Raw genomic sequence first — 144,179 nt, 5'->3', positions numbered from 1 at the left:
GACACTCTTTTACGCAAATCAAAATTTCTAATTTTTTATTATCATAAACTATTAAAATTAGTCAAAATATAACCTTAAAAAGAATAATAACAAGTCTCCATTTTCTATAAAATCTATCTTGGATGTGTTAATATTTTCTTGTATTCCTGGTGCCAAAATGGATGCTTGGGACACTTTGCAAGCTATTTACCAAGTATTAGACAGGCTCAAACAATAAATCTTTTTTGTAGCCCCTACCACAACCCTCTTCAATTCCTCTCATTGCCTTAGGTCTAGACGGAACTTAGGGGCCAACCATTTCAAATAATATCAGAAGACACTTGGAAAAGCCTATCCAGCATTTGTGTATTATGATCATCCCTACAATGACTTAAGATAACATAGGAAAACTTATGAGTTTGAATGAGGCTTTTCGAACGATCTAGTGGCACAAAGGAACCTTCCAACTCTTAGCATATTGAGGTAATCCTTAGCGAAAATCTTTATTTGAGCTTCCTTGCAAGTTTTAAGTGCTTTTAAACCTTTTGTAGCACAACATTGATCCTCTTCCTAGTGTTGTATCACATCACTAACCCTTAATGTAGAGTTACATATGTAATCCTAGTCAAAATTTGATGTTTTCCCTCAAATTTTACCATTTTCAGTCTCTATAGTGCTATATTGACCCTCTATGTAGTCATATATCATAGAACTCAACCTCAAGGATGTGATGTAACACTTTCCGAATCTCTTACTCGGCTCCATATCACTATCTGGGCCTTCTTCGCAACATTACAAGGTCGAAATTGCAATCAAAGCTCAATTTTTAGCCTCTTCAAATATTTGTAGTGTAGTTTCATGTAGAAATTATGATGAAAATTTCCAACTGCTCATGAATTTTTAATCAAAATCACAAGACCCAAACCTACTCTACTACTTTCTGGAAATTAAATCACAATTTAACACATCAATCACAAACATGCAATGATAAATAACACACACGCACATAATATTTTTCTTGGGGAAAGTAATTTGCTAAAACTCCCAATACATGTTTCCATTAATATGATGAACCGAGATGTATTATAATTAATTTTCTCAACTGAAAACACCCTGCAAGTGAATAACCTATCTCTCTACTCACTAAGAACTAGTTTAACTACACATAACTTAATATAACTGAATTAAATTGATACAAATTAGCAATCACTCATGCTTAATTGAGCTCAAGCCCTCCAACTCTAATTAACTGAGTGGAAAATGGCATTTTACCTCGGTTAAATACATCCAAGATTTCTACTGATGTGGAAATTTTAATTTTCTCTAGTTTGACTAAGGCAAAGTCAAACTAAGATTTTCTTGTTGCATTTTCAACACTCCCTCTCACCAAGAAAGGGATTATCAACCACCCTTATCCTACACCTGTGGAATGTAATGCATGCAACACTTCACACTGTTGTTGCTGCTAGTGCAACACCAACAAATGAGAAACATAAAAAAAACATAACAAAAAAAAATTGAATCAACTCTGTCTGCAACTATCTACTAGGAAAATTGTGCTGCTACTGACTCTGCTACTGAGCCTCCTGCTCTACTGTCAACATTCCTCTGCACTGCTTAGTATCTAATTGAAATTGATCCTCCTACTACTGAATATTGTGTCCCCCTTGTAGAAAGGAAATGATCCATCAGGAGAATGCCTCAGTGGAGCCTACCCAAATTTTTGCAACTCTTGGACTAAGGATCTACATCATTCCACCTCACTCTTGCAGTTGTAGTTGCATGTTCTCTCTCTTCTCACTTGGATCTAACTCCACCCCTAATGGAGGTATTTTCTTTAGTGGATGTATCCACTCTGCATCCTTTCTGTCTCTCCATTTTTGGATTCTCCACAACTTCAAGAGGCTCCTTCTGAGGCTCCATTTTTAGAGACCTAACATGCTCTCTCTCAACCACCATGTCTCTAGTATCTACCTTGCTCCTCAATGTTGTGCATGCATCTTCTACCTCAAGGACATACAGGTTTTTGACTTGAACCCCAATCTGCTTCACCTATCCCATGGTTATGTCTCAGGAATGCCTTTCCTTTTCTCAAGATCACATCATAACCAAGGTATTCCAAAAATACTACTGAGGTGATATTTCTCATTAGGTCTGGAACAAACATGACATTATTGAGTCGAAGAGGGGATCTTGACTCCCTTTGAAAGGTGACTATACCAATCTCAGTCGTGTTGTATCTTCCGTCATCCCCAAACTCAATAATCATATGGAGATATTTCTCCTCTAGGTCATTGAAAAAAATCTCTATAGCCCATCATGTCACATGGGGCACCTGAATCCAAGTAAGACACACTTCCCATCACAGTTTTGGCCATGCATACAATAAGGGTGAAATCTAGCTCAAACTGTGAAGCCAAAGCTTCACTTAATGTTGGTACTGCAGACTCCTTCTTGCTAGACTTTTTGTGTGGAAACTTTGTAGCATAGTGCCTAAATTCATGACAAGTGAAGTGTTTTATTTTGGAAAAGTCTTTCTTCTTCCCCTCTTGGATGGATTCCACCTCACCTTGGGGCTTCTTGTTGAAAAAGTGTAACTAGGTTCAATCTTCATAATGACATATATTTGTGTTTTAATGTAAAGAGCTGAAAAGAAGAAAAATAAAATTATTGTAATGCTTCCATCGTGGGTTTCATGAGCAAGATATTTTATTTTTGAGTCAAGCCTCCCATTGAGAGCCTTTAGGAATTTTGTGATATATTCATAAAAGAACAATAGAGTCATTGTCATGTTACACATTGTAAAGAGTCACACTTGTCTATGTAAAGTCATCCTCCAAGACCTTGTCACTAGCCCTCATGATGTCGACCTACAAGAAAGAGATGTATCTGGAAGAAGAAGTTGGCTTCCATCTAAGAGATCATGTTGACCTAGAGGTCATGATCAAACTTGTATATATACCCTTACTCGGCCTCATTTGGAGACAACGAATTCAGTGAAGCAAGTTGATCTGAATGGGAAAGTTAGTGTTTGCTGTGCTAAATTCCAATTTAGAATATAAACAAGTGCTTGAGGATTATGAGGTAAATTACAAGTTTTCATAAGGTTTTATGTGTTTTTATGTAAATTTCATGATAAAATTAACATAATTGAAACAATGAACAACAACATATATTAGGCATAAACATCACCATAAAATGTAACACAACAACACATGATGAAGGAGTTCACCCCTCTTGGGCTACGTCCATCTTCCAATGGTTTGGCCCTCTCAAATTATGCTCAAAAGTGTGAATACACACATTTACAGTGCTCAAATGCCTCTGAAACCTATTCCAATGGCTTAAGAAGACCCAAAAATGGTTGTCTAACCTCTTCCTGCTCCCAAATTGGACAAAAACTCAACAAGTTTTGAGTTTCCCTAGCTTGGTTGTTATTCGCTCTACAAATTCCCCAAAATTTGGCACTAGTCCTACAATTTCAACCGAAATTGTGTTAACAGAGCATCAATCTAGTCAAAATTTAGCAAAAACGTGGGCGCATTAAAATGGCCACCAAGCCCTTTACTTCGAAAAATAGGGTCATGTAGGGGCCACGTGCTCGGGGCTAAGGCCAATGGCCCAACCCTACTACTCAAGCCCCCACCCCTTTCTCTACCATTTTGTTGACACATCATATGGCTGAGATTGGCCCCTCATGGCTAGCCCCTCTACATTTGGCCCTTGGTCGCAGTAGTGGTCACATGGAAACGTTTAATGGGGGGTTGTGGCTAAGCCTTGGCCCCTTCCCTCAACACCTCCACCGATTTCAATTTAGAATACGTTTTTGTCATATGGTTAACAAGGACCATGGTTAGCATGAGTGGTTAGAGCATGACGCTACTTTTCTGAGAGGTCATGGTATCGATCCCTACGGAGTTGAGTTCAAAATGACCCAAAATTTTGGTGGCCCCTGTGCTGCCACGTGGTAGCCTCCGGTTGGGCTACGTGGCAGCATGTGGTTGGCCAACATGCCACCAATAAAACATTGCCACATCAATGCCAACCAAACCAATAAAATCATGCCAAGTGGTGCAACCCGATTGGTCCGCTGAACCAGTTAACCAAGTCAACCATGCCCAGTTAGTAGTCCACATCAGCAGTACAGATTGCTGACTGGGTTGTCAGAATTTTGCCAAATTCGCCTGTTTTGGAAAATGAACAGAACAAGTTTTTGGGAGCATATGGAGTCTGTTTCGCGTGAAACGAGTTGGACTTGATTTCGAATGACAAGCACTATGCAGTCGTTCAGGTTCCACACTGATGTGACAAATTTTAATTTTGAGCAAATTTTTGAGCACCTTATCACTCCGCCCCACTTGAAGCTTTTGGACCCCAAAATATCACTTTCAGTTGTTCAACAGGTGAGGGTATAGTTCCCTCACCTTTCTAATCTCAATCCACTTGGCCTTTGAAGGATTTGTTCCTTTGAGCGCCACTCGAAGGTAGTCCACACTCCCTCGTTTTGAAGACCTTGTTCTTCTGTCAAGAATGGTGCCTTGTTGTAGTTCATCAAGGTATTCAGGAAAAAACCCTTAATGGAAGGAATCTGGGCATTCTCTCCTTGATATTCAATCAAAGTAGGCTCATGCAATCTTAAGTTCTCAACATTAACAACAACATAAATTTTCATATATGAAGCCAAATCCAACCTGAAGGCATTATCACCAATCTTTTCCAGAATTCTGAAAGGATCATAACGAATTGGTTTTTGTTTTTTACCTTCTCCTTGGAGCCTCTCTTTGTTAATGTGAAGCCAAACTTCATCACCAACTTGGAACTTGTTATCTACCCAATGCTTGTCGTGCCTTGTTTTGTACTTGCCTTGGCTTTTTTCAAGATTATCTTGAACCACTTGAGGTTCCATTTGGAATCGTTCAATGAACTTCTTGTCTTTCTCCATGTTACCATCAATAGAAACATCCTTCTTATCAATATGGTACAAAAAATTATGATGAAAATGGTAATCAAATTCCCCTACTTGGTTCTCTTGAATCAAGCTTAAATGTACATTTTGAAAGTATGCATATTGTTGATCATAACTTTCCTGCAAAACAAAATTATGCTTGACTAAAGTAGTTTCACTAACAATAGACCTAGAAAGCATATCATCGACCTTGTTGTATATACCTTTCTTATACCTATTGACCAAGTGGAATTGTTGTAAGGATCCCATCTGTTGAAAGTGCCTTGATTGTTGCAATGTTGTCACTGCACCGTTGAAATTTTTTGAATGAAATGAAATGGGCTTTCCATATTGCATGAGGAATGCGCCCCCAAGTTTGAATCTAAAGTATCTGCAATAGAAGAAAAGGAAAATATATGAATCCTTACTATGTCTCAGCTACATGGAATTCTAACTGCTTACGAAATGAGAAAGGGAGGTCCATCAGACAGAAGAGAAGCTGATTTCAAGGCATCAGGCAAAGGAGATTATTATGAAGCAAGCCACGTCCCAGAAGAAGAGGAAGAAGAATCAAATTGTTGGAAATAATACTGAGAGGGGGGGGTGAATCAGTATTATCTAATTCTTTTAATAAATCTTTCTTATTTGTTATTTGAATTATTTTTGCATGTCAGTACCATAAAATAATGAGCATGAACAAAAAAAAACAGATAGTCACACCAAAGAACACAAGATGTAAGGTGGAAACCCAATGTGGGTGAAAACCACCTGCTGCAATATGTCTCTATCTTCTTTCAAATTAGAAACTCCTTTTACAATGGTTTTGTACTGGTGCAGTCCATTACCAGTACACAGGCTGCAACCTGTAGAGAGCTACAACTCTCTCTCTCGTTTTCCAGTCTCTCCTGAAAGGGAGCTACAACCCCCTACTTCTTTTCCTACAAGGACCACTTTTCATAAATTTTCAAACTGGATCCATAAGTATCAAATGATCATCAAGTATAAGAAAATCACCCAGTCAACTGTAGTAACCAGATCAACAATAATAGAACCAAACCCAGAACACATCAATGATAAACAGAGATTTCAAGAGAAGTAAGCAGCTTCACCCATGTACTGCCTGCTTACAGTACGCACCCTGCTCAACTGCTCGCCTGCTTACGTACGCACTGTAGTCAACTGCTCACCTGCTTACGTACGCACTGTACTCAACTGCTCACCTGCTTACCTATGCTCTGTGTCCATTGAACTGCCTGCGGACCTCCGCACCTGCAACCCTTCTGTGCCTGCGTACCGGTGCACCTGAAACGCTTCGTAAGAGCGTATATATGCATTTTTCTTTCACTGTACCTGCGTACCTTCGGGCATAGATGATTTCAAGACTTCAAGAATAACCCAGACAGTCAGATCTATAGATCTGATCATGCGCCGAAGAGATCTCAATCCATCAGTAGATTCGCCTTATTTAGATCTAGACATTACTCCCAAGAGATCATAATATTTCAGATCTAGCTCTCATAAGATGTTCAACCCAAGCACATGCACAACCCAAATGATCTCCTTTGCTTTATATAGGAAAGCTCTTCCTTAAATCATGGATCAATACCACGGGCCGACACCATAATAACACAAATACCGTCGGCTAGCTAAACATAAGAAACCCCACGTGTGCTTTTCTTTGCCTTGAAATGTGTGCACTGGGGTACGCACCTCCTGGACGGCTTATCTGCGTATCAGGCCGCGGTCCCTTCACGGTGTACCTGCAGGTACGCAATTTCTGAATGGATCGCCTGCGTACTTCTTAATTTTCAATATATTGAGAGCCTTGCCATGGGGGTTGCCATCAAGTACAACATCTATAACATATAGCCATACTAGAAACATAATGCCAACAATCTCCCCCTTTGGACTTGATGGCAACCTCACAAACTTCATCTTCATTCTCCCCCTTTGACATCAAGGGCAAAGGGTTATGCTCCCCCTAAGAACATGCTCCCCCTGAATATGAACCAGATCTGCAGCGAAGAACCATAATCCATCATGAAAGAGATAGAGACATATTGCAGCTACTTCCAAGATCTCCTTCTGCGCATCCTCCATAATGCCAACAATGCATTAAATGCTCCCCCTGAACCTGTACCATCAATTAGAAGAGGTTCAGCAATAAGATGATGCATCAACAACCCCCAGCTTTTTCCTGAGGTATTCAAAAGTGTCCCTGGGCAATGGTTTGGTGAGTATATCAGCAACTTGTTCCTTAGAAGGAACATACTCCAACTTGACCTTCTGTTCAAGCACTTGTTCCCGGAGAAAATGATACTTGATTGGTATGTGCTTGGTTTTTGAATGCATAACAGGATTCTTTGAGATACTGATTGCACTTGTGTTATCACATAAGATGGGGATTGGTGGTGTACAAGTGATTTGAAAATCCTGCAAAGTCTGCATCATCCAAAGGAGTTGGGTGCAACAAGATGCAACAACAACATATTCCGCTTCAGCTGTAGACAAGGCAATCGAACTCTGTTTCTTGCTGAACCAAGATACTAGTCTGGAACCCATAAAGAACGCACCACCACTTGTGCTTTTCCTATCATCCACGCTTCCGGCCCAATCTGCATCTGTATAAGAATGAAGTGTAAGATCTGTATCTCTAGGATACCATAAGCCATAATTTTGAGTCCCTTGAAGATATTTGAAAATTCTCTTCACTGCCTAAAGATGAGTCTCCTTCGGATTTGCCTGAAATCTTCCAACTATTCCAACTGCATGCATGATGTCCGGTCGGGTACCTGTCAAATAAAGTAAACTTCCAATCATAGATCTGTAGGTTGGTTGATGTACTGCTGCAGATTCATCATTTGCACTGAGGCTACATCCTGTGACCATGGGTGTACATACTGGTTTTGCATCTTCCATACCATATTTCTTCAAAATCTGTTTGAGATACTTGGTTTGAGATAAAAAGATTCCTCCTTCTTTTTGTTGGATTTGCAAACCAAGGAAATATGTCAGTTCTCCTAGCAAGGACATTTCAAATTCTTTCTGCATGACCAAGGCAAAGCTTTGACTCATAGCTTCTTCATTGCTCCCAAAAATAATGTCATCTACGTACACAACAAGTATTAGCAATTTGTCATTTTCAACTTTTATATAAAGATTGCTATCTGCTGATCCTTTTGAAAAACCTTGTTGATGAAGATATTTGTCCAAACGGTAGTACCAAGCCCTTGGAGCTTGTTTGAGACCATAGAAAGCCTTTTTCAATCTGCATACAAGATTTGGATCATTTCCAAGAATGAACCCATCTGGCTGTTCAATGTATACTTCTTCTTCCAAGTCTCCATTCAGAAAGGCTGATTTCACGTCCATTTGAAATACTTTGAAGTTTTGAAAACTTGAGAGAGCAGGGAACATTCGGATGGCCTCAAGTCTTGCAACAGGAGCAAAGGTTTCTTCAAATTCTATTCCTTCTTGCTGCGCATACCCTTTACAAACAAGTCTGGCTTTGTTTCTAATTACTTCTCCATTTTCATTCAATTTATTTTTGAAGACCCATTTTGTTCTGATAACATTATTATCCTTTGGTCTAGGAACCAGCTCCCAAGTGTTGTTCTTTTCGATCTGCTCAAGTTCTTCATCCATTGCTTTCACCCAACATTCATCTTTGCATGCCTCTTTCACATTTTGTGGTTCAGTAGAGGAGAGTAATGCCAAATAGCTTGAAGCTTCTGCAACTGTTTTTCTTGTTTGTACACCTGCTTCTTTCTGCCCCATAATCTGAGATTCTGGATGATTCTTCTGAACATATCTGGATGGAGTCTTTTCTTCTATTCTTGTTTGCTCCTCTGGTTCTTCTTGAGGTTCTTCTTGAGGTTCTTCTTCTTCATCATTCTGTCGTTGGGGGTAGCCTTCATCTTCTTCGATGTCTTCATGATGTACTTGCCTAGGAATGTATCCCTTCTCATCAACCACTACATCAATGCTGTCAACAATTCTGCCAAGTCTTTTATTGTAGCATTTGTATGCTTTGCTATGTGGAGAGTAACCAAGAAGAATGCCTTCATCTGCTCTAGGTTCAAGTTTTCCAAGCTGCTCATCAGTATTCTTGATATAGCATTTGCTCCCAAAGATTTTGAAGTGCTTTACCGAAGGAGTCCTACCACTCCAGAGCTCATGAGGAGTTTGAGTGCTGTTCACCCGGACATTTGTTTTGTTGAGAATAGCAACCGCAGCATGTGCAGCTTCACCCCAGAAAGTTGCGGGAGTTCCTGACTCATCAAGCATAGCACGAGCCATTTGTTGGACTGTTCTGTTCATTCTTTCCACAACTCCATTTTGCTGAGGAGTTCTTGCTGTAGAGAATTCTCTTCTTATCCCATGTTCTTCACAGAAATCGAAAAATTCATTTGAAGTAAATTCCCCACCTCTGTCGGATCTGAGGCACTTAATTTTGTGACCTGATTCATTTTCAACCAAGGCTTTGAAGGATTTGAATTTTTCGAATGCTTCATCTTTGTGCTTCATAAGTCCTAACTAGACAAACCTGGAGAAATCGTCAATGAATAACATCAAGTATTCTTCTCCTCGAGGTGTTCTTTTCCTGAAAGGACCGCATGTATTTGTATGTACTAGCTCAAGAGGCATGCTAGCTGAACCTTCTTTCTCTGGAAAGTTAGTTCTGGTTTGTTTTCCAAACTGACATGATTTGCATATGGTGTTGTCAGGAATTTTGATATCTGGAAGATCGCGAACTGCCTGATATTTGCATGCTTTCCTTATTTGTGAAAAGCTTAGATGTCCCAACCTCCGATGCCATAACCAGTGCTCATCATCCTTGCTCAGATAGCATTGTTGTTGTCCTTCTTCAAATATGTACAGATTATTTGGAGTTCTTTTGCCTTTGATCACTGTTTTACCTGTATCAAGATCACGAACAAGACATCCATTTGATCTGAATATAACCTCGGTTCTTTGATCACACATCTGGCTGACACTTAGAAGATTATGCTTCAATCCATCAACATACAAAACATTTCCAGCCTTGACCTTTTCTTTTAACTGAGCAATGCCTTTTCCTTTTATAGTTGCAGGAGTATCATTTCCAAAAGAGACTTTCTTTCCCTTTTCTAGAGCATAATAAGACTCAAGTTTTTCTTTATCACCTGTCATATGCTTCGAACATCCACTGTCAATGTACCATAGATTTTCCTGTCCCTCTGCATAAAATGCTATCCCACATCTTTCTGTTTGAGGTTCCTTTATTCTCCATGTTTTGGTGCTTGAGGCTTGTTCCTTTTTCTGCTGAAACTTGCTCCTGCATTCAGAGTCTTCATGACCAAAGTTATTGCAAATAGAACATTCAACTTCATTTTCAAGAACCGAAAAGTTGTTATAGGTCCTTTTTGTAATCCCTGTCATACTTCTTTGTTTTTGAGCTTCCCTAGTCATGATCGTTTTATATGCAACACATTGAGCTGCTTTGTGACCAAAGTTATGGCAAGAAAAGCATTGTCCATTGAAGAAACTTCTGCGGTTATCGAATCTACCAGCCAATTGATTGTAATTTCTATTGTCATCTATTCTTGAACCAAATTGAGAAGATTTTACCTGTGGCTGGTTGTAGCTTTTGTTCACCCTTAAGATAGATTGCCCCTGATAGTTTCTGTTTGTAATTCGTCCCTGCTTTACCTGATGATCTTCATTGTGCTTTTGCTCATTTCTTCTTGCTGCATCAAGATAACTTTTTGAGGTGGATGCTTGAGAAGTTTCTCCATTATAGCCCAGACCTGTCTTGTTTAGTGGAGACTGCTGCACATTGATAATCTCATCCAAAGTTTCAGATCCTTTGACAAACTTAAGATTAATAGCTTTTGTTTTCTCAATCTCTTTTCTAAGACCAACAATTTCACCTTCTAATTTTTCAAGATGTTTTTCTTTTTCATCAATTTGAAATTGTAGAGTATCAATGATCATATTCTTTTCTTCTATACATCTCTTGAGTCTAGTAATTTCATCATAAAGGTTGTCCACATCTATAGCATCCATATAATCATCATCTTCAAATGCCATTAACAACTTATATTCATCACCTCGTTCATCTTCATCACTGTTTGATAGACCATCACTATCTTCATGAGTGTAGTAGCTTTTTCTTATTTGCATTCTGTTTCTTGTTCCATCTAGCAGGTTCCTTTCCTTTATCCTTATAAGGACATTTTGCAGCATAATGACCTACTCTTCCACAAGCAAACCATTTAAAAGGTAACTTACCTCTGAACCTTCCAGAACCCCTTTGAAGATTTCTGACAAAATTTGATTCTTCTTCCTCTTCTTCTGGGACGTCGCTTGCTTCATAATAATCTCCTTTGCCTGATGCCTTGAAAGCAACTTCTCTTCTGTCTGATGGACCTCCCTTTCTCATTTCATAAGCAGTTAGAATTCCATGTAGCTGAGACATAGTAAGGATTCGTAGATTTTCCTTTTCTTCTATTGTAGATACTTTAGATTCAAACTTGGGGGACAATGATCTTAGAACCTTTTCAACCACAATAGCCTCTTTTATTTCTTCACCCAAATTTTTCATACAATTAACAACCTCATCTACCCGAAGAAAATAGTTAGCCACACTTTCATCATTATACATCTTGAGAGTCTCATACTGAATTCTGAGAGTTTGAAGTTTAGCACGCTTTACCTGTTCATCTCCTTCATAGCTCGTGACAATTTTGTCCCATATCTCTTTTGTGGATTTATAGTGCATTACCTTCATGAATTCCAATTGGGATATACATCCTAATAGAGTACTGATTGCTTTCGCATTTGTTTCATACTTCTTTTTCTCGGCTGCATCTGTAGGAGTGGCTGAAGGAAAAGCGTAGCCTGTCTCTACGATGTCCCAAACTTCTGTACCAAGAGATTGAAGATAGGCAGTAACTCTTACCTTCCATTCCAATAATTGAAGTTTGTCCCATCAAAAATCGGTGGCCTGATTGATGCTTCTCTCTCATAGTTGCTCATGATGAACGATCTACCTTCAAGCGATCAAGCTTTTTGAAGGACGGCTCTGATACCAATTGTTGGAAATAATACTGAGAGGGGGGGGGGGGTGAATCAGTATTATCTAATTCTTTTAATAAATCTTCCTTATTTGTTCTTTGAATTATTTTTGCATGTCAGTACCATAAAATAATGAGCATGAACAAAAAAAAACAGATAGTCACACCAAAGAACACAAGATGTAAGGTGGAAACCCAATGTGGGTGAAAACCACCTGCTGCAATATGTCTCTATCTTCTTTCAAATTAGAAACTCCTTTTACAATGGTTTTGTACTGGTGCAGTCCATTACCAGTACGCAGGCTGCAACCTGCAGAGAGCTACAACTCTCTCTCTCGTTTTCCAGTCTCTCCTGAAAGGGAGCTACAACCCCCTACTTCTTTTCTTACAAGGACCACTTTTCATAAATTTTCAAACTGGATCCATAAGTATCAAATGATCATCAAGTATAAGAAAATCACCCAGTCAACTGTAGTAACCAGATCAACAATAATAGAACCAAACCCAGAACACAGCAATGATAAACAGAGATTTCAAGAGAAGTAAGCAGCTTCACCCATGTACTGCCTGCTTACAGTACGCACCCTGCTCAACTGCTCGCCTGCTTACGTACGCATTGTAGTCAACTGCTCACCTGCTTACGTACGCACTGTACTCAACTGCTCACCTTCTTACCTACGCTCTGTGTCCATTGAACTGCCTGCGGACCTCCGCACCTGCAACCCTTCTGTGCCTGCGTACCGGCGCACCTGAAACGCTTCGTTCCAGCATATATACGCACTTTTCTTTCATTGTACCTGCGTACCTTCGGGCATAGATGATTTCAAGACTTCAAGAATAACCCATACAGTCAGATCTACAGATCTGATCATGCACCGAAGAGATCTCAATCCATCAGTAGATTCGCCTTATTTAGATCTAGACATTACTCCCAAGAGATCATAATATTTCAGATCTAGCTCTCATAAGATGTTCAACCCAAGCACATGCACAACCCAAATGATCTCCTTTGCTTTATATAGGAAAGCTCTTCCTTAAATCATGGATCAATACCACGGGCCGACACCATAATAACACAAATACCGTCGGCTAGCTAAACATAAGAAACCCCACGTGTGCTTTTCTTTGCCTTGAAATGTGTGCACTGGGGTACGCACCTCCTGGACGGCTTATCTGCGTATCAGGCCACGGTCCCTTCACGGTGTACCTGTGGGTACGCAATTTCTGAACGGATCTCCTGCGTAATTCTTAATTTTCAATATATTGAGAGCCTTGCCATGGGGGTTGCCATCAAGTACAACATCTGTAACATATAGCCCTACCAAAAACATAATGCCAACAATGTGCCCATGGCATAGTAACTTGCAAGTACATGAGTTGAACTGATCTTTTCTTTTAGGACATCAAATGTCTTTTGTTTCTTGCCTCCCCACTGGAAGACCCTTTCCACAGTAGTCAATGCATGCAAATGAGTTGCGATAGAAGAAAAGTTCGCAATAAACTTTCTCCAATATTAGGCCGCTCCAAAAAAAATTATTACTCCAGTGATAGTCTTGGGCGTTGGCCAATTCATCATGACATCGACCTTGGAGGGGTCTATCTTCAACTCACTTCCTCCAACAATATGCCTCAAGGACACCAAAGAAGTTTTCCTGAATTCACACTTGACATCTTCAAAAACAACTGTTATTTCTTCAAGACATCAAGTACTTTTCTCACATGCATGACATGTTTATCAAGATATTTTTTGAAAACTAAGATGTCATATAAATAGACTATCTCATCTAGAAATGGCTCCAATACATCATTCATCATATGCATTAAAGTAGTAGGAGAATGGAAAAGACCAAAAAGCATAACTAGCCATTCAAACAAACCTTGCTTTGTTTTAAATGTCGTCTTCCATGTGTCTCCTTCAACAATTCTACTTTGATGATAGCCACTCCTTAAGTTGCACTTAGTGACATGCTTTCCATTCTTCTTTGTGATCAGGTGCTCAAAAATTATGCTCAAAAATCAAAGTGTCATAATCTTGTTAAACTCAGTTTCAGATTGAAGAGCTCATCATTCTAAATCCAACGGTGCAAACAAAACTCAAATCCAAGCTCGTATGTAGAAGTTAGAGGAAGTCAAAGTTCAAGTTTGACTTGTTACATGGTAGGATTGGATGACATGGAAAATCCCTTCAGTGAATGAGGAGGTGCCAAGTGGCAGTCTGGCATTGGCCCCTGGATTTCACAAATCACAAGTTGCAGGCAGAAAAGATGTTACAAATTGGCCCAGGAAGGTTTAGGGTTGCGATGTGATTGCATATCGCATATCACAAACAGGTCACAATCGGCCTTGACAGGTACTAGGTTATGATTCGATGGATCATGGACTACAATCGCATATTGAAGGTAAATAGAAGTTCCACTTTATGACCCTCGATGGTTATCCTCCGATTGTGAAATGCGATAAGTTTTGGACGCGAGACGTTATGAATTGCAATTTAATGTCCTGTTAGGTCTGCGATATCGCTATCACAACATCGCCACAGAGTTAACAAGGCCTTAAGCCCACCAAACTTCGCTGATTGTGATTTTCAATACGGTCGATAGGTTCTAGCCCGCCGTGCGGTGAAATTTTCACCCAATTAGCATTTTTGGGGCTAATTTATAGGATCACGCTGGTTTTGGAGCGATTTGTGGAACAAATAATGGGAGAACTAGGAGAAGTCATAAATTTTTCAGTTCTTATCCAAATTGGATACAAAAAGAGGCTTAATACCCATTTGAGTATTCTGAACTCATTGAGACAGGTTTCAGAGACATTTTTAGAATTTTAAAAAACACTTTTGTTGTAATTTTGAGCATAATAGAGAGGCCCAAGCATTGGAAGCAGGACCGAGGAGACGTAGCCCAGTTAATTAGCAACTCTCATGGGAATCAGTTAATTAGAAAAAATAGTGAATCCTTAAGCACTTGATAAGAAAATGATAAGAATATTGGGTTTTATTCTGAATGGGGAATTAACACAACATTATTAATCTGCTCCATTTCAGATCAAGTTGGTATCAGAGGATTGGTTTTTTCCTATTAGATTTTCTTGTGCAAAGAAGGAGTATTGTTTGCTAGTTTTGTGTCATGCTAACAAAGTTAAAAATGAAAAGAGTTGAAGGAAAGCTAGTTGAAAGCCCTATAGTTGGCTCAAGGGGAAGAAGAGAAAGGTTTCCAAAGTTCTCTACACCAGTACATCCTCAAGTTGCAGATGAGTCTTCAGAGACCATGTCTCATGAAGGAGAACCTATCATGACAGAAGATGAGAAGACCTTCAGTAAGGCTTTCTTTGATATTATAGATATGGTGAAGGTCCTCTATGAAGAGAGGAATAGGAGATTGCAAGGAGAAAGTTCCAAACCTCCCAAAGGAGAAGGCTCTTCAGGAGGAGGTAATGGGAATGGAGACAAACCTCCACCCTCTCCCCCATATTCTTCATCTTCTACTTCACAAGCATCTTCACATTATTCCACTAAAACAACGCTTACACATACTCATCAAAATTCTGCAAAAGGAATGGGTAAATCACCTTTTCTAAAGCTTGATGTTAAATTTGAGTTGCCCATGTATAATGGTGAAGTGAATGCAGAGAAGCTTGATAGCTGGATTTGTTAGTTGGAGGTGTATTGTAGAATTCAGAACCTTCAAGAGGATGATATCAAAATTTAGTTGGCTTCATTGAGAATGGAGGGTGCAACACTCATTTGGTGGGAAGTAAGGACTCAAGACGAGATCAAAAAACAAGGCAAGATTTCCATTACTTGGTCTGATCTCATTGCTACTATAAAAGGACAATTCTACCATTTAGCCCATATGCAAAAAACTATCATGAATTGGCAAAATTTCATACAGTTAAAAGTTCAAAATGTGCAAGAGTATACTCAGGAGTTTAGGAGAAGAGCTCTTATGATAGGAGTAAACTTGCAGTCACAAGATACTTTGTTGAAGTATATAGGAGGTTAGCATAGCTATCTTCAACACACCATTCGTATGTTTAATCCCACGAATCTTGATGAAGTTTGTGTTCAAGTTACACACCTCGAAGCAAGAGGGAAAAATGTACAAGAAGGAGGTAAGAAGAAGCCATTCTAGAGTGGTGAAAAAGGAAATAAATTTGAAGGGGTTTTCGCAGTGCATTATATTAGATATCATTTTTTGGGATTCAACTACGTTAAGTAAGTCATTCAACTATGACTATTTCCATGAGAGGTAGTCGTAACTGACTAATTCCAATATTAGCTTGTGATGTCATTTATGATCGTGTGTTCCTTTCAAGCTATGTAAGTCTATTACAAGATTTTAAGAGACTCACTTATTTTACCTTCTGTGTGGTAGAACCTTCATGCATCACACTTGACTCTCCGCAAGGTCACACACTTGTTCTCACCAAAGTCATCATACTTCACTCTATTAGTTATTGCAGCCAAGAAACTTCATTAAAATCCACTTGATCGGCAACCAGGTCGTATTCGAGATGGGATTACTACACTAAATAGTGTGAGATCTAATTGGGACTTCATATTGGGAAGATCCCCTGAATGTTGGTGGGTTTAGAACTGTGAACATTTCTGGTGGTAGAAGGAGGGACAATTGACACGCTGAGCCCATGAAGTCAGTTTGAACTTTCCACACTTATTAATGGATTCTCTCCAAATCACAACCCCAACATGTTTTTCTAGAATCTGAAAGTGCCAATGAGAATCATTGATGACTTGTCAAATCTTAAATTCAATGGCAAGGGTGAAACAACCATTTTCGAGCACACATCTTGTTTTCTCGATTTTTGCAAAAAAACATTATTGACTGCAATTATGTTGTCTGTAGGTTGTTGATTCTCACATTTGAAGGGCACGTGATGGAATTGAATTACACATTGCTGGTCGCCTCTATACACTCTTTCAAACACCTTTCCACAGAGCTTTACCGTGTCTTTGATAGGTATGATTATAAATCTATGTTCAAGAAAATTGTGCGATTGCGAAAAGAACCTATTGAATCTATTGATGACTTTTAAGATCATTTCTTTCATTTTTGTTTTGAATTTTCTGAAGATGATGTTGATTTCCCCTTATTGTAAGACACATTAAAATTTATTATTCACATTTTGATGAATCTGCACGAACATGAATCTTTTGAAAGTCTCTTAACATACATCGGTATTAGAGCTTCTAAATCTGCGACAGATGAGGTTGTTGTACCAAGTGACTCTCCCTCTCCTATAATCAAACAACTCCATTTCTACGGGTTGAGGTAGGATAACTTTAGAATTCATCCATTGATTTACCGCCATCTTCTCCAACCCCACATACTCAAAATTCTAGCGCAAGTTTGAACTGCAAATTTGATTTTTGCGATGAAGTGTTATATCCTTGTCCTCCATCCTTTGGTTCGTTTGGTCCTCTGGATTGTGAGTTGTTGTGTCACCCATTTCGAATGTTTCTTTTGATGTTCATGAGGATCAAGTTCTAGATGGAATTGGTGTTGAGAACCAAAATTGCGATATCATTTATGATGACTATGTGTGGGAGTCCACATCTGAACAAGAATCTACGATGAAGGTTGATTATTTTCCTTTCGCGCCTCTCCCTCATTACCCAGACATTTTTTGTGATTCTATCATTCCTGTTGAATCTTGCGAAGAATTACCTTCTGATGATATTATTAATTTCGATCACTCTCAGAACTCGTGGAATGTCAGTTTTTCAGCCGAATTCAGAGAACACAAATTTTCTCTTTTTTCTCATCCTAATCTAACATCTCATCATTCTGAAGAAATAAAGGGTGAAAATTCTTGTTTTCAATCTTCCCCTCTTTATGATTCATCATGTCATGAGGATGCCTCCATTTCTGATTTGGAACTTTCTGATTGTGGTTGTCGTGATCTTTTCACCCATTGATCTCGTCAAGGCTCTAATTTTTCCACTATTGATTTTTCTAAGCCACTAGTCTTTGATGACCTATCATATGATGATTTTGAACTTCTGTAATCTATCGAGGCACTTCAGACCAAGATGATGGTTATGTTAGGTTCTCGTAGTCTCGAGACTAGTTCCAATTCTAATTAGAATAGAAATGTCTCTTTAAAGTCTCCTCATCACTCCTTTGCACAAATTGAAAATCATTCCTTTTCAAAATTTTCGTACACTCAATCTGATTTGCATGATCCTATCACTCAGTCATTGGAGGAGTCATATCTAGTGAGAAATATTAAAAAGTGCAAGTTTTATTATTTCTTCATGTTCACCCATTTTCAAAGTTCGAAAGTTTGTCTTTGCATGCCTTTGAGTCGCAATGTTTCTCACCACCATAATGCATCCACATAATGCTTCACATGTGCTTTTCTTTCATACTTTTCTGCATGCATTTTCAAAATTAGAATATCTTGGTATGTGTTATCACCCCAAGAAACTCTCCTAGGTTATATCTCAGAGATGCTCGGGAACATTACAAACTCAACAAAAATGTTGGAAAATGGTGGATGAATGGAAGGAATGATGAATATTCAAGCCAGATAACCACTTCTACTATGCTTAACCCCAAACATGGGTGAACACCCCCAGACTACAAGCCTCTAGACCACCAATTACTCACAGTTTGAGGATTAAGTGGAAACGGAGAATACTGACCACACCAGCAGATGCACAGGACCCCGTGATGGCCAGTTCCAACCAGTAATGAGGTCTCCAAATCTATTTCTTAATGCACAGACAGGATGATAGCTCTCTGGCATTAAAACAACAGAAACCTGCATACACATTCAATGATACATAATAGATCCTAACATAGAGGTGGGATGACAACCCCTCTAATGCTAAACATCAACAACACATGAATAAATGCATAACAGGCCCAACCTGGAACAAAGAAGAAGTGGAAAGTGAGCAATTAATAGCAAAAGAAAATTGTATTAGCTGAAAATGAAGACCAGAAGCTGCAGGTATCACAGTAGTTACAGTCTCTAGAAGTTGAACTTTACATCAAAATAACATTCATCAACCTTCATTACATCTTGCTTATGGGTATATATGGAGTTTGTTTACAAAATTTCTCTGTTGTTCAAAGCATGGAGGGGTCATAATGGACCACCAACCACATTTACAATCAGATATGGGTCTCTGCTGCAAACTGTGCGTTTTAATGAACAAAATCAAACTTTTTGGATATTATGATATCCTTCTCTGAGCAGAGGGAGTACCTATTGATAGAAGCTCCATAACTAGTAACTTCGTTTATTTGCTCAAGGCTGTCCTTCTCGTACTTCGGGTGTACACTGCGTTGAATGCAGTAGTTGAAGCTTTAACTTTGCAGAGAGTAGGTGGGAAGCTGATCACTGTTATCCTTCATCCCTTGGAAGCATGGCAGAGGCAGTGGGCGTAGGTGGCATGGAGGAAGATCCACCATTGGATAGCGTGGATCAACGGTGGGAAGCGCTTCGTAATGGCTATCGGGAAGAAGCGAGAATCAAATGTGGGTCGTTGGATGAAACAGGGAGACGACATAGATCAATCTACGGAGGATATCGACAGAAAGGGAAACGGGAGATCGCGGCCCGTTGGATCTAGGGCATGGAGATCCAATGGTCGACGGGCACGGAGTTGCGGGGAACTTAACGAGAGGGAGACCATATGCATGGGCGGTAAGCGGTTTCGCCGCACCACTTCGGGATGGTAGGCGGTTTTCGTATAAGACCGCACAATCCAACAAAATTGCGACACGTGGCAGGTAGGTCCGGTGGGAAACCACCTTCCCCGCGGACTAACGTGCGTGCAGATTGCATGGGCGGGAGCCGAAAACACCATCAGATCCGTGGGAAATGATCGGACGGTTTAGGTATTACAGCACGTGCTTATTGCTTGATGTGATAGGGAAGGGTCTCGGCGGTAGCACTTTTGCGTATGCGCGCAGTTATGGAGGGTTAAGACCTTAGCGCCGGGGTTATAAGGGTATAAGCGGAGTGATAAGGAAAGAGCAGGTTATGGTGCATGAAGTCACATGCTTGGGTCATATTGTGGGTAAATCTTAGCGCCCGATGCTTAGAGGAACATGGGACTATGCAGACTTTCAAAGGAGAATAGGGAAAACAGGGGCTATGGAGTTATAAGGAGAATGAAGGAGAAAAGGAAAATGACCACTGCAAGCCTTCATAAAGCATGAAACAACGCTGCCATACCTACTTTCCATCCATCAAATGTCACAAAATGTAGCAGAGCTAACACTAGCTCCTTCTGGGGATGAGATGCTTCCTGTGAGATCTCAAGAACCTGCAGATCAATGCCTTCTTGATGAAAAACAAAATAACCAACTTCCTAGTGTTACATTGGGCATGGAGTCTATTTTGCCTACACAAAACTGATTAAAACAAAATATCTACAATCTTTAAGGCCAAAGACCTTAAACAACATAATTTTTCAGAAAATTCCCGTTGATTGGGCCATCAAAAACTGCCTCTCCTCCCATACTTTTTAGTATGAAGGTGTTATTCCCTTAAACCTGTGAAATGATGAAAGGCCCTGTCCAGAAAGCCTAAAACTTCCCATGATTGCTTTTCTTTTCTTTTAGTGCATCCCATTTCAAAACCAAGTCACCAACCTAAAAATTATCTGTTTTTTCCTTCTTGTCAAAGGCCTCCTTGGTCTTTCTCTGATGTGCTGCAGCCTTTTCAATCAGCTGTTCTCTGATCTGATGTACCTCTGCTAAATCAGTGATCCTCTTTGCCATGTCTTCTTCTTCATCCTTCTCTTCTTGAAGGAATTTTGCCACAGGGAGAGTAAGATGAATTGGGAATACAACATCAGTGACATATACCAGCTTGAAAGGAGAATTGCCTGTGGATTTCTTAATGGTTACTCTGTCAGACCATAGCGCATACTTGAGCTTTGAATCCCAATTCTTTTTGTTGTCCTCTAAAATCTTCTTAATTATCCTTATCAGGCTTTTATTAGAGGATTATGCTAGACCATTACCTTAAGGATAGTATGAGGTGGAATGAACAAGTTTAATACCCATTGAATCACACATTTCCACCAATTCCTTTGCCTTGAAGGCTACTACATTGTCTGTGACTAATTTATGTGTACAACCAAATTTGCTGAAGATATTCTCTGTCAAAAATTTCATGACCACATTATGATCAGTCTTTCTGGTAGGGACTGCTTCAATCCACTTAGTGAAATAATCAGTAGCTACTAATATCCATATGTGCTGGCCACTAGAATGTGGATTGATTTCTCCAATGAAATCCAAGCCCCACTGCTGAAAAGGTCCTTTTGCAAGTATTGGTTTTAAGGGCAAGGACTTCAACTACTGTTTTCCTTCAAATCTTTGGCACCTGTCACAAGATTTAACGAATAAAAATACATCATAAAATAAGGAGGGCCAGTAATATCTAGCTCTAAGAATTTTGTGGGCTGTAGTTTTCCAATAATGGTGTCCTCCACACATGCTGGAATGAAATTGCTACATAACTTCTTTTGACTGTTCTTTGTCCAGACACCTCAAAAGCATTCCAGATGGATCCCTCCAATAGAGCAGATTTTCATAGATACAATATTTTTCTGCCCGAAGCTTAGTGGTTCTGCCTTGACTTTGAGTAAGGCTTGAAGGGATTTCTAACTTCAGCAAGAAATTAATTATTTCATCATACCAATTACAAGAAGCTATATTCTTGGCCACTGCCTACTTTCTCTCTGTTTCAGCTACTTCTTCTTCTTTATCTGTCTGACCATTTTTTGCAATTGTACACAGGAAATCAATATCTAATGATCTGCAACTTTCTTCAGTCAATAACTTGGCGAGACCCTGACCTCTGACCAGCTTGGTGGGCTTTAGTTCTATATTAAATTCTATCATCTTTGCAATCCATTTTTTCCTTCTTCCATCAGCATCAGGTTGTGTTAAGACATCTTTTATTGTAGCAGAGGGTACATATGCAATTATCTTTGAATGCAAGATATAAACTCTGAAAGATTTCAAGGATTTAATAAGAGCATATGACTGTTTTTCAATAATATCATACCTCAGTTCAACATCCCTCAAGTTCTTGTTGAAAAATGCTACTGGATGTTCTGAACCTTCATCATCTGCTTGCAATAAAACTGCTACAATGGTGTCTGCAGAGGCAAATGAAAATATATGAAACTCCTTGCTGTAATCTGGACTTATTAAAGTGAGAGCCTCCATAATAGCTTTTTTAATAGAATCAAATGATTTTCTTGCTATATCAGTCCATTTTATTTCTACCCCTTTCTTCAACATGGAGGTAATGTGCTTCACATATTCAACAAAATTCGGGATAGACCTCCTTACAAAATTAATTTTGCCAAGAAAGGACTGAATATCCTTCTTCGATCTCGAGACAGACAAAGCCTATATTGCTTTGACTCTTTCTAGTTCAATTTGAACACCTGCAGCAGAAACAACATGTCCTAACAGCTTGCCTTCTTCTAAAGAAAATTGTGATTTTTTAGGATTGACTGAAATCCCAAATCTTCTACACTTCAGGAACACCTTTTTCAAATGCTGCAAATGATTTTGATGGCTGTTGGAGTACACTGTTATGCCATCTAGGTAAATGATGACAAATCTATCCTTCTCTCCTACAAATGTTATATCCATAGCTCTCTGAAAGGTGTCTCCAACATTCATCAACCCAAAAGGCATCTTGGCATACATAAAAGTGCCCCAAGGAGTGGTGAATGTAGTCTTCTCTTGGTCATCTGGGTGCACAACAATCTGACTAAAGCCTGAAAATCCATCCAAGAAAGACATTACTTTGGCTCCTGAGACCTTGTGCAGAAAATGCTCCATCTTGGATAAGGGATAATTATCTTTCTTGGAGCATTTGTTTAAATTTCTGAAATCAACACACAGTCTGATTTCTCCACTCTTCTTCCTCACTACCACTAAATTGGCTACCCATTTTGAATATCTAAGAGGAACTATGATCTTGGCAGCCAGCAGCTTTTTAATTTCTTTTTCAATTAGAGGAAGAAGCATAGGATTTATTGGTCTCAACTTCTGTTTAAAAGGAATGGTGTCTTTCTCCAGAGGGATTTTATGCTGAATTATGTTTTTATCATATGTTTTCAAATCACTATACTTCCAGGCAAACACATCAGCAAATTGCTTCATTAATTTGCAGTATCTAGCACTTTGATCAGCAGACAGATGAGTGGACAGATTTATGTACCTAGGTTGACCTGGACTTCCTATATCATGTTTACAGACTGCAGATTGGTCTTCATTTTGGGAAGCCTTGTAAGGTACATCATTTTGGTCAAACAGTCTTTCTAGAGGAATTAAACCCTTAGGAATATGGTTGCTAGGAAGCTGGACAATTCTGTTTTTTCCAATTTTACTTTTAAGATGGGGCTGGGGTTTTCTTCCAAGGATTCATTTTCTTGGTCAATTTGCATTTTGGAAAACTCATCAATGACTTGCAGAAACCTATTTATTTCATCATCATCTTCAAAAACTCTCCAATGGTGGACATTATCAGGCAAGGATGGTCTATACTTCATTTGGACTTCATAAACTAGTTTGGGAGGCATGGGAGGGATAAATAGACTCGCAGACACAGCAAGGGAATTAGCAAGCTGATTTTGGGCTCTAGGAATATATGAAATACAGAAATAATCAAAAGAATCTCTGGTTCTCCATACCTCATCTCTGTATGCTTTCAACCTTGGGTGCTTTTTTTGAAATATTTTATTAACTTGTTGAATGATCAAATCAGCATCTCCAAACACTTTCAAATTCTTAATTCCTCTGTCTTTTGCTGCATTAAGGCCCAACAAGAGAGCCTCATACTCTGCTATATTGTTTGTGACTTGAAAAACCAACTTGAAAGTTAGGTGAATGCTTTCTTGTTTTGGGGATACTAGCACCACCCCTGCTCCTGCAGTCTCCCTGGAACATGCTCCATCAAAGAACATCTCCCAAACCTGACTTCCTTGCTCTTCCTCAGCCTGAACTGTTGGTTTCCTGATCTGCATTGCGGCCTTCTGAGATTCTTCTATTTGGAGTATACATGCTCCAAAATTAGTGTCCACTGCATATATGGGATGATTGGTAGGATTCTTCTCATCACCGATGATGTATGCCAATTGTGCTTCTCTGTACAATCTTCTGCTTTCCCCTCCAAAAACTGGGACAGTGGCATAAGATAGATCATTCTGTAATGTCCCACCTAGTCTCTTAATCCATCCTCTGGACAACAACATGCCAAACTTAGGAGGGACATCTTCTACCACAATATCCATCATCATACTCTTCATGGGCAGTTGAGTTAGGGTAATGGCTAGGTCTTTAATCAATCCTAGGCATTTCACTTTCCTTGAATCAAAAGAGAATAAATCATGATAGGGTCTGGTGATGTCAAGGCCTAACTCTTCCATGACAGCTTTAGGCATTAAATTGTGGTTGGCCCTTGTGTCTAGCAGGCAATTGTGGAGGATTTTGTCATGAATGGTCAAGGAAACATAAAAAGATGGAGAATTATTATCAGCAGGTTCAATCATGGGGCTAAACAAAATGGCAGGCTTATCATCTTGCAAATTGACAGAGTCAGTGGAGGTTCGTGTGGTTTCCAACTCAAGGGCTTCAAGGATAGGCTTTCTAAACATTTCACTCTTTACCAACTCTACCAGAGGCACAAAGATTTTCATCTTCTAGACTTCAGACTCTAAGCTAAAAGAGGAAGGTAATTTATCAGAACCTCTTACCTCTTGAACTGGAGCTTTGAGGATGACTGGATTAGCTGCTGGTCTTCTCTGTTTGATATTCTGTGACTCTGTTTGGATGGCAGCTCTATGTGCATATTTCTCTTTGAAATTCTTTTCATTTGACCTCAGATCATACCTTTGCTACTCTCCAGTTTGTAGCACAGCTTCTCTATCCAATGTTTGACTATCTTGTTCCTATAGCAAAGCTTCTTCATAAGCAGCCAATGTCAAAAAGGCAGCACTACCTTTATCTTCCATGCAGTGAATTTCATCCTCATCTTCAAACTGTTCCTCCTCCATGACTACATTTTGGAAAGGAGCTTTAGCTATCTGTTCTTCTTTTGATTCTTCACCCCTGTGCATTATTTGCAACTGGTCATTTGCTCTTCTGAATGGATTTGGATTTCTTGGAGCAAATGTGTTCTGCTGCCTTATCTTTCCTAAACTCTACTCAACCTTTAGTTTAGAAATCTCAGCAGCTAATGACTATATCGTCTTGGTCATTTTGTATAATTTAGGCTCTGAAGATGAACTAGAGGAGGTAGAAGCCTGACCTCTCTGCCTCCTTCTATTAGCTTGATTTTTAAGCTTCTCTGTAGTGAAGATATTAGACTCTACTTCTAGAGTTGCATCCTGCATGCCTGCCAGAGTAGCACATCTTCTTTCTCTCAATAGCAGGCAGAAATCGGAGTCAAAAGCATTAGCATAAGTGAGTTTGGCAGAGGTGGGAGTAGGCTTTACCTTAGCTGGTATCTTACTATACATTTGATTGAATCTTTTATTAAAATCAGGCAAAGATTCACCATTTTCCTTCTTCAGATTACCAAACTCAGTATGATAATATAGAAAGTCCTTTTTATCTCCCCAGTGCTTCAAGAATGCATCATCTAAAGCTTCAATATCTGTTATAGATCTCTGGGGTAATTCTCTGAACCAATTCTTGGCCTCTCCATCAAGGCTATGGACAAAAACTCTCATCCACACATCATTTTCACTTATATCTAAGTTATCAGCATAATTGTAAAAAGCTTCTAGGTGTTCTTCTGCTGTTACTCCCTCTGTTCCAGTGAATTTAGGCATATATTTTTGATATTCTCCCATAGGCATAGGATTTAAAGGAATAGGCAAGACTAAAGGTCCATATCTAGCAGCAACAATTCTTTCTATCTTCGTGGTGGTTGTTGTCCTGCCATAATTGGGATATGTGGAAGAATACTGGCAGATTGAGTAGTGTGAAACAATGAAATGGATGACAGAGGCAAAGGGATGTTTTGTATTGTATGGGAAGCTTTCTTTGGACTAAGATTCAAAGGGGAGCTAACTGCACAAGGGGCTGAATTAATCTCTAAAGGAATTTCCTTATTAACAGTGTTGAGCTCTAAATCTTCAAATTGTAACTCTTCAACTATAACTTTATCTTTCAGAGATGCATGAGATTTCTTAGGCTTACCTGATCCTGATGCCCCTTTCTGTGATGCTTTCTTCGATTTGACAGTCCTCTCAGGGTCAGGCACTGATTCAGCTGGTGATTTCTGAGGATTTCTTCGAGTATGTCTCACAAACTGAGCCAGAACTTCAATGTGGAGTCGCCAAAGGTTGGTCTTCCTCCAGTGGAGTCGCCAGATAGATGATTACAACCAGAATATGTGCCCAGACCTTGTCTATCATCAAAATCTGGAACTGTGTCGTTTTCCCAGGGAAGCTGAGCTTCAATTCTCCTCTCCCCGGCAACGACGCCAATTAATGTTATCACCCCAAGAAACTCTCCTAGGTTGTATCTCAGAGATGCTTGAGAACATTAAAAACTCAACAAAAGTGTTGGAAAATGGTGGATGAATGGAAGGAATGATGCATATTCAAGCGAGATAACCACTTCTACTATGCTTAACCCCAGACATGGGTGAACACCCCTAGACTACAAGGCTTTAGACCACCAATTACTCATAGTTTGAGGATTAAGTGGAAATGGAGAATACTGACCACACCAGCGGATGCACAGGACCCCGTGATGGCCAGCTGCAACCAGTAATGAGGTCTACAAATCTATTTCTTAATGCACAGACAGGATGATAGCTCTCTGGCATTAAAACAACAAAAACCTGCATACACATTCAATGATACATAATAGATCCTAACATAGAGGTGGGATGACAGCCCCTCTAATGCTAAACATCAACAGCACATGAATAAATGCATAACAGGCCCAGCCTGGAACAAAGAAGAAGTGGAAAGTGAGCAATTAATAGCAAAAGAAGCTTGTATTAGTTGAAAATGAAGACCAGAAGCTGCAGGTATCACAGTAGTTACAGTCTCCAAAAGTTTAACTTTACATCAAAATAACATTCATCAACCTTCATTACATCTTTCTTGTGGGTATATATGGAGTTTGTTTACAAAATTTCTCTGCTGTTCAAAGTGTGGAGGGGTCATAATGGACCACCAACCACATTTACAATTAGATAATGAACAAAATCGACCTTTTTGGATATTCTGTTGTCCTTCTCTGAGCAGACAGAGTACCGACTGATAGAAGCTCCATAACTAATAACTTCATTTATCTACTCAAGGTTGTCCTTCTCGTCCTTCAGGTGTACACTACGTTGAATGCAGTGGTTGAAGCTTTAACTATGCAGAGAGCAAGTGGGAAGCTGATCATTGTTATCCTTCGTCCCTTGGAAGCATGGCAGAGGCAGTGGGCGCAGGCGTCATGGACGAAGATCCACCATTGGATAGCGTGGATCAACGGCAGGAAGCGCTTCGCAATGGCTATCAGGAAGAAGCGGGAATCAAATGTGGGCCGTTGGATGAAACAGGTAGACGGTGGAGATCAATCTACAAAGGATATCGACAAAAAGGGAAATGGGAGATCGCGGGCCGTTGGATCTTGGGCGTGGAGATCCAACGGTCGATGGGTGCAGAAGTTGTAGGGAACTTAACGAGCGGGAGACCATACGTGTGGGCGGTAAGTGGTTTCCTCGCACCGCTTCGGGATGGCAAGCGGTTTTTGTATAAGACCGCGCGATCCAACAAATTTGTGACACATGGCGGTAGGTCTGGCGGGAAACCGCCTTCCCCGCGGATTAACGTGCATGAAGATTGCATGGGTGGGAGCTGCGAACACCATCAGATCCACGGGAAATGATCAGACGGTCCAGGTATTACAACACGTGCTTATTGCTTGATGTGACAGGGAAGGGTCTCGGTGGTAGCACTTTTGTGTATGCACGTAGTTATGGAGGGTTAAGACCTTAGCGACGAGGTTATAAGGGTATAAGCGGAGTAATAAGGAAAGCGCAAGTTATGGTGCATGGAGTCATATGCTTGGGTCATATTGTGGGTAAAGCTCAGCACCCGGTGCTTAGAGGAACATGGGACTATGCAGAATTTCAAAGGAGAATAGAGAAAACAGGGGCTATGGAGTTATAAGGAGAATGGAGGAGAAAAGGAAGCTGGCCACTACAAGCCTTCATAAAGCACGAAACAACGCTGCCATACTTGCTTTTCGTAGATCAAATGTCACAAAATGTAGCAGAGCTAACAATATGTATTGTCTTATCTTTCTTGTTTTAGCTATGCTTGAATATCTTTCTTGATATGCATTCCCTCACTTACATAGTCCAACATATGTGTCATTGGTTACACTTCAAATTTCATTTTACGTAGGTCTCACCTATTGTTGGTTAGTTTAGGATTAGGAGTATTTTTGTTTGTTTTCGTTGTTTTGTTTTGTTTTAATTTACTTTCTGCTCCACTCTTTTCTTTCATTTCTTTTCAGTTGTAGGATAGCTTCCGCATGAGACCGTGTTTGGTTTGTGGAGCAAGCATGGTGAAATCCAAGATGAAGTTGTGCTACTATCAATGCTTGGTTATCTATTTATTCCCTCTCTTTGTGTGAATCTTGCATTGTTTTAGTCGATGATACTCTAATGGAAAATATGTTCTTTCTCGGAGAAAACCATAGTGGAATCATGATGCTTGAACCTATAACTTGTACAACCTACTCTAATCGATATTTTATTTTTGGTTCCTTTTCAGCTAAATAGATACAAGTAGAGTAAGGAGGGGAGGAAAAATTTAACAAGTGTGTTAGAGGTATATATAAATATCCTTCTCTAGAGGGACAACCTCTTTTTATATCAATAAGTCATGATCCCTCTTCCGCCTCATTAAATCAATAAGTGCCTATGCACAGTTCTTTGAAAAAATGAAAAAATGAAAAAAAATAAAATAAGGGCGAAAGAAGAGAAATGCTTCTTATGTAGAGAGGTGAAGCAAGCAACTCTATTGTGGTACTATCCAAGGTCGCTAGCATGAAAGAAATGCTTGTGTTCCTAAAGTGACTCCGTCGGGGTATTTCCCAGGTCTGCTAGTAGCAGAGCAACACCAAAGATGAAAACTAAGACTCTGACAATTATTTTCACTTGTGTATCTATATACTCCTCATCCCCGATCGAAACAACTTAGTTTGACTTGTCTTGGTTAAGTGTGTCATCGATGAAGACCATGGTAAGGACTATATGTTTAATGCAAGCTAATTGAAGAAGCTATGGTATTTAATGAACTGAACAATACTTGTAGAATAGTTAGACCTGTTCTACATGAGACAAAGGCCATACAAAGATTTAAGGTTATGCCACTGTTGTGCCAAGTTTTGTAGATACTACAACCACCCTCCAAAATTTTTCTTATGCTTTGATTTTGGAGCCTCTCCTTATGTTCATAAGAGCTTATCTTTTATTGTCATCAAGTATTCATGATTTGATCAAGACTTTTTTTTTTTCATCTGTGCTTATGGTTTCTTGCTTTCATACCTATCTAAATTTTTCATGTCACAAGCTAACCTTTTGACTTGACCTTGCAACAGTCCTAGGCTTACCCCTACAAACTATGCAATATTGGAAGGAAAGCAACCTTGATGATGGAAATTGTGTAATCAGAATGGTAGCTCAGCCTTGAGCTTGAGAATTGCGTAGTCATGGATGGCAACCCAACACTTAGCTCAGAAACTGTAAAATCCATCCCTTGTGCTTAGAAACTGTGCAATTCACTGAGACGAGAATTTGCCTAGTTCCCTGGAATTATGTAATATTCATTGGTAGTGTGCATGGAAAGTTTCCCATAAATAAAAAAAATAAAAAAGTGAAAAAAGTAATCTTTATAAATGATTAGGTGCTCAAAATTAGGCTAAAAAATAAAAGTGCCGTAATCTTTTTAAACTTAGCCTCAGATCAAAGAGCTCGTCATTCTTATTCCAATGGTGTGAATGAGACTCAAATCCGAGGTCGTATAAAGAAGTTAGAGTAAGTCGAAGTTTAGGTTCGACTTACTCACATGGTAGGATTGGATGATGTGGCAAGGTCCTTAAGAAAATGAGGGTGTGCGAAGTGGCAAGCCACCATTGGCCCCAACATGTCACAAATCACAATCACAGGGAGGTCGGTGTTAAAAATCGCCCCCCCGACCAGGGAAGGGTGCGATGTGATCAGGCAGGGGGGAAGGTTTTCAAGAATCGGCCGAAGGCACGATGCGATGGATCACAATCGCAGATCAGCGAAGGGTCCATGTTATAGAATCATTCCCTAATAGGTACCGGGTTCCAATGCGATCTCACAATCGCAAATCATAGCACGCTGCAAAGTCCCACATATCCAAGACCCTACTTTTCCATTGATTACGATATCCTAGATGCGATAAGGATATAGGCTACCGTTAATGTTCTCTCGAGTCTGCCATATCACAATCGCACATCACTCGTCGTGTTCACAGACCATAAGACCGACCAGACTTTTCCGATTGTGATTTGTGATGGACAGTCAGTGTTGAAAAATTATGGCCCACCACAAAACAAAATTCTTGCTCGGTTAGCGGATATTTGGAACGAAATTGTGGGTTCCTGTTTGATGTGGAGTAATTTGTGGAACAAATAGTGGGAGAACTAGAAGCAGTCATAAATTTTTCAGTTTTCCACCAAATTGGATGCAAAAAGAGGCTAGATGGCGATTTTTTAGTATGTTGGACTGATTGGAGCAGGTTTTAGAAGAATTTGATCATTGTAAACACATTCTTTTACACTTTTGAGCATAATAGAGAGGCACAAGCCATTGGAAGCTAGTCCAAGGAGATGTTTTTGACGATTTTCTGTACATGCTTATGTTGTTGTTCAGTTTTTGGTTTATGTTAAACTGTTCATAAAATTAACATAAAAAATCATCATTTTACTTGCAAAAATTCATGAATCCTTAAGCACAACGAAAGTATTTTGTTTATAATCAGAGGAAGATCTTAGCACTGCAAAGTAATAGTCTAAATTAGATAAATTTGGTATCAGAGCACTATGTTTTATTTGTGAAAGAAGGATTTAATTGTTTGCAAGTTTATGTCATGCTTACAAGGTTAAAACTCAAAAAAGGTGAAGGAAAGTTGGTTGGAAGCCTTGAAGTTGGGTCAAGGGGAAGGAGAGCAAGGTTACCATAATCTCCAACACCAGTTCAGCCTCAAGTTGTAGTTGAGACTCCAGAGATCATGACTCATGAAGGAGAACCTACAAACATGACAGAAGATGAGAAGACCTTCATAAAGGCTTTCTTTTACATGACAGAGATGGGGAAGGTCCTCTATGAAGAGAGGAATAACAGGTTGCAAGGAGAATGTTTCAAACCTTTCAATGGAGAAGGCTCTTCGGGAGGAGGTAATGGAAATGGAGAAAAAACTCCACCATCTCCACCATCTTCCTCATCTTTTTCTTTACAAGCATATTCACACTCTTCCACTAATACAACCCTTACTCATACTCATCATCATTCTTCAAAAGGAACTGGTAAATCACCTTTTTTATAACTTGATGTTAAATTCGAGTTTCTCATGTATAATGATGGAGTGAATGCAAAGAAGCTTGATAATTGGATTTGTCAGTTGGAGGTCTATTTTAGGATTCAAAACCTACAAGAGGATGACATAAAGATTCAATTATCTTCGTTGAGAATGGAGGGTGCAACACTAGTATGGTGGGAATCAAAGGCCCAAGAGGAGATAAAAAAACATGGTAAGATCTCAATTTCCTGGAATGATTTCATTGTTGCAATTAAAAGAAAATTCTATGCTATAGATTATATGTAGAAAACCATTATGAATTGGGAAAACTTTAGTCAACTTAAAGGTCAAACTGCGCAATATTACACGCAAGAATTCAGAAAAAGGTCTCTGATGTTAGGTGTAGATTTGCAGTCATAGGACATTTTGCTGAAGTACATAGGGGGTTTACAAAATTACCTTAGGAATAATATCTTAATGTTTAATCCCAATAATATAGATGATGTGTTTGTGTTAGCCACTCATATTGAGGCAAGAGGGAAAAACACCTCAGAAGAAGGTAGTAACAATCCATTTAAGAGTAAGGGAAAGGAAAAGGCTAAGAAAAATGTGTCTATCAAAAAAGAAGGAGAGAATGTTACATGAAAACACTGTTCCAGAGAGGGTCAAAATGAAGCTCACCATTGGAAGCTTCATCCTAAAATGAAACCAAAAAGAATCAACAGGGAAAAACAAAAGACAATAGCAACCACTCAACAAGATTTGGGTTCCGCTTCAGGTGATGAAACTAAAATAAAAGTCATAGGGTTAAAAGGGAAAGAATCCATTCATAGCACTAGTTCTTCAGACTCGTAGAATGAAGGTCCAAATGAAAAGAGGAGAATATAAATTTTTCACATAAGGGTGGTCTCAAAACATAACAATATTGATACGATGTTTGATAGTGGCTCTCAAGCCAATTTTATCTCTGAAAACATTATCAAGAGTTTAAATATGGAAACTATTCCACATCATAAACCGTATCCACTTGGATGGGTATGTGACAATGCACAATTGTAGGTTAGAAAGTGTAAAGTGAAATTCACTATCACTGCAAAATTCATAGATGAAGTGGAGCTTGACATTGTTCCGTTAGATATTCGTGGCATCATTTTGGGCAGCCCGTACCTTTATGATAGAAACACTATATTCCATCGACATGAAAACAAATATCATTTATCAAAAAATGGAGTAGAATATATTGTGAGAGCTCACAACAAGAAAACAAATCTTTCGCTTGTTAATGTAGGGTAGATGAAAAGACTGGTGAATTTGAGCAAGAATTTGTGCTTCTCATGATGAAACCCAAAATTCATGTTGATAATGAAGCTTTTAAAGGCTGTGATTTGAATTCGAAATCTGAATTGGTTAACAAAGTTAACCAATATGATGAAATGTTTCAGGAACCAAAGGGATTACCTCCCAAGAGAGGAATCCAACACCAGATATAGTTACAACAAGCTTGTCATCTTCCTAAGATAGGAATGTACATGATGTCAGTGATGGAAAGCACGTAAATTAAGATTCAAATCCAAGAGTTGTTGAATAAAGGGATCATCAGACCATCTTCCTCACTTTGTGGTTCACCTATTGTCTTGGTGTCAAAGAAGGATGGAACATGGCCCATGTGTGTGGAATTTCGCACATTAAACAAAATTATAGTAAGGAATCGTTACCCACTACCTCGAATACATGATTTACAGGATCTATTGGAAGATGAAAACTATTTTACTAAGATGGACTTAAGAAGTGGCTACCATCAAATAAGAATAGTTGAAGGAGACATTTAGAAGTCAACATTCAAAACAAAATAGGGTTTGTTTGAATGGCTAGTTCTGCATTTTGGTTTATGTAATGCTCCTGCTACATTCATGCATGTGATGAATGATGTGTTGAGGCCATTTATTGGTGAATTTGTCATAGTCTACCTATATGACATCTTAATTTTCAGTAAATCCCGTGTTGAACATGTCATGCATGTAAGGAAAGTACTTGATGTCTTGAAAAAAGAAAAGTTGTATCTGAAGATGTCAAAATACGAGTTTGGAACGACTTCTTTAGTTTACTTGGGTCACCTTGTTGGAGGAGGTGAGTTGAAAATAGATCCCGCCAAGGTTGATGTCATTGTAAATTGGCCAAGGCCCAAGACAATTACAGAGGTAAGAAGTTTTCTGGGAGAAACCCAATATTGGAGTAAATTCATTGCTAATTTCTCTCTTATAGGAACTCCATTGTATGTGTTGACTAGCATGAAAAAGAATTTTCAGTGGGGAGGAAAATAGAAAAAGGCCTTTGATGCATTGAAGGAAAATACCAGTACACCTACCGTACTTGCACTTCGAGACTTGAGACAATCATTTGAGATTCAAACAGATGATAGTGACTACGCTATGGGTGCAGTCCTCATGCAACATGATAAGCCTATCTATTTTCATTCGGAAACTTTTAATGGTGCAGTGATTAACTATCTTACATATGACAAGGAATTGTATGCATTGGTGAAAAGTGTGAAAAAATGGAAACAATATAGGAAACAGTCATTCACACTGATCATCAACCATTGCAATACTTGAGATCTCAATCAAAGTTGTAGTAATAAAGGAACTTCCGATGGATGGGTTTCCTTCAACAATTCCACATGGTAATCAGGTATAAGAAATGTATCTACAATAAAGTTGTTGATATTTTTTCTAGGCCGATAGTTAGTGCAACTACTTTACTCAAGCATAATTCTGTTTTACATGAAAGTTATATTGAGAAATATGCATTAGATAATGAATTTCAAGATGTTTATGCAAGCTTGAATCAAGGTAACCAAATAGAGGAATTGGATTATGATTTGCATGATAACTTATTGTAGCATCTTGGCAAGCTTTGTATTCCTCAGGGAGAAAGAATTAACATAATAGGAGAGGCACATACTTCTCTTATTGTTGGTTATTTCAGTGTAAGTAAGATGGTGGCACATCTATAAAGGTATTGTTATTGGCCTTGTATGCTTGAAAGTGTGTCTCGTTTTATTAAAGGATGTTCACTATGTGCAATTAGTAAGCCTACCAGTAGGAAGTTAGGATTGTACATAACACTTCCAATTCCTTCACAGCCATGGGAGAGTGCTTCTATGGATTTTGTAGGTCTTCCATTGTCAAAAAGAGGTCATGATTATTTGTATGTAGCTGTGGATAGGTTCACAAAAATGTGTATTTTTATGCCATGTAAAAATCAAGTTACAGCTAAACAAACTGCTCAGTTGTTCTTTTAGAATGTTTGGCTGCATTTTGGATTTCCCACATCCATTGTTAGTGATCGAGATTCTCACTTTGTGGGAAATTTTTGGTCAAACTTGTGGGGATTCATGGACACCAAATTAATAAAGAGTACAACCTTTCATCCACAAATAGATGGTAAAACAGAGGTAGTGAATAGAACAATGATACATCTTCTATGTGGGTATTGCAACAAGCATCCTAAGTTGTGGGATGAATAGTTGCACTATATTTAGCATGCTTACAACCGAGCCAAGCACTCTTCCACTCAAACTTCTCCATTTGAGGCATGCATGGGATACTTGCATAAATATTCTTTGGATTTTATTTTTGGCAAAGATGTTGCTATTGAAGGCTATAGTGACATAGACAAAGAAAGAAAGTTCATTGAACAAATACCATTAGTACAACAAAAGGTTCAAGAACAGCTTGAGAAAATCCAAGGCAAGTACAAAGCAAGGCATGACAAGCATTGTCAAGATCACAAGTTCCAATTTGGTGATGAAGTTTGGATTCACATTAAAAAATAGAGGCTCCAAGGAGAAGGTAAAAAGCTCAAACCAATTAGGTATGGTCCATTCAGAATTTTGGAAAAGATTGGTAACAATGCCTTCAGGTTGGATTTGCCTTCATATATGCAAATTTATGATGTTGTTAATGTTGAGAATTTAAGGTTGTATGAGCCTCCTTTGATTGAATATCAAGGATAGAAGATTCAAATTCCATATATTTCAGACTTTTCTCCATAATTCCTTGATGTGCTTCAGCAAGACACTATACTTGACATAAGAATAGGGACACCAAAAAGGGGAAGTATTGTTATCTTCGAGTGGGGATCAAGGGTAAAATTTCTTTAAAATCCAAATAGATAGAAGTTAGAAAGATAGAGGTTAGAAAGGTGAGGGAACTATACCCTCACCTGCTGAACAATTAAAAGTGATCCTTTTGGGGTCCAAAAGGCTTCCAGTGGGGAGGAGTGATTAGGTGCTGAAAATTAGGCTCAAAACTAAAATTACCAGAATCTTATTAAACTTAGTGTCATATCAAAAAGCTCATCATTATGATTCCAACAGTGTGAATGAAACTAAAATCGGAGCTCGTATGCAGAAGTTAGAGTAAGTCAAAGTTCAAGTTTGACTTACTCACATGGAAGGATTGGATGATGTAGAAAGGTCCTTCAGCGAATGAGGAGGCACCAAGTAGCAATTCATCCTAGGCCCCTGTGTGTCCAAAATCAAAATCATAGGGAGGTCGACATTAAAAATCGGCCCCCAAGTAGGGAAGGGTGCGATGCGATCAAGCAGGTGGGAAGGTTTTCAAGAATCGACTAAAGGTGCGAAGCGATGGATCACAACCACAGATAAGCAAAGAGTTAGTATTACAGAATTGGCCCCTAGTAGGTACTAGGTTGCGATGCGATCTCGCAATCGTAAATTGTGGAAAGCTGCAAAGTCCCGCATATACAAGACCTCGGTTTTCCGCCAATTGCGATATCCGAGATGCGATAAGGTTATAGGTTGTAGTTAATGTTCCATTAGGTCTGTCATATCGCAATCGCACAATGCTCGCCACGTTCAAAGACCATAAGACCCGCTAGACTTCGCCGATTGTGATTTGCGATGGACAGTCGGTGCTGTCAAATTATGGCTCGCTACGCAGCAAAATTTTTGCTCGGTTAACGGATTTTTGGAGTGAAATTGTGGGTTCCTGTCAGATTTGGAGCAATTTGTGGAATGAATAGTGGGAGAACTAGGAGAAGTCATAAATTCTTCAATTTGACACCAATTGGATGCAAAAAGAGGCTAGATGGCCATTTTTTAGTATGTTGGACTGATTGGAGCAGGTTTCAGAAGCATTTGAGCATTGTAAACACAATTTTTTTACACTTTTGAGCATAATAGAGAGGCCCAAGCCATTGGAAGCTAGACCAATGAGACGTAGCCTAGGAGGGGTGAGATAATTTATCATGTGCTTATTGTAATGCCTTTTTGATGATGTTTTATACATGTTTACGCTGCTGTTCAGTTTCTGGTTTATGTTAATTTTTTCATAAAATTAACATAAAATCTCTTCATTTTACTTGTAAACATTCATGAATCCTTAAGCAAAATGAAAGCATTTTTCTTATAATATGAGGAAGATCTTAGCATTGCAAACTAATATTCTAAATCATATCAATAAAATAGGGATTCATCATTAGTTTCATAAAGGCGGCACAATAGTTATTTTCAGAAATTTCCACCAAGTGTCGTTTTTTCCTTGATTTTAGGCATGCATGTCATAAACACTAATCCACCCAAATCTATTTAATTGAAACATCTAGATATTATTTGTAGATTTGACCTTGGAGCTCTAGAATTCCCAAGGAGATTAAGGAGCCTTCAGTGGAGTTTATATCACTTTTCTAGGTGAGTTTTTCTTTTGTCATGTTGCTTCTATGAGTGTTGTTTTACTTCTTTCTCTTGATTGTTTATCTAATCTTTTTAACTTATATTAGCTTTTAGAAGTGTTGATTTAGTTCTTCGTTCAATTTTCATAAGTATTGCATCAGGGTTCTTATTTTTGCACACCAGTGATCACCGTTTTAATGACTCTCCTTGAACATTTGTTTTTCCTTCTATTTGTTGAGTTTTGCACTTGATTCACATTGATCTATACATACTTAGTCATATATTCACTTTAAATTGCATAATCACTTAAATATTCTTATTTCCTACACCCTCACTAGGGAGATTTGCACTTCACTTGACTATGCATTGCCTTGCCCAACTGGGCATTGTGAAAGTCCAAGGCTCAAGCTGAGAGCTTGGCCTCTGAGACTGTGAAATGTGAAGTATAGGATGGCCCAACTGTGCATTGCACAGTCTTAGAGCTTAGTCTGTCCACCTTGTCCACTGAGACTGCATAATGCACAATATCTCCCTCTCACTTCCCTGGATGAACTGTGCATTGCATAGTCTCAAGCCTCAAGCTACATCATTGGTTGTTGAAACTGCACAATGCATAGTTCCCTCAACCAATCTCCCTCCCTTTCTCACAAGAATTGTGTAATCTCTCTCATTAGTCTGTGTGTTTTCTGCCTGATCTTGCCTTGAAATTTGATTTGAAAAATCTAATGTAATCATGCAATGAGTTCCTTTTCCTCCTATAGGTATCATGATTGTTGAGAACTTCTCTCTAGCGGTCAGTGTTATCATGGAACCCAAGAGAGTTGCTTCAAAAGGTACCACAAAAAGAGATATCGGGGAAGATACTAAGAGCATGCAAGTAAACTTGCCAATATAGTTAGACACTCAAATCTTTGTGGAAAAGGAATTAGATCTTACATGGCATAAAGTGAACGAAACTTTTTCAGCAAAGAGCTCCAAGAAGATCTAGGGGATTGGCAGGTATACATTAATGTCCAAAAATCAGGTCTACATCATGCAGATATCCAATCTTCCCATGTGAATATGTTATCAACTAAATTGTTTCACATATTGATGTGAAAACTATGACTTTGAACAATGCCAACGGACAAAAGCTTGCTACTTTTTTGGTAGCAAATTACTGTCTTATGTACCATTTGCCCCAGCTAGAAACACTCATGGATTCATACTTCTATGCCACCAACAACTATGTGGGCACGAAAGACATTGTTAAAGGTTGGTTTAAAGAGCCATCAAAGTTTTGATAAACACCCAACAACAAATACAAGACAAAAACTCTTGGGATGGCCTATCAATTGTTTATCATTGTAGCTTGCAGAATCTATAGTCAGTGGAGGATGGAGACCTTTCCTGAAGGTTGGGAAATATTATCGAACTAGGTTGTGAATGAGCGGAAGTTATTCAACTGGTCAGACTTGTTGGCTCGATAGCTAAGTATTCATGTAGCAAAAACCCTAAATCCTCCCAAGGGCAAGAAAGAAATATTTTACATGTTTTCATATTTACTGGATGTAATCTATGCACATAATGCATTCCATGGCATGAAAAGGGTTTGGACACCTCGAGACCCTACCATGCACATTCAATTCAGACTCGTCTTAGATTGTAGCCACAGAGGAATTATGGAGAAGCTAACTGACCACTTCCTCATTCCTCTATACAAGACGATCTTTGTGGAAGAACCACCTTGCATGTCACATGGGGAAATCAAAGCAGTATGAGAGATCACAGATTGGTTTGCCTCACTTGATGGCACATTCATTAGAGTGTTCAATGATCAGAATTTACTACAGGTTTGTCATGCAAGAAGTTTCATATCATCTGTCCACAGGGTCGTCAGCAGATTTATATAGGAAGAAGAAAGAACCTTGGCCAACTCTTTCAATGAAATTTGGATTGTATGGGATCAAGAACCTGAAAGTCATAGATAGCGAAGGAAAGGAAATAGAGAGTTTTGCATTCGGTACTCTAGACTTTAATCCATATGATCCCCGTGGTATTTGCAGAGACCATTGTGTGAGAATTCACTTCTAGTGGCTTAGCGAGACATTTCACTGGCCGAAGGAGGATCTATGGAAGAATTTTTATAATGCCTCAAAGTCCCACGAGCCAGTCAATTTTTCAGGAATTTCACAGGTGACTCTGTAGAAAAAAGCTACTCCAGAAGCAGTGCTAGTAGAAGGGAGAAACCCCATGTAGGATAAGGGAAAGAGAAAGGTTTCTTATATTCCAGGGGGAGAACGAAGCTAAAATATGAAAGTGGATCCAACTATTATGAAAGTAGCTTTAGCAACAGAGGAAAAGAGGAAACATAGGATGCAGATAGAAGACAAAGGAGGAGGGAAGAACAAAGGAGATTGGAGGAAGAAAAGTAGAAGAAAGAATAAGAATAAGAGGAGAAGCAAGAAGAAGAAGAAAGATGAAGAGAAATAATAGAAGAAACAACATAGAAACAAGTTGAAGAGCAAGAAAAAAACCAACAACTAGCAGAGGAGGAGAGCGGAAAAATGCAGGACATGAAGTTTTCTCAGCAGGTTGAAGAGTGGATAGAGATCATAGACATGAAGGAGGAACCAGATCCACATAATCAAGATGTTGACCTAATGCTAAGAATGCAATAGGTCACTATTCAGTCTCCACCACCTCCAACAACAGAGGTAGCTCCAGGCAAGAAAGGGGAAGTTGTTCCTCTTAATGACGATCCAATTATAGACACCTATAATCTGTTGTGATTTGAATTCCAAAAGAATATTGTACAAGCGCGTAAGAAGCATTTTATAGATGACCTCACATCTCTTGCATTCATTAGATAAAGGGCGATTGTGGTAGACAATGGGAAGAGTCCCAATGCCATTTTCGCAACCAACTTGGCATTCACAAGTGCAGGGATTGTCGAACACTAAGTATTTGATGGCCAAGAACAAGAAATTCACAAATAAATTGTAGGGTGCCAGGCAAGAGGTTGAACAACTCCACACAACAGCTCAGAATGAAACTTCTGTAGAGGTCCATTTGAAGGAAATGAAGGCATCGATACTGGGTGAAGTATCAACACATGGAGAGACCATGCATAGTCTTTATGAGGAGATTGTTACCATGCATAAGGAAATTGTTCACTTGCATGGCTTGTAGCAACATTGTAAATATTTTGTCAAAACTCTCAAGAATGTGCAAGCTACAATCGCTATCATGCATGAATGGTTAATGCGATACAAAAGGGCATCGCTTGACTTGGGCAAGACAATGAAGCAAGAGTTCAGATGCTAATATAGAAAAATAAACAACTCACCTCATTCATTGGTAACATTCATGCCTCATATGCATGGTTGTACAACGGTCTGAATTTCTTTTTGAAGTCCCACACGATCCCATCAATTGGCTCACTCACTGAAGCCAAACCCGTGAATCAGGTTAGGAAGGAGATAGAAGAATACGTGGAGAAGCTTACACAGATCACCACTAAGGAATATTTAGAGGTGAATAGACAGAATATGCATAACTACATTAGTGTCCATATCCAAGTGAGAACAATGTTGCTTATGTTCCAGAAGGATGTTCAAACTGGTTCCAATTCATTGTACCCAGATATCATGGAGGCTAGAGTCTGTTTCCAGCCAGCCACCATCAGACAGTTTGGGGATGTCATCACATAGTACCAAGATTGGCACCGATACCTGAATGAAAGACATCAAGTGGAAGTTGTTGAGCTAGAGTTTCCCCAAACTCAAGCAAGATAGTGTTTTGTCTTATCAGGTTATCTAGTTGACTCTACCAAATTTTGTCTTATATGGGTACGAGTGTAAATTGTAATATTCTTTTGTAAATAATTTATAAGTGGAGTTCCAAGTTTCAATATTGGAATGTGAAGAGTCATGATGTAATGTAATGAGTCATTTTGTAAAGAAGTTGAAGAGTCATGAGGGAAGTGCAAGAGTCATGAAGGGGAGTTGAAGAGTCACCCTCTCTTGTTATAAATATAGCCTCATAACTCATGTAAAGGGATTTTGGGAGCCAAGATTTTGGCTAAGCTTAGGCTTAAAATTAGGAGCTTGGGAGTTTGTGAGAGCTTTGGATTCTCCGTAGCATAGAGTAAGTATATTTATTTGGAGGAGCAAGTGATGTTGACTTCACGTTCCACTATTGGAGGTAGTGGTCTGTCAATGGTATATGTATGATTGGATCTTTCACTTAATAAAAAGCTTAGAGCCGACACATTTTCATGCATATGTTGTAAATATAGTAAGACTATTCTTGTTATGTTTGCAATGTATGTTATTTAACTAACGCTTATGCTTATGAACTATTTCATTTTTATTGGTATGAATCTTGTTGAATCTGTGTTGTAGTTTTTATTCATCAATATTAACTTGTGAATTATTTCTCATATTAGCTTTTGATGTCATTTACGCTCATGTGTTCCTTTCAAGTTGCCTACTATTAGAGGATCTTAAGGGGCTCACCTATTTTCAGTTCCGTGTGGTAGAACCTTCTTGCATCGCACTTGAATTTGTGTAGGGTCACACACGTATTCTCACGAAAGTAATCATAAATCACTCTATACGTTACTGTATCTAAAGCACATCATTAAAAGCCACTACATCGACAACTGGGACGTATTCCGGATGGGACTCCAACACCAAACAATCTGAAGTCTAATTGGGACTTCATATCACAAAGATCCCCTCAATGTGTGTGGGTCTAGCACTATCAACACTTGTAAATTGAAATTTTTTCAGTAAAACATCACATGAAAATTTTTGAGCCTACGCGTTGCGAACCATATAGTGTGGTTCATCATCCACACAAAGATAATGAACCACACTGGATTCGAAACAAGTACAATCAAAAAATTTGATGTGAATTTTTATCGAATCAACACCCCGCCAGTGCAGTGTGCTCGGTTGTTTGAAAGTTCGATAAACCTGAAACGTACAAGCATAACTCTTCTTCCATCAAATTGAAAATGAGAGGCAAAGTAGAGATATAGATTCCTCCACGGAGCCTGCAAAATCTTTCTTATTGTATTTATGCTCTATTCAGATATGTGTTTTTTGCATGTAATTAATTGTTTTCCCTGTTATATTAACATATGTACAAAGAGCCCGTTGCTTTTTGATATCAAAGACTGCAGGATCACTTTGTAATAATCCTAGAACTTTTAAATCTTTCTCCCTAGAAGTTTCTGTAAATTCTGAATTCCTATAATATATTAGTTTTTTTCTCCCCTTTCCTTGCTCGCATGATGTTCGTTCCACCGTTTAATTTACAGGTTATGATATATCAGTTTCTGTTCTCTCTTTGCATGAAATTTTTTTTTTGTTATCTTAGAAAGAAGCTCTTATTTATTTATGAATATTAGATTTTTCGGTTTCCTTGTTATTTTTTTCTTTACTATTTTTTTGGTTTACTATTATATTAAGATTTACAGCAAAATATCAGTCTCAAAACTTTTCTTATGAGTTTTACATTTTTTAAAAGAAATCATTTATAGTAAGAAAGATATGAGTGTTTTTATTATAGATTTTACATTTAAAAAAAAATGACTATATTAATATTTAGATAAGTCTTTTGGATTAATCACATTGTTAACATTTGGTCAACTTTTCGAACCAACTAATGTAGTTCATCCTATCACATTGTTAACATTTGGTTGACTTTTTGAACCAACTAGTGTGGTTCATCCTCACCTTGTCCTAACCAAATCCTAATGATGTGATTAATCTGAAAAACTTATCTTATCTCTACATTATGGATCACAAAAGTCTTAGATCTAATATATCAATATCTTCGAATTTTTGGGTGTTCTAAAGTGTTATAGATATTTCATTCATTAGAATAATCCTTACAATATTTTGAAATTTTTTATTATTTAATTTATTCTCTTACATTGAAAATTTATTATTAGTAACCTCAATGCTCAACGAAAATGAAATAACAACCAAAGAACATGTGATCCCAGAGAAAAGCTAGGGAGAAGGTGAGGCATATGCTTTTCTTTCTTTTATTCACATATGAAAATGCAAGAACAAAGTAAGCGGCACCCACTATAAAGTTTAAGACTATGGCTTAGTTTCCTACTACAAAATCTTCATCTTCTTGTGTTATGCTCTCAAATCTAACTCCTAGAAGCTTTGTTCAACCATGGAATAAGTGTGATACTAAATAATCAAACCTCCTCTCCTTCTAGGAGCCTAGTATTAACATAGCATGATAGATATATAGGAATTAGTGATTTTGCATCTCTCAACCCCAAATTAGTTCTAGGCTTTGGAATTTTTACAATCCTTTTGAAAGACCACATGTAAGTACTCCGCATGAGTGAGTGATGGGCACTAATAGGGCATCTACTCGGTACCATGGTGATCAAATAGTTAGTTCAACTTGTTGGAGGCATAGCACATGAATATATATTTCTACTAAAGTTTATACCACACTATTTAAAAAATCTGAGTGTGTAGAATGTTGTTAAGGGGCTAAGAGCTATGTTGAGAAAGCTTTGACCCCATAAGCGTTGTTTGATGGCTCAAGATGCCTCTAGAGGGCTTCTAACATAAAATTCTAATTGAATTACCACAAAAATGGGACATGCAAGCAAATTCCACCAAAATTTTCCGTGACAAAGCACAAATATAGAAGAAAAATTATACAACAACCCTCTTTGGATTGTTGGGAGATGGTGGACACTCCTTGGGACACTTTGCAAGCTAAATACCATGTATTAGATAGGCTCAAATAGTAAACTCTTTTGTAGCCCCTACCACAACCCTCTTCAATTCCTCTCATTGCCTTAGGTCTAGATGGAACTTAGGGGCCAACCGTTTCAAATAATTTCAGAGGACACCTAGAAAATCATATCCAACATTTGTGTATTATGGTCATCCCTACAATGACTTAAGATAACATAGGAAACTTATGAGTTTTAATGAAGCTTTTTGAACGATCCAGTGGCACAAAGGAACCTTCCAACTCTTAGCATATTGAGGTAATCCTTAGCGAAAATCTTTATTTGAGCTTCCTTACAAGTTTTAATTGCTTTTAAACCTTTTGTAGCACAACATTGATCGTCGTCCTAGTGTTTTAGCACATCACTAACCCTTAATGTAGAGTTACATATGTAATCCTAGCCAAAATTTGATTGTTTCCCTCAAATTTTACCATTTTCCACCTCTATATTTCTATATTGACCCTCTATGTAGTCCTATATCATAGAACTCAACCTCAAGGATGTGATATAACACTTGCCTAATCTCTTACTCGGCTCCGTATCACTATCTTGGCCTTCTTCGCAATATTACGAGGTCAAAATTGCAACACCAACAACTGAGAAGCATAAAAATAAACATAACAAAAGAAAATTGAATCAACTGTGTCTACAACTATCTACTAGGAAAATTGTGTTGCTACTGACTTTGCTACTGAGCCTCCTGCTCTCCTGTCAACACTCCTCCACACTCCTTAGTATCTGATTGAAATTTATCCTCCTACTACCGAATATTGTGGCCCCCTTGTAGAAAGGTAATGATCCATGACGAGAATGCCTCAATAGACCCTACCCAAGTTTTTGTAACTCTTGGACTAAGGATCTACATCATTCCACCTCACTCTTGGAGTTATAACTGCATGTTCTCCCTCTTCCCACTTGGATCAAACTCCACCCCTATTGGAGGTATTTTCTTTAGTGGATGTCTCCACTCTTCATCCTCTCTATCTCTCCATTTTTGGATGCTCCACAACTTCAAGAGGCTCCTTCTGAGGCTCCATTTTTGAGATCTAACATGCTCTCTCTCAACCACCATGTCTCTAGTCTCTAACTTTCTCCTCAATGTTGTGAATGCATCTTCTACCTCAAGGACATACAAGTTTTTGACTTGAACCCCAATGTTCTTAACTATCCCGTGGATATGTGTATCAGGAATGCCTTTCCTTTGCTCAAGATCACATCATAACCAAGGTATTCCAAAAATACTACTGAGGTGATATTTTTCATTAGTCCTGGAACAAACATGACATTCTTGAGTCGAAGAGGGGATCCTGATTCCCTTTGAAAGGTGACTATACCAATCTCGGTCATGTTGTATCTTTCGTCATCCCCAAACTCAATAATCATATGGAGATCTTTCTCCTCTAGGTCACTGAAAAAATATCTACAACCCGTCATGTGTAATGGGGCACCCAAATCCAATCACACACTTCCCATCATAGTTGTGGCCATGCATACAATAAGGGTGAAATCCAGCTCAAACTATGAATCTAAAGCTTCACTTGATGTTGGTACTATAGACTCCTTCTTGCTATACTTTTTGTGTGGACACTTTGTAGCATAGTGCCTAAATTCATGCGTTTTATTTTGGACAAGTCTTTCTTCTTCCCCTCTTGGATGGATTCAACCTCACCTTGGGACTTCTTGTTGAAAAAGTGTAACTAGGTTCTATCTTCATAATGACATATATTTGCGTTTCTATGTAAAGAGCCGAAAAGAAGAAAAATAAAATTATTGTAATGCTTCCGTTGTGGGTTTTATGAGCAATATATTTTATTTTTGAGTCAACGCTCCCATTGAGAGCCTTTAGGAATTTTGTGATCTAGTCATAAAAGAATAAAAGAGTCATTGTCATGTTACACATTGTGAAGAGTCACACTTATCTATGTAAAGTCATCCCCAAAGACCTTGTCACTAGCCCTCATGATGTCAACCTACAAGAAAGAGATGTATCTAGAAGAAGAAGTTGGCTTCCCTCCAAGAGATCATGTCGATCTAGAGGTCATGATCAAACTTGTATATATACCCTTACTCGGCCTCATTTGGAGACAACGAATTTAGTGAAGCAAGTTGATCTGAATGGGAAAGTTAGTGTTTGTTGTGATAAATTCCAATTTAGAATATAAACAAGCGCTTGAGGATTATGAGGTAAATTACAAGTTAACCATGAGGTTTTATGTGTTTTTATGTAAATTTCATGATAAAATTAACATAATTGAAACAATGAACAACAATGTATATCAGGCATAAACATCACCATAACAAGTAACATAAAAGCACATGATGAAGGAGTTCACCCCTCCTGGGCTATGTCTCCTTGGTCAATCTTCCAATGGCTTGACCCTCTCCAATTATTTTCAAAAGTGTGAATACATACATTTATAGTGCTCAAATGCCTCTGAAACCTATTCCAATGACTTTAGAAGACCCAAAAATGCTCGTCTAACCTCTTTCCTGCTCCCAAATTGGACAAAAACTCAAGAAGTTCTGAGTTTCCCTAGCTTGGTTGTTATTCGTTGTACAAATTCCCCAACATTCGGTACCAGTCCTACAATTTCGACCCAAATTGTGTTAATAGAGCGTCAATTTAGCCAAAATTCAGCGGAAATCGTGGGCGCATTAAAATGGCTGGGAAGCCCTTAACTCCAAAAAATAAGGTCATGTAGGGGCCACGTGCCCGGGGCTAAGGCCAATCGTCCACCCCTGCCATTCGTGTCCCCACTCCTTTGTCTACCATTTTGTTGACACGTCATATGGCCGAGATTTGCCCCTCATGGATGGCCCCTCTAAATTTGGCCCTTGGTCGCCGTAGTGGTCACATGGAAACCTTTAATGGAGGGTTGGGGCTAAGACCTGGCCCCTTCCCCCAACACCTCTGTCGATTTCAATTTAAAATATGTTTTTGTCATATGGTTAACAAGGACCATGGTTAGCGTTAGTGGTTAGGGCGCAACATTGTTTTTTTAAGAGGTCATGGTATCGATCCCTATAGAGTCGAGTTCAAACATGACCCAAAATTTTGGTGGCCCCTGTGCTTCCACGTGGCAGTATGTGGTTGGCCAACATGCCAGCAATAAAATATTGCCACATCAAAGCCAACCAAACCAATAAAATCATGCCAAGTGGTGCGAACCAATTGGTCCACAGAACAAGTTAACCAAGTCAACCATGCCTAGTTAGTAGGCCATGTTAGCAGTACGGATTACTAACTGTGCTGTCAAAATTTTTCCAAATTCACCTGTTTTGGAAAACGAACAGAACATGTTTTTGGGAGCATATGGAGTCTATTGCTCGTGAAACGAGTTGCACTAGATTTGGAATGATGATCACTACATGGTCGTTTAGGTTCCACACTGATATGACAACTTTTAATTTTGAGCAAATTTTTGAGCACATGTTCACTCCTTGTCACTAGAAGCTTTTGGATGACCTCACATCTCTTGCATTCATTAGAGAAAGGGCGATTACGAGAATAATCCCAATGCCATTTTTGCAATCAACTTGGCATTCGCAAGTGCAGAAAATTCAAACACTAAGTATTTGACGGCCAAGAACAAGAAATTGATAAATAAATTGTAGGGTGCCATGGAAGAGGTTGAGCAACTCCGCACAACAGCTCAGAATGCAACTTCCGCAGAGGTCCAACTGAAGGAAATGAAGGCATTGATACTAGGCGAAGTATCAACACATGGAGAGACCATGCATAAGGAAATTGGTCACTTTCATGGATTGTAGCAACATTGTAAATATTTTTTCAAAACTCTCAAGAATGTGCAAGCTACAATTGCTATCATGCATGAATGGTTAATGCGATACAAAAGGGCACCCCTTGACTTGGGCAAGAAAATGAAGCGAGAGGTATAACTGCAGAAAGCAAGAGTTCAGATGTTGATATAGAAAAATAAATAACTCACCTCATTCATTGGTAACATTCATGCCTCATATGCATGGTTATACAATTATCTAGATTTCTTGTTAAAGTCCCACATGATCCCATCAATTGGCTCACTCACTGAAGCCAAACCCAGGAATCAGGTTAGGAAGGAGATAGAAGAATACTTGGAGAAGCTTAGACTGATCACCACTAAGGAATATTTGGAGGTGAATAGAAAAAATATGCATAACTACATTAATGTCCATATGCAAGTGAGAACAATGTTGCTCGTGTTCCAAAAGGATGTTCAAACTGGTTCCAAATCATTGTACCCAGATGCCATGGAGGCTAGAGTCTGCTTCCAGCTAGACACCATCAAACAATTTGGGGATGTCATCACATAGTACCAAGATTGGCACCGCTACATGAATGAATGACATCAAGTGGAAGTTGTTCAGCTAGAGTTTCCCCAAACTCAGGCAAGATAGTGTTTTGTCTTATTAGGCTATCTAGTTGGCTCTATTGAATTTTGTCTTATATGGGTACGAGTGTAAATTGCAATATTCTTTTGTAAATAATTTGTAAGTGGAATTCCAAGTTTCAATATTGGAATGTGAAGAGTCATGATGTAATGTAATGAGTCATTTTGTAAAGAAGTTGAAGAGTCATGAGGGAAGTGCAAGAGTCACAAAGGGGAGTTGAAGAGTCACCCTCTCTTGTTATAGATATACCCTCATAACTCATGTAAAGGGATTTTGGGAGCCAATATTTTGGCTAGGCTTAGGCTTAAAAGCAGGAGCTTGGGAGTTTGTGAGAGCTTTGGATTCTCCATAGCATAGCGTAAGTATATTTATTTGGAGGAGAAAGTGATGTTGACTTCACGTTCCACTATTAGAGCTAGTGGTTTGTCAATGGTATATGTATGATTGGATCTTTCACTTAATAAAAAGCTTAGAGCCGACACATTTTCATGCATATGTTGTAAATATAGTAGGAATATTCTTGTTATGTTTGCAATGTATGTTATTTAATTGACGCTTATGCTTATGAACTATTTCATTTTCATTGGTATGCATCTTTTTGAATGTGTGTTGTAGTTATAATTCATCACTATTAACTTGTGAATTATTTCTCATATTAGATTTCAATGTCATTTATGCTCATGTGTTCCTTTCAAGTTGCGTACTATTAGAGGATCTTAAGGGGATCACCTATTCTGAGTTTCGTGTGGTAGAATCTTCATGCATCACGCTTGAATCTGTGTAGGGTCACACACATATTCTCATGAAAGTCATCATACATCACTATATATGTAATTTTATCCAAAGCACATCATTAAAACCCACTACATCGACAACCAGCACGTATTCGAGATGGGACTCCAACACCAAATGGTCTGAGGTCTGATTGTGACTTCATATCAGGGAGATACCCTCAATGTTGCTGGGTCTAGCACTATCAACACTTGTAAATTGAAATTATTTTAGTAAAACATCACATGAAATTTTTTGAGTCTATGCGTTTCGAACCATATAGTGTGGTTCATCATCAGGACAAAGATGATGAACCGCATTGGATTGTTCGAAACACGTAGAATCAAAAAAATTCATGTGATTTTTTACTGAAAGAATTTGAATTTACAAATACATTATTGTCAGCAAATAATTCTTACATATTCAATTCCTTAAAAATATGATCTTTAATTAAGGATGTCCATTTCTGCAAAATAGGATCCTCATAATATTTTACACAACAAATAAATGAACTAATTTTTAAAAGGATGTTCAGAGGGAAAAAGACTAATCTTTTCAATCATCTTGTTCATCTCCATCATTCTCTTCAAAAGTCACACCCTCATTTTCAAACACCATCCTCCCAACATTCTTGGCAACAGGAAGTCTAATCTATGGTGATTCTATTCTTGGAAACGATGATGATGAACATCTTGTAACCTTACCCATATTATTTATTGACCATTCAAACCATCTTGACCATTCTAGTCCTTGGGGTTTGGAAAGAGGAAGTCAGACAATCCAAGCATCCAACCAATAACAAAAACCAGTGGAAAAGAACAGTATTAAAATTTGCTCGTGGCCTGAAATTATCAATGGAAAATGGAAAATGGATCTGAAATCATACAACAAATTCAAAATTAATAGGTCAAAGCTATTTGATGAAATAAACTCACATTAACCAATAACCAATAATAATAACTGACAAAACATATTTTAAATTTACTTATCAACATATGATGTATCCAAATGGTATAGGGAAGGTGGAAAAAACATTTCAAGTTTGATTGGTAGGAATATCAAAAAGAGAATCAAGCTTCCATAAAGAACAAGATCCTTCGTGCATGTTTATGTATTGGATCATTAATGAGATCTTGGAATTGATTATAATTTGGATCAACATGATTTATGAGAAAGTATAGGACACTAGGATGAAGTACTTATTGATTAATAAATCACATAAGCATGTTATTTGATACTTGAAATATGTAATATAGTGTTAATCACAATGCAGCAGTCTTTTTGCAGGATGTAAAGGCATCTACATAAAAATTAAAAGTAAATAAATTTAACTTTTGCTACAAAAATTACACCATGAAGAACACAATTTCCTTAGAGAGAACGGGAAAACCTCTCAAAGAAGGTTAACGAAGATGTTTATTTGTAACATACACAAAATCCAAACAAGCCAGTGAAGGAATGAACTTGTCAAAGGTGACTCCCAGGAAAAGCCCAACTGTTATAGACATATTTGGGCACTTCAACCCCAATCTTATATGTCGATAAATTGGGTCTCTTTAACCCCTAAAAGTGTTGTTTCATACCCTAAAGGATCATGGTCAACTGATTACATCATTCCCCAAAAGTTCCACTTGAAAAACCATCTAGAACTGGCCAAAACTAAACCATACTGACTGCTCCACTTTCAGGGTGCAATGCATACTGAATTCTACACTAGCCAGGTGCGATGCATACTGATGAGGCCTTCTGTAGGGTGCGATGAGCGAGGATGGACAAATGTCCGAGGAAGTTTGCTAAGTGGATGCTCATGGAATCTTCTAGAAACTTCTCCTATGACACTTGCCTCTCTGAATTCGCCCAGGGATGAGTAAGAGATCCAAGAAATCTCCAAGTGGAACCAAAAACAACAAGTGGAATGACACTAATCAAAACCCGGAGATGACTCACACCCTTGCACACATCTATGAATGGATCCCTCATCTGAGAGATCTAGACGGCTGAAATTTTGTAGTTTGCAAGGAAGTTCTGATAGTTTGTATTTGAGAAAGAGAATTTTATTTTTGGGTGATCTTGCTTTTCATGAGGTGAAGAGGGCTTTGATGCTATGAGGATGATGCTGGATCACACAACTGGGTTGTAATTCTCCTTTCTATGTAATAAAGTTCTTTGAGTTTTCCTCCATACAATTGTGTATTTGTGAATGTTGTTATTTGTGAATGCCATTGTATGTTCATTATATTTCTGATTCCGTAATGATTATGATATAATAGATCGAGATGCTTTTATAGTTCTTTGTTACTATGTTTCTACAGGTACTCTCCAAGCGGGATAAGTACAGAGAGGAGTTGCGAGCTCTGTTAAGGGGGAGAGAGATCAAGCAAGGAGTTAAGCAGAAGATCTAGGTTGGTTCCTTTGCCTCTCTCTTATCTATCATACATAGAGGAAATCACAAATTGCTTTAAACTATTTGTTTCTAGGGTAGCTGCCAATCCTAGAGGGCTAGTCGATCGAAAAGACACTAGTTTTCCTAGAAAAAAAATGGCGACTCTTCTAGGGATTGAATAGATGTTTGTTTGTTGTTGTTGTTTGTTTTATAAACTATAGATGGAGCCTGAATTTAGCCAGGTAGCCTTCGAATTGCTCTTGCTCTACGATTGCATAGTAGATGAATGTTGCTTCAGTCAATCTTCGGTTTAGTTTATGAATTAAACATTTGACTTACAAGCATTCTAGATTCCCTTTTGGTAGCTCAGTAACCTCTCAAGATCATTCCTTTGTACTTTGCTCTTTACTTTCCATCATAGCTCAACTTAACTCACTGAAATCAGCTTCAAATTTGAGCCAAAACCCATCTCAGTTGCGCTCCCTGGCCCATCGCATTGTCTGTCAGTGTCAACCAGTATGCATCGCACCTCCTAAGCCTTAAAAGTGCGATGCATCCCTGTTTCTGTGAAGCCCAGGTGCGATGACTGATTGAGCTTATTTCTCTTCTTGAAATTTGGGGTTTTTGTCCTTGTTTTCAACTCTGTTTAGTTGTTTTTGTTGCTTATGAGCAATACCTCATCATTGAAGCCTGCTTGCATCACATAGTCTAGCCTCGATTTATTAGGATTAGTAAATGTTTTTTATGTATTTGTCCATCATTTACAATCCTTTGTCGAAAAGTTGCTTAAATCGATCTGTCATTTTGGTACAAAAAGTGTCGTAACTATCGTTTTGTGTCAAAAAGATAAGTGTCGTTGAGTCTTCCTTCCTTGAATAGTCGATTGAACTTTTCTTCAAGTATTTGATTTGATTTGTTGATATTTGAAGTGTCGAAAGAATTTTCTATTCGAAATTGAAAAGTGTCATTTAGTATTCCTTTCCATTTTGAAAAAGAAATTGTTGAAATATCGCTTTGAGTAAAATATTTTAGATCTTTGCTATACTTAGTTTTCCTTTTTGGAATTTTTCACATTAAGGGGAACGAAAAACAAATACATGCATTTTCATTTGCATTTAGTTTGTGTGCGAAATGATTTAGGAAAGTGCATTAGTGTGTGCTCTTTGCTCTTTGTTTGAAAGAAATTGTAATCTTCTTTCCCTAGTAGCTAGGATTTTCATTGCTCAAAATAAACAACAATTGTTGATCATTGTAGATTGCATTTTTAGGAATTTTAAATCTACATCACGTGGTGAACCATTGAAAGGAAAACTTTTAAACAAGATCAACTCTAAATAAATTTCAATGAACTTAACAACGCTTTGGAACCTAACGCAACACATCTAGAGGTCTAGGCTAGAGTGTTCCGGCCTCGTAAAAACTAGTAATTGTCGTTTTCATCTAAGTTTGGGTGATTCCTCCTCCTTGATATGACAAGTGCTAGCACGAAATTGTGCTCCCCATACCATCGAGTATATATTGGGATACCACAATAGGCTTATATCCTTTATCCATAGGAAGCAGTGTTTGTCGCCGTATCGATCGCAATGCACTAAACACAACATTCGGGAAGATTGACTGCCGTACATAAGTCCTTGGTAATTTCTCTTTAATTTATCACCAAGGTGTATATTGTAGTTTTGCGATTGGTTTGGTAATCCCTCTGTCTATATTTTCCAGAGTAGTCACTTTCATTCCTTTTTGACTCTTTAAAAGAAAAGGTCCCTTTGAGCACTTGTCACTTCAGGCTAATTAAAAATCGAAGGGGACTAGAGTCATCTTTAAATTTTTCTCAACTCTTAAAAATTGAAAAAGCAAAGTTGTGTCGAAGCGTCATTAAAATTTAGTAATTTGGAATAACATCCCTATTCCTTCATTGATCTTAGGTTGAGATAATGGAGTCCACCAATGAAGGAATCCCTTTTGAAGGGGATCCTAGTCCTTTTTCTTCTTGGGGAAATATTGGTGCTCCGTATATGGCCACATTGTCCCTTCCGGGAATCAGCATTGGCCTGCCAGTATGGCTATTCTCAACCTCTGTGGTTCAAAATACAATGATTCCTCAACAATCGAATCAACATCCAATTAATACAGAAATTGACCCTTCGCCTTCTTCTTTGTTTGTTTCTCCCTCCCCTTCTTCCTCTTCCCTTGGTGAAAGTAATGATGCTAGTAACCAGGTGACTGAGAAGAAGAAGAAAGGGAAGGAGAAGAAGAATAAGTCAGTTAAGCAATGGGGCAACCATGAATCATCTGGTGAAAATCCACACACTAAATCTCCTAAACCCAAATTTCCTTGCGTTATTTGTAAAGGAGACCATTTTCATCGAGACTTCCCTTGCCTTCCTCGGACCTTGAGAGAATGGTCTCCCCGTTCGCACCATCCGATGTAATCAACCTCTAGTGATCATGTTGATATCACACCATCAACTAGTGATAATGAAGTTCATGGGCAAAAGGGAAAAGTCAAAATTCCATGTAGATTATGTGAAGGGGGCCATACCCTTCCCCGTTGTCCTTTTTTGGATGAAGCCAAAAAAGTCTTGCACAATCGTCTTGCTTCACCACAGTGACTTCCATTTGGATACAAGAAACTCTCCCCAAGTCCTTTACTAGTTGAAAAACTGACTGATTTAACTCAACTGTTGGTCGAAACACCTCTCTCTGAAAATGAATCTCAAGAGTCCATACCCGACCCAACTCAATAGGTTGAGGTGATAGGTGACCTAGTTTTACCTTTAGAAGATCATATCCTTCCCAAAGAGAGTGAGAACGATACTGCTGAAATTATTTTTGTCACTTCAGAGTCTGATGAACTTGGGGGAAATCCACCTGTTCCTTCACAACAGGAGGAAAATACCCCAGTTCCCGCTACTCAAGGGGTTAATTGAACCATTTATACGGTACCCCATCCAAGTAGTCTAGTCACTTCCTTTGATTGGAACCAACTAGCAAGATCTCGCCTCCCTTCTAATGTACCTTTCTAGATCATAGTACAAGTCTACAAAATGATTGTGTCTGGCACTATCATAGATGAGGGTGCGACAGTGAGTATCCTTTCCTCAACTGCATGGAAAGCGCTTGGTTCGCCATCGCTTATGCCTGTTACACAGAATTTGTTAGGATTTAACAAAGGAACCAGTCGATCGTTAGGGATCCTTCCTAAGTTACCGATAACTTTGGGAAAGAAAACCATCCAACCGAACATGATGGTAGTCCAAGGACTGTTAGATTACAATCTACTCCTTGGACGTGACTATGTTTACAACATGGAAGCTATTTTTTCAACACTCTTTCGAGTGATGTATTTCTCACATGAAGGCAAAATTGTCACTGTTGACCAGCTTTCATTTCCCGGTTCAAGCATGGCTCCAAGTCGATCATCATCCCTAAATGGTCCTTATACATCAGCAGTATCTCTCCAACCTTCATTCCGTCCACCTGATTGCCAGGAGTAGTCTGGTGAATGTAACGAAGCTTAGGGGGCATGCACCCTTGTCTATTTGGCGAACAAACCCATCTGAAAAGATAAGTTTCCCTGTGGGTTATGTGATTGGTCTAACACACCATTCACCTTTTTCCATTTGGCAGACGAAGCCAAGGAAGTGTTTTGTCTATTTGGTGGATGAAACCGTCCTACCATATGAATTTCATTGTAAGTTAAGTGATTGATCTGACACACCATTCACCTTTGTCTATTTGGTAGACAAAGCCAAGAAAGTGTTTTGTCTGCTTTGCGGACGAAACAATCCTTCTTAACCATAGTGATTTCCATATGGTTACTGGAGACTCTCCTTTTCACCATGCTGGGGGCATGCAAAACTTTATTCAATTTCATTTTTTAGCTTTTTAAACTTTTTAGTTTTTATAGTTTTAGTTTTGTAAAACCCTAAAGGTTATATGCGTATTTTGAAAAAAAGGAGTACCCTTCCACTGGGATCAGGTTGCGCAAGATTCTTTTGATGCTTTAAAAGGTTCCCTGATAAAAGCGTCATTAATGTATGCTCTTGACTATCAAAAAGACTTGAAGACTTTTAGTCTTTGTCTTTTCTAGCTTGTTTAGTTTTGTCTTTTCTAGCTTTTTTAGTTTTGTCGTTTTTTTCTTGTGTAAAAATAAAAACTAAAAACTGAGCATATGTTATCGCATGGTTCAAGCTCATTGAAAAATAAACATACCACGAAGCATATGTTGTTGCATGGTTCAAGCTCATTAAAAAATAAACTTGCCACCGAGCATATGTTGTCGCATGGTTCAAGCTCATTAAAAAATAAACCTACCATTGAGCATATGTTGTCGCATGGTTCAAGCTTGTTAAAAAATAAACCTACCCCTGAGCATGGTTCCCCATGGTTCAATCTCATTAAAAAATGAACCCACCTTTGGTAAATAACCTTTGTGATTGCCATACTATCAGCCTTTTGAGCCTTGGTTGTGTTCCTACTGTCACCTCCATTATTTTGGCCGATCATACGCTTCCACTTGATTGTTTACCTTTTTGAGGAACAGCTGGGACAAGTGGTCTTATTAGCCACCCTCTTCACATCACCATGTTCTGAGAAGTTCCAATCTTACCCAGAACCAATTGCTACCCTAAACACCACTTGTTCCTAAAAAACGAGTCTCCTTTAAACTCTTTTCAGACTTGTTAAATATGAAAAGATTGTTGAGTGCTTGTCTTTTTCAGCTTGTTAAAGTGATCAAAAAGTCATCCCTTTCGTATTATTTTATCCTTTTTTAGAATTAAGGGATTATGCTACGAAAAGGAACGACTGGAGTTTCCTTTTCGTCCCTTTTCAAACTCTCTAAACATGAAAAGGACCGAGTTGTCCTTGTCGTTAAACTCGTTAAAACAATAGCGACAAACTCGTCCACCTGAGACGAGACAAAGTTCCCTTTTCGTCCCTTTTCAAACTCTCTAAACATGAAAAGGACTGAGTTGTCTTTGTCATTAAACTCGTTAAAACAATAGTGACAAACTTGTCCACATAGACAAGAACGAGTTTCACTGTCGTTAGACTCGCTAAAACATAGCGACAGGTTTTCTCGAAGGGAAAATTATAGAACAAGCATATGTTATCCTCCTCAAGCTTGACAAAAATAAAGAGGTACTGGTCAACAATGATTGGGGAAAAAGGGAAGAAAAATTGAAGAATTTTATGGTAGCAGGTCGCTCTTGAACATGACACTTTCACTCCATCACCATGATTGAGTCGGGCTGGGTTATTCCGTTCACCGTCATTTCACCATTGGTCTTCCACACCATCCATTTTTTGGGGTTAATGCTACCAATCCATCTCAGTGTCACCGATATGTTCAAGAGAAGTCATTCAGTCAAGAATTCAACATCCAGTTAATGCCTCATCCACTGCAATACCTTCACCCTCCATTTTTCATGACCACCATTCCTGAACCTTGTATCGTCAGATCATTTTTCACCTCTAGAAAATCATTTGCTTCGTTTCGTGTCGTTGATATGGGATACATTAAGGCCCTCCTACGACGGGTCACTTCTTGTCGACATCAGCTCATTATCCAAGAAGTTGACTTAGAAACAACCCTTTCAGTACTTTGAAGCTTGCATGCCTCAATGGTAAGTTTCTCACTTCCGGCGATAGGTTGATATCAATGGCCTTCGACTGAAAGATTTTGAGTGGTGTTCGACATCGGATCTATATTCACACCATGTGAATTGTACTATAGTACCTTGAGGGTCATTATCATTACCGGTGATTCGTCTTGCATATGTTAATAGCTCACGTTATTGGCTGGTAATCAAGCGATGTCTTTCCATGTTCGACTTCAGAACATTTCTTCACATGGATTGACTTGTACATCGGGCGAAGATTGAATAAGTTTTGAAGACCCCAGATCTAGTTTCATCCATCCGGGCTATGATATATTCGGGGACATAAAGACATCAAATGTACACAGAAGGTGCATAGACATTCATCCAAGCCAAGGATGATGACTCTACATATGAAGAATCACCAGTCTGCAACAGTAGACGACTATCTGTTCTATGTACATGAAATGAATTTATAAAGCTGAGCATGGGAATGCCCACCTCAGCTAGATCATGAAAATTATGTGATGATGATGTATTGCATTGTATCTTATATAGGTCACCTTCCAGCTCGAAAACCTTGGATCCTCATGATAAAGCATTTCACCTGACATTAAAGATTTACGACTTCATGCTTTAGGGGGAAACTATTATAGACATATTTGGGCACTTCAACCCCAATATTATATGCTGATAAATTAGGGCTCTTTAACCCCTAAAATGTTTGTTTCATACCCTAAAGGATCATGGTCAACTGATTACATCATTCCCCAAAAGTTCCACCTAAAAAACCATCCAGAACTGGCCAAAACTGGACCATACTGACTGCTCCACTGTCAGGGTGCAATGCATACTGACTTCTACAATATCCAGGTGCGATGAATACTGATGAGGCCTTCTGTAGGGTGCGATGAGTGAGGATGGACAAATGTTTGAGGCAGTTTGCTAAGTGGATGGTCATGGAATCTTCTAGAAACTTCTCCTAGGACACTTGCCTCTCTGAATTCGCCCAGGGATGAGTAAGAGATCCAAGAAATCTCCAAGTGGAACCAAAAACAACAAATGTAATGACACTAATCAAAAACCCAGAGATGACTCACACCCTTTCACACATCTATAAAAGGATACCTCATCTGAGAGATCTAGAGGGCTGGAATTTTGTAATTTGCAAGGAAGTGTTGATAGTTTGTATTTGAGAAAGAGCATTGTATTGTTGGGTGATCTTGATTTTCATGTGGTGAAGAGGGCTTTGATGATGGGAGGATGATGCTGGATTAGACAACTGGGTTGTAATTCTCCCTTCTATTTAATAAAGTTCTTTGAGTTTTCCTCCATACAATTGTGTATTTGTGAATGTTGTTATTTGTGAATGCCATTTTATGTTCATTATATTTCTGATTCCATAATGATTATGATATAATAGATCGAGATGATTTGATAGTTCTTTGTTACTGTGTTTCTACACGTACTCTCCAAGCGGGATAAGTACGAAGAGGAGTTGCAAGCTCTGTCAAGGGGGAGAGAGATCAAGCAAGGAGTTAAGAGAAAGATCCAGGTTGGTTCCTTTGCCTCTCTCTTATCTATCATACACAGAGGAAATCACAAATTGCTTTAAACTGTTTGTTTCTAGGGTAGCTGCCAATCCTAGAGGGCTAGTCGATCTAAAAGACACTAGTTTTCCCAGAAACACCACCCTATTAGACAATGTTGTTCCATGCATTCTAATGGTGGACACATCCAACCACCAACCACATAATAAAGGGAAAAATCGAATGTCCACTAATGAAATAAAAGCAACCTTCAGCATGGTGAAAAAGTATTTTCCTCTAGATAGCAACAACCTTGCAAGAGGAAGAGCAACGTCTGCCACCGAAGCTATACCATAGATCCTACTCATTGTTAAAGGCTCACGTCTATTGTAGCATATCAAGGTTATTAAGCCATGATAACATAAAACAAAAGGCAAAATAGCCATGTAACTAATAGAAAGAGTTGCAGATAAGATACTTGCAAAGAAGAAAGAAAGGCTTTTGTCAATACTTCCACCGATCCCCCAGTTTTAGTAAAATTTGAACCACTGTCAGATTGAAGAACACCAGTGCTCATATTCCCTTAAACAAACTCCTTGATCAGGGCACTTGTTGACATATTTTCAACTGAATCGAGACTATTCTTTAAAGAGATGATGAAGAGAGCCAAATCTGACCCTGAAGCACTAGACATTCCTGTTGTAACTAATGCACTAGATGTAGTGACAACAAGTTGAGATGTAATGGAAAGAACTTTTCGTCCTAGTTGGAAAGGTAGAAATATTACAACACCAAGAAATATCATGTTACTAGCCAACACTTGTAAGGTAAACATCTCAACAAATTTATTTAACCAAAAATTCTAAGCAAACAAAATTGTTATTTAAAAAATATCTAAATCATATAGGGGAAATATATGAAATTTAATGGGACATATAAACTTTCCCAAAAGAAATAAATTTAACAAACTTCTCATAAGGGAAATGGAATCACTGTTATTTCATTTTCAATCAAATGAAACACGGTACCTTGCATCCCCACAATTTCAACAAATGGCACATCGTCAATACCATATGCATCATCTCCACCATTAAACATTTTCTCAACATGTTCCTCAAACCATGCAACTTGCACTTCCACATGAGCCACTACATTTTGTGCATTTCTCCTAATCAATTTCCCAACACCAATGTTTTCCTAGCTAGCTCCGCCACCCTCACCATTACCCCCAAGAAGATGAGCTCCATCTGGTATAGGTAGATGTCTTCCTACTTTTTCCCCATTTTTCCAGTTGATGCCATGTTTTTCCCGCTCAGGATTTTTCCTCTCAATTTCACTAAGATGTCTAAATAACTCACGTAGATAGGTTGAACACAAAAATATAAAAACAATTAAAGCTAACATAAGGAATCCATGCAAACAATCTATAAACAAAAGAGCTCGGGAAATATTTGTCATGGAGATATGAGCCAAAAATAGTTTCTCAGCCTCCCCAAGGCTCCTCATAAATGACAGTTGCCAGATATAGAAAGTTATGAATGGTATACAAATGATCCATATAGAAAGTAAAAAGGAAAGCCACAAAATGAAGTGCAAGTCATGCCATGCTTTTGATGTTGTACCAGATAAAACCTCTCTGAAAGGTAATCTTGTTGGCACATTTTCAGCATAAATAGGAGAAAAAAAGGAAGGGATTGTTGCAGACCTACACATAAATATCCAACAAAATAGATAAGAAGAAAATAACACTATAATGATACAAGAATACAACATAAAAGTATTACACTCAACCAAACATTTATGCCAATACCCAACAACAAAATTTGGTTAAATTCTGCACTAAAATATAGTTGCAATCTTAAAGGAGAATGTAAAACCTATTTCACTATTGACCTATATTCCAAAAGGGACTACACAAATAAGACTCTAAACTTTCCTAAATAACTAAACAAAATATTCCAGTTATCAAGGATGAACTCATGATAATGTCAAAATGTCTGTAACAACACTGTAAGAGAAGCGAGAGACCACTAGTACTCAAATGAATAATTTTCCTTATCAAATGAAATGAAACTCAAAAAAATACCTCAACCTTGACTATAACCTACCCTTGCAAAATATAGAAAATATAAAATAAATTCTTAGGCCTCAACTTTATTGAGCAAATTCTAATTCATAACTTTGCAGGAATATTGTTCCAAGGTTCAACATACACATTATAATTTTATTTTATTTTCAACTCTCAATATTATCCAATTAAGTTACAAATACCTAGCAAAATAGCATGTTTTGCATCCAACATCAGGATCACTTTGAAGACTCTAAAAACCTTTAACAACCAAATACACTCCAAATTTTCTCCTACCATAAGTTTGGTCTCTCAAGGCAAGAGATGATAGAGTTTTTAATTATTAGCCTGTTACTACTGACCCACTAAGCTAACATATTTATAATGAACCAAAATTAACAAATATAGAAACTGTAATTTCCATTTCATATATATTTTTAATTATACCTTGTTTCCCCCCAACCTATGACATGGTCATGGTGTATTCGCTGCACACTTTCTCTATACAACCTTTTTTTTAAATTTTGTGGGATGTCACCATATTATGTTTCTTGTTTTAAAATAATCATAGACAATTTACAAATATTTATCATTTTTTGTATGTATTAGAGCTAATTTTTTTAAAAAAGTAAGATTACGAATTCAACTGAGTACCTACCTAAAGGCAATGAGCTTCTCTACCACTGAGCTACATAACCCCTTCATGAAGGGCACCTTTAATGGTTTGATGTAGACATTTTTGACATGCCATATCAAGCACTCTTCAAGGCATATAGATGAGGCTTCCTAGCCACCTAGATCTAATACTAAGTTAAAAATTGGAAAATAGAGGCATCGGACTCAAAGCTACGCCCTATTAGAGAGTTTCTCCACTACTAAGCTTCATTCGCCTTTCATGTTAAGCACCCTTACTGAGTTTCTCTATAAGTGTGGTTTTCCAAATCCAACACCCAAGGAACCCTAGCCACCAAGCTCTCATGCCATGTTGAAAGCTACGCAAACTAGGATTCAAACTTAAGGTAGTTGCACATTTCCAACTAATGAGATGCTCGGCCAGCCAGTAGGGTACTCTAATATTAAACTACATGTCCATTTTATAGTGGGCACAATTAACAATTCATCATAGAAGTGTGAATTTCCATATACAACACTCCTCTTAAGCCACTTTGTAGCTAATGCCTCTAAGCCACTTAGCTATTATGTGATGCTAAAAACTAGGCCATCTAGGAATCAAACTGGTGACTTGCTCCTTACCAGTGGCATTCTCTACCCCTTTCATGGTAGAGAAACTTAGCAGTTCATTATATAAGTGCAAATTGATACATCCTACACCCTCGCCCAACCCACACAATTCCTTTGATACAATGTTGAAAACTAGGCAAGTTGGGATTTGAACCAAGGACCTGCCCCTGGACATTAGAATTCTCTACCACTAAGATACAACTCAGATTTACCCCCCACTAGAAAGTCATTCTACCACTAGGAGTCACCCTTAACCGCACTTTTGTTTAGGACTCCCTTATACACATATCTTTAATACTGGAAAGGTTGGGGATTGAACCTAGGGCCTACCCCTAGCCGGTATGCTCATCTTCCAATGAGATACACACAACTCCCATGTAGACAATAATTTTACCACTAAGCCACATACACATTTCATAAGAAGAAATAATTTGTTGTAAAATTGTGGATTACCACATCCAACACTCCATGTCAAGGTAATACCTCCTAATCACCTAGCTCTAATACCATATTGAAACTAGAAAGGCCATGAATCAAAACATGGATCTGCCTTAAGCCTATCTCCATGTTGGTCTTTAAGTTCCATAAGTTTTCCTGAACTTCTATGCCATATTCCATATGATTATATTCCCTTCAAGTATATTGATACCTTTTTCTATTTCAATATTTCTTGGGCATGATCTAGGAGCATCCTAGATCCATCTTATCTCTGGAAATACTAAGAACTGAGAGGGATCACATATCTCAATATGGAAACCTCTTTTTGAGTGAAATAATATTTGATCCCTCTCTATGCTTAGTAGATCTTAACATATGATGGATCTAGGCTAGTTATTATACCAATAATATATAATGAATAAACTGATAAACAAACAATAGTATATTAACTAATTTCTTCTAATCAAATTGGTAACTTTTACATTATATAGGATTAAAAATCAACCTATTAAAAATGATGAGAAATTGTACTGAAAAATGGAATGTTAAAGTACATAATTAATTTTAGATATAAATTATTTATTTTGTATCAAATGTCATGAAAAAAATGTTGGAGCTGTGAAAAACCCTCACATAATCCATGAAAAATAAATATATAAATAAGAAAACATTTTAATATCACTATAACAATAGAAATGAAAACGTTTTAACATCACTGTAAATGTTTATTAAATTTGTATAAATAAAGTCCACGGGGTAGCAAATTTCCAAATGCACTAAGTGGTAGAAAATTTAGCATAAAAACATATTTTACTATAATTTTCTAGTAGAGTATTTTCAATGCAAAATTTTCAAGGGAGGCACTCTGTGCCAAGTCCTACATTGAGATACTCGCAACACCATCTTATTTTGATAAACCACTGACCCCCTTGGGTTGTGGGAAACTTGGGGTTGAGAGTCAATAGGCACAAAAATTAAACATGAATGGATATGGTCTATTATCCATAAATATAATATCTTGCTTTGTTGTTAGACATACTAATATTATTTAATTGATTCCTACTAAGAGCTACTTTCAGGCGCCTAGTGTGTATTGTATTGTTGTGCCTAGTAGTCCCATGTTTGGCCTATTCAGGGTTACTAATTGGTTTGAAATTACTAAAAATCTTTTTATACTATCGTATATGAAGTTAATATGGTGATTTCACCCAAAGGTGCTATACAACCCAATATGGTAGGACCCCATGTAAACATTGATGCACATAAATGCCAATTTTTACTAGGATATGGAGAGGTTTGCATTGAATTTTTAGGTAATAAAATAGTTAAGATAAGTTTGAGGCAATCATTTTATGGGTTTATCGATGATGGTTTACAAGTCCATGGTATTCCATAGACCATGATAATTTCCAGTGGTGTTCGTTATGATAAATCCTATTTAAAGGATTAGGGAAATATATTATAGAATGCAAGAGTACCAGCTTAGATACATCTTAACTCTAGACTTGTTCATTCTTGGCACTTGGTAGATTTGGATTTCAGATGGATCTAGGTTGGTTTACAAAATAATTAATGTTTATGAAGTCCTTGTAATATAATTCTTCCAAATTGAATGTTTCTATAATTTCTATCTTATAATTGGTTTTCATTGTTAAAAGAAAAAAATTAAACATAATATGAGTCTTCTATAATATTTTCTCTTGTCAATTATAAAATGTTATCGACCTCCTAATATAATAAGATATGATACTCAATGCAAACAAAATTTTCGATAGTACCTAGAATTAAAGTTGTTATGGTAACAAACATATTGGTATAATTCTATTATTAAATAAGTTTTATTGACACTTCAAAACTGTGCCAACCTTATACTAGAATATTAAATCAACACAGACAATATGGTATTTTCTATATCAAATTGTAACCAAACTAGTTCATAATACTAATATACATAATTATTATCATTTTCATAAAAAAAAGATTAACCAAATTTTTAATATGAACCGTAAATAATATTAGAAGAAATAATGTCAGGAGTCCTAGATTAAGATGCCATAGATTTGTTTATGCAAGTTTATATAAATTTGTTTTATATAATTTATGATGAGAATTTTATTGAAAAAAATGATGAATAGATAGATTCAAAGTAGTGAAGTAAACATAGTCTAGTTAAAGTTCTAAATTCTATATCCACTATATAATTCCAAATTTAATCAAATATGTTTATTGTTGAAGTCATTGTAATATAATTTTTCGAATTTTAATGAAACATGTGTTATAGGATAAAATAGGAGAGTTCCTATAATCAGAAAGAAATGGGAAAACTTTGATTTTTCTTCCTTAGACAATGACAGTGAACCAAACCCAATGAACTCGATGGACTCTGTAATAGAGTAATGACCAAGTGAACCTGATGTTTCAAGACAAGTTTCTTTTATGGCATTTCCATCGTCATGTCTATTATCTTGTGTTTTTTCTTGGAACTTTGTATAGTCTAAAAGACAATATAGTAGCCTATGAGATATGCAACTATAAAACTTTGAGCTTATGCCACTCGAATGGTATCCCAAGCGGTATAATAGTAGCTTGCACTACTTTTGTCTATAATTTTTTTATAGTAATATAAAATACCTAATATTAAAAAAAACGTGAACAATTTTAAAACCAAAAAAAATAAAAATAAAATTTTGTTATCATTGAAGTAGGCACACATAAATTCATTTAAATACTTGTGCGGGAGGTGACACAATGTCAAGTGTTGCATCCATGGCAACATCAAGTTTAAAGGAATTGACATATTCTCACCTCCTCATAACATTTGTATATGCTAAAACAATAATAGTGAAAAGAAGTATTTTAAAGTTACATTTATTGAATATTTGTCAATTGTACAATTAAATATATAACCAATGACTTAACATCAAATAGAAACTTTACGAAGATGATTCATAAGACTTCCATGGATAGGATCCTCCATCAAGCCATTGCAAGTATGCCTACAATGAGGGCATATATATAGTGCTACTCCACTATATAATTCCAAATTTAATGAAATATGTTTATTGTTGAAGTCGTTGTAAAATATTTTTTCCAATTTTAATGAAACATATGTTATAAGATAAAATAGGAGAGTTTCTATAATTGGCAATAAATTGGAAAACTTTGATTTTTCTTCCTCAGAAAATGACAGTGAACCGAACCCAATGAAGTCGATGGACTCTGTAATAGAGTAATGACCAAGTGAACCTGATGTTTCAAGACAAGCTTCTTTTATGGCACTTCCATCGTCATGTCTATTATCTTGTGTTTTTTTTTGTACTTTGTATAGTCTAAAAGACAATCTAGTAGCCTACGAGATATGCAACTATAAAATTTTGAGCTTATGCCATTGGTATGATATCCCAAGCGGTATAATAGTAGCTTGCACTAATTTTGTCTATAATTGTTTTTATAGTAATATAAAAGACCTAATATTAAAAAAATCGCAAACAATTTTAAAACCAAAAAATAAAATAAAATTAAAATCTTGCAAAGTTATCATTGAAGTAGGCACACATAATCATTTAAATACTTGTGTAGGAGGTGCCAAAATGTCAAATATTGCATCCATGGCGACATCAAGTTTAAAGGAAATGACATATTCTCACCTAGGTCATAGTGTATTCTCTCATAACATCCGTATATGCTAAAACAATAATAGCGAAAAGAAGTATTTTAAGGTTATATTTACTGAATATTCGTCAATTGTACAATTAAATATATAACCAATGACTTAACATCAAATAAAAACTTTACGAAGATGATTCATAAGACTTCCATGGATAGTATCCTCCATCGATGCATTACAATTATGCCTATAATGAGAGCATAAATATAGTGCTACTTGACTTGAATCATAATCATTAGCCTACCAATGTGGAGTTGATGGTTTATAATTGATGTGTCCTAAAGAGTCGACACCTACAACTTTAAGATAATCCTTTGATGTATCTCATTTGGAGGCTACACAAGTGAACTATATTACACTATACTACATGTGAGACATGTTATCATAGTGCTTGTATCGTCAAAAAAATCCAAATGCTTAAGTGCCTATGGCGGGTTGGGCATACACCTAGGAGTAGGTGGCCCTATGAATGGATTATGCCTAACATTTGGTTGATTCTAAGGGGAGCCAATACAAACCCATTGTAAATCACTAATGTTAAAATAGTGCACATGGAGGTTAATTGTAAACATGGCCTATTATTTGCAAAGAGAATACAATGGTACCTTTGTATTATAACAAATTGGTTTAAAAGAAAACATAAAAGATTGACTCATTTAGTTCTCTTTCCATGTATCAAATGTGCACCAATCATTGCAAGTACATCTTTTCCTAGGATCATAGGGTTGGTTGAATGTTGGTTCAATAAATAACCCCACAATTTTTTTGTTTGGTGATATTCAAAACTTTAACTTATCGTTCAATGGTACCCGTGAGTGTAATTCTCTCATCTTACTCCTATATTCAATAATAAATTTCAATTGATTATGGGCATGGTCAATAGAGGTAATAATGAGGTAAAGGGATGTAGCTAATAAAACTAGTGATGGTTCCCTCTTGTTATAAAGCTCTTCAATCAATAGTTTTAATTCATTTAAATATTCTATAATTTGTGTTTGTTGTTTGGTATTTTTCTCCAAGTTAATGTTTTCTTGTGACTCTATTATTGGGTTGGTTTTTTATTTGTCTTTATGTTTTAAGCTAGTACAATGATATAAAATATATTTGCAATTAAAAAAAAACCCTTTAAAATTTTGATTTTTTTAATAGAACGAAAAATATGACTTACGTCTAAAGCTGAATGGTCATAGAATATTTGAAGCCTTTAGAGTTGGAAACCTTTACCAGATGAGTTGATAACCTTTACGAAAGACATGCTTGCATTACATCTATATTGGAAAATGGTTTTCCAATGGAAATCCGTCCGTGAAATAATGAGACGTCATATATCTTTTTTTATGCATAGAAAAGTGCGTACATGTTATTTTTAGAACCAAGTGTGCATTAGTTTAAAATAAGTGTGATAATTTTTAAGCCACTTGGAGCATGCATCCTCATAAATACTCTAGTGGGCCAAGAATAGTAATATTTTTAGACCATGGGAAATCCTTGTAGATGCCACTACAATACTATTTAAGAAATTATGTCAAGAATACATGGTTGAACCAAAATCTCAAAAGTGCCATGGTCCTATAATGCCACCACTCCTCTAGGTTATCCATCACGGGGTTTATTCAATGGTGAATCTCATGGGAATCCACTCATGTGTCTACCAGGAATGGTACTATTTATCATATAGTCCTCTCGTGTACATTTAAATATGCCCTTGGACCAAGGGACATAAACAAGCAAGCTAAATTCATAGCTCTTTACAGTCTCCTAGAAGCAACAACACTAAAAGGAGTAAACACAGTTATTGACTAGGGAAATAGAAGGATCTCCCTCAAGAACATCTACTTATAAAAAATCATGAAGAACATCAGAGATGCTCTTTCTACTTTTAACTAGATATCAGTGACTCACATTCTGTGAGAACTAAATAACAACAAATAACAACACTGGAAAACTCTCAAAGGAAGCAGTTGAGTTTTTAGGTAGAACGTTTGTGGTGACTAGTTTTATGGATCGAGTAGAACATGAATAAATGGTCATCCGTGTTTAGTCAACTCCTCTACAACTTAAAACCCAATATTTTATATAGATTCTCTTTCCAAAATTTTTTTTATGTGTTCTTTTTTTTCAATCCTTGCAACATAAGTAGCACTCTACATGACATAAAGGAAATTTACTAGCAACAAAAAAAATGCACCTTTCAGCCAACCATTACAATTCACATAGAAATAGAGCCAATAAACAATGTGTTTTAAATATCTAAGACATCAAACATCTAATCAAATATTCTAAACACCTATTTTAAAAATCCTCACATTCTAAAAAAAATTATACTAACTAAAATAAAATGAAAAATACAAAACAATATTTTTAAAATATTGCATATATAAAATTATTTTAAAAATCACAAACAATTAAACTGAATTCATATCTCTCTACACTTTTCTAGAAATAGCAATAACCAAAATATATATAAATTAAAATAATTATCTAATAATTATTTTAAAAACTTTAAACTTAATTAATAAACACATAAAACTTTAATGCTTACACCAAAAAACTTACAATATAGCTAGATTTTTAACAATGTTGTGTTGTTCCCTCCACATGAACATATAGCAGAGAGCGTGATTAAAGAACTGCAGCTACCTAATTATATTGATGTGCACAGTGAAAAATGGGGTGCGGATGATTGGGAGCGTACGGGAGGGGAAGGCGGGATGGAATTAACGACTTTGGAGCATCATGGAACATTGGTTGAGAAGCCACCATTCCTCATATATATATATATATATATATATATATATATATGTCTGCACAACCAACCCAATTAGAGAAGCCACCATTCCTCATGTGTATGTATATATGTATGTGTGTCTGTACAGCCTAACCACAGATAAATTGGAAACTATGAGAATATAAATCAGAGATATTATTTGTACTGTGAGAATTACGATTGAAATCAAAATTCTGGATGGCAGCCCCTTCAGTGTCAAAAACCACGAATGCTACAACATGAAGGGTGGTGTTTTGGCGTCTCACCACATGGACCAGGAAGATAAGAAGTGCTCGTCTGTAAATATTCAGAGAATCAACGCCCCCCGTGAGTGCAGTGTGGTCGGTTGTTCGAAGGTTCGATAAACCTGAAACGTACAAGCCCTTCATAAGCAGCTGCTCCGTGAAGGGAGATGTCAAGGATGTGAAGGATGTGATATAACACTTCCCTAATCTATTACTTGGTTCCATATCACTCGGTTCCATATCACTATCTTGGCCTTCTTTGCAGCATTACAAGGTCAAAATTGCACTCAAGGCTCAATTCTTAACCTCTTCAAATCTTTGTAGTGTAGTTTCATGTAGAAATTATGATGAAAATTTGCAACTGCTCATGAATTTTTAATCAAAATCACAAGACACAAACTTACTCTACTTATTTGTGGAAATTAATTCACAATTTAGAACATCAATCACAAACATGCAATGAGAAATAACACACACACACAATATTTTTTTCGGGGAAAGCAATATGCTAAAAATCCCAATACATGTTTGCATTAATACGATGAATAGAGATGTATTACAATTAATTTTCTCAACTGAGCACACCTTGCAAGTGAATAACCTATCTTTCTGCTCAATGAGAACTAGTTTAACTAAACATAACTTAGTATAACTGAGTTAAATTGCTACAAATTAGCACCCACTCATGCTTAATTGAACTCAAGCCCTTCAACTCGAATTAACTGAGTTCAATGAGTGGCAAGTGGCATGTTACCTTGGTTAACTATATCCAAGATTTCTACTGATGTGGAAATTTTATTTTTTCTAATTTGACTAAGGCAAATTCAAATTGAGATTTTCTTGTTGCGTTTTCAACACTCCCTCTCACCAAGAAAGGGATTATCAACCACCCTTATCCTGCACCTGTGGAATGTAATGCATGCAACACTTCACACTGTTGTTGCTGCTACTGCAACACCAACAACTAAGAAGCATGAAAAAAAACCATAACAAAAAACAACATTGAATCAACTGTGTCTGCAACTATCTACTAGGAAAACCGTTATGCTCTTGACCTGTGAGAAGATTCTAGAATACCAAATATGGGAAGAAATACAACCCAGAACATAGAACAAAATGAGAAAAACAATAAGTATTTTATTATTCAGATATGAAAGCAATGTTCACTTGCCTCTTCGAGGGGGAAACCTTCAACAGAGCAGAGCTCAATTACAAAATAATACACGACATTCCTCAATGGGGAGTCTCTATCCTTTATATAGGATTCATACATACAATACCATGGGTCAGTACCATGGTTCTCTGAATACCATCTATCTAATACCATGCTCCGTTTGTAACTAACTGTGGTCCACTTCTTAAATGTGAGTTAACCACTTAAAATTATTAATATGGTCTTTATTGACTTTTTAACTAACTATAACTATGACTCGATCCTATTACATAAATAAAGGGGTGACGGTTGGACCGTAACATGCTCTCCCCCATAAAAAGCAGCGTTGTCCTCAAGGCTGAAGCTGCAGAAACTGTTAAAGTATAGTGGTTGGTTCCCAGGTCGCATCTTCTGGAGAGGTGTCTTTCCACTTGATGGGGACTTCCTTGATCGTGCGTCCACGCAGATGTCATTCTCGCTTATTGAGGACCTGTTCAGGTTGGAGCCAGAGTGAACCTTCTTCATCCAATTCAGGTAGACTGGTTTGAATTCTGTAACTATTCCCCACCACTTTCTTGAGGCATGATACATGAAAGACTAGATGGATTTTTGAAGTTGGTGGCAAGGCTAGCTTGTAGGATATTGCTCCAATATGCTGAAGTATTTGATAAGGTCCGTAGAATTTTGGAGCTAATTTTTTACAACCCTTGTCTTTGAGTGATGTTTGCTTATATGGTTGGAGCCTCAGGAATACATGATACCCTTCTTGAAATGTGCACTCTAAATGATGTTGGTCTTCCTGTTTCTTCATGTGATTCTAAGCTTGATGGAGATCATCTTTGAGACGGGCTAGCATGGTTACACGGTTCTGTAGGAGTTGATCCATTGCTTGCACCTTAGAGCATCGAGGGATATAAGAAGTAGGTGAAGGTGGGAGTTGACCATCCACTTCTTCATATGGAGTCATCTTGGTGGCTACATGATAGTTACTATTATACCACCATTCAGCTAGAGGTAGCCACTGTACCCATTGATGTTGCTTTTTTGGAGTGAAGCACCTTAGGTATGTCTCCAAACATTTGTTGATTGCTTCAGTTTGACCATTATTTTGGGGATGATAGGAAGTACTTAGTTGGAGTTGGGTGCCTTGTAGCTTGAAAAGTTCTTGCCAAAAGTTACTGGTGAAAGTCGGGTCACGATCAGACACAATGGAAACAGGCATGCCATGCAGTTTAAAGATCTAGTCCATGAAAGATTGAGCCACCAAAGTGGGGGTGAATGGGTGGGGTAGAGTGAAAAAATGAGCATATTTAAAAGGTCTTTCCACAACCACCATGGTGACTAACTTGTTTCCTCACTTCGGAAGACCAGTAATGAAATCCATAGAAACATCCATCCAGATTGAGGTAGGGGTGGGCAATGGTTGTAAGGTGCCCGGTGACTTGATTGTTTCTCCTTTGTGGCATTGACACACATCACATTCAGATACAAAGAAAGAATGTCAGTTTCATGCCTGTCCAAAAGAAAGAACGATGAGTGTGAGCATAAGTCTTCTGAAAGCCTACATGGCCTGCAGTGGGAGATGAGTGCAACTCTGCCAAAATGCGCATTTTGAGGGTGGATGTTGAAGATATAACTACTCTATCATTGTAGCGATGAATCTCATCCTTCCAAGAGTAGCCAATTGAGGAATTAGGATCTGATCTCAAGTTATTAATGAGTTGGGAGAGAGAGGGATGTGAAAGCCATTCCTTGTGGGCTTCTTTAATCCAATCTGGTGTGGGAAGAGAGATTGATAGCAAGGTGCTTTCATCCTCAAATTGGCATGATAAAGCATCTTTTACTACATTGTCATGACCTTTCTTGTAAATTATCTCATAATCATATCCCAGCATTTTGGCAAACCATTTATTTTTCTAGGGCGAGGATAGATGTTTCTCCAAAAAATATTTGAGGCTTTGATGGTTTGTGTGGATTTGGAAACTCCGCCCCAATAAGTATGGTCGCCAAGTACCTACTACATGTAAGATGGCCATCATCTCCTTCTCATAGGTAGATTTTCCCAGATGTTTTCCACTCAGTTTTTGGCTGGTGAAAGCCAAGGGTTGACCTTCCTGCATTAAGACAACACCAATACCAGTACCTAAAGCTTCACATTCAATCACAAAATATTTGGTGAAGTCGGGTAGTGCCAATACGAGCCATAAATGCCTATTATGCTGCATCAGTCCAGAGGAATGAATTTTTCTTGAGAAGGTTAGTGAGGGGTCTAGCAATGCGACCATAATTGCGAACAAATTTACGATAGTAGCTCGTGAGACCCAAGATTCCCCTCAAACTCTTCAAGGTTTTTGGTTGGGGCCAATCTTGCATTTCCTGTATCTTTTTGGGATCCACCCGAACACCTTCATGACCCACAATGTGTTCCAAATACTCGACTTCCTCCATGCCAAATGAACACTTGGACAATTTGACAAATAATTTATGATTCTAGAGCAGTTGCAAGAGCAGGTCTACATGCTGAAGATGTTTTTCCCAGGTGAGGTTGTACATGAGAATGTCATCAAAGAAAACAAGGAAAAATTTTCAGAGATATGGTTTTAGCAAGTGATTCATTAAGCTTTGAAAAGTGGATGGGGCATTACAGAGACCAAATGGCATGACCAAGAATTAATAATGGCCTTCATGACTTTGGAAAGAAGTCTTGGGAATGTCTACTTCTTTCATGCGTATTTGGTGATAGCCCAAGCAAAGATCTAGCTTAGTAAAGAATTGAGCATCATGTAGTTCATCCAACAAATCATCAATAATCGGGATAGGGAATTTTTCTTTGATCGTGAGCTTGTTGAGGGCCCTAAAGTTTGGACACATGCGTCATTCCCTATCTTTCTTGAGTACCATGACTACTGGTGATGAATAAGGACTAATGCTAGGACAAATGACACTGTCTTCAAGGAGTTCCTTGATGATTTTTTCAATCTCATTATCTTGGGTGAAAGGATATCAATATGGCTGCACTTTCAGTGGTTGTGCCTCTGGGACCAAAGTGATGCTATGATCATGTTCGCCTCTAGAGGGTGGAATCTCTTTAGGTTTGTCAAATACCTACTGGTGTCAATTCAAGACCTGTTGCATGTCAGGAAGAATATGAAGAGTAGTGGGCTCGATGGCATGAATGGAATTAAACTGGGAGATAACTCCATGATGTCCCGGTTTCAACAAATTTTCCATGCAATGTGAGCTGATGATAGAAGGAGCATCTGCTTGGAGTCCACAGAGGGTATGCATGTGGTCATTCTTCTTAAATCTCAGATATAACTCCTGGAAATCCATGGTGATTGGGTCTAATGTGCGAATCCATTTAGCCCCCAAGACAATGTCACAACCACCCATGTTAATCGCAAACATGTGGGTCTTGAGGTGGTCATCTCCCATCGGAAGTTTTATATTTTCGCAGCGGACTTCACATTTCATTACCCCCCCATCAGCAATCTGGACCTAGAAATTAGAGACTGCCCTGATAAAACAATGAATAGCTTCGGTCACTCGTTGATGGATAAATTTATGAGTGCTTCCACTATCAATCAATATTACTACAAGGTGATGTTTCATAAAGCCTCTGATTTTGAGAGTTTGGGGCACATAAATTCCTGCCAAAGCATGTAGCAAGATAATTGGTTCCTCTAGCATAGCTAGGAGTTCATTGTCCTGCTGGGTTTCCTCAACTTCATCCTCTGGTCCCTCAAGGGGTGGGGCTTCCTCAGATGAGTTGTGATCAATAACATCAATTTGAAAGAATTTGGGTTCCTTGCATTTATGCCTGGGGGAGTATTTGTCATCACAATAGTAGCACAATCCTTGTTTTATTCTTTTAGCCATTTCTGTTGGAGACACCTTTTGAACCTTAAGTGTTTTGGTAGGGCCCTGAGCCTAGGTAGGGTGTCCCTTGGCTATGAAATTTAGACGACAAGATTGGGAAGCTAAATCACGTTCCACTTTGATAGCCTTGTTAAAAGCATCTATCCATGTAGATGGGTGGTGCATCTGGACATGTGCTTGGATGGCTTCTTTGAGACCATTATAAAAAATTCTAAGTAGAATTCATCTCCTAGACCTTCTATGCGGATGGACAACATCTCAAAGGCTGCAATGTACTCTTTTATTGTGCCTGTCTGTTGGAGCTTAGTAAGACAACCCAAAAAATTAGAGTCTCTATCAAAGCGGTTACAAAAAGATTTTGAGAACACCTGCCAAGTTATTTTCCCGGGATAACATTTCTGATGCCACTACCACCATTGCCATCTCTCTTGGTCCAAGTAAAGGGCTCCCACATGTAGTTTAGTTGGATAATCTCGAATATCATTCAGAAGGAAATATTGTTCCATTTGTGCTACCCATACTATCAGATTAGAGCCATCAAATTTATACATGTCTAGCTTGGGTGGCCGAAGGTGGGAATGTTGGTGATTTCCATGGAAGTGAATATGATGGCTAGATTCTCCTTCAAGGTTTTCATTAAGACCATGTTCCTCTGGATGCCACCCCGACATGCTCAGTTTGAAAGTTTCCATGAATTTCTGCATCTGGTCTGCTATGTCCTTGAAAGAAGCCAACTGTTTTTCAAGGCTCTCAATCTTCTTTTTGGCCATGGCTTGAGCTCTGGTTTCTACCATACACAGATCTTGGTCACTTGTCATCAAATTCAAAAAATTTGGGACCACCTGAAAATTGAAGTTGACAAGTGAATGGTACCACTGCCATCAGTTCATCATCCTGATTCTTATGGGCTAAGTCTCTTAGAAGCGTCTTGGGAAGGCCTCAGTCTTTTTTTTTTTTTACTCTAAACGGAGTTTTACTCCCTTCTTATCAATATTGAAGTGGCCAATTTCTAGAAAACTTGATCCTACCCAATATCATGCGAGAATCACCCTAGGGTATAGGAGCCACAAGCCTCACTGTACAAATGGTCAGATCTACCCGCGAAACCATGAACTGTTGAATGTGAGTTGGACTGCGGCAGTGATAGAACCCCAACTGCTATATCTAAATGGTACTGTGGTAGTAGAACCTCAACTGGTGGATCTGATTATTGTTGCAGCGACAAAACCCCAACTGCTAGATCTGATCTGGAAAATAAGATAATGGGCGATCTTCAGAGAGTCGAGGGAACTATGGTCTCAAAGGGGTGTCAGGTGCTATAGATCGTAATATACGTAAGGGTCCAACAATAATACTCGACCCAATCTTTCAGGGAACTAACTAAGGAGGATCAACCATACCCTTAGCCGTACTACCCGATTACCCTATCGTACGCATGAATAATCTCCCTGAGTGCTATTCTCGGTGTATTGTAGCAGCAAGATGACCGACGGTTTATCTAAGGTGAGGTTTTAGGTGAGCCTAGGGGGCTTCCGATATACCCAGAGGGTAAGTGGAAGGCAGTTTGTGCATGGTTCTATCTAATGCGCTACTACTCAAAGGGGTAACCACAAGGGTTACAAGGGAGTCCAACAAGCGTGACCACCTCTTGTATTTCCTACGTGCATGCTGATGAGCCCCAAAAATGTACAATTATTTGGGCTCATTCAACCTCCTAATTTGGCTTAGTCCACCATTCTCATTTGTTTATCACATGTTTTTGATTATTTTTATGTTAATAGAGTGAATTTGGTTAGTCATTATGCCAACAAGTCTAATGGGTGCTTTGTGTAGCCTTTTTGGTCAACTTGGAGACAAAATGGAAGGTCTTAATGAGCACTTGGCAGCCAAACTCGTGGGAGAACAAGCTAGAGGATTTGTAGGAAGGTGTCCCCCTCATTTATGGGCCCTTACCTCGAATTCTCCACCATCAGCTCGGAGTTCAAGGGCCACCGAATCAATCAGCACAAGGGCATCCAAGCAAGTCAAGTAGGACTGCTGTTAACTACAAGTCTTGGGCAGCCAAGTCCCTAACTTTTAGGAGGACTATTGGGTCCTCAAATTGTATAAATAAGAAGGCTTGGGGCCTCATTTTGGTTAGCTAGTGGGTAGTCATTTTGTAGCTAGTAGTTAGCCAGTTAGTCATTTTGTTTTAGCCATTAGTTAGCTAGTTTGTAGTTCGATTTTTATGCAATAGATTAGCTTTGCTTTCAGCTCATGTTCAAGTTCTTCTTGTGGACAGTTTTGATGTAACTCTTCATTTCTTGATCAATAAAGCTGAATCCAGCTTTTCACCAGCTCTAAATCTCTCTCAGGAGGCTGTAGCTCTTGGGGTTGGGCCCATCTCAAGCGCCCAATACCTCCTTTGATTATATTTATGTGTTTTGTTGCATTCTTAGAATAAAATCTGCTATTTAGATTTAAACATTGTGTTGTTATTTAGGTTTCTTTTGATGATTAAAAAGGTTCTTCATGTTCAGATTTACTTGATAGGTTAATCACAAGGAATATATTCAGAAAAAGGCTACCAAGTACTTTGGATCTCACCTCCCCTTCAGTGGAATCATGAGCTGGGACCAATGTAACCTTGCTGCCCACAAAAACACATTCTTTGCTTCACCATGCAATTAATAGTGTTGGATTCTTAGTTTTCAAACTTGATATCAGTTTTGATTGCATGTTTCAGTTTATGATTGCTTAGTTGCATAGTCATTTCACGTATTTCATTTCGAATAAACCTCTGTTCCATTTCCGTTGCTATTATCTAGGTCAGATTAGGTCAAGGTAATTAGGTTCTTGATTTTCCAAGTCTTCATTTGTTAAATTCGAAAAATAACTTGCAGAGCACCTGTTATCCCTCTCTATCTACCCATAATCCATCAGATAATCTGCTCCAACCCTTAGTCCATGATTTGTACCCTTCATTTGCCATACTTTCCCCACCTTGCCCTAATTCCTACATTCTTGTGCATCATCGCTTCCTCCATCCTTGAACAAATCCAATCGCTCCTTAGCCTCATCCACCAAGTCCTAGACCTCTTCACACCCCTATTTCACCTCCATACTCATTCCTCCATCTTTTTCCCTCCATCCATGCTCCAAAATCCTCTTTTCAGAACATCTTGTAGAAATCTCTAAACATCCTGTAGAAACCCCTGTAGACATCCTGTAGAAGCCTGCACACTCGGTTGCCGAGCACCTAAACATTGTGGACTTCTGTGGAATGATGTTTTGGATCCCCTGGAACCTCTCCTAGCCCTCCTGACCTTTCCCAAGCTTTCTTTCCCTTCAAACGACCCCTGCATAGTCAAAACCCTAATAAGAAACAAATTCATAATCACTCCATCCACTTAAGCAAAAATAAAAAAAAAAATGTTCTTTTTCATAGAAGTAGTTTGAGTTCATGCATTTCACATCATTAGAAGTAATGGCATCATTTGTAGACATTTGCACTCTCACTATTGCACCATAGAGGTTAAACTAGTCAGATTAGGGTTTACTAGGGTTTCCATGCTTTGGTTGGCTTTCAGTTCATTTTTGCAAAGTAGATCAATTTCCCTTGAGATAGCCTTCGTCCATCATTTAGAAAGCTTCTTCTGAGAGCATATAGAAGTTGGCTTGAGCCCTAGCGGACTTGTGCCAGCTGACCAAGTGACAGCTGCGACAAGAGCTAGTACTTGTGCATACAGCACCGTCGCTTCCAAGTTTGTACGAACTACCGGGTTGATAAAATTAGAGATAGGAAGCCCCAGGAGTTGTAGCATTATTGCTACAATACTGGAGCCCACCATCTTTTTGGCGCCGTTGCCGGGGAAGTGTCAGAGTATTGGTGATTGTCGCTTTTCTTCTATTTTCCACTACAATCTTCTGCTAAGTAGTTTATTTCATTTCCATTATGCAATTTCGTTTATGCAAAAGTAGATTAGCATTTCTCGCTTTCATAGATTAGCATTTCAATTCCACAATTTCAATTCTGCAAGCGTAGATTAGCATTTCAATTCTGCAAGCATAGATTAGCATTTCGATTCTGCAAGCGTAGACTAGCATTTCATTCCTGCAATTTCATTTGAGCAAAATAGATTAGTCCTTTCCTGCTTTCATTTCAATTCCGCATTTTCATTTTAGCAAGATAGTTAGTTGCAGTTCAATCTATTTCAGTTTTGCAAGTAGAAGTAGAAAAAAGCAAAAATCAACCAAAAAGATTTCATTTCATGCCTTGTAGGAGTAGAGATAAGTTAGAAAAATGATTGCACAACACCCCCACTGCTTCACACAGCCAACGTTCTCTCTTCTTCGATGGCTGTGATTAAAGAACCCCTGGGTGGACATCAAGGCATATTTAAAGAACCTCTAGGGGAGAAGAAGAAGAAAACATTCCTCTGGAGCAAATGGCTACAAGTAGAAATGTTGGAGCAACATCTTGTCCAAAGATGAATTTGAAAATCAGATCAAAGATTTCAAGAGTGATATGAGGCAGTTTCTTGCCATGCAACTGGATACCTTGCGGATCCAACAGAAGCAAGAGGAAGCCAAGAGGGCTTTGGTCATTTTTTGTCCTAGGTGCACTAGAAAGCATCCTAGGAACGAATGTCCATTGTACTCCATAGAAGTGTGTTTTGTCTATGAAGAATACCATCCTACAGATCAGTGCCCTTCCTTACCCAGATTCAAAGCTGCATATCAGAGAGCCAAAGGAGCCACTGAATCAATCTATTACATGAACCAAAGTTGGCCGCATGGACCTAGATCTTACCAGTAGGAACTGCAAGGGACACCCGAGACCTATTATGACCCCTATCAAGCCACTTTCATGCCTTCTTGGGGTCCCCCTGCTCATCCTTCCTGGTCTACACCTCCTCCTTGGTCATATCCTCCTTGTTCCTTCACAGATCCATATCATGCCCAACCAGTTGCTCATTCATTTCACTCTTATGCTCAGCCACAGCCTCAGTGGAATGCACCTCATCAGGGGTGGAGGCCCCAGTACAACACTCCTCCCGCTTCTTTTCCTCCACCACCTGCTCATCCACAACCATCGCCTCCTCCTCCACCAAGGCAACCCCAAATGCCTACCCAACCACAATGCCATCCATCTCCATCTCAATTTCACACCTCCACTCAACTACCCATACCATTTCCAAAGCCATACAATGGAGTAGCTCAACCCAATTGCAAAGCTGAGGCACAACATGTGAAAATGACTCCTCTTGAGCTCAATGATCTTCACCATAGCTCAGGAAAAGCATTGCAAAAAAGATATCATCTTGAAAGCATTGAAGGATCACATCCAGCAAAAGAAGATTCAAAAGAGGAGATCAAAGAACCATGGGCTGCACTTGATGAAGAGAAGAGATCAGAATCAGAGATCGAGAAAGCCTCCTCATGGTTACCATCAAATCTTCCATGTATTCAAGAGAAAGATCAACAAAAAGAGGAAGATCAGAAGGTCATGATAGAAGGTGACATGAAGAATGATCCAGATCAGCAAAAGAACCAAGGATATCAAAGCTATATTGAGACATGGTTCTAGACAGTCACTAAGTTGCAGCAGTACTCTCTTCCTCAACTATGTTTTGTACTTTCAAAGTCAGATCATTTTGTCTCTGAAATTTGGATAGTTGTCAAAGCATGCATTCCGAGCCTTCACATCATCTTGTCTCTAATCTCGATGTGCACATGGCTCCATTGGAAGTATTCTTATACTTGAAAACGATTTTGTTTTTCAAGTAGGATAGGGTAGAAAAAAGAGAAAAAAAGAAAAAGAAAAAAGTGAAAAAAGATGAAAATAAAGATCTAAGGTGAAAACCTCCTCGGAGGCGCCTTAGATTGGCTCATTGATTGAAAACCTCCATGAGGTGGTCAATGGGTTGGAAAAAAGAGAAAATAAAAGGGAATAAGATCTTTGGGTGAAAACCTCCCTTGGAGGCGCCCAAGGTAGGCAATTAGGGTGAAAACCTCCATGAGGCGCCCTAGTTGTTTTTCAAAAAAAAAGAGAAAAAGGAAAAGAAAAATAAAGCTAATATCCATTGAATAATTTCATGTTGCAGCAATGACATTGCAGGTTGCAAGAAGGATGTTTCATGACAGGAGGAGCACTCAAATCAAGGTTAAAGGAATCTTTCTTGTGCCTTCTACAGGAAGCTCTGTATTTCTATAGGAAACATCCTGTAGAACCTTTGGACGAACCAAATTCAAGTCTAAAATGGGATTTAATGGTGGGAATCTATTGATTAGGCCTACAAGCACTTGTGTGTCCATCCCTTGCCTTTCTCCATCATTTTTTCCACCTCCTTGTGCTTCTCATTGTGCTTCTACAGGAACTTCCTGTAAAAATTGTGGGAAACTAGGCATGCATTTCAAAAAGTGGTTTGGCAAACATGGTAGCTTCCTAAAGGGTTCAAAATTCCTCATGCAATCGTCCAACTCCTCCTCCATCATCTCCATACCTGCATCACAGCCCAAGCTCAGTTTTCCCTTCCATGCAAGCACATGCAAAAAGCCTTGAGGCAAAAATCCATAGAACAAAATTTGTTTTTGCCATAACTTGAAAACCATGCATCCATTTGACAAACCGTTTTATGGGGAATTGTAAAAGGGTGATGGCAACATGCTTGAGCAGTTTCAGCCAATTCTGGTGCACGGTTTCCAAGAAATCAGCCTCCATCACCATCAGCCATTTTTGCATTTTCTCCATAACCGTGCATCCATTTCAAAACCTGTTTCATGGGGATATGCATATGAGTGATGGTAACCTACCCAAGCAGTTTCAGCCGATTCCGATGCACGGTTTCCGAGAAATTGAGCTCTGAAATCTTCAGCCATTTTCCATTTTTCTCGAAATCCGTGCATCCATTGATCATGATTTTGCTATGGGAGATGCATAATGATGGTAGGAACATGCTCACCGAGTTTCAGATCAATCCGATCTACCGTTTGGGAGAAATGGCAAAAAGAAGTTCTGGTTTTGTGACCATGCAGCAGCAGCAGCTTGAACGGGCAGAGTTGAACGTGGAAACGATTACATGCAGCTCAGATCCGGCCAGAGGACACCTGCACAAGGAAAATCAATCAAAAATCATTATCCAAGCCTCATGCAATCAAAGGATCCAAGCATGCAGCAGCAGAATTAGAGCATGCAGCAGCAAGAAGCTTCACAAGCAGCCATTTGGCTTCAGGTACGTGACAAAACCTATTCCTCTATTGCATGAATCTAATTCAAGAACTGCATGAACGAATGGAGTGATGGAATTAAGCCACGAATTTAGGAAGGTTCACTTGATGTCCAGTTCTCTAGCAAGTCACGCAGCATGCATGGGTCAGCCATGCACGTGAAAGTAAAAAAACGGACAGTATGGGCAGTCTAACTCCAGTGCAACTGAATCGATGAGATTTCAAGCAGAGAAAAAATAGTGACCACTGTAGTTCATGATTGTAAAACAGTCGTATAAGCCAGCACAGGTATGTGCCACCTCACTCCAAAAATCACGCAGAAATCTGAGCGCTCAGCGGTTGGTCAACTTGCACTTGCAACATGATTCACTCGAAGTGTATTCAAATTCAGGTATTGCTTCCCTTTTTGTGAAGTTACATACTCTGAAATGCGAGCTCATGCTGTGGAACTGTTGTTTGTCTTGTCTCAAGATGGAGATAAAAGAAAATTAGCAGAACATCTTGGAGAAAAATATATGAAATGGTTAGCAAAACTTATTTCAACATCTTCAAAATGAAGAAAAGAAAGCTGTCGCAGTCGGAAAGTATTGTCATGTCAGGAACAGAAACGTGAATCAAGGTTAACCAATGGAAAAACAGTGATTTTGCATGAAGCAGAAAGTGAATCTACCATGAAACAAACAGGAAAGTTCTGGTGTTGTTCTGGTTAGATTTGTGTATTTCAATACTTTCCAAGGGGTTCACAAGGTCTTTTGAAAAAGCCAGATTATTCCATGTGAAAGAATTCTTAAAAGTATGATTCGGTATGAAGTTTTGCTCCACTACTGGTTATCCAGCAGCTTGAAACAAAACTTGGGAATTCTCATTTTTGGCCTGTTTGGAAGCAATTTCAGATTGAAGGGAAATGCTGATTCATAGCAGTGATATGTGAGCAAGTCATATTTTCTCTGCCCTTGATCTATCTTATGTTCTGTTCTGCTTCTGTTATCAATTCTTAGCAGAGTTCAAATCCAAGATTAAGAATGCCATTCGATTCAGTTAAAGGCCTGGAAACACTTTTTCCCATCCAGCTTTGGCATGCAATATCTATTCTCGGGCAGTTCATTGTACGTGTGTGCTTTTATAATACATTAGACTTGCCATTTGTGTTGGATTCGTCAGCTTTCAGGCAGCGCAGTTCAAGGAGAAGGCACCCCCAGCCAAGCAAGTAAAATCAGTGAAATTGGTTCTACAGGAAGTTAGCAGACTGTTCTACAGGAAGACAAAGGACTGTTTCTACAGGAAAACAGAGGACTGTTTCTACAGGAAGCCAGCGAACAGTTTCTACAGGAAAGTTTGAAAAGAGGGAAGCCAAAGGAGAAATCGGCCGAGATGCTAGCCAAGGAAGCCACCAGGGCCATCAAAGACGAGGAGAGATATTGGTTGCTCAGAGGATGAGCAACACTTTCAGTAGGGGGGTGAGATGATGAGCCCCAAAAATGTACAATTATTTGGGCTCATTCAACCTCCTAATTTGGCTTAGTCCACCATTCTCATTTGTTTATCTCATGTTTTTGATTATTTTTATGTTAATAGAGTGAATTTGGTTAGTCATTATGCCAACAAGTCTAATGGGTGCTTTGTGTAGCCTTTTTGGTCAACTTGGAGACAAAATGGAAGGTCTTAATGAGCACTTGGCAGCCAAACTCGTGGGAGAACAAGCTAGAGGATTTGTAGGAAGGTGTCCCCCTCATTTATGGGCCCTTACCTCGAATTCTCCACCATCAACTCGGAGTTCAAGGGCCACCGAATCAATCAGCACAAGGGCAGCCAAGCAAGTCAAGTAGGACTGCTGTTAACTACAAGTCTTGGGCAGCCAAGTCCCTAACTTTTAGGAGGACTGTTGGGTCCTCAAATTGTATAAATAAGAAGGCTTGGGGCCCCATTTTGGTTAGCTAGTGGGTAGTCATTTTGTAGCTAGTAGTTAGCCAGTTAGTCATTTTGTTTTAGCCATTAGTTAGCTAGTTTGTAGTTCGATTTTTATGCAATAGATTAGCTTTTCTTTCATCTCATGTTCAAGTTCTTCTTGTGGACAGTTTTGATGTAACTCTTCATTTCTTGATCAATAAAGATGAATCCAGCTTTTCACCAGCTCTAAATCTCTCTCAGGAGGCTGTAGCTCTTGGGGTTGGGCCCATCTCAAGCGCCCAATACCTCCTTTGATTATCTTTATGTGTTTTGCTGCATTCTTAGAATAAAATATGCTATTTAGATTTAAATATTGTGTTGTTATTTAGGTTTCTTTTGATGATTAAAAAGGTTCTTCATGTTCAGATTTACTTGATAGGTTAATCACAGGGAATATATTCAGAAAAAGGCTACCAAGTACTTTGGATCTCACCTCCCCTTCAGTGGAATCATGAGCTGGGACCAATGTAACCTTGCTGCCCTCAAAAACACATTCTTTGCTTCACCATGCAATTAATAGTGTTGGATTCTTAGTTGTCGAACTTGATATCAGTTTTGATTGCATGTTTCAGTTTATGATTGCTTAGTTGCATAGTCATTTCACGTATTTCATTTCGAATAAACCTCTGTTCCATTTCCGTTGCTATTATCTAGGTCAGATTAGGTCAAGGTAATTAGGTTCTTGATTTTCCAAGTCTTCATTTGTTAAATTCGAAAAATAACTTGCAGAGCACCTGTTATCCCTCTCTATCTACCCATAGTCCATCAGATAATCTGCTCCAACCCTTAGTCCATGATTTGTACCCTTCATTTGCCATACTTTCCCCACCTTGCCCTAATTCCTACATTCTTGTGCATCATCGCTTCCTCCATCCTTGAACAAATCCAATCGCTCCTTAGCCTCATCCACCAAGTCCTAGACCTCTTCACACCCCTATTTCACCTCCATACTCATTCCTCCATCTTTTTCCCTCCATCCATGCTCCAAAATCCTCTTTTCAGAACATCCTGTAGAAATCTCTAAACATCCTGTAGAAACCCCTGCAGAAATCCTGTAGAAGCCTGCACACTCGGTTGCCGAGCACCTGAACGTTGTGGAATTTTGTGGAATGATGTTTTGGATCCCCTGGAACCTCTCCTAGCCCTCCTGACCTTTCCCAAGCTTTCTTTCCCTTCAAACAACCCCTGCACAGTCAAAACCCTAATAAGAAACAAATTCATAATCACTCCATCCACTTAAGCAAAAATACAAAAACAATGTTCTTTTTCATAGAAGTAGTTTGAGTTCATGCATTTCACATCATTAGAAGTAATGGCATCATTTGTAGACATTTGCACCATAGAGGTTAAACTAGTCAGATTAGGGTTTACTAGGGTTTCCATGCTTTGGTTGGCTTTCAGTTCATTTTTGCAAAGTAGATCAATTTCCCTTGAGATAGCCTTCGTCCATCATTTAGAAAGCTTCTTCTGAGAGCATATAGAAGTTGGCTTGAGCCCTAGCGGACTTGTGCCAGCTGACCAAGTGACAGCTGCGACAAGAGCTAGTACTTGTGCATACAGCACCGTCGCTTCCAAGTTTGTACGAACTATTGGGTTGATAAAATTAGAGTTAGGAAGCCCCAGGAGTTGTAGCATTATTGCTACAATACTGGAGCCCACCACATGCCTCCCCAAATCTTCTTTATTCACTCAATGACAGATCCCATGGTTTAAAGACGCCAGAACACATCTCTAACCTAAAGAAATTTCTTCCTAAAATGGAGATACCACTTGTTATGCTCTTAACCAGTGAGAAGATTCCAGAATACCAAATATGCGAAGAAATACAACCAAGAACACAAAACAAAATGAGAAAAATAGCAAGTATTTTATTATTCAGAGATGAAAGCAATGTTCACTTGCCTCTTCGAGGGGGAAACCTCCAGCAGAGCAGAGCTCAATTACAAAATAAGACATGACATTCCTCAATGTGGATTCTCTATCCTTGATATAGGATTCATACATATAATACCATGGGTCAGTACCATGGTTTTCTCAATACCATTTGTAGAGTCCAAGGAATGTCTTACCTTGACACCCTTTTTGCCTATATTTCTCACCTTTTTCCTATACTTATCACCTAAATAATGAAATAGACACAAGGTTTTGTTAAAGGTAGGCATTTACATGTCTTCTTCTTCATGTTTGTCTATATACCTTATTACTTTGTTAAAGTATGCATTCAGGTACAGAATCGGTCTGTTTCTGAAGCTAATCTAGATTTCTGCAGTTGCCTCCATTGGTCACAAGGTTCAGAAGCTCTAGCTTAGCGAAAAATATGCAGATGGATAAGGAATAGTCCCCTCATGGATTCCTTCCTCTTCCCATGAACCAATTCATCAAGAAGGTCACATGATAACACAATTAACCCCAAAGCCAGCTACAAGATTATCGTTGGGACAAAATCCAAGTTTCAATGAAATCTTATCGATTTGCTTTTCCAAATAGAAAATTGATTGTTTAGCGATATAGTTTGATAAAAAAAAAGATATTTAGGCTTGAAATGCTCATACTGTTATGCCAAAGAATTGTTATAAAAACTATAGTCGCTCTGTGTTTTGGGTGCGTGCCGATTTATGTAATTTTTTTGAATAGATTGTTGAGATTCGTTTGCAAGTAATAGACTTGGTTTTATGTTTGCTATACACTGTGTTGATTGGATATTGTTGACTAATTCATGGAGGGACCCTACGACCAGTGACAGGTCTTTAACCGATTGCACTTAGATTTATTTCATTACTTAAATACTTTGTTTTGAGTGAAGAAATGCAGTATGATGAGTTCACCATTGAATCATTGTATGCATAAGAAATTTCCTTTGCTTTATACCTAGTTTAACTCTTCCATTTGATTTGCTTTTTATCTAGTACAATGTGGTCATTTTCATTTGCTTTCTATTTAGTGTAGTCCAACTGTTTTATTTCATAGCATAGCTGTTGTTCAGAATGTCTTGTTTGGATGAAATTGAATAAGTAAAAGAGTGAGAGCCTTCTCCTTAGCAATTAAATTCAGACATTATTCATTTACAGTTTGATAGAATAGATTTCTCCTACACATAGTAAATTAGATTTGGCTGCAACATAAAAATTCAAGACAAAAATCCAAAACAGTCTAACACAAGTAAACCTAGAATCACTCTCATATCATCCATAAACTGATTCAATAGAGAATAAGTCCTAAGAAATTAGCTGACAACTTTAAGGACTAAGAAACTAATAGAATAAACGATACCATCTCCATACTAAGTTTAAGTTTAGAGCCTAACAAGAACCTAACGACATAAAAATAACCTCTAACACAGATAGTGCACCTATGCTTCATTAATATACCTGCCTTGGTCGATAATTTATGATTGACAATTTAAGGAAATTCAATTGGCCAAACATTTTGGCGTTGTTTTCAAGGAAGTACAAATAGAAGTTAAGAAAAAAAACTCATTAATTCAAAACATGATATGCGTATGGATAGAGACTTTAGAGGTAGATTTGTAGGGTGAGGAAGAATTTTAGTTCACTCAAATCCACTCATTTCACCACGATTTCGAGATTCCACACCACCTACTCAAACCCGAAACCCATTTAGAGGTCGACAAAGACTTCCTGAAGTCTCAAGATCAGAAATCAAATCCAAAACTTCACCTACTTCCTCTACTAAAGCTGTAATTGAAGAAAATCCTACATCGCCAACTACAGGAGTAATTCTTCTATCCTCCACTGGTGAACAAATTTTGGGAGAAGAATTAGAAGTTCCTAGTGAAGAAGAGGAACAAGAAACTTATTTCAAACAACCATTGATAGAGGAACTAGAAGAATTGGAAGAAAACTATATTAGTTCCAAGGAATCTATCATGGCTGAAGAAGGGGAAGGAGAGGTACACAATGTCCATGGTGAGGAAAATAGGATTGGAAGAGGTAGAGGTAGAGGTAGAGGTAGAGGTAGAGGAGGAGGTGGAGATAGGAACATAGGGGGTAGAGGTAGAGGAAACCAAGATCCTTTTGGATTTCCTATTCTTGATGAAGATACAACCCTCACAATGAAAAATATATCACCCTCAATTCTTCCTAATTTCCATGGAAAAAGAAACAAAGACCTAGAGACATTTCTCTTCGAATTTGAAGTATTATGAAGATCGTATGACTATTTTCATGATGCTCAAAAACTAAAATTGTTCCCTGCTACATTAAAAGACTCAGCTTTAAAATGGTTCATGAGTCTAGGAGTGCATTCTATAACAACATGGAAACAAATGAAAGAGGCTTTCTTAGGAAAATATAGAGATTATTGTATGCCTAGTAACTTTAAAGATGAAGTCTTGAAAATGACACAAAAAGAAGATGAAAATCTTCAAGATTTAGTAGAAAGATTTGTCTACAATGTTAAAAGAGCGAAAATGGACAATTTGGATGAGGAAACCTTAAAGTCCCTCTTACTCAAAGCTATTAAAGATGAGTGGATTGATCTCCTTAACCTAACTGGGAAAGAAGATATTTCCCAACTACCATTTGCAAGTATTTTTAATTTATGTGTACATATCTCAAGGGGTAAAGCAGAAGTTGGAAGGAGTCCTAGAGACCCTCTCTTGTCAAGAATTAATAAATCTGTAGTTGGGATAGTCAGCAGGGCAAAATTAGGAAATTTGCTTGATACCTTTAAGACATATATTTTAGGGAGCATAATTGAGCAGATAGACACCCTTAAAATACAAAACAATCAAAATTCTAAAAATGCTACATTATCTATCTTTTGTCCTAAACGTCAAAAGAAAAATGCTCTAAGAGAGTGTCCCTTAGATTCAGAAGCCATAGAAACTTGTGCCATATGTGCATATAATCATGATACGAAGGATTGTCCTTATTTACAAGGTCTCAAGGCTATATTTAATGATGAAGGAATACATGAACAAGTAGATCCCCTTTACTTTATAGCTAAGAGACCATGGCAAAAACCCAAACCAAATCAACCATAAGGGTTTAGACCACAACAATTTGCCTAGTCTTCACAAAATAATTGGAATCCAACTTGGCAGCCTTGGGCTTAGCCATAATGACAATCTTGGAATCAAGGATGGAAAAATCCTTATGGAGCCTATGCTCAATATCAACAATATTCGCCATCCTATCTTCCACCACAATTTCTACCTCCATCTAATCAAATTCCCCAAGCTAACCAATTACCACAAATTCAAGTTCAGAATCAAAACCCACATCTCTCCCTACCATTTCCACAAAAACCAAATCAACTACTTGCTCAACCACTTCCAAATCCTATTAATAAAATACCACAACAACCTGTGTACAACATCGAGGGGAAAAATCCTCAAACTTATGTAATAACTCCACTAGACCTAAATAATGTCCAATTAAGGTCTGGAAGAGTGTTACAAAGAAAACACCATGTTGTCATGTAAGAAACAAGACCCAATATTCAAAAACACAAAAACCAATTAGAAGAAGGAGGGACCTCTCTCCCTCAAAAAGAGAATAAACAAACATAAAATGTTCCTATAAATACTCCCATCATAGAACAAACCTCGATATCAATTAAACCACCTTTCCCTGAATGGTTGAAAACTCATGGAGTAGAAAAACAAATTATCTTTCCTGATTACAATATGATGGACGAATTGAGAAATGTTTGTATTAAGATTCCTTTATTACAAGCCATAAAAGAAATACCAATTTTTGTGAAAACAATTAAGGAACTAAGTACACAAATATCAGGAAGAAAAAGAAAAGACATAAAAAGAATTCAATTAGTTGGAAAAATTGTAGACATTATGATGGGGAAGACGAAAATTCAAAAATATTTAGATCTAGGAAGCCCCATTGTAAAAATTCACATCAATGGAACTGAAATACCAAACACACTGATTGATTTAGGAGCAGCCATAAACATAATGAGTAAACAAGTTATGGACACACTTAGGCTTCCTAACCTTCAATACACAATAACCTTATTGCAATTAGCAGATAGGTCTGTGATTAAACCTAATGCTGTGTTGGAAGATGTTTGTGTATCCTTAGATTCTTGGGAGTATCCTGTGGATTTGATGGTCCTAACACAGAAGAATAATTTAGGAGGACATCCATTAATTCTAGGAAGACCTTGGTTAGCCACAACCGATGCTTTCATTGGTTGAAGATTAGGTGACATGTTTATCTCAGATGGAAATTCTATAAAGAAATTTACATTATACCCTCCTACAGGAACAACAATGGACATAAAATGAAGAATGGATAAAAGATGAAGAGGATATACAACCTATTTTTACTACTGAACAAGTAAGAGAAGAAGACCAAATTCTAAACCTACTAGAAAATAATGAATCTTCCTCACATTATGATTGTAGTCGAAATGAGTATCTCTAATCTAAACAGGTATCATTGCTTTCCATGGAAAAATTTAGGAATTCTTCGATATAAATCTTTTGAGGGAAAACGTTGAATTTTAGTGAAAACTTGGAAGAATTACAAAAGAATCAATTGATAGAAATTTTATATAAAAATTCTTCTGCTTTTGCATGGGAATACACTAACATGAGAGGGATTGATCCTAAAAATCACATACATCATATCTACATTGAACAGAATGCAAGACCGGTTAGACAGCCTCAATGAATAATGAACCCAAAGTTAAAAGAAATTGTTAAGGAGGAATTGCAGAAATTGTTAGATGTAAATTTCACCTATCCAATATCCGACAGTTAGTGGGTTTCACCCCTCGTAATCGTTCTAAAGAAAAACGTAAAATGGAGAGTTTGCATCGATTACAGTGAATTACATAAAGAAACAATAAACGACCACTTTCCACTACCTTTTATAGATCAGGTCTTAGACACATTAGTAGGAAAAAAGTATTTTTCCTTCTTAGATGGGTTCAGTGGATATAACCAGATTCAGGTAGCCCTTGAAGACCATGATAAAACCACATTCACTTGTCCATGTGGAACTTATGCTTATCGAGTACTTCCATTTAGAATATGAAATGCTCCAACAACATTCCAAAGAGAAGTCGTCATAATTTTCTCTGATCTTATTCATGATTGTGTGGAAGTGTACATGGATGATTTCACAGTTTATGGGGATTCTTTCAATGAAGCACTGGAGAATTTAGAAAAAAGTATTAATAAGATGTAAAGAAAAAAATCTCTCATTAAGCCATGAAAAATGTTTCATGATGTTTAACGAAGGAATTGTTTTAGGTCACCATATTTCAGGAGAGGGAATTAAGGTAGACTCATCTAAAGTTTAAGTCATTCTAGATTATCAGTGCCAAGTTGTCAACAAGATTTTATAATTTTTTTGGTTTTATTGGATATTATAGAAGATTCATAGAAAACTTCACAAAAATTGCAGCCCCACTTTTTAAATTTCTTACCAAGGACTGTCAATTCAATTGGGATTCTGGATCAAGTTGCCTTTGAAACTTTGAAAAAAATAACTTCTGAAGCACCTGCCTTAAAAGGACCTAACTGGAAATTTCCTTTCCATATCTCAACGGATGCTTCAGATTCAGCCTTAGGAGTTGTGTTACGACAAAAATATCTTACTCCTTATGCAATCTATTATACTAGTGAAAAATTAACTCCTGCAAAGTTATATTACACTGTAACTAAAAAGGAGTTTTTAGCTCTAGTTCATGCCATTAACAAATTCAGACATTACATAACTAGATATGAAACTTTTGTTTACACAGACCATTCTACCATTAGATACCTAATGAATAAACTAGTTACTAATGGAAGAATAACCTGATGGCTCTTACTATTACAATAATTCAATATAACCATTCTAGATAGGTTAGGAAAACAGAACACAATTGCCAAATTTCTATCTAGAATACAAAATGATTATAATGATCAACCCATAGAGGATAAATTTCCTGATGAATATCTTATTGCAGTATCTACTAAGTCACCTTGGTATGTAGATATTGCTAACTATTTAGCTACAGGAAAAATGCCATTTCATTTATCTCCTAGAGAAAACAGGAGAATAGTCCACAATAACACATATTATTCATGGATAAATGAAGAGTTATACAAGATAGGACCAGATCTCATCATTCGAAGACGTGTTCTAGAGGACGAAATACCAGAAATAATTAAAGCTTTCCATCATGATCCATGTGGGAGACATTTTTATGACAGAATAACTGCTTACAAAATCTTGCTTTTAGGATATTATTGGCCTTCCATTTTCAGGGACACCAAGGAATATGTTAGGAGATGTGACAGTTGTTAGAGAATGGGAAAACCCATTCTTTCAAATGAAATGCCATTGCAACCACAGGTACTCATCGAACCATTGGAGAAGTGGGCAATAGATTTTGTTGGACCAATCAGCCCACCTTCAAAGCAAAAGAGGTATATTCTGGTATGTATTGATTATGTCACTAAATGGGTAGAAGCTAAAACACTTCCTTTTGCTACTGAAAATGTTGTAGTTTCATTTCATTTTGAGGATATTTTCACTCATTTTGGTGTTCCAAGAGAAATTGTAACATATCAAGGAACAAAGTTCACATCCAGATTAATGTAGAAGCTTGTGAAGTAATACAAGATCAAACATTGGAAGTCCACTCCATACCATCCATAAGCCAATGGACAAATTGAGTCCATAAATAAGGTGATTGAAGAAATCCTTACCAATACTGTACATCTACACAGAAAGGACTGGGTGGAAAAGCTTCCAGAAGCTTTATGGGCCTATAGAACTACATGGAGAAATACTACAGGACATACTCCCTATGAACTTGTTTATGGGAATCAAGTCTTACTTCCGATAGAGTTCCAGATCCAAACCAATAAGACAACAGTCTAGTTAGATCTTGACTTATCAGAAGCATAGAAGCAAAGGATGAGACAAATTAATGAGCTTGATGAAATCAGACAAGAAGCTCTCCAAAGAACTAGCCTAGTTCAACAACAAGGATCTAGATTGCATGATAAGTAAATTAAAGAAAGGAAATTTCATTGAGGAGATTGGGAATTACTCTTTGATTCGAAGTTCAAAAATTTTCAAGGAAAATTCCAATCCCACTGGCTTGGACCTTATGAAGTTGAAAGTGACATTGACAATGGTGTAGCTAGAATCAGGACTATTGATATATATATATATATATATATATATATATATATATATATATATATATATATATATATAATAATAATAATAATAATAATAATAATAATAATAATAATAAACAAAGAAGGTATAAACATGAAAACCAACATGTTGTATGCATGTTTATACAGAAAATTTAGAGTGAAAACCAATTTTTTTGGCACTTCAAATTTTCTTTTCAAAAATAAAATAAAAAGCTCATTTATTAAAGTTTTTCTTCTCAACTCAGAATCAACACTTTCCGCAACTTGGACAAGTTTCTGTAGCTAAGACAAGTTTCTTCAGTCTAATAACTTTTTTTTGAAGCCTATGGGGGCACTTGGTGATTTGAATTGAAGAACAATTGACAGAGAAAAGTACCTGCAGGAGACCTCAAAACAACAAACAAGGTTAGCAAAGTAAATCACAGGTATGTGCTACTTTAATTTAGCAATAGGGATTGATATAATGCATATATGAGTAAGAAGTCATAGTGCTGCCAAAAAAAAATTTAAAACGAAATCATTACAATTTAAGGGTGATGGTTGCCTATCAAAACATCATAATCCACCACTTAAAAGTCATGTCACGTCCTCATTCCAAATCTGCTGAAGTAATCACTAAATCATCATTTTAAATGTGCCCCAACCGTCAGATTCATTCCTATAACCCTTATTATAATCCACTTTTTCTTACACTTCTCTGAACTCTCATAGCCACTTTGTGCCTTCGCCACTAAGAAAAACCCTACCAACACTATTCTCTTATCAAGGTAACCATTCTTTGAGGCAAAGCATTCTCCAGAAAGGGTGTCATTGTTTGAACAAGACAACAGCAGCAGGACCCTCAGAGGAATGAAGAGAACAATAGAAGTAATAAAAGAACAAGAGCCCTAGACTCAACCAGAATTATCAGAAGAAGAACTACACATAGTGGATATTTTGCAAGAAATGAAAAAGGGGAATCTTAGAAGGAAGAAATATAGCAAAAGAACAAAGGATTTACCACAAACCAGGACCCTTCCTCAAGAAGAAAAGTTAGAAACCAAAAGAAGGAAATCACAGGGATTACAGACCTCAGGACTAAGTAGGAGTACAAGGTTGAGCATAGTACAACATGTAGTCTCAAAAGCTACAGAATACATTGATCTTGAGTAAAATGAGCCAATTTAAAACCCTCAAAGTTCTCCAAGAAGATAACCAAAAGCATCATCGAGAGTGTCACCACCACCTTGTAGTTCACCTCTAAGGAGCCTAGTGCATAGTGTGGGTGTTGACCCTGTTCAACAATAAATTTATGACTACATAGAGTCATTGGAAAGAAAAGAGACAACAACTAAAGAAATAATTCAAAGTCCTACAGAAGGGAGTAATCAGTTCAATGAATCACAAGAACCTTCAGACTCAAACGTTTTAAAGCAAGATATTTTTGAGTTGGAGACATTGAACAAATATCTCAAGAATTAGAATTAGTCATTGAAGGCACAGAGTGAGATCCAAATTGAAAAAAGTGACAATATCATCCTTCATTTGAGTTTGTGGTACAAAAAGAACAAAAAGATGAAGAAGGAAAATAGGGAAATGCAAAGAGAAATTATCAACTTAAAATTAAAACTCTCATGAGAAAACCAAGGTTGCCAGAAAGAAGAAGAAAGTCAATCTTGGAGGTGATAATCAGAAGGCACAAGTGACTGACAGTGATGAAGTGTATGAGGACATACAAAACCTCTAGCATGGGGGAATGTAGAGTCCAAGGACTGTCTTACCTTGACACCCATTTTCCCTATATTTCTCCCCTTGTTCCTATACTTATCACCTAGATAATGCAATAGACACAAGGTTTTGTTAAAGGTAAGAATTTACAAGTCTTCTTCTTCATGTTTGTCTATATAGCTTATTGCTTTGTTAAAGTATGCATTCAACTACAGAATTGGTCTATTTCTGTAGCTAATCTGGATTTCTGCAGCCACCTCCATTGTTCGCAGGGTTTAGAAGCTCCAACTCAATGAAGAAAGATATGGATGGATAAGGAATAGTCCCGTCATGGACTCCTTCATATTCCCTTGAAGAAATTAATCAAGAAGGTCTCATGATAACACAGTCAACCCCAAAGTCAACAACAAGATTATCACGGGGATAGAATTCAAGTTTCAATAAAATATTATCGATTTTCTTTTCCAAATAGAAAATTGATTGTTTAGCGATATAGTTTGATCAAAATAAAGATATCTAGGCTTGAAATGCTCATACTGTTATGCCAAAGAATTGTTATAAAAACTATGGCTGCTATGTGTTTTGGGTGTGCGCCAATTTATGTAATTTTTTAGAACAGTTTGTTGAGATTCATTTGCAAGTAATAGACTTGGTTTTATGTTTGATATACGCTACGTTGATTGGAGATTGTCGACTAATTCGTGGAGGGTCCCTATGACTAGTAGCAGGTCTTTAACCGATTGCACTTAGATTTCTTTCATTACTTAAATACTCTATTTTGTGTGAAGAAATGCAGTATGATGAGTTCACCATTGCATCATTGTATGCATAAGAAATTTCCTTTGATTTATACCTAGTTTAACTCTACCATTTGATTTTCTTTTTATCTGGTACAGTGTGGTAATTTTCTTTTGCTTTCTATTTAGTGTAGTCCAACTATTTTATTTCATAACATAGCTGTTGTTCAGAATGTCTTGTTTGGATGAAATTGAATAAGTAAAAGAGTGAGAGCCTTATCCTTAACAATTAAATTCAGACATTATTCATTTATAGTTTGATAGAATATATTTCTCCTACACATAGTAAATTAGATTTGGTTGTAGCATAAAAATTGAAGACACAAATCCAAAACAGTCTAACACAAGTAAACCTAGAATTACTCTCATATCATCCACAAATTGATTGAATAGAGAATAACTCCTAATAAATTAGTTGACATCTTTATGGATTAAGACACTAATAGAATTAATGACGCCATCTCCATACTAAGTTTAAGTTTAGAGCCTAACAAGAACCTAACGACATAAAAATAACTTCTATCACATATAGTGCACTTGTGCTTCATCAATATACCTTTCCTAGTCGATAATTTATGATTGACAATTTAAGGACATTAAATTGGCCAAACACCATCTATCTAATAACATTGCCTGTTTGCAACTAACTATGGTCCCTTTCTTAAATGTGGGTCAATCACTTACAATTATTAATACGGGCTTTATTGACTCTTTAACTAACTATATCTATGACTCGGCCCTATTACATAAATAAAGGGGTGAGGGTTGGACCCTAACAAAAAATGTACTTCTACTGACTCTGATACTGAGCCTCCTACTCTGCTGTCAAAACTCCTCTGCACTCCTTAGTATCTAACTAAAATTGAGCCTCTTGCTACTGAATATTGTGGGCCCCTTGTAGAAAGTTAATGATCCATGAGGAGAATGCCTCAAAGGACCCTGCCCAAATTTCTGAAACTATTGGACTAAGGATCTACATCATTCCACCTCACTCCTAGAGTTATATATGTATGTTCTCCCTCTTCCCAATTGGATCGAACTCCACCCCTATTGGAGGTATTTTCTTTAGTGGATGTCTCCACTTTGCATCCTCTCTAGCTCTCCATTTTTGGATGCTCCTCAACTTCAAGAGGCTGCTTATGAGGATTCATTTTTAGAGATCTAACATACTCTCTCTCAAGCACCATTTCTCTAGTCTCTACCCTTCTCCTTAATGTTGTGCATGAATCTTCTACCTCAAGGAAATATCAGTTTTTTACTCGAACCCCAATCTGCTTCACCTTTCCCGTGGCTATGTGTCTCAAGAATGCCTTTCCTTTTCTCAAGATCACATCATAACCAAGGTATTGTAAAACTACTACTGAGATAATATTTTTCATTAGGCCTGGAACAAACATGACATTCTTGAGTCGAAGAGGGGATCTTGACTCCCTCTGAAAGGTGATTATACCAATCTCGGTCGTGTTCTATCTTCTGTCATCACCAAACTCAATAATCATATGGAGATCTTTCTCCTCCAGGTCACTAAAAACATATCTACAGCCTATCATGTGGAATGAGGCACCCGAATCCAAGTACCACACACTCCCCATTATAGTTTTTGGCCATGCATACAATAAGGGTGAAATCTACCTCAAACTGTGAAGCCAAAGATTCACTTGATGTTGCTACTGCACACTCCTTCCTGATATGATTTTGTGTGGACACTTTGTAGTGTAGTGCCTGAATTCATGATAATTGAAGTGTTTTATTTTAGACACGACTTTCTTCTTCCCCTCTTGGATGGATTCAACCTTACATTGGGACTCCTTGTTGAAAAAGTGTAACTAGGTTCGGTCTTCATAATGACATATATTTTTGTTTTTATGTAAAGAGTTGAAAAGAAGAAAAAAAAAATTATTGTAATGCTTCCATCGTGGGTTTCATGAGCAAGATTTATTATTTTTCAGTTAAGGCTCCCATTGAGATCCTTTAAGAATTTTGTGATCTAGTCATAAAAGAATAAAAGAGTCATTGTCATGTTATACATTGTAAAGAGTCACATTTTTCTATGTAAAGTCATCCTCCAAGACCTTGTCACTATCCCTCAAGATGTTGACCTACAAAAAAGAGATGTATTTAGAAGAAGAAGTATGATGAAGGAGTTCACCCCTCCTGGGCTACGTCTCCTTGGTCCATCTTCCAATGGCTTGGCCCTCTTCAATTATGCTGAAAAGTGTGAATACATACATTTAGCTCTGAAACCTATTCCAATGGCTTCAGAAGACCCAAAAATGCTTGTCTAACCTCTTCGTGCTCCCAAATTGGACAAAACTCAACAAGTTACGAGTTTCCCTAGCTCAATTGTTATTTTCTCTACAAATTCCCCAAAATTTGGCACCGTTCCTATAATTTCACCCTAAATTGTGTTAACAGAATGTTAATTTATCCAAAATCTAGCAGAAAGTGTGGGCGCATTAAAATGGCCGCCAAGCTCTTAACTTCAAAAAATAGGGTCATGTAGGGGCCACGTGTCCGGGGCGAAGGCCAATGACCCACCCTTGTCGGTCGGACCCCCATTCCTTTGTCTGCCATTTTCTTGACATGTCATATGGCTGAGATTGGCCCCTCATGGCTGGCCCCTCTACATTTGGCCCTTGGTTGCGGTAGTGGTCAAATGGAAATGTTTAATGGGGGGTTGGGGCTAAGCCCTGGCCCCTTCCCACAACACCTCCACATATTTCAATTTAAAATACATTTTTGTCATATGGTTTACAAGGACCATGGTTAGCCCGAGTGGTTAGGGTGCAACGTTTTTTTTTGAGAGCTCATGGTATCGATCCCTACGGAGTCGAGTTCAAACATGACCCAAAATTTTGGTGACCTCCATGATGCCATGTGGTAGTGTTTGGTTGGGACACATGGCAGCATGTGATTGGCCAACATGCCACCAATAAAACATTGCCACATCAATGCCAACCAAACCAATAAAATCATGCCAAGTGGTGTGACCCAATTGGTACACCGAACCAGTTAACCAAGTCAACCATGCCTAGTCAGTAGGCCACGTCAGCAGTACGGATTCCTAACTGGGCTGTCATAATTTTTCCAAATTTGACTCTTTTGGAAAATGAACAGAACATGTTTCTGGGAGGATATGGAGTTTGTTTTTCACAAAACAAGTTGTGCTAGATTCAAAATGACAAGCACTACGCAGTCACTTAGGTTCCACACTGATCTGACAAATTTTAATTTTGAGAAAATTTTTGAGCACCTGATCACTCCTCCCCACTAGAAGCTTTTGGACCCCAAAATATTACTTTCAATTGTTCAATAGGTGAGGGTATAGTTCACTCACCTTTCTAATCTCGATCCATTTGGCCTTGGAAGGATTTGTTCCTTTGAGCCCCACTCGAAGGTAGTCCACACTCCCTCATTTTGAATACCTTGTTCTTGTGTCAGTAATGGTGTCATGTTGTAGTTCATCAAGGTATTTGGGAGAAAAATCCTCAATGGAAGGGATTTGGGCATTCTCTCCTTGACCGTCAATCAAAGTAGGCTCATAAAACCTTAAGTTATCAACATTAACAACAACATAAATTTGCATATATGAAGGAAAATCCAACCTGAAGGCATTATCACCAATCTTTTCCAAAATTATGAAAGGATCATAGTGGATTGGTTTCAATTTTTTACCTTCTCCTTGGAGCCTCTCTTTGTTAATGTGAAGCCAAACTTCATCACCGACTTCGAACTTGTGATCTACCCAATGTTTGTTGTGCCTTGTTTTGTACTTGTCTTGGATTTTTTCAAGCTAATCTTGAACTATTTGAGGTGCCATTTGGCATCATTTAATGAAATGCTTGTCTTTTTCCATGTCACCATCAATAGAAACATCCTTCTTAACAATATGGTATAACAAATTATGATGAAAATGGTAATCAAATTCCCCTACTTGGTTCTCTTGACTCAAGCTTAAATGTACATTTTGAAAGTATGCATATTGTTGATCATAACTTTCCTGCAAAACAAAATTATGCTTGAGTAAAGTAGTTGCACTAATAATAGACCTAGAAGGAATATCGTCAACCTTGTCGTATATACCTTTCTTATACGTTTTGACCAAGTGGAATTGTTGTAAGGATCCCATCTGTCAAAAGTGCCTTGACTTTTGCGATGTTGTCACAACACCATTGAAATTTTTTGAATTGCTTAGCATCCAACTAAATGATAGGTGATCGATCACTTCATAGCCCTAGCCTTCCATAGATTCTGCCAGCTTGAGTTACGCTTAGTGACAGTGGAATACTTCCGGTTCATTTCCCTCACCTTTGATTGAGGCATGCCATTCACACAACAGGTAAGCTACCCAGACATGAAATGGGCTTGCCATATTGCATGAGGACTGTGCCCATGGCATACTCACTTGCAAGTACATGAGCTGAACTGATATTTTCTTTCAACACATCAAATTCCTCTTATTCCTTACCTCCCCATTGAAAGACCTTTTCCACACTAGTCAATGCATGCAACTGAGCCGCGATAGAAGAAAAGTTAGCAATAAACTTTCTCCAATATTGGGCCGCTCCCAAAAAAATTATTACTCCTTTGACAGTCTTGGGTGTTGGCCAATTCATCATGACATCGACCTTGGGGGGGCATATCTTAAACTCACCTCCTCCAGCAGTATGCCTCAAGCACACCAAAGAAGTTTTACTGAATTCACACTATGACATCTTCAAAAAACACTGTTACTTCTTCAAGAAATAAAGTACTTTTATCACATGCATGGCATGTTCATCAAGAGATTTTTTGAAACCTAAGATGTCATCTAAATAGACTATCTCATCTAGAAATGGCTCCAATATATCATTCATCATACGTACAAAAGTAGTAGGAGCATGGAAAAGGCCAAAAAGCATAACTAGCCATTCAAACAAACCTTGCTTTGTATTAAATGTTGTCTTCCATATGTCTCCTTCAAAAATTCTACTTTGATGATAGCCACTCCTTAAGTTGCACTTAATGACATGCTTTCCATTCTTCTTGGTGATCAGGTGCTAAAAAATTATGCTCAAACATAAAAGTTTCATAATCTTGTTAAACTCAGTTTTATATCAAAGAGCTTGTCATTCTGAATGCAATGGTGCAAACAAAACTCAAATCCGAGCTCATATGCAGATGTTAGAGGAATTCAAAGTTCAGGTTTGACTTGCCGACATGGCAGGATTGGATGACATGGCAAAGTCCTTCAATGAATGAGGAGGCACCAAGTGGAAGTCCACCATTCACCCCTGCATTTCACAAATCACAATTTGTAGGTGGAAAAGGTGTTACAAATCGCCCCCCTGCAAGTTCAGGGTTGCGATGAAATCGCATATCGCATATCACAAACAAGTCATAATCGGCCCTAACAAGTACCAGGTTATGATTCAATGGACCGGGGATCACAATCACATATCGCAGGTAAATAGAAGTTCCACTTTATGACTACTGATGGTTATCTGCTGATTGCGAAATGTGATAAGTTTCAGATGTGAGTTGTTATGAATTGGAGTTTAATGTCTTGTCAAGTCCGTGATATCTCTATCACAACATCGTTGCCAAGTTAATAAGACCTTAAACCCACCAAACTTCATCAATTGTGATTTACGATACAATCGATAGGTTATAGCTAGCCACGCGGTGAAAGTTTCGCCCAGTTAACATTTTTAGGGCTAATTTGTAGGATCATGCTGGTTTTGGAGCAATTTCTGGAACAAATAGTGGGAGAACTAAGAGAATTCATAACTTCTTTAGTTCTTATCCAAATTGGATGCAAAAAGAGGCTATATAGTGATTTTTGATTATTTTGAACTCATTGAGATAGGTTTCAGAGACATTTTGAGCATTTTAAACACACGTTTGTTGTAATTTTGAGCCTAATAGAGAGGCCTAAGCATTGGAAGCTAGACCAAGGAGACATAGCGCACGAGGGGTGAACTCCTCATCAATTCTATGTGTTGTGTGTTTTATTTTGATGTTCATTTATTGTTATTTTGGTGTTGTTCAGCATATGTTTTATGTTAAAATTATTTATAACATTTACATAAGAAATTCTCATGGGAATCAGTTAATTAGAAAAAATGGTGAATGCTTAAGCACTTGATAAGAAAATGATAAGCATCTTGGGTTTTATTCTAAATGGGTAATTAGCATAGCATTACTAATCTGCTCCATTTCAAATCAAGTTGGTATCAGAGGACTAGTTTTTGATTATTAGATTTGCTTGTGCAAAGAAGCTGTATTGTTCGCTAGTTTTGTGCCATGCTAACAAGGTTAAAACTCAAAAGAGGTGAAGGAAAGCTAGTTGAAAGCCATATAGTTGGGTCAAGGGGAAGAAGAGCAAGGTTTCCAAAGTCCTATACACTAGTACATCCTCAAATTGCAGAAGTTGCAGTTGTGTCTTCAGAGACCATGTCCCATGAAGGAGAACCTATCATGACAAAAGATGAGAGGACCTTCAGAAAGGCTTTCTTTGATATGATAGATATGGCGAAGGTCCTCTATGAAGAAAGGAATAGTATATTGCAAGGATAAAGTTATAAACCTCCCAAAGGTGAAGGCTCTTCAGGAGGAGGTAATGGGAATGGAGACAAAACTCCACCCTCTCCCCCATATTCTTCATCTTCTACTTCACAAGCATTTTCACATTCTTCCACTAAAACAACCCTTACTTATACTCATCAACGTTCTGCAAAAAGAACTGGTAAATCACCTTTTCTAAGGCTTGATGTTAAATTTGAGTTTCCCATGTATAATGGTGAAGTGAATGCAGAGAAGCTTGATGATTGGATTCATCAATTGGAGGTGTATTGTAGAATTCAAAACCTTCAAGAGGATGATATCAAAATTTAGTTGGATTTCATTGAGAATGGAGGGTGAAAAACTCATTTGGTGGGAAGCAAGGACTCAAGACGAGATCAAAAAAAATGGTGAGATATCTATTACTTGGTCTGATTTCATTGGTGCTATAAAAAGACAATTCTATCATTTATCCCATATGCAAAAAGCTATCATGAATTGGCAAAATTTCAGACAGTTAAAAGGTCAAAATGCGCAAGAGTATACTCAAGAGTTTAGGAGAAGAGCTCTTATGCTAGGAGTAGACTTGCAGTCACAAGATACTTTGTTGAAATATATAGGAGGTTTGCATAGCTATCATCGACACACCATTCTTATGTTTAATTCCACGAATCTTGATGAAGTTTGTGTTCAAGCTAAACACCTCAAAGAAAGAGGGAAAAATTCACAAGAAGAAGGTAACAAGAAGCCACTCCAGAGTTGTGAAAAAGGAAATATTTTTAAAGGCATTTCGCAGTGCATTATATTAGATATCCTTTCTTTGGATTCAACTGCATTAAGTAAGTTATTCATATATGACCATTTCCATGAGAGGTAGTTGTAACTGACTAATTTCTCATGATTTTTGAATATTCCACTTAGCACTCATTGCAGCGGATGATGCTCATAGGGGTGAAGAAGTGGGATTGAAACTAGTGAAATGAACCACATAGCCTCAATCATCACTTTCGGGGCTTGCACCTGGTAACCATGATTTCCTAGGAGGTCACCCATCCCAGATCGCCTCTTGCTCAAGCACGCTTAAATATGGATTTTTCCCCACAATCAAGCCCACTTAGCTTTCTACCCCATTTACAAACCTTAACAAGTATTGTGCCTCATGAACCATTCAAGTAGAGTTCCCTTCACTCTTTTGAATTTATGTATTGAGGGATTTTCACAATGCATTATATTAGATATTATTTTTTGGGATTCAACTGCGTTAAGTAAGTCATTCATCTGTGACCATTTCCATGAGAGGTAGTCATAACTGACTAATTTCGCATATTAGATTTTGTTGCCATTTATGCTCGTGTGTTCCTTTCAAGCTACGTAAGTCTATTACATGATTTTAACTGGCTCACTTGTTTTACCTTCCATGTGGTAGAACCTTCATCCATCACACTTGATTCTCCGTAGTGTCACACACTTGTTCTCACCAAAGTCATCATACTTCACTCTATTCATTATTACAACCAAGATACGTCATTAAAATACACTAAAGAGTGTGAGGTCTAATTGGGACTTCATAATAGGAAGATCCCCTGAATGTTGGCGGGTTTAGAACTGTCAACATTTCTGGTGCTAGAAGGAGGGCTAGATGAAAAGTTGAGCCCATGAAGTCAGTTTGAACTTTCCACACTAATTAATGGATTCTCCCCAAATCACAATCCCAACATATTTTTCTAGAACCAAAAATCTGAAAGTACCAGTGAGAATCATTGATGACTTGTCAAATATTAAATTCAATGGCAAGGGTGAAACAACCTTTTTTGAGCACACCTCTCGATTTTGCACAAAACATTATTGTCTGCGATTATGTTGCCTATAGGTTGTTCATTCTCATGTTTGAAGGGAACGTAAGGAATTGAGTTACATATTGCATGTCGCCTCTATACACTCTTTCAAATACCTTTCCATAGAGCTTTACTGTGCCTTTGAAAGGTATGATTATAAATCTATGTTTAAGAAAATTATGCGATTGCGAAAAGCACCTATTAAATCTCTTGATGAATTTTATGATCATTTCATTCATTTTTATTTTGAATTTTCTAAAGATGATTTTGATTGGACCTTATTGAAATACACGTTCAAATCTCTTCACATTTTGATGAATCTACACGAATATGAATCTTTTGAAAGTCTCTCAACATACCTAAGTATTATAGCTTCTAAATCTGCGACAGACGAGGTAGTTGTACCAAGTGACTCTCCCTCGCCTCTAATCAAATGAATCCATTTCCACGGGTTGAGGTAGGATAAGTTTAGAATTCATCTACTGATTTACCGCCATCTTCTCCCACCCCACATACTCAGAATTCTAGCGCAAGTTTGAACTGTGAATTTGATGTTTGTGATGAAGTGTTATCTCCTCGTCCTCCATCCTTTGGTTCCTTTGGTCCTCCGAATTGTGAGTTGTTGTGTCACCCATTTTGAATGTTTCTTTTCATGTTCATGAAGATCAAGTTCTGGATGGAATTGGTGTTGAGAACCAAAATTGTGATATAATTTGCGATGACTATGTGTGGGAGTCCACATCTAAACAAGAACCTATGATGAAGGTTGATTATTTTCCTTCTGCGCCTCTCCCTGATTACCCAGACATTTTTTGCGATTCTAACATTCCTGTTGAATCTTGTGAAGAATTACCTTCTGATGATACTATTAATTTTGATCACTCTCTGAACTCATGGAATGTGAGCTTTTCAGTCGAATTCAAAGAGGATAAATTTTCTCTTTTTTGCTCTTGCCAATCTATCAACTCATCGTTCTGAAGAAATAAACGGTGAAATTTCTTGTTTTCAATATTCCCCTCTTTATGATTCATCGGATCATGAGGATGCCTCTATTCCTCATTTGGAACATTCTAATTGTGGTTGTCATGATCTTTTCACCCATTCATCTCGTCAAGGCTCTAATTTTTCCACTGTTGATTTTTCTAAGCCAATGGTCATTGATGACCTATCATATGATGATTTGGAACTTCTGCAAGATGTCAAGGCACTTCAACAAAAGATGATGGTTATGTCAGGTTCTCATAGTCTTGAGACTTGTTCCAATTCTAATAAGAAAAGAAGTGTATCTTTAAAGGCTCCTCATCACTCCACACAAATTGAAAATAATTCTATTTCACAATTTTCGCACACTCAATCTGATTTGCATGATCCTATCACTCAGTCATTGGAGGAGTCATACCTGGTGAGAACTATTGAAAAGTGCAAGTTTTCTTATTTCTTCATGTTTGCCCATTTTCAAAGTTTGAAAGTTTGTATTTTCATGCCTTTAAGTCACAATGTTTCTAACCACCATTATGCATCCGCACAATGCTTCACATGTGCTTTTATTTCATACTTTTCTACGTGCATTTTCAAAATTAGAATGTCTTGGTATGTATTGTATTATCCTTCTTTTTTTATGATATGCTTGAATATCTTTCTTGATATGCATTCCCTTGATTACATAGTACAACCAATGCCTTAGTGGTTACACTGCAAATTTCATTTTACGTAGGTCTCGCCCATTCTTGGTTAGTTTAGGAGTAGGAGTACTTTTGTTTGTTTTTGTTGTTTTTTTTTGTTTTAATTTACTTTCTGCTCCACTCTTTTCTTTCATTCTTTTCAGTTTTAGGATAGCTTTCACACGAGACCGTGTTTGGTTTTCGAAGAAAGCATGGTTAAGTCCAAGATGAAGTTGTGCTACTATCAACGCTTGGTTATCTGTTTATTCCCTCTCTTTATGTGAATCTTGCATTCTTTTAGTCGATGATACTTTGATGGAAAATATGTTCTTTCTCTGAGAAAACCATAGTGGAATCATGATGCTTGAACCTATAACTAGTACTTCCTACTCTAACCAATATTTTGTTTTTGATTCCTTGTTGCTGGCATCAGAGAAATGTTTGTGTTCCTAAAGTGACTCCATCGGGGTAGCCCAAGCCTGTTAGTAGCAGATCAACACCAAAGATGAAAACTAAGACTCTAACAATTATTTTCACTTGTGTATCTATATACTCCTCATCCCCAATCGAAACAAGTTAGATTGAATTGGCTTGGTTAAGTGTGTCATTGATGAAGAGAATGGTAAGAACTATATCATTAGTGCAAGCTAATTGAAGAAGCTATGGTATTTAACGAACTGAACAATACTTCTAGAAGAGTTGGACCTATTCTGCATGAAACAAGGGCCATACAGAGAGTTGGGGTTCTACCAGTGTTGTGCCAAGTGTTGTAGATACTACAACCACCCTCCAAATGTTTTCCTATGCTTTGATTTTGGAGCCTCCCCTTTTGTTCATAGCCGCTTATCTTTTACTTTCGTCAAGTATTCATGATTTGATCAAGACTTATTCTTGTCATCTGTGCTTATGTTTACTTGTTTCCATACCTATCTAAATTTTTCATGTCACAAGCTAACCTTCTGACTTGACCTTGCAGTAGTCCTGGGCTTGCCTCCAGAAACTACACAATCTTGGAAGGCAAGCCAACCTTGATGATGGAACTTGTGCAATTAGAATGGTAGCTCAGCCTTGAGCTTGAGAATTGCATAGTCATGGATGGAAACCCAACACTACGCTTTGAAACTTTGTAATGCATCCCCTGTGCTCAGAAACTATGCAATGCATTGAGCTGAGAAGTTGCTCAGTTCCCCGGAATTGTGCAATATTCATTGGCAGTGTGCATGGAAAGTTTCCCATAAACTAAAAAATAAAAAAGTGAAAAAAGTAATCTCTATAAATGATCAGGTGCTCAAAATTAGGCTCAAAAATCAAAGTGTCATTCTGATTCCAACAGTGTGAATGACACTCAAATATGAGCTCGTATGCATAAGTTAGAGTAAGTCAAAGTTCAAGTTTGACTTGCTCACATGGAAGGATTGGATGATGTGGCAAGGTCCTTCAGTGAATGAGGAGGTGCCAACTGGCAAGCCGACATTGGCCCCAACATGTCGCAAATCGCAATCATAGGGAGGGCGGTGTTAAAAATTAGCCCCCAAGCAGGGAAGGGTGCGATGCGATAAGGTAGGCAAGAAGGTTTTCAATAATCAGTCGAAGGCGCGATGTGATGGATCCCAATTATAGATCAGCGAAGGGTCCACATTATAGAATCAGCCCTCGGTAGGTACCGGGCTCTGATGCAATCTCACAATCGCAAATCACAGTAAGCTACAAAGTCCCACATAACCAAGACCCCAGTTTTCCGCCGATTGCAATATCCTAGATGCGATAAGGTTATAGGTTACAATAATGTTCCGTCGGGTTTGTCGTATCACAATTGTACATCGCTCACCACGTTCACAGACTATAAGACCTGCTAGACTTTGCTGATTGTGATTTGTAATGGACAGTCGGTGCCGACAAATTATGTCTCGCCGCGCAACAAAATTCTCGCTCGGTTAGTGGATTTTTGGAGCTAAATTGTGGATTCCTATCTGATGTGTAGCAATTTGTGGAACGAATAGTGGGAGAACTAGGAGAAGTCATAACTTCTTCAGTTTTCCACCAAATTGGATGCAAAAAGAGGTTATATGGCCATTTTTTAGTATGCTGGACTGATTGGAGTAGGTTTTAGAAGTATTTGAGCATTGTTAAAACACATTTTTACACTTTTGAGCATAATAGAGAGGCCTAAGCCATTGGAAGATGTACCAAGGATATGTATCCCATGAGGGGTGAACTCCTTTATCATGTTCTTGTTGTAATGTGTTTTTGATGATGTTCTATACATGTTTATGTTGTTGTTCAGTTTCTAGTTTATGTTAAATTGTTCATAAATTTAACATAAAACTCTTCATTTTACTTGCAAAAATTCATGAATCCTTAAGCACAATGAAAGCATTTTGTTTATAATGTGAGGAAGATCTTTGCATTTGCAAACTAATATTCTAAATCAAATCAATTTTCTATCAGAGCACTAGATTTTCTTTGTGAATGAAGGATTTAATTGTTTACAAGTCTATGTCATGCTTACAAGGTTAAAACTCAAAAGAGGTGAAGGAAAGCTCATTGAAAGCCCTGAAGTTGGGTCAAGGGGAAGGAGAGCAAGGTTGCCACAATCTCCAACACCAGTTCAGCTTCAAGTTGTAGTTGAGACTCTAGAGATCGTGTCTCATGAAGGAGAACCTACAACAATGATAGGAGATGAGAAGACGTTCATAAAGGATTTCTTTTATATGACAGAGATGGTGAAGGTCCTCTATGAAGAGAGGAATAGCAGGTTGTAAGGAGAAAGTTCCAAACCTCTCAACAGAGAAGGCTCTTCTAGAGGAGGTAATGGAAAAGGAGAAAAACATCCACCCTCTCCACCATCTTATTCATCTTCTTCTTTGCAAGCATCTTCACACTCTTCCACTAATACAACCCGTACTCATACTCATCATCATTCTTCAAAAGGAAATGGTAAATCACCTTTTTTAAAACTTGATGTTTAATTTGAGTTGCCCATGTATTATGATAAGGTGAATGCAAAGAAGCTTGATAATTGGATTTGTCAGTTGGATGTCTATTACAGGATTCAAAATCTTCAAGAGGATGACATAAATATTCAGTTAGCTTCCTTGAGAATGGAGGGTGAAACACTAGTATGGTGGGAATCAAAGACCTAAGAGGAGATTAAAAAACATGGTAAGATCTCAATTTCTTGGAATGATTCCATTGCTGCAATTAAAAGAAAATTCTACCCTATAGCATATATGCAGAAAGCCATTATGAATTGGGAAAACTTCAGACAAATTAAAGGTCAAACTGTGCAAGATTACAACCAAGAATTAAGAAAAAGGTCTCTGATGTTAGGTGTAGATTTGCAGTTACAAGACACTTTGTTGAAGTACATAGGGGGTTTACAAAATTACCTTAGGAATATTATCTTAATGTTCAATCCCAATAATATAGATGATATGTGTGTAAGCCACTCATCTTGTGGCATGAGGTAAAAACAACTCAGAAGAAGGTAGTAAAAAGTCATTTAAGAGTAAGGGAAAAGAAAAGGCTTTCAAAGGAAATTCCAAGAAAAATGTATCTATCAAAAAATAAGGATAGAAAGTTACATGCAAATATCGTTCCAGAGAGGGTCAAAATGAAGCTCACTGTTGGAAGCTTCATCACGAAATGAAACCAAAAAGAAACAACAATGGAAAACATAAGACAACTACAACCACTCAACAAGATTTTGGATCCACTTCAGGCGATGAAACTAAAATGAAAGTCATGGGGGTTAAAAGGGAAAGAATCCATTTCCAGCACTAGTTCTTCAGACTCATAAAATGAAACTCCAAATGAAAAGAGAATAATAGAATTGTTTCAGATAAAGGTGATCTTAAAACATAACAAGATTGATACACTATTCGATAGTGACTCTCAAGCCAATCTTATCTTTGAAAACATTTTCAAGAGTTTAAATATGGAACTATTCCACATCATAAACCATATCCACTTGGATGGGTATTGTGACATTGCGCAATTGCAGGTTATGAGAAAGTGTAAACTGAAATTCAATATCACTACAAAATTCATAGATGAAGTGGAGCTTGACATTGTGCTGTTAGATATATGTGGCATCATTTTGGGAAGCCCATACCCTTATGACCGAAACACTATCTTCCATCAACATGAAAATAATTATCATTTATTAAAAAATGGAGTAGAATATATTGTGAGAGCTCATAACAAGAAAACAAATCTTTCGCTTCTTAATGCAGGGTAGATAAAAAGACTGGTGAATTCGAGCAAGAATTTTGTGCTTCTCATGATCAAACCCAAAAATGATGTTGATAATGAAGCTTTTTAAGGTTGTGATTCAAATTTGAAATCTGAATTGGTTGACATAGTTAACCAATATGATGAAATGTTTTAGGAACAAAAGGGATTACCTCCCAAGAGAGGAATCCAACATGAGATAAAGTTACAGAAAGGTTGTCCTCTTTCTAAGGTAGGCATGTACATGATGTTAGTGATGGAAACCACAGAAATTAAGATGCAAATCAAAGAGTTGTTGAATAAAGGGATCATCAGACCATCTTCCTCGCTTTTTGGTTCACCTATTGTCTTGGTGTCAAAGAAGGATGGAACATGGCATATGTGTGTGGACTTTCGCACATGCATCAAATAAATTATTTACAGAACAATTGAAAGATGCAAAGTATTTTACTAAGATGGACTTAAGAAGTGGCTACCATCAAATTAAAAAGTGCTCATTCAACATGGTAAGCCTATCTATTTTCATTCGGAAACTTTTAATAGTGAAGTGATTAACTATCCTACATATGACAAGGAATTGTATGCATTGGTGCAAATGGTGAAAAAATGGAAACACTACTTGATGGATAAGGAAACAATCATTCACATTGATCATCAACCATTGCAATACTTGCAATCTCAATCAAAGTTGCAGTAATAAAGGCACTTCTGATGGATGGGTTTCCTTCAACAATTCCACTTGGTATTAAGGTATAATAAAGGTATCTACAATAAAGTTGTTGATATTCTTTCTACGCTGATTGTTAGTGCAACTACTTTACTCGAGCATAATTATGTTTTACATGAAAGTTATATTAAGCAATATGCATTAGATAATGACTTTCAAGATGTTTATGCAAGCTTGAGTCAAGGTAAACAAGTAGATGAACTGGATTATCATTTTCATGATAACTTGTTGTACCATCTTGGCAAGATTTGTATTCCTCTGGGAGAAAGAGTTAACATCATAAGAGAGGCACACACTTCTCTTATTGCTGGTCATTTCAGTGTAAGTAAGATGGTGGCACATCTACAAAGATATTGTTATTGGCCTCGTATGCTTGAAAGTGTGTCTCATTTTATTAAAGGATGTTCATTATGTGCAATCAGTAAGCCTAGAAATAGGAAGTTAGGATTGTACACACCACTTTTGGTTCCTTCATGACCGTGGGAGAGTGTTTCTATATTTTGTAGGAGCTCTTCCATTGTTAAAAAGAGGTCATGATTATTTGTATGTAGTTGTGGATAGGTTCAGCAAAGTGTGTATTTTGATGCCATGTATAAAGCAAGTTACAACTGAACAAACTGCTCAGTTATTATTTTAGAATGTTTGGGTGCATTTTGTATTTCCCACATCCATTGTTAGTGATCGAGATTCTCGCTTTGTGGGAAATTTTTGGTGAAACTTGTGCGGATTCATGGACACCAAATTAATAAAGAGTACAACCTTTCATCCATAAACAGATGGTCAAACAAAGGTAGTGAATGTAACATTGATAAATCTTCTGATTGGGTATTGCAACAAGCATCCTAAGTTGTGGGATGAACAATCTCACTATATTCAACATGCTTACAACCGAGCCAAGCACTCTTCCACTCAAACTTCACCATTTGAGGCATGCATGGGATACTTGCCTAAATCTCCTTTGTATTTTATTTTTGGCAAAGATGTTGCTATTGAAGGTCATAAAGACATCGACAAAGTAAGAACGTTCATTGAACAAATGCAATTAGTACCAAAAGGTTCAAGAACAACTTGAGAAAAGCCAAGGCAAGTACAAAGCAATGCACCACAAACATCGTCAAGATCACAGGTTCCAAGTTGGTGATGAATTTTGGATTCACATTAACAAGGAGAGGCTCCAAGGAGAAGGTAAAAAGCTCAAACCAATTAGATATGGTGCATTCAAAATTTTGGAAAAGATTGGTAACAATTCCTTTAGGTTGGATTTTCCTTCATATATGCAAATTTATGCTGTTGTTAATGTTGATAATTTAAGGTTGTATGAGCCTCCTTTGATTGAATATCAAGGAGAGAATATTCAAATTCCATCTATTGAAGACTCTTCTCTAGAATTCCTTGATGTGCTTCAGTAAGATAGGATATTTGACATAAGAATAAGGACATCAAAAATGGGAAGTATTGATTATCTTCGAGTGGGGCTCAAGGGTACAATTCCTTCAAATACAAATGGATAGAGGTTGGAAAGGTGAGGTAACTATACCCTCACCTGCTGAACAATTAAAAGCGATACTTTTGGGTTCCAAAAGGATTCTAGCGGGGAGGAGTGATCCGGTGCCCAAAATTAGGCTCAAAAATAAAATTTCTAGAATCTTGTTAAACATAGTTTCAAATTGAAGAGCTCTTCATTATTATTCCAACCGTGTGAAAGAAACTCAAATCCGAGCTCGTATGCAGAAGTTAGAGTAAGTCAAAGTTCAAGTTTGACTTGCTCACATGGCAGGATTGGATGATGTGGAAAGGGCCTTTAGCAAATGAGGAGGTGCCAAGTGGCAAGCCACCCTGGGCCCGCGCATGTCACAAATCGAAATCGCAGGCAGGTTGGTGTTAGAAATCAACCTCCGTGCAGGGAAGGGTGCGATGTGATCAAGTAGGAGGGAAGGCTTTCAAGAATCGACTGAAGGCACGATGCAATGGATTGCAATCGCAGATCAACGAAGGGTCAACATTACAGAATCGACCCAGTAGGTACCAGTTTGTGATGCGATCTTGCAATTGCAAATCGTAGCACACTGCAAAGTCCCCCATATCCAAGACCTTAGTTTTCCACCAATTGCGATATCCCGGATGCGATAAGGTTATAGGCTGCAATTAATGTTTCATCGGGTACGCCGTATCGCAATCGCACATCACTTACTGCGTTCACAGACCATAAGACCCTCTAGACTACGTTGATTGTGATTTGTGATTGATAGTCAGTGCCTGTTGGGTTGTGTTATATTCTTTCCACGACTAGCCCACGTAGTTAACCGGGGAGTTAGAGGGGCGGGTAGAGCCCCCCCCTTCGTTGCGCCAATTGTGTATCCGGGGGGTCACAGGGGGTTTGCGGGGTGTAGGTAACCCCACTCTATGGGGTCCGGGGCAACGCCCCAAAAAATCTTGGTTTTGGAAGCTATGTTAGGTTGGGCGGACCCACCTATGGTTTTGTGCATGATTTTTGCACATGTTTTTGGACGCGATGGTTTTCGGTCCATGGTTTTGGACACGATGGTTTTTAGTCCATGGTATTGGATGATTTGGCATGTATAAATATGTATTGTAACATTGAAAGGAAAATAATGAAAAAATCAAACTAGTAGTCCCGGTTTTGGGATCCAAGGGAAAATATCTATGTATATGTGTTTTATGTGTTATGTGCTCGCATTGTTTATTTTATGTGTTATGCTCTCACATTGTTTATTTTATGTGTTTAAAATTCATATGTAGGTAATTTCTATATGGTGTTAAAACCTACATTTGGTATCAAAGCTATTTTGGCTTCAAGGGGACGCCTTTGTTGCTGAGGGATTTCGCTCGGGCCTATGGTAGACCCTGTTCAGTGGGAGATCTGGGAGATCAATTCTGGTGGTGAAAGAAGATGGTGAGTAGTGGAAAGATAGAGATCGAGAAATTTAATGGTTAGAGTTTTGAGTTGTGGAAACTCAAGATGGAGGATGTGTTGGTGGATAAAGATCAGTGAAGTGCGATAGATTTGGGTACTAAACCAATGGGAGTGTTCGATGAAGAATGGAAGAAGTTGGATCAGAAGGCAAAGAGCACAATATGATTGTGTGTATCAGATTTAGTATTGTTGAATGTATCAGGGGAAGCTACGACGAAGGCTTTGTGGGACAAGTTAGGGAATTTGTACCAATATAACTCTCTAGTGAATAAACTGTTCCTGCGGAAAAAGCTATATAACCTGAGGATGAAAGATGGAGACTTGGTGACAGAGCATTTGAACGCATTTAATACTGTGGTAATTCAGTTAGCGTCTGTTGATATTAAAATTTCAGATGAAGATAAGTGCATTAGTTTGTTGTGTTCTCTACCAGATTCATGGGATAGTCTGGTTATTGCAATAGGTAGCAATGCAACTGCCTTGCAGTTTGATGAAATAGTCTCATCCCTGCCGATGAAGGAGATGAGACAAAAAAATATGGAGAGCCAGAATGGTGATGCCTTGTTTTTATAAGGACGGTCCCAGAACAGAAACAAAAATAAGTCATCGAGTGGGAGATCTAAATCTAGAGGGAGATCTAAATCTCCAGGAAAACCTGTAAAGGTGGTGTGCTGGAAATGCGGAAAGGAAGGGCACTACAAAAGGGACTGTAAATCTAAAACTCTTGATAAAGGAAAGGGATCTGATGATGCTACTTTTGTAGAGGTGAAAACCACCTCAGATGAAGGTGGGGATGTGTACTTGGCTTCTTCAAGTACACATGTAGATCATGAGGCATGATTGATTGACTCAGGTGCATCCCTTCACTTCACTCCCCATATAGAGTGGTTCTGTGAGTATGAGAAATACGACGGTGGTGATGTCTTCTTAGGGGATGATAGGAAGGCTAGAATCATTGGTCGCGGAAAAGTAAAGTTGAAGTTGCAAGGTGGAAGGGTTAGAACATTTTTGGGTGTTCTGCATATTCCTGCATTGGCTAGAAATCTGATTTATGTAAGAAAGCTAGATGATGCAGGTGTAAAAACAGTGTTTGAGAAGGATATTTGCAATATGGTTCGGGGAGCACTGGTATTGATGTGGGGAGTTCTGATTGGAACTCTGTACAAGCTGCAAGGTAGCACAGTTGTTGATGGGTGCAACAGTTCTGTGGTTCCTGAAAGTGGAGTACAAAATCTAGTGGTCTCTGGAGAGAAAACCATGTTGTGGCATCAAAGGCTTGGACATATTGGAGAGAAGGGTCTTCTAATACTTCATGGTAAAGGTATGAGTAATAGCTCTCTGGATTTTGATTTTTGTGAAAATTGTGTCTATGGGAAGTAGAATCGGGTGAGTTTCCCCCAAGGAGAAATGCACCAAGTTGGATAGTAAATATGAAAAGTGCATCTTTATTCGGTATAAGGATGGTTTAAAGGGTTATAAGCTTTGGAACCCAGTAACAAGGAAGGTTGTGTACAGTCGAGATGTGGTGTTCATAGAGGTGAAATATGTTATTAAACATGAAGTCCAACCAAAGGAACCTGAGAAGATAGAGTTCGAGCTAAAGGAGGAAGAATCAGAATCTATAGCAGAGGAGGAATCAGAAGATGAGAGCCACAAACTCCTGGTGTGAGAATATCAGTTCGAGAAAGAAGTCATCCAGAAAGGTATAGTCCATCTACTTCCTTTTCAAATTTTGCTTTATCTATTACTGATGATGATCCCAAAACTGTGAAGGAAGCAGTAGATTTAGAGGATGGAAAACTCTGGAAAGAGGCCATGGTTGATGAAATGGCATCTTTGTACAAAAATGAGGTTTGGGATCTGGTGGAGTTTTCGGCTAGAAGGAAACCCATTGGCAGCAAATGGGTGTTTAAGAAAAAGATAAATGCAGAAGGAAAGTTGAGAAATACAAAGCTTGGTTGGTAGCAAAAGGTTATTCCCAGGTGCCGAGAATTGATTTTGGTGATATTTTTTCTCTTGTTGCCAAGGTAGCTTTTATTGGATTACTTTTATCTATTGCTGTTGATTTTTATTTTGAGGTATAACAGATGGATGTGAAGAAAACATTTCTTCACAGGGATCTGGAAGAGGAAATCTACATGAAGCAACTTGAAGGCTTTGCAGTGAAGGGTAAGAAAGAACTGGTATGCAAGTTAAAGAAGTCTCTGTATGGGTTAAAACAATCACCAAGGATGTGGTATCAGAAATTTGATACATTTGTATGGGGACTTGGCTTCACCAGAAGCAAAGCAAATCACTGTGTGTATTTTAAATTAATTGGTGACCGTGTTATTTATTTGGTCTTGTATGTGGATGATATGTTGCTGGTTGGAAATGACAAAGAAATTATCTAGGATTTGAAGACCCAATTTTCCTCCAAATTCGACATGAAAGATCTTGGTGCCACAAACTATAATTTTGGGCATGAAAATTAAAAGAGATCAGGAAAAGAGGAAGCTCTGGTTAAACCAGAGGAAGTATGTTGATACAATATTGCAGAGGTTTAATATGCAGGACAGTAAACTAGTGAAGGTCCCTATTCCTATAGGTGTAAAGTTATTTGCTGAACAATGTCCCAAGACGCAAGAAGAGGAAGAGGATATGTCTTGTGTTCCATATGCAAGTGCAGTCAGTAGCTTGATGTATGCGATGGTCTGTACTAGACCAGACATTGCACATGCAGTGGGAATATTGAGCAGGTTTATGTCAAAACTAGAAAAGGAGCATTAGACAATGGTGAAGGGGGTTTTCAAGTATTTGCGTGGCACTAGTGATTATGGTTTGTGCTACCAAGGAAGACCAGGATTGGACAGAGTGTTGGATATTCATGGCTTTGTTAATGCAGACTGGGTTGGAGATCTCGATCAGAGAAGATCTACAAGTGGGTATGTGTAGGAATTTACAGGGTAAGTTCCTCAGACAGAACACCAAAAGGACACCGCTCACAACCAGATCGCAGATCAATACACCAGTATTTTGACGTGGTTAAAACCCTCAAAGAGGGAAACAGTCCATGGCCTGAGCCAACGCGGCCACTTCAGGCAATTTATTAATAAAATAATGAAAATTTACATATGTTTCTCTCATGCACAGATTACCCTACAAATGACCCTCCATGCACTTTAAATAGAATTCATGGACCAATCGGGTGTCAAGCCACGGATCAAGTGTCGGTAATACCGAGGAGAGAATGAACTGTCGGATCACTACATATCGTGACCGTCGGATTGTAAGTTACAAAATGTACAACGGTAAAGAAACACACTTTGCCTAACTCTATACCTAACTCTATACTAGACCAAGTTGTACTTAACTATTTCCTATGTGTCGGAATATCCTAACATCCCCCCTTAAGAACAACTTGGGATAGGATTGAAGGATTTACAAGTATGACACAATAGGAGAAGGAAGGAGGCACTAGAACCTATCCCCCCTTAGTGACAACTTCCTGAACTCCAACCATAAATCGAAGTTTAGTGAACTTCGCCTCTGTGAAAGCCTTTGTGAAGATGTCTGCAACTTGATCATATGTTGAACAATATTGCACTTCAAGAACATGGTCGTGAATGAGCTTTCTGATGAAGTGCATGTGCAGTTCAATGTGTTTGCTGCGCTGATGTTGGACTGGATCTTTTCATAGCTGAATGGCACTTTGATTATCACACCAAAGTGTAGACGGATGCTACTGCTCAAAGCCAAACTCTGATAGGATCTGACGAAGCCACAAGGCTTCCTTACTAGCTTCTACGACACCACGATACTCTGCTTCTGCTGATGAAAGAGAAATGGCACCTTGTTTCTTGCAAGCCCATGTAATAGGTCATGAACAAGGAGTGAACACATAACCGGCAGTAGACTTCCGATCATCAGGGTCACCAGCCCAATCGGAATCAGTGAAACCAACCAATAGAGGAGATGCTTCGGCACTATAATGAATCCCAAATTGAATTGTACCTCGAACATAACTGTTAGGCCAGGGTAACTCCACATTGAACAGAAGAAAATTGAGATAATAATTCATTAAGAGAACTATTGTTTATATACAAGAAGGAGACGGAACAGTTCATCTTCTTGATGACTGTTCACGTTCCAATTCACCCATCCGTTGAGGATTAGGTGTCAACATTCCCCCCCTTAATCTGAAGGGATGTTGGTGAGTCCAAGCATCGTTCTGAATCTTTCAAGCTTTTCTCTTCCAAGCGCTTTGGTGAAGATGTCTGCAATTTGCTCGTTTGTGGAACAATGACGGAGATGGATTGTTTTGGCCTCAACATGATGTCGGATCAGATGATATTTAGTATTGATGTGCTTAGTACGATCATGGAACTTTGGGTTCTTTGCCAACTTTATTGCAGAGGTGTTATCAATCATGAGTGGAGTTGATTGTGTTTGTTTTACCTGCAAGTCTTCAAGAATTTTCCTGAGCCACACAATTTCTTTCGTTGCTTCAGCTGCTGCCACGTATTCTGCTTCTGTTGTGGAATCTGTTGGTACTGATTGTTTGCGTGATCTCCAGGAGACAGCTCCTGATCCAAGACTCATAGCATATCCTGAAGTAGATACCCCAGTTTCTTTGTCTCCATCGAAGTCTGAATCAGAGTATCCAATAAAGTTGAAGTCGTCCACCTGTGTATACTTGATTCCAAGGTCTTGAGTTCCCTTCAAGTACCTTAGAACTCTTTTTGCAGCAGACCAATGTCCCTCACAAGGCTTTTGCATAAACCTGGAGAGGATTCCAACGGCAAATGAAATGTCTGGTCTGGTAGTAGTGAGGTAGATGAGACTTCTTATAAGCTGTCTATACTTTGTTGCATCCTCAAATTCCTTTCCTTCAATAGATGTGATCTTTAAGTTTTGTTCCATTGGAGTAGAAAGAGGATTTCACTCTGTCATGCCAAATCTGTTTAACAAATCTCCAATGTATTTCTTTTGAGAAAGAAATATGGATTTTGGATGTTGGGTTACTTCAATGCCAAGATAGTAATGAACATAGCCCAAATCAGTCATTTCAAAACTTTTTCCTAATTCTTTCTTTATGGATGCAATATAGCTTTCATTGTTCCCTGTCATTAAAAGATCATCTACATATACCACAAGATATACAACTATTTTGCCAACTTTCTTGACAAATAAAGTTGCATCATCAAGATCAAAATGTTTGAAGTTGAGTTTCAGAAGATGCTCAGTTAGTTTTTCATACTAGGCTCGTGGTGCTTGTTTGAGGCCATACAAGGACTTCACAAGTTTGCATACTTTGTGTTCATGTCCTTTCACAGAAAATCCTTCAGGCTGGGACATAAAAACATTCTCTTTTAGATCTCCATTCAAGAATGCAGTTTTTACATCCATTTGATGGACTTTCCAACCGTTCTGAGCAGCTAGTGCAAAGAGTGTCCGAATGGTTGCCCATTTTGCTGTGGGGGCAAAAGTTTCCTCATAATCGACCCCTTCCTTCTGTGCAAAACCTTTTGCCACAAGCCTAGCTTTGTGCTTGACAAGTGAGCCATCAGCTTTGTAATTGTTCTTGTAGACCCACTTGCAGCCAATTGGTTTGGTTCCAAATGGAGGATCAACCAGCTTCCAAGTGCCATTCTTTATGAGGGCATCATACTCCTGCATTGCTTCTTTCCATTCATCATGAGAAGCAGCTTCTTTGAAGGAAGTTGGTTCAAAATCTGTAGACAAGTTCAATTCACAATCATAAGTAACATCCATATCAACAGGTGAATTAGATTTATCTACATCACCTCCATCTTGTCGGTTTGTATTTCTGGTTCCTGTTTTTCCAATTTCATCAGGCTGAACACTTTCAAGTGTCTTTGTCGGCCACTTTGGGGGACCTTTCTGAGATGGTCCAGGCTGCTCTGTTGATTGAGTTGGGTCTGAATCAAGATTGAGTCTCCCAATTCTATCAATTACATCACTTAAAGCATCATCCGTTGTTGGAGTGTCATGCAGGGGAGATTGTTCTTCAGAAGAAGATTCCACATGTTGATCTAGTATAGGAATCCCCCCTTCAAGATGTGGAATCTGATTATTAAACTCTTGAAATGATTTTGGTTTTTTGAATCTATCCAGGCGATCAAGTTGCCGCTCAACAACACTGTCAGATTTGGATGATTCGAGAAAAATGACATCTCTAGATAAAACAAACTTTTTATTTACTTCATCATAGAGGCGGTATGCTTTAGATGTGTTTGAATACCCCAGGAAGATACACTTACGACTTCTAGCACCAAGTTTGTTTCTATGTACCTTTGGTATTAAAGCATAACAGGTGGAACCAAAGATCCTGAGATGTTTTACCGAAGGAACATGTCCATACCACAATTCATAAGGAGTCTTGTTTCTTATAGCACTAGATGGAAATCTATTCTTTATATATGCAGCACATAGAACAACATCAGCCCAAAACATTGTCTTTAAATTTTTGAAGAAAAGCATGGATCGTACCATATTCAAAATTGTTCTGTTCATTCTTTCAGCTACACCATTCTGTTGAGGATTATAAGGCACAGTTGTTTGATGTTTAATCCCACGTTGGCGAAGATAGTGTTCAAATTCATTTGATGTATATTCTTTTCCATTATCAGTGCGAATAGACCCAATATGAGATTGTGCATCATTTTCAATCCATTTATGAAAATTCTTGAATGTTTGAAAAGCATCAGATTTGTTCTTCAATAAATAAACCCAACACATTCTGGTGTAATCATCAATAAATGTCATGATATATTTGTTTCCATTTGCAGAAAAAAGGCATTGGACCACATAAATCTGAATGAATAAGTTCAAGCTTCCTATGTGCTCTTGAATGTGAATCATGAAAAGACTGTTTGCTATGCTTTCCTAGAATGCAAGCATCACATTGCTTATGTTTTCTAGGAATTGTAGGCAAACCAGCAACACCATTTTTCTTTAATAAGCGAAGACTGTCATAGTTTAAATGTCCAAATATAGCATGCCATAATAAACTTGACGGAAGTGTACCTTCTTCATGATGAGAAATATATGAGAAATGTTGTGCATGAGCAGAGGTTCCTTGCAGTTTAAGAAGTCTTTCTTCTTCTATACCCCTCATGACAAGTGAGTGGTCAGATGCCTTTCTTACCTCAAGCTTTCCATCAAACATATGAATGGAGTGACCTTGCTGGCGGATGTGAACCAGGGACAGCAAGTTTCTCTTGAGCTGTGGGAGATATAGAACATGATCCAGAAGAAAGTCTGGAAGACCACGCAGTTTAAGCCTGATTGTGCCAAGTCCCGATGGCTTGATTTTTGACTGATCTGCAAAGTATACTGCTCCATCAACATTATCAGTGAAATCTTCAAAAAAATCTTTCCTATGAGTCATATGACAGGTTGCTCCTGAATCAAGCAACCAGTCATTTTTCGAAGAAGCAAGTGAAGCATTAAACAAATCTTCATTTACTACAATGTTACATTGTGCCTCAATATAGTGAGCGGATTCAGATGCTTTACCTTTGTTTGTGTCATCAGTTTTACCTTTCTACTAGTTTCTTCTCTACTCTATTTTGTCCCATGGTAGCTTGCATGTAGAAGCATCATGTGATCCATTTCGTTTGCAGCGAATGCAATGTAAGTCTGCCTTTTCTTCTTGAGGGTGTCTGCCCCCCCTGCCTCTGAAATATCTTCTTCTTTCTCTTGAATGCATACTGTAACAAAATTATTTCTGCTGATAATAAAAAATTTCCTCACTTCAATATCACTTTAATGCTTTAACTTTTCAAAGCAGCATTATCATTCAAATGATAAAAAAATACTGTGTAATATTACAACTGCTTTGAATGAACAAAACTTGTGCAATATCATAGGCATTCAAATCAAAGGCTGATGATTTTAAATCCTTTCATCAACATCTCCAAGTCTTAAAATATAATCCTTTGAAACAGATGATGTCGGGTCGGGATCCTCCGGTGGGCAAGGTTCCTAAGTATTCCAGTAGGGAGGAGGCCCAGAGAGTTTCGGTTGCTGGCTGGAGGAATGCTGAGGCTCTGGCTACGGCACCCAGATCTGACAACGCTACGGTCCTGTCAGGTGGGCGCTTATATGTTACGGACTATGGCGCGGATCCAACCGGAGCCACGGAAAACACTCAGGCTCTCTTGGAAGCCATCAGCGAGGCCTTCCAGGTAACCATGACCAAGCATACGATGCCATTTGAGAAAGTATAAGAGACTTGGCAAGCCTCGGGATTAATCCACAGTTTATCACCTTTACTCATGTCACTATGGAGTCAGACAAGTACATCTGCGTACGGGAAACTGCTCCTGTGAACAGTGTTGTGATCATTGATATGAATATGCCTATGCAGCCATTGAGAAGGCCTATCAGGGTAGATTCAGCTTTAATGAAGCCTAACAGCAGAATTCTCGCTTTAAAAGCTCAAATACCTGGCAGTACTTAGGATCACTTGCAATTTTTTTTTCACATTGAGATGAAGGCAAAGAGGAGCACGGTTCATCAGCAAAAACAGCGCATCAAAATCACATTATCTTAGCAAATAGGAGCATGTTTTAAACTTTCACTGTTTTAGCAAAAAATGTTGCGATTTTATTCTCAAATATCTGAATATACAAGGGTTTCCCAATGTCTGTGCTGCGCACTTGTCTTCTTGCTCTACACCGTAAAACAACTACCGCCACGCAACATGGAACCTTCACATCATCATTTATGTAATAATGCCAGAGCAAAATCAAGGATTCAAACTTAGATGTTTTGATGCTCCCTTTAATCAGAAACGAAACCAATATTTTTGTAAAATACTTAAGCCAGAGAGCAGTCGAAACGGTTGCAGGGACAATGAATTGGAGATGAGATATCTAGATGAGATGATAATTAGTAAAGTGTTTCAATACCTCCTGCTGTGGCTTCCATAGCAGTCGAAGCTCAAAACGTACCCTTCTTGCGTTACATCGAAAAGCAGCTCGTAACGCTCCAACATCTGCTCAGGATTTCCGTATTCAATGCAATAGATGGGCTGACAAATAACGCAGGGGCAGTGCGCAGTCTCAGGTGTTCAGGTTAGTCAGAGAGCGCAGAGATATCTGTCAGAGGAATATCAGACAGAGGTATAGCAGCGCAGGACAGAGGCATTATGTCAAACGTTCAGGCAGAGGCATTATGGCCAGAGGCGTTACAAGGGTTTTGAGACCTGTGCTTTGATACCATGTCAGGCCAGGGTAACTCCACATTGAACAGAAGAAAATTGAGATAATAATTCATTAAGAGAACTATTGTTTATATACAAGAAGGAGACGGAACAATTCATCTTCTTGATGACTGTTCACGTTCCAGTTCACCCATCCGTTGAGGATTAGGTGTCAACAATAACGAAGTATTCTTTTAGCTGCTTTCCAATGACTTTCACGGGGGTTTTGCATGAACCGAGCAACAAGCCAACAACAAAGGAAAGGTCAAGATGAGTATGGGTTAGATACAAAAGTTTTCCTACAAGTTGACGGTATAAGGTAGCATCAACTTCAGGAGAAGTACAAGTGACTGAAAGTTTGACTCCAGACTGAAAGGGAGAAGGGGCTGGCTTACAGTCTTCCATGTGAAAATGACGTAGAATATCACAAGCATACTTGGACTGGGAAAGGGAAATACCCTCCTTGGATTGCAAGACTTGAAGATCGAGAAAATAGTGTAAGTGTCCTAAGTCTGTCATTTCAAATTTCCGTTTAAGGCTAGACTTCACATGGTTTATAAGGTTGGGATCACTACCAGTAAGGATAAGATCATCAACATAAAGAACAAGGATGATAAGAGAGTTGCACACTTTCTTGGTGTAGACAGTATTGTCAGAATGACACCTAGAAAAGCCAGATTCTAAAAGAAAGCTATCCATTTTGGCATACCAAGCCCGAGGAGCTTGCTTGAGACCATAAAGGGATTTCTTAAGTCGACATACAAGGCTGGAGTCTGTTTGTATGAAGCCAATGGGTTGTTCCATATAGATTTCTTCATGTAAGTCCCCATGGAAGAAGGCAGATTTAACATCCATCTGATGGACTTCCCATTTGAAAGAGGCAGCAAGGGAAAGAACAAGGCGGATAGAGTTCATTTTGGCAACAGGGGAGAAGGTTTCAGTGTAGTCAATGCCTTCAACCTGTGAAAAACCCTTAGCAACAAGACGAGCTTTATGTTTATCAACTTTCCCATCTGGTCCATACTTGGTTCTGTAAACCCATTTGCATCTAACAAGTTTTCGTCCCTTTGGTAGAGGAACAAGATCCCATGTATCATTTGCCAACAATGAATGATATTCTTCATTCATAGCTGCTTCCCAATCTGGATGGCCTGAAGCTTCTGCAAAGGTGTCAGGATCATAATTTACTGGAGCTTGAGCCAGTAAAGAAGAGGCTCTCTTGAACTGAGAACGTGTACGTCGCTGATCTGTAGGATCACCGACAAGATCACCTGCTGCATCTCGAGTAGCACGAACCCATTTTGGAAGCTGAGGAGCTGAAGAAAGATCCTGAGATGGTGGGGGAGGATTGTCATCCTCACTTTCATCATCTGAAGAAGAAATGTTTTCAAAAGTAGAAGAGATAGGGAGAGGTGGCACAACCGCCGGACTAGGCTCACAGGCCGATATATTTTCATCAAATTTTACATCTCTTCTAATGATAACATTTTTGGACTTAAATGGAATAAGTCTATAGCCTTTGACATCTTCAGAATATCCAACAAAAGTACATTTTTCACTCTTAGGTTCTAAAGCTTTATGCATTTCATCTGGAATACGGACCCACGCTTCACTTCCAAAAACACGAAAGTGACTTACATCTGGTTTGATTGAGCTCCATGCTTCTTCTGGAGTGATATTCTTTAAAGCCTTAGTAGGAGTGCGATTTATTATGTAATTTGCACAGTTAATTGCTTCTGCCCAAAAACTAGAACCAAGTCCTTTAGATTGTAGCATACAATTAGCCATTTCCTTTAAGGTGCGATTCTTCCTTTCAGCTACACCATTTTGTTGTGGAGTATATGGAACAGTATGTTGCATTTGAATTTCATTCTTAGTGCAATAGTTGATGAATGTGTTTTTAACATATTCTCCGCCATTATCAGATCTTAACTTAAGAATTTGATGTCCAAATTGTTTTTCAACAAAGGCCTTGAAGGCCAAAAAAGTATTAAATACTTCACTCTTGAGTTTTAAGAAGTATACCCAAGTGCGTCTGGATAAATCATCAATGAAAGTTAAGAAATACTTGCAGCTAGAGAGTGACACAACTGGAAGTGGACCACATAAATCACTATGCACAAGCTGTAAAGGGGCTGAGGCGTGCCAAGAGGCACGTTTTTCAAAACTGTCCCGACGATGTTTTCCGAGTACACATCCGGAACAAACACCATCTCTGCAAGATACCATAGGAAGACCTGTCACCATATTTTCTTTACATAGATGCTGAAGGGAGCGATAGTTTAAGTGACCAAATCGCTCATGCCAAAGTTTGCTCACTTCATCGTTATGAGCAACAAATACTGAGGGAAGATTTGATGACCCAAAGTTGTGAAACTTATACAACCTTGTAGAATCATCAGCAATGCCAGTAGCCAAAATCTATTTAGGATCTCTTAAGTCCTTGATTACAACATCATGAGGTGAAAATTCAACGATTTTACCTTCACCTGAATGAGTTATCTGATATACAGATAGAAGGTTGCAGGATAAGGTTGGAACACATAATACATCATTAAACTGACCATTGTCTAGATGAACAGTTCCAGTCCCTACAACACTAAGAGATCTATCATCACCAACATATATATTTTTGGTGTTACAATCTTTTAAAGAAGAGAACATGGCTTTGTTTTTGGCCATGTGATAAGAAGCTCCAGAATCAATGAGCCACTCATGAGAATGAGAAGAAGAAGATACATTTAATGCATAGCCAAACTGAGATGCTTGACAACCACATGCAGAAAGTGCCATTCCTGAAGATGAAGTTGAAGTTGAAGATTGCCCCAAATGGATGTTATGCTTCTTCATTGCTGCTTCCAAGGCTTCCATCTTCTTAAAGCATTTTGATTCTAAGTGGCCATCTCGATTACAAAAATTGCAATGTCTATCAGTCTTCTTGCCTTTGTTTTTATTTGTCTTATCATTTTGTTGAAATGATTTTTCATTTTGGGGCTGAAATTGCTTAGGACCCTTGTTTGGTTTAGGACCATTCTTTTTAGGATATGACTTCTTAGGATTCTTTGAATTTGGTTGCTACTGGGCGGCTAACGCTTTCTTGGAAGAGTTTCCAAGATTAAGAAGACCAAGGTGTAAGAGTTTTTCTTGTTCTCTTATTAAAGAATCACAAAAGGAGTCAAAGGAAGGGGGCTTGTAGTCTGTTCCTTGAGAAATGAAGGCTTCTCTTGTAGAATGGAAGGTGGAAACAAACACAGAGTACGCTGGTCCCAACTTTGTAAGAATGGAATAGATAAGGTTACTATCTTCTTTCTTAACTTTAACACCTTCCAAAAGATATCTAAGGGTCTTGAACTTGGACAAGAAATCTTCAATGCAAGAAAAATTATTAGGGTCCAATGTAAGCAACTCATTTTCAAGTTGATGGGCTCTAATTTCATTTTTAATCCCAAAAAATTTATTGATTTGTTTCATTGCTTCATCAGGAGTATCAATTTCTGCAATATGGAATCTAAGATCTGGAGAAATAGACATACCTATCAATCCACGTGCTTGATCTTGCCTATTTTCCCATTTAGCAACCTTATCTTCATCCTTAAGTTTCTTTTCTTGGCCTGAGGCTATTCTGTAGAGACCTTTACTTCTAAGTAAATCCTCAATGTAAGCCAACCATTGGAAGTAGTTGGTGCTGTCAAGGGTAACTTGGTATTGACTTTCCATTTCAATGGAAACTGAAGCTAAAGATGCTGAAAATAAGTGTTCCAATGGATAGATCTCGAAAAATTAGGCTGGTTTAAAAAAAACGGCTCTGAAAACGGCTTCTGGATGAAGAAGTTATGGCTTTTTGAAAAAAAGTTGTTGAAGTTGCCGACGAAGTGCGGGAATGTGCGGAAATGAAAAAGTCCGCCCCCACCAAATGGAGACTTGAACCAAAGACCTCTACTCTCTTAAAATAGCTTTGAACCAATTGAGCTATACAAAAAATTTGAGAGAGAGAGAGAACACGTACATGCAAAGAAAACGAACCTTACGGCTCGAAGTTAGCTTTACCCGAAAAACTAAATATTTTCAAAAATGAACCTTGCGGCTCAAAGTTAGCTTTGGCCGGAAACTAAATATTTTCCTCAATGTTTCTGATTTTCCGAGATCACCCTAAGGCACAGGGAAAAGAGCATACGCATGAGAAAAATCCTTCCTTTCTGTTTCTGATTTGCCCAGATCGCGCAGAGTCACAGGGCAAAGAGCATACGTAGAAATGAAAGGTATAGATCCGGTAATAAAAAAACCTAAATAAATCGAAACCGAAATAAACAGAGAGAAAATAACAGTAAACTGCAAATAAACACTATATACCTCCAGATCTTAAAAATGACGCAGCTAGGGCTACCGGAAACCTTTTCGCGTGAAACGAAAGGGGTTCCTCACTGGAAAAGATGCTCCCAACACAACAGAGTAGTCCTCTCAACCCAAAAGCAGTCAGAAACAGCAGATCTAAGAAACGGCAGTTGGATGCAGTTCTACCGGCTTCAGATTTGGATCACCAACGGACGCGGCCCTCAAATAGCTCTGATACCATGTAGGAATTTACAGGGTAAGTTCCTCAGACAGAACACCAAAAGGACACCGCTCACAACCAGATCGCAGATCAATACACCAATATTTTGACGTGGTTAAAACCCTCAAAGAGGGAAACAGTCCACGGCCTGAGCCAACGCGGCCACTTCAGGCAATTTATTAATAAAAGAATGAAAATTTACATATGTTTCTCTCATGCACGGATTACCCTACAAATGACCCTCCATGCGCTTTAAATAGAATTCATGGACCAATCGGGTGTCAAGCCACGGATCAAGTGTCGGTAATATCGAGGAGAGAATGAACCGTCGGATCACTACATATCGTGACCGTCGGATTGTAAGATACAAAATGTACAACTGTAAACAAACACACTTTACCTAACTCTATACCTAACTCTATACTAGACGAAGTTGTACTTAACTATTTCCTATGTGTCGGAATATCCTAACAGTATGTGTTTAACCTATTTGGAGGTACAGTCAGTTGGATGAGTAAGAAACAATTTGTAGTGGCACTATCAACTATAGAGGCAAAATACATGGCATCCACTCATGTAAGCAAGGAAGCAGTTTGGTTACAGAGATTGTGTTCAAGTATGGGATTAGTACAGGGAGCTATAAGGATAGACTTTGACAACCAAAGTGCAATTTTCTTGGCAAAGAACCCTACTTACCATTCAAAGACAAAGCACATTGATGTTTAGTGTCACTTTGTGAGGGATGTGATAGAAGACAACAAGGTGTTGTTGGCAAAGGTGGACACTTTGAAGAATACTGCAGATGCATTGACAAAATCTGTGAGCTCTGGGAAGTTCTCTTGGTGTAGAGAAACAATGGGTGTTGCAGGGCTAGATAAATGACTAACTACTCTTGTGGCCCCCTGTGGAAAGAAAACAACAAGTGGGAGAATGTTGGGTTGTGTTATATAATTTCCACGACTAGTCCACATAGTTAACCGGGGGGTTAGAGGGGGGGCGGAGCCCCCCCCTTCATTGTGACGATTGCATAGTGGGGGGGTCACAGGGGGTTTGAGGGGTGTATGTAACCCCACTCTATGGGGTCAGGGGCAGCGCCCTGGAAAATTTTGGTTTTGGAACCTATGTTAGGTTGGGCGGACCCACCTATGTTTTTGTGCATGATTTTTGCACATGTTTTTGGATGCGATGGTTTTCGATCCATGGTTTTGGATGCGATGGTTTTTGGTCCATGGTATTGGATGCTTCGGCATGTATAAATATGTATTGTAACATTGAAAGGAAAATAATGAAAAAATAAAGCTGGTAGTCCCGATTTTGGGATCCAGGGGAAAATCTCTATGTATATGTGTTTTATGTGTTATGCTCTCGCATTGTTTATTTTATGTGTTTTATAATTCATATGTAGGTACTTTCTGTATGAGATTAAAACCTACAGTGCCAACAAATTATGGCCCACTGTGCGACAAAATTATTGCTTTCTTAGCAAATTTTTGGAGCGAAATTGTGGGTTCTTGTCGGATGTGGAGCAATTTATGGAAAAAATAGTGGGAGATCTAGGAGAAGTCATAAATTCTTTAGTTTTCCACCGAATTTGATGCAAAAAGAGGCTAGATGGCCATTTTTTAGTATGTTGGACTGATTGGAGTAGGTTTCATAAGCATTTGAGCACTGTAAACACATATTTTTACACTTTTAAGCATAATAGAGAGTCCCAAGCCATTGGAAGTTAGACCAAGGAGATGTAGCCCAAGAGGGGTGAGCTTCTTTATCATGTGCTTGTTGTAATGTGTTTTTGATGATGTTTTATACATGTTAATGCTATTGTTCAGTTTCTGGTTTATGTTAATTTTTTCATAAAATTAACATAAAAACACTTCATTTTACTTGCCAAAATTCATGAATCCTTAAGCACAATGAAAGAATTTTGTTTAGAATATGAGGAAGATATTAGCACTACAAACTAATATTATAAATCATATCATTAAAATAGGGATTCATCATTAGTTTCCTAAAGGTGGCACAATCGTTATTTTTAGAAATTTCCACCATGTGTCGCTTTTTCCTTGATTTTAGGCATGCACGTCATAAACCATAATCCACCAAAATCTATTTAATTGAAACCTCTAGATATTATTTTTACATTTGAACTTGGAGCTCTAGAATTCCCAAGGAGATCAAGAAACCTTCGGTGGAGTTTACGTCACTTTTTTTATTAAATTTTTGTTTTGTCTTTTTTTACCGCTTTTTTGTCGCTTTTTGTCCTTTTGCTTTTATGAGTGTTGTTTTTCTTGTTTCTCCTCATTGTTTCTCTAATTTTTTTAACTTATGTTAGCATTTATAAATGTTGATTTATTTTTTCATTCACCTTTCGTAAGTGTTGAATTAAGTTTCTAGTTTTTGCACACTAGTGATCACCGTTTCGATGACTCTCCTTGCACATTTGCTTTTCCTTATATTTTTTGAGTTTCTGCACTTGATTCACATTTATCTATACATACTTAGTCATATATTCACTTTAAATTTCATTATCACTTAGATATTCTTATTTCCTACACCCTCATCGGGAAGATCTACACTTCACTGGGCCATGCATTGCCTTGCTCAACTGGGCATTGCGCAATTCCAAGGCTCAAGATGAGAGCTTGGCCTCTTAGACTCTGAAATGTACAGTATAGGCTAGCCCAACTGTGAATTGTGAAATCCCAGAGCTTAGTCCTTCCACCTATTCCACTGTGACTGCATAATGCGCAATCTCTCCCTTTCACTTCCTAGGATGAACTATGCATTGCATAGTCTCAACCCTCAAGCTACATCGTTGGCTATTGAGATTGTGCAATGCATAGTTCCCTCAGCCAATCTCCCTCGCTTTCTCATGAAAATTGTGTAATCCCTCTCATTAGTCCATGTGTTTGTTGCCTGATCTTGCTTTGAAAGTTTATTTGCAAAAGCTAATGTAATCATGTAATGAGTTCCTTTTCCTCCTACAGGTATCACGATTGTTGATCACTTCTCTCTAGCTGTCACTGTTATCATGGAACCCAAGAGAGTTGCTTCAAAAGGTACCACAAAAATAGGTACCAGGGAAGTTGTTGACAGCATGAAAGTAAACTTTCCAGCATAGTCAGACACACAAATCTTTGTGGAAAAGGAATCAGATCTTGCATGGCATAAAGTGAATGAAGTTGTTGGATTTGTGGGGCCTGACCCAGGTTCAGCGTTAGTTAGCCAAACAAATCCCTACACTATTGGCCCTTTCAGCATCAACCGTGGAGCGCAGAACAAAGTCTCACTCGAAATAGTATGGGGGGATGCTGGAACCAAGTTTCTGCACCCTGAGATGGTCATGGTGCTGATTTACACCCTCTGTTCCTACTTTTATGTAGGTCACTAAGCTTTAGGGCTCTGACAGTCTACCCTTTATTCTTCCCTTCAGTATCTCCGTGAAGGTGTATAATTGACCTTTGCATAGCCTTAACCCGTGATCCAGGTAGTTTCGTGCTGCTATGACAGCGTATTGTATAGGTTCACAAGTTATCTTAAGTGTTTTACTTATCTTACTAATCTATCACAGTTATCACCGCATAAGCTGATATCCTTACTTTTGTTTAATTAACCAATACAGTCACATACATTTGCACATCACATGAACATTGTAAATTAAACCCAAAACACAATATAACTAGATGCATTAACAAGAAATACACATAATTTGTGGAATACTTCTCTTTATTGATATCTTTAAGTTAATACAGACTCCATCTGCCCTGCACACACAGTTGTACAGGTCCGCGCACTCAGCTGTGGACTTCCACCCTAGGCCTCTATGCACTCAACTACAGAGTCTCTATCTATGCTAAGACCTAAAACACTTAGACTTCTCTCCCAAAAATCCTATTCTTCACTATCCATTCTTACTTAAGACTACTTCGAGCTTACTTAGTTCGCTCCCTTTCATACAATCCCATGGTTCGCCGACCATGGGTGGGTATTTACAACTGAATTTACACTTTTCAAAATAAGGGTAGACAACCCTTTATGACTCTTGACACCTTTACGCTTCACGACCACAAAATGCAGAGACTTTACAACTTTATTACAAAATTGTTCCAAAACATGGGCTTTTAGCCCCAAAATTGTCCTTGGGGGAACTTGTTCCCAACATGCCCCCAAAACAAAGATGGTGACTCGTCCTTGAGTCACTTTGTGGGTGCAGAGATCTTGGCGTGAAGACCTACCAGCTTGCCCTGTATGATGGAAAACTCGGAAGTGTACTGTGCGGTAGCCTACTTCGCTTCTTCAACCAACTGCTCTATCACTGGTCTTGTACTGTCAACCTGAAGCTTCTGCTAAGTCACTTTCATATTAGCAAGCCTACCTTCAATGGAGGCCATGACCAAATAAGCCTCATCCAACTAGGGCTTCAAGCATGCCTTTAGCACTGCCTCCTTGTGATGTGTTGCATCTACTTGTTCTTTCAATTATTTTTCCCCCTACAGCTTCGCTAGTCTCTACGTGAGAGTAACGGTGCGCACTGTAACTTTTATTTTGTCATAGCGTTGTTGTAGTTCTTGTGCCTCTATCTCTAGTCGCTATACATTAGGGTCCTCTTTTAGGCTCGTCAGGACCTCGAATGACTATTCAAAAAGTTGTGTGCAATCTGCTACTACACTATCTACCATTGCTATCGCCTTTGTGACTGCGGTTGCACGTTGCTCCTTTACTTCTGACGGAGTTGAAGGTTGGAACTTCAACTATAGCAAGCTTGTAGACTTGTTCATCTACCTCCGCCTCCTCAAGAATGGCCAATTTGGAGACCATTTGGCAAGCTTCCCTCATGGCCTTAATCATCCGCATATTCGTGTTAGTAACTTCCACCATGGAATTAAGGACAGTGTCTCACTACAGGGCCATCTGTTCATTATTAATATTTTGCTCATTGATCACCTGCAAAGCATGGTGTTCATGAGCCCTCAGCTCCATGATCACTCCATCCTATAGTAGGTGGAGTGCCTCGCCAGGTAGAGCTGCCAAGTTCAACCCCACTTCCTTGAGGGCGCTGATAGTGGGCCTGTCAGCTTTATTTTTTGTGGTCAGTGCTCCATCTAGAAGCACTCTTTCTCGGGAGACTGTCACACGCAGCATCTCCATAGCTTCTAAAGTACCGATAGTGAGGCTGGTGGACACTGTGCTAGCTTGTGATGCGCGGATTTGTATCTCCTACAGACCTGTCTGGATGGCCCCCAATAGTAGCTGCTGCTGCTCCTCAAATTGCTCTAGTGCCTCCGCGGTGACATCCTGCATCATGTCTCCAATGTCATGCAAATCTCCCTCTATGAGGGTGATTGGGTCCAGCAACGCCTTATTGGCCTTGGATTTCCTCCTTGACCCCACATTTTCTTACTCCCTTAGACGCTTGATGCAGTCTACCATCATCTGTGGGTCTGTGCCATGATAATCTATTTTCTCATTCGTTTCTTCCTCTGTTTCGGGCGAAGGTGACCTTGCACCTTTGTCAGAGCCATGCTATGTTTTGCCTATCTGCTTTTCCATCTGCTGGGTGGCATCGTACTCTGCCTAGGCCTTGTGATCGACCTCCTTCTTCCTTTTCTTGGCCAGCTGTTGCATCTTGAGCTTGGCCTCCTTTTTGTGCTACGCGACGAAATTTCTCGACCCCACCGCCAAGTCTAAGGTAGTGCACCATTGTGTCGGCCAGCGATAAAGTACTACATCAATCGTGTCATCTGTTGCCAAGTAAGGCAAGTCATACCATGTTTGTTCAGGGTCATTTTGTGCCCTAATTGATATGCAGTGAAATTCTGCCTTGAACTCTGCGTACCCGTATAGTTTTTCAAACAAAGTAGGCGACAATTGCAGTTTGAAATTGATAGCCATGAGGATGTTCATTTACATCAAGATCCAGAAGATCTTACTATCATTTATGCATTGAGAATCCTTGGTCGCCCACAACAAAGTGTACTTCGCTGCTTCTGGTAGGTCCGGTAAGACCAAGGGGAATTTACTGTCTTCTGGCAGCTCCTAGGCTACCAGCACAATAGACAACAAGAGACACGCATAGTGGAAGGTCATACTGAGATCCTGTGCCTCGCGACAGTTCGCAAGGAAGTCACCGCAAAGATAACGTGCCAAATTAAGCTGGACTCCTTTGGCACATTGGGCTGCAAGAGCAATGACTAGTGTCAGCACTTCATCTGCGTGACACTTCCTCATAACGTTTCCTGCCAAAATCTGCTGGCCACCTTGACTATAGGGTCACAAATACTTGAGATGGAATAGCCTCACGACTTCTTAACAAGCTTGAATTTCTCCTTCATGGCCTCTGCAAGGACCTGCTCGCCACCTTTTCTGCCAAACATCATGGTCGGATTTTCCCTTGTGTAGCGTAGCTATGTGATCCTATGGATCAATCTGTCGGTGATGGTTATTGGCTCCTCCAACCACAAACACCCATCGTGCACCAAGCATAACAGTTGCTTGATGACCAATACTGTAATGGGGGTGCGACTGTAGTTCGACACCCATAGCAGGTTGAGTAGACCTACCTTGTCTACTCCCTTGAGCCACTTCCATAGTTCCAATGCAGTCATCTCGGTGGTCGTGTCAACAATGAAGTGCATTAGTTGCTTTGTCGCCAAGTGCGGGAACTTCTCATGGTCAGCTAAGTCCCAATCTTCTAGTTTCAGCAAAGGAACCCACCCCAAGCATGGTCCTTTAAAGAAAATCTTGTCTGACACTAGAGGGGTGTGCAAGGTGACCTTGCTCTTGTCAATGTCCTTTGGCACCTTGGACTTGCCCTTGCACAGAGGGATGTAGTTGGGTAACCTAGTGATAGGGTCAACACCCTGGACTTCAACTTCCTCCACTTATACCCACAATTCCTCATCATTCATCGGGATGTCCTCAATTTCTTCCTTCTTCGGCTCAAGGTTAAAGGCTTTGCCCTTTTCCTTTGTGGTGGACTTATCCTTTGGTGGGTTTCCTCTCGGCGACGCACGCACCGATATCATAGCCTACTTGCCCTTTTTAACTTTTTCAGTCTGCTTGGTTAGCGTCGACTTTGGTTTAGGTGTCCGTGGTGATTTGGGAACTTCAACTAATACTTATGCAACCTCTCGAGAAACTCCCTCTGCCTCCCTAACAACTTCTGGCATAGACCCCTTGGCTGTCACTCCTTTAACACTCATAGATTTTATGGGCATCGAAATGATGCTATCCAACAACTCCTATGTCTCCTTTCTGAATGTCTCAAATACTAAACTTGCTAGCAAAGCTTCAAAGTTTTCACAGTTCATGTGCACCTGAGAGCTCAATAACTCAATTCTCAAAATGCCAAGTGTTTTTCGCTGGGAAACCACCTGTATTTTATAGGCACTTTCAAGTTCAAATCCGACCGTTGCCCCCACATTTGGTTTATTAGTGCTGGATTTCCAGCAGATTTTCAAGGATATTACCCATAAAGTTTTCCTTAAATGCCAGCCGCTCGCTCCATTTGGCCGCATTCCTACTGTCAAATCATGAACAGTGACTTTAATGGTCACTTTCTGGCTGACCTGCGCAATTTCTCCCTAGGTAGCACAACTCTCTTCGTGTTGTCGCGAACCCTATGACATTTCCTTGTTCCGCACAATCCTCCAGTCGTGCAGTTCCCCAACCCGGGTAATGTATTTTATAGTCCCGCGCCTCCTTTCAGCTGATTGGAGCCCTAATATTATGCTACACTCATATAGTCACCTGGCTAGATCACCAGTGTATGGCTTCAGTCGGCTACCATTCACCTTTCCTAGGAAGGGATCTCCATTCAATTTAACCAATTGAATTTCTCTGCTGTCGGTAATATATTTAATGACCTAGGGCCCTAGCCAGTACATTCTGAACTTCCCTGGAAATTGATCAAACTTGATGTCATATAACAAAACGAGATCATTTACCTTAAATGTGCAAAAATTAATGTGCAAATCATGCCATGCTTTTTCGCACTGCTTTCAGATTTGTTGGTGAAATCCAACTAGAAATATGTTTTCCTCAAGCTCAACAAGTTGCACGAGCCTCTCTTCTAGGGATCCGTGATCCATCATATCGACGAGTGTCACTATGTGCAGACTAGGCACAATGTATTCCATAGGCATCATTGCTTCAACACCATATACAACCCTAAAGGGTGTCTGTCGAGTCAACTTCTTGCATGTTGTCCGATAGGCCATAGTACTGTAGCTATGTGTAGGTCCCAATCACTTCACTGAGCGTTGCAAACCTTGGTTAGTGCATTCTCTAGCACCTTATTGAATTCTTCCACAGTCCCATTAGCCTATGGGTGATAAGGCATACCTTTTTGGGGATATACCTAAAATTCCTTTGTCAGTGCGCTGATTGTTTCGTTCAGAAAGTGCGTACCACGATCACTCATCAAAATCTTTGGACACCCAAATCGTGTCAGTACATAGTCAAAGAGGAACTTCGCAGTGGTCGCGCCTGTGCAATCCTTCACAGGTTGCACCTCTGCCTATCAAGTCAAATACTCAACTGTGGTGATAATGTATTGCACTCCCGTCTTCTTTCCTTGGGGCTGGATAGGTCCCACAAAATCTATTGCCCATTTCTTGAAAGGTTGTAACGTCATCTGTGGGTTCAGAGGCAGCTCATCTCTTTGCGATGGCCTGCCAATCCTTTGACACACATCAAACGCCTTGAAGTAATCTTTTGAATAGTTCTTCTCAGCTTTGGATAACCTCCTTCTTTCGAATGCTATAGGATGGTCCAATTCTCCTCCGCCAGCCTATGTCAGTACTGCTCCCAATGCTATACATGATGTGTCTACATGTACATGAAATTCCTTCTTCCAATATGGGAAGACTAAAATTGGCGTGGTAACCATTTTTCCTTTCAATACATCCAAGCTTTTCTGACAGTCCTCATTCCAACAGAACGTGACATCCTTTTTCAACAACTTCTCCATAAGCGTGGTGATTTGGGCATAGCCCTTTGATAAACTTCCTCTAATACCTAGTATTTCCTAAGGTTGCGCACAATTGTTTCACACTCCTCGATGCCTCCAAGTTAAGTATCACTATGATCTTCACGAGATCTACCATCAGTCCTTGTCTACAAACCACATGACCTAGCAGAGTCCCAAAAGGCACAAAAAACAGACATTTCTTCAAATTGAGCACAATTTGGTACCTTCAACAAGTATCTATCATCAGGCCCAGACTTGCCACATGGCGTTTCACCAGCCCAAACATAGTCTAGTCATGAAAGTACACCTCCAGAAACTTTTGAATGAATTCTTTGAATGCAGCAATGACTACACATGAAACAATCATAGGCACATTCTTCAATCCGAAAGGAATTACAGTATACTAAAAACATCCCCACTCAGTGGTGAAGGTCATCTTGCTTCTCTCTTCAGGCGAGATTTTGATCTGATGGTACCCAGAGAACCCATCAGTGAAGGAGTACACTTCCTGGCTGCCTACATTATCCAATACCTCGTCAATGAACTTAGTCAAGAAAGGATCATGTACGAAATGGTCATTCAAATTCCTAAGATCTACGCATATCCTTATTTCATCCTTCTGCTTCTTTTCCTGTACCACTAGAGGGCTCCCCCAATTAGATTCTTCTATAAGCTCAATGATGCCTACAACAAGCATCTTGTCTAGCTCTTAGCGGACCTTTTCCTTATACTTTAGATTGATACGGTAAGGTCTTTACTTAACGAGCTTTGTGTCGAGTTTTAACATGATCTTCATAACGCCCAGGTTTCCTATTATCTCCTTTAGCTCCATAAACTTAGTAGAAAACAAATCCTGGTATTCAAGGAGCAATTCGATGACCTTATCTACCGTCATGTCATTCCAGTAATATCCAATGTTCACGAATTTCAGCTCTGCCTCCATACCAATATTTACCTGTTTCATTTTCAGTGGCACGATTATATTAGGATTCTTAATCTGCGGTCCCTAGACCTCGCGGTGACCCTCAGTTTCAGGGATATTAATATTTCGTGGATACTCATCTTCTTCTTCAGTAGTCACATTATAGCATTCCAGTGTGTGGCTTAGCTGAGTAGTCCAATCGAGTTGAATCAGATCCAAAGGATGTTGTGGTATCCTAAAGATTGCTACTTTGACTTCTTGTAATGCTTCGTCAATATAGTCAAACCCTTCTTCAAAGTTGAACGTCATTATGAACCCTTCATGTAGGATATCCCATTCACCTGTACCATGGAAAAGCTCTTTTTCTAAGTACCAGTTATCGGGATGACATCCAAGGTATGAGAGAACAAGTGCACCCATTTGGTTTGGGGCTTCACCCCATAAGCCTTAGCCCATTTGGCCAAGTGTGCGTGCAGATCATCCTTTCTGTCATATTTGTCCATCATTCGTACCTTCGGCTTCCCAAAGCATGTTCACACCATCCTCCTACACTCGCACCAATTGTCAAAACTACCCTTGTGCGTACCCCACCATTGCACAGGCGTAGCATGTAGTGCTTAGTCCAAAGCCTGGAAGCATTGCTTCTCCGGTACTTCCCTCTCAAATGCATCCAAAAATACATCTACATAATTAATCCATCATAAGTACGCAAATTTATTACCTCTGACGATACACAGTGCAACGACCGGGTCATCATGTTACAGCTTATCGTGGTTACTTCATATAGCTGATTCTACCATCGCTCTAATTCTTCATCAGAGTCTAAGGTGCAAGAAGTCTCACTATCCCATGTAATTCTTCCATCCACTGTCGGATTCACCCATTCTTGGTCTCACGCTATTATCTTATTTATCCAGTCCAAATCTTCATCGCTTTCGTAATCGCGTACTAGTTCAGTATAGCGTGATCATTTAGAAAGATATAGGGGTGTTATTACACGAAGCGATTTATTTTCAAATATCATCTTTCACTTCTTTAGGTTGATTACCCCATTCATGTCAGTAGCCCAATCAATTCCAAGGAGTGCGGGGTAGGTTTGTTGTCATCCACAATTTCTATCACTTCAAAGTCATCCAATGCACTCGCACCTTCAATATCTACAATTACTCCTTGCATCCATCCCATGGGGATGATCTTCTGCTGATCTTCCATCCTTAATTCAATCAGAGACCACTACAATGTGGGTCTTTCCATCCTCTCCCAAGTCTACTTTGGTAAAACCTTTGCATCTAATCCCAGATCCAAAATAACCTGATCCATTTCATATTCTCCTATCTATGCAGTCATTCTCATCTCTCATCCTATCCTTGCTTTATGCTTTCCAATATTTCGTACAATGCATAGTTCACCCAGAGTGTTTCTGGCACATCTATTTATAAGCTCCTGTAACCCATTCACAACCTTGCTACTGGGCAGAAGCTTCATGCAGGTCTCTAGAAAGGTCATAAGAATAGAAGGGTCCATTTCCTAATCATGCTTATCCCTGATCCCTGAGGTATAGGCCTTAATGAAGCTCTTCTTTGCTTCCATGAACATTTCACGTGCATGCTCCAAATCAAATTCATTCTCCTTCGCCAGAGCTTTGCGAACCCATGCGCTGTCTTCGGGTTGTTTCCCCTTATCATCTCCCATTTCAATTCCACATTGGAGAACTATATTTTCACATTCGGATCCTCCACGTGAGGCTCAACCATCATCATCTGCAGGTTCTGAGTTGGTTGAGGTGGTAGCACCCCTTTGTCGTGTATCTTGGTTATCAGCGTAGGACAATCTTCTATCTCATGATCAAACTGAGTACAATATTGACACGACAAACGTGTCGGGTTAGTGCATTCATGGGCATAATGCCCTAGTCCTCCACAGTTGTAGAAGATTAGTTGTCCCTGACCTCTACGAGGTCCTCCTCCACCTCGGCCTCGTCTACGCCCTTGAAGGCCTGTTCGCACCAACCCAACTCTCCAGTCAGGGGGCTGCATTTCTACCTAAACTCTATAGGTGGGTGTTCCGTCCATCATAAATTTGTAACCTCGGTATTTGCACTCATTATTCCCTACCGACTGGCAGAAGTTGCAGAACAATTGTTGCAGTGTTTGTACAAACTTCTGCAGAAAATGGAAATTATCAGTTGTATGTTTCCCTGCTACTTGACATAGCGCACCAAAATGTAGGCCCCACACTTCTAGCCTCAAAGGCTTCAGTCTTCCTCCTACAATATAGTTTGTAAATACCGGGAAATGGTCTTTGTCAAGCCCCTGACCTTTACGTTTCAGGCACCATATCTCTTTGTGCACCTCCGGTCGAACTGTTCTGTCCTACTTCAAAATTTGCATTTCAAGGCAAAGATTTTGCAAATATGCATGGATTTGTTGAACCCCCATATTCAAATCTTGCATTGGTGTTTCATGTAATCTTATTGCAATCTCCAAGGCCTCTACCTGAGTCGTAATCTTTTGTTGTGATAGTGCAACCCTTAGGTGTGGCAGGAGCGAAGCCACGAACCACTCACGGTGTTTTCTATCTGTTAAGTTCATATTAGCTTCGTGGATTTTACACTTCAATCCCTGATCCAATTCCAAAGGTGTCTCACCTAGTTTCATCGCAATTTCCTTGAACCCCACAATCGATTATGCCTTAGATTTAGGCCTACTGAACTCTTTATTCAGTGCGGTCTAGATTTTTGCCAACCCAGCGTTTGGGTTATCATTAGAGTACATGATCTACTAAGTTAGCGCATGATGATGCAAAGCACTAACCAATGTTTCCTTCTTCCTGTGATCATTTGTGATGCCCTAAGCTTCCCATACATCTTTCACGACGAATCAAAACTAGTCTGGGTCCTCATTTCCCAAGCTCTTAAACAAAGGCAGCTTCACTAAATTTGCCATGCTGAACTATAGTGGAGGTGGTAGTGGTATGGGTGAGGTCGCAGGTGACGGTGGTGAAGTTTGAGGTGGTGTAGGTAGAGGTGGCAGTCACGGGAATCCCTATTTTATTAATTGAACTACACTTTGCAGAGAAGCTTACACTACTCCCTCTTAATCACCCAATGGTGGTGAAATCAGTGGGCTATATTCAGGACCCTTTCTTCCCTTGTTTCTGTAAGTCTTTCCACTTCACATAGCTCCGAACATCAAGGTAGATGCATAACCCGTTTTTCACACAATAACCTCTTAATCCAGGTATTTAAATATTTCAAGTACTTACCTCACGGACCTCTAAAAAATTGTCACTCCACCTCACTGTAACTAACTAAGGTATTGACCGTGAATTCAGTCACAAATCCTCCTATGATGTGATCGAGCCAATGATCGAGAGCGTGAACGATCTTATCCTCAGAGGCCTCCAGTCTCTGTACTAAATCTGGGGTCCTGACAATAGGACTGTCAAGTCTCCACCTTCCTTGGCTAACTGCTAGCTTCACGATCCATTGGTATAACTCAACAGGAAAGAAAGAGAAAAATATCTTGTGGATTTCTACATACAAGTACCCGTCCAGACACTATTCTTTTGTTAGCCGTGGATTTTTGTTCTCCTGTGCCGTGAATTCGTGGATCTTCCTATCCAACCAGTCTTCGATCTCTTTCTTAGTTGGATTCCAATGATACGACATCACGCATCTCTCATGCAGATTCCCGTCCCGGAAATGAAACCATTTGTTGGCTTTGTGGGGCTAGACCCAGGTTCAGTGTTACTTATCCAAACAAATCCCTACACTACTAGCCCTTTCAGCATCAGCTCGTGAAGCACAGACCGAAGTCTCACCCGAACAAGTATGGGGGGATGCTGGAACCAATTTTACACACCCTGAGATGGTCGTGATGTCGGTTTATACCCTCTGTTCCTACTTTCACGCAGGTCACTAAGCTTTAGGGCTCTAACAGTCTACCCTTTATTCCGCCCTTTAGTACCTCGGTGAAGGTGTACATTTGAACTTTTTGTAGCCTTAACCCGCAATCCAGGTACTTTCGCCTGCTTTGACAGTGTATTGTATAGGTTCCCAAGTTATATTAAGTGTTTTACTTATCTTACTAATCTATCACAGTTATCTTCACGTAAGCTGATATCCTTGTGTTTAATTAACCAATACAGTCACAGACATTCGCGCATCACTTGAACATTGTAAATTAAACCCAAAATGTAATATAACCAGATGAATTAACCAAAAATACACAGAATTTATAGAATACTTCTCTTTATTGGTATATTTAAGTTAATACAGACTCCATCCACCCTTCGAACACAGTTGCAGGGGTCCATGCACTTAGTTGCTGACTTCCACCCTAGGTCTCTGCGCACTTAGCTGCAGAGCTTCTACCTACGCTAAGGCCTGAAACACTTAGATTTCTCTCCCAAACTCCTATTCTTTGCTATCCATTCTCACTTAAGACTACTTAGAGCTTACTTACTTAGCTCCTTTTTATACAATCCCATGGTCCATGGACCATGGGTGGATCTTTACAACTGACTTTACACTTTACAAAATAAGGGCGGACAACCTTTTATGAATCTTGACACCTTCGCGCTCCACGACCACAAAATGCGGAGACTTTACAAATTTATTACAAAATTGTCCCAAAACATGGGTTTTTAGCCCCAAAACTGTCCTTCAGAGAACCCGTTCCCAACAATGTTGCACAATGCGCAATCTCTCCCTCTCACTTCCCAGGACGAACTGTGCATTTCATAGTCTCAAGGCTTAGGCTACATTGTTGGTTGTTGAGACTATGCAACGCATAGTTCCCTCAACCAATCTCCTTCCCATTCTCATGAAAATTGTGTAATCTCTCTCATCAGTTTGTGCATTTGTTTCCTGATCTTGCTTTGAAAGTTTATTTGCAAAAGCTAATGTAATCATGTAATGAGTTCCTTTTCCTCCTATATGTATCACGATTGTTGAGCACTTCTCTCTAGCAGTCACTATTATCATGGAACCCAAGAGAGTTTCTTCAAAAGGTACCACAAAAAGAGATACCAGGGAAGTTGTCGAGAGCATGCAAGTAAACTTGCCAGTATATTCAGACACTCAAATCTTTGTGGAAAAGGAATCAGATCTTACATGACATAAAGTGAATGAAGCTTTTTAAGCAAAGAGCTCCAAGCAGATCTAAAGGATTGGCAGGGATACATTAATGTCCAAAAATCAGGTCTACATGGGGTTTCATGTAGATATCCAACCTTCCCATGTGAATATGTTATCAACTAAATTATTTCAAATATTGATGTGAAAACTATGACTTTGAACAATTCCAATGGACAAAAGCTTGCTACTTTTCTGGTAGCAAATTACCGTCTTATGTAACATTTTCCCTAGCCAGAAACACTCATGGATTCATACTTCTATGCCACCAATAACTATGTGGGCACGAAAGACATTTTTAAAGGTTGGTTTAAAGATTCATCAAAGTTTTGACAAACACCCACCAACAAATACAAGATAGAATCTCTTGGGAGCGCCTATCAATTGTTTATCATCATAGCTTGTAGAATCTACAGTCAGTGGAGCATGGAGACCTTTTGTGAAGGGTGGGAATTATTATTGAATGAGGTTGTGAATGAGGGGAAGCTATTAAACTGGTCAAACTTGTTGGCTCGATAGTTAAGTGTTCATGTAGAAAACACCCTAAATCCTCCCAAGGGTGGGAAAGTGATATTTTACATGTTTGGATATTTACTGGATGCAATCTGTGCACATAATGCATTCCATGGCATGAAATGGACTTGGAAACCTCGAGGCACTGTCATGAATATTCAATTCAAACTGATCTTAGATTGTAGCCATAGAGGAATTATGGAGAAGCTAATTGACCACTTCCTCATTCCTCTATACAAGATGATCTTTGAGGAAGAACCACCTTGCATGTCACAAGGGGAAATGGAAGTAGTATCAGAGGTTGTAGATTAGTTTCCCTCACTTGATGGCACATTACTTAGAGTGTTAAGTGATTAGGATTTACTAAAAAATTTCATGCAAGAAGTTTCATATCATCAATCCATAGGGTCGTCAACAAATTTATATAGGAAGAATAAATCACCTTGGCCAACTCTTCCACTGAAAGTTGGATTGTATGGGATCAAGAACCTAAAAGTCATAGATAGTGAAGGAAAGGAAATATAGAATTTTTCATTCGGTAATCTGGACTTTAATCCGTATGATCACCATTGTATTTGTAGAGGCCATTGTGTGAGAATTCACTTCTAGTGGTTTAGCGGGACATTTCTTTGGCCGAAGGAGGATATATGGAATAATTTTTATAATGCCTCCAAGTCCCATGAGCCAGTCAGTTTTGCAGGAACTTCACAGGTGACTCTGTAGAAAAAAGCTACTCCAGCAATAGTGCCAGCAGAAGGAAGAAACCCCACGTAGGATAATGGAAAGAGAAAGGTTTCTTAGGGGGAAAACGAAGCCAAAATATGAATGAAAATCAAACTATTATGAAAGTAGCTTTAGCAACAAAGGCAAAGAGGAAACATAGGATGCAAATAGAAGAACGAAGGAAGAGGGAAGAACAAAGGAGATTGGAGAAAGAAAAGTAGAAGCAAGAATAAGAAGAAAAGGAGAAGCAGGAAGAAGAAGAAATGCAAAGATAAATAACAGAAGAAAAAGCATAGAAACAAGTTGAAGAGAAAGAACAAAACCGACAACTAGCAGAGGAGGAGAGCAGAAAAATGGAGGACATGAAGTGTTCTCAGCAGGTTGAAGAGTGGATAGAGATCATAGACATGGAGGAGGAACCAGAGCCACATAAAAAAGATGTTGAACTAATGCTAAGAACACAATAGGTCACCGTTCAGTCTCTACCACCTCCAACAATAGAGTTAGCTCCAGGCAAGAAAGGGGAATTTGTTCCTCTTGATGATGATCCAATTATAGACATGTATAATCTATCATATTATGAACTCAAAAAGAATATTGTACAAGCGCATAAGAAGGATTTTCTGGATGACCTCACATCTCCTGCATTCATTAGAGAAAGGGTGATTGTGGCAAACACTAGGAAGAATCCCAGTGCCATTTGCACAACCAACTTAGCATTCACAAGTGCAGAAAAGTCGAAAACTAAGTATTTGATGGCCAAGAAAAAGAAATTGGAAAATAAATTATAGGGTTCCAGGCAAGAGGCTGAACAACTCAACACAACATCTCAGAATGTAACTTCCGCGGAGGTCCATTTGGAGGAAATGAGGGCATCAATACTTCGTGAAGTATCAACACATGGAGAGACGATGCAAAATATTTATGAGGAGATTGTTACCATGCATGAGGCAATTGTTCACTTGCATGGCTTGTAGCAACATTGTAAATATTTTGTCAAAACTCTAAGGAATGTGCAAGATACAATCGCTATCATGCATGAATGGTTAATGCGATACAAAAGGGCACCGCTTGACTTGGGCAAGAAAATGAAGCAAGAGGTAGAGCTATAGAAAGCAAGATTTCAGATGTTGATATAGAATAATAAACAACTCACCTCATTCATTGGTAACATTCATGCCTCATATGCATGGTTATACAATGGTCTGAATTTCTTGGTGAAGTCCCACATGATCCCGTCAATTGGCTCACTCACTAAATC

General features: G+C 38.5%; 1 pseudogene; it reads right to left on the bottom strand.

The window, feature by feature from the left end:
• Window positions 1-49,886: 49,886 nt before the first annotated feature.
• LOC149250389 (putative E3 ubiquitin ligase SUD1) lies at window positions 49,887-120,472 on the bottom strand (annotated as a pseudogene).
• Window positions 120,473-144,179: the final 23,707 nt, after the last annotated feature.

Source organism: Pinus tabuliformis, chromosome 7 (genome assembly GCF_031772625.1).
Source record: "Pinus tabuliformis cultivar Carrire ecotype Pingquan chromosome 7, CPIR1, whole genome shotgun sequence".
Lineage (NCBI taxonomy): Eukaryota > Viridiplantae > Streptophyta > Pinopsida > Pinales > Pinaceae > Pinus > Pinus tabuliformis.
Note: the sequence above shows the minus strand (reverse complement) of the source record. Positions and strands in the feature narration are given on the sequence as shown.